Here is a 144,179-nt window from a genome sequence, read left to right as displayed (position 1 = left end):
CCTTGAATTCAGTCAACTGAGTAAAAAGTGACAAAAATTTGAATTAAATTTGATTAAGGTTTTCAGAAAGTTTTAATATATTTCTTATGCCTAGCCGCAAAATCTATAATTAATGCATTGAAGTTAAAGTTATGAAATTGTATGTTTAATCTGTTGAAGTTTACAGTAATTACAAAAGTGGGCACACAAACCCAATTTTAAACGGTCCCACACACACACACACCCACACACACACACACATCTGTAGTGGGTAGAATATAGATAGTGCAAGAGAGATTGCATATACGCACAATAATAATATTATATACGTAGGTCCACAACTTTACAACATCCCAAATTATCGGACGGCTGCGTGGCAGGCCCGGCCTTTCGGAGCCCCGTTACATGGTTGAAGAGCCCGGGGCGTTAGGAAACATTCCTCCGCCAGAGTTGAGAGATTTATTTTTAGGGAATGGAGGGGGGGGGGGAAAGGAGATTTTCTCAGGCCTAACAGATCAACATAAATGTGGTTCTCCATCTAACTAACACTCGACCTTATTTTTCCCTCTTTTCACTTCTCTCTCTCTCCAGCATGTGTCTGTGCACATTCTTTCTCTTGTTGTTTCGTCACCCGTTTCAAATATATGCCTTGCCCCTGTTAGAACTTCTATATATATATATTCTCTTTCTTTTATCTCAGAAGCCTTTTACCCACCAAAATTTTTCTACTCATCTCCTCTCCCTTTTTGTGCTTTATTGGCTCCCCCCTTTCCATTCGTTGTGCCTTTCCACTCCGTGGAAATATTGCCTTAAAGCCCCCAGTTGGACTAAGCCTTTTCCACTGAAAAATAGAAAAAAATTGTGGTTTTTAAAAGCTTTAATTTGTGAAACTATAACCTACGTCACAAGCAATTTTTAAAAAAAAGTTGTGTTTTTGTAAAGGAAAGGTTTTATTCTTTTTACAATTAGATTAATACTTTCGTTTTAGTAAATCATACGTTGATATGTAAATAGTAAGTATTAATTCATTCTTAATTTCGATTTATTCAAATTTTCGCGAATTACGTACCATCAACAAACCAAAACTTAATATTGTTAATTTTATTATCAGCATTTTCAGAGAAATCGAAATTAATTCAAAATATTTTGGCTCAAGTTTTGGTGCAAAATTTAAATGCTATTAAATGCCTTGTTGAAGTCAAGCTGTATAAAATTAAATTTTCTTTTCACTCCATGATATTTTTTGTTTATTTAACTAGAGGTACTTGGGAAAGATGATAAGTTACATTAATTCGTAATAAATGGGTTATAAATCAACGAAGATTAATTGCAACCAACCTTCCTTAGTTTGCACAATATTTTGCGCTGGTGGCTACTCCCCTAGAGGATTTAAGTTTAACCCCCCCCCCCATTTTCTAATTATTTTTCAAAAGAAAATTATTTAAAGTGGCGAATTCTCTTGGGAATGCAGTGTTAGTCCCCCCAAAAATAGTTGTATATCTTCCCAAGACCTACGAGAAGCTATATTATAAATGGAAAACCATATCGCTTCATTGATTAGCGAGATCCTTCAGTAAAAAGAGGCAAACAGACTGCTAAAAGATACCCTGTTTTAGTAAAGATTTAGATTGTAAGAATCATAGAATAAAATAAAGGTCCGAAATTTGATTTAATTCATGGTTTCTCATTCTTTTTATTCTTACTTTTGCTAGTTCAGTTTTGTTATGTTTATAAATATTTCTATAGAATACAAAAAGAAGAAAGTTACATATTTATTTTGCTGAGTCTGGCAGTATGATAAAAATATGGTTGAAGTGTCTGTGCAATGTTTTGCTTTGTCAGCCAAGCATCTACACAATTTACATTGTCTACATCAGTTCCACTGCAAGAAGGAAGGGGACAGTGGGCTGTTTATTGCACTAGTAAAACAAAGTTTTATATTAATTTTCTATTCGATGGCTTGACAACTTTGATTACTATTATGGAATTTGATTGGTTGGTTAATTAAGTTGAGTGTCCAAATGTTTTAACCTCTAATTGTATTCTACTGAAGGGACTATCATTGGGGATGTACATCGATATATATGCCATTGTATTATCCTTTTAGATTCTTGTTAACATTGTTTAGTTCAAGAATATAAGTTCATTTTGAAGCGCATAAAATTTAAATTTTAAAAAAGAAAATTTGAGAGATTTTTCATAAAAAAAAATAAAATTATCATTGTTTTTGTGCGTGTGAATTTATGATGTTATTACAAAGCACCCATGCAAATTCCGTAGGTAGAGTTACATATAGGTCATGATGGTATAATGTTTTACATTAAAATTTTATCATTGTCAGGTTGAAACGCTAGAAGCAAAATGGGTATTTTAGTTTCCTTTAAAATAGCTTTATTTATATAAGAAATTGTAATTGAAATTGGAAAAAATCAACTGTTGTATTTGAGAACCTTAAGAGGTTTTAATTAAGTTACTGTACAATAAACATTTAGAAAACGTAAACTCAGCAGAAATTACAAAAAGAAAACTGCACAGAGCATTTAGTGGAAATATGTCTATGATGACAAAATTTCATGTTATTTTACGAAGTTAGATAATATCAATATATCGGGGAAAGGGATGATTACTATAAACCAGTTTTGTTAGACCTAGGGGCTGATATTATTTTTATAATTTTTTTAAAAAATATTCGTGAAAAAATATCTGTAATACGATGCTATATAATATATATGAATTTTATTGTTTGAGAACCAGTTCTAATCCAGCGGATGATAATCAGTTTTGAAGCTATACCGAAAAAGACATTTTTTTTGCAATGTATAAAACAATAAAATCTCAGAGTGTTTTAGTTATACCTAAGAAATGACATTATTTTTCACATAACGCCTTTTTTTATATATTTCTAATGGGGATATACACAGAGGTAAAAGGTGTTTGGATTTTTAAGCGTAGGAATCGTTATAATTGTGTAATAATTTTTACAAAAGTGTATGGTTGAATATTTTGTTTTGTTTTGGGAAAAATGTTCATTTCTTTAATCTTTGTTTTTTAGATAATAACTGATTACAGGATTGAATGCAATCATAGTCAGCAAAATGGATTAAATATTTCTTTGTCGGACAAAATATTTCATTTTCTTCAAGAAATTTTATAAGAAAAGGAAATTAAAGAAGAGCAAGAAAGGGATAATGATTTTGTATGCTATCCCACGTGGGGGTAGGATGGGTATCCCCCCTACCCTCATATAAACACTTTATTGGTGGATTTTAATTAGCATTCTACGAAAAGAGATATATATTTTAGTTTATTGTCTTTTATCGAAAGTCCCTGGATTTTAAAAATACTTCATTAGTGAGCTGTTTTACAAAAATTATGTAACAGCTAATAGCTTCGCAACCATAGGACGCGTAGGATGGTATAGGATGGGAATAACCCCTTTACCCTCATTTTGAAACTTTATTGGTGATTAAAACTAGCATTGTCTAATCTTTTCAATAATAAAATATTATCTTGCAAGGGTATTGTACATCAAATTATTGTCCATTATCATAATCTTTTTGAATTAAAAATAAAACTTCAATAGTGAGTTGTTTTACAAAAATGATGTGACGGCTAAAGGCTTTACATCCATAGGACGCGTAGGAAGGTATAGGATGGATTTAATCCTATAACCTAATATTAAAACTTAATTGGCTGGTTTGAACTAGCATTGTCTAATATTTTCAACAATTATTTTTTTTCTAAGAAGCGTTACGTTTGTTTCTCGCCATATTATTTTGTCTTATGATTCTAGGATTTTGATACTCATCTAATGTACAAATTGATGTAAAGGCTGAAAGCTACGCAACCATAGGACATGCTGCCCTTGTTTTGTGCTGATGCATGTTTGTTGTAAAGTAATTTACTTCTTTCTCAACTTAACTCACTTTAGAGTGATTGATTGATTGGTTAACTGGTATAAACTATTCCTCTGTGTATGTGTGTGTGTGTGTGTGTGTGTTTAGGTGGGTGGGTGTATGTAAAGTGCACTTGCAATTTATGTTTAGGCCAATTCGTTTTAATACAATTACTCTATATACACCTAGCCTACGTTCTCACAACTTTTAAGTAATTTGCACAAGATGACTTATCAGATAACATTAAAAACATAATTTAAAGAAAAAGTCCATTCTTTGAAAATTTCATCTTTGATATTATATTTTTATGATTTAAATGTATCTTTGCAAAAAATTGAAATATTTATTTATTCGTTTAGCTTTGTTTATATACATAAAATTTTGATTTTTAATTGTCAAATTACTAATTGAAAGATTTTTGTGGATTTTCTTAATCTTTAAAAATATATATATTAATGAAAATATTACAATGTTAAATTTAGTTTTGAATAGTTTTTGTAAAGTTGTGTCAGTAGCAGCGGCACCTGTTGAATTTATTAAACTAAATTATCAACAAATGCATTATTTCCCCATTTTATTGCTTTGGACCAAATTAAATTACCCTTTCCTAAAAAGACAAAGCGTAAAGTGGCACCAGAAACTGACGTCATACGATAAAATAACCAATTAGAGGCCAGCATAAATTTTACCATTGGTCAATTACAGTATATACTGTCCTCTCATTGGTCAATTTTATTGTACGACGTCGTTTTTTTGTGCCACTTTACGCTGTCTCCCATAAAAATAACAGTTTTGAAATCAATACACTGTAGTTTTGACTAGTGATATTATATACAAAAATTCTTTTCAATATTCTCTGGGAAAAGTTTAACAATCTTTATTTTAAAGCCTAAATTGCATATTTTTGTATGATTATGATTTTTGAAAGCAAAGGTTTTTATATAATTAGGGTCTGTACGTCCGTCAGTCCGTATCCTATTTATCTAATTTTTGGAACAATAAAAACTAGGTTAACAAGATATATTTTAAACGAAGCATTCTATAATTAATTCTAAATACCGTTAAAAATAATCCTTTATTTTTACTATTTGGAAACAATTTTAAATTGGTTTTAAAATGGGTGCTTCTTGGTGATAAATGAAAAGTATGTTTCTGAATGCACCGTCACAACAATTAATATGCAAAACTTTAGGAGATTACTGCAGTTATTGAAAACTAAAGCATAACAGTTTTTCTGCCTTACTTAGTCAAATAATGTTATTTTACAATGTAAGTGACAAATTAAGTAAAGTTATAATTAAATGTTCGTAAAATTGCTACAGTCTTTTTCATAATTTTGCAATTTGTTGTATTTTTAAACTTTAAGACTCTTATATTCATAATTGTTTTAGAATGATTTGGTTCACTAATTAGAAAAGAAAATCAGCCCGTACCTCCCCAATAAATCTATAAATATAGATGTAGAACCAGACCACTACTTGGATCCCTCTGTTAGAGACCTTTTTCGTCTGCTCGCAAATTGCTTTCTGTTCTTTTGTAGCGACTTTGCTGTGTTATAATAATAATAATAATTTATTTCCTTTAAGATACATATAATTAGGGCGGGTTACTGATAAAGGTTACAATGTTTTTTTTACTATGATTTCTTCCTGAAAAAAGATTGCATGTTTATAAGTTTAACTAGCGGCTTCGCCCCTAGCCTCTAGGGGCTTTGCACCAAGAGGTTTGATCAACCTAATTTTTCGTATTTAGATTTAAAAAGAAAAAGTAAAAAATTTTTTTTTTTGGTGGGGGGGTATTTTTCATTTTTGGGGGGGTTGGGGGTGTCCCACCCCCCAAGAAAATAGCTTAAAACCATCACAGGACCAGTAGGTATATTCCCTGAAGAGTAGAGCCCAATCGGTTCAGTGGTTACTGAGATCTTAAGCTTCAGACGGACAGACAGACGGACAGACGGACAGACGGACAGACAGACGGACAGACATCGTTCTACTTTGTATTATAGATAATAATGGTTTCTTCCTGAAATAGGTTGCAGGGTTATAATCTTTCATATATATTACAATATCTTTATAAGGTGATAATTTAATAATTGATTTATAATTTTAGACCTTAGCTCAGGGCTGTAGTGAACTACTCCTTCTCTGTTCACCTACATAATATATTTTTTGCTGACATGTTTATTACAATTGTGAACACTGAGCAGCTGAGCGGCGAGTGGTTGGCTTAACCTCTGCTGAGGTTGTTGAACCGCTGGTTTTCGTGGTGCTTACCAAGTCGCAACTTAGCTTTATAATAAAATGTGACAGTTAGTGTGACTGTTACAATACATGATACATAATGAAAAATTACTGGGTATGCTATTTGTGCCATTATGACAGATGTTCCACTTTAGAATAAACGGGCTTCTCCAGGGTACCGGTACGATTAGGTTATCAGAGCCGCGGAATTTGCCGCGTTCCCATTCCCGTCATGAACTGCAGCTTCCACTGTCCTAAAGTTCCCTGGATTAGACAAGTGTTGAATTGAGTTTATTTTTAATCCTGTGAGGTAAAAAATCCCACAATACTATAGGTAACCAAGTTGATCCTCCTCCCAACCGTTTACCTGAGATTCCTTACATCCCTGTATGGTTTAAGAAAATAAATAAATGAGTGATAACTACTTAAGAATACCTATTATTCAAATATTCACTACTTGCTGGGTTCGACATGACATTAGAATTTAGTTTTAATTTAGTTTAATTGTTAAGTTTTAGTTTTGCAATAACAAGGATACCTAGTTACGAGAGGCGTGACTAGGTACCTAAAAAAAAGTAGATAGAAAAACGAAAGAAATGAAAAAAAGACCAAAGATAATATCTAAAGATAAATAAAATGATGCAAACAATACTTTATACTTGTTGAGCTTATGTAATTGTTGGATGAATTGTATAAGAATTTTGTAAGAACAACTAATTTTTGTGTAGAAGTTAATTTTTTTTAAAAGTAAAAATATTGATTTCAGGAATAGAAAGTTATATCGATCAAATTCTTTATTAAGTTAAGATAAGATTGATTGATTGATGATATGATTGGTTTGCACACCATTATTAAATATAATTGATTACATATTAATTTATTATTAAGTTAATATGAATTGAAAGAAAAATTATAAAGGATGTAAATAGAAGATATTAACTTGTTAGTCTTAGGCACATCAGTTTAACGTTATTGTTCTTTGAGAGATTTTCTCTTGTTATTTAAACAAATTTATAGGAACAAATTTGGTGTAGACGTGATTTGGCGGTCGAGGGCACGTTTTCTCGCCGCGGCAGCTAAGACATGGCTTAGCTGTCTGTCCAGACTGAGTTTGTTGCGACGCATGCAGTCTGCTGCTCCTGTCTTCGAGGAGAGGACTGCTGCATGCGTGGAATTTTGCTCCAAGATCCTGTGCGCTCGGCGCGCCAAACCACGCCTACTTATACAGTTAAGTGACAGACAGTAATGATAGCAGGGATTAACAGACATTGATAGACAGTTTTTTGAGTGATATCCTATATTTTCCTAGCCAGCCGATAAGCAATCGAATCTAGTTTCCGATATAATTTTGAGGCTGCTCCACAAGAAGCCATCGGTAAACCACCCCTTTTGATGCATTTTAATTAGAATTATTATTATTATTTGATTCTTTATTTGTCTTTATCATTTACATACAAAAATTACATTTAAAGTTTATCAATATTATTTAAAAGTCATTCACAATATTAAAAAAAATGGATATAAATTATTTATGTACACATATATTAAAGAATATCAAATCAAAATTACATTGGTTTTAAGAAAAGATTTTTACATACTGTGACATTCCCTTTGTTCAGTCATAATTTACGTCTTCATAAAATAATAATGGATCACATTTAAGATGTGATTAGCAGACTGAATAAGTAAGGGAGGGGCATGGACAGTTATATTAACACTGTTAGGTACAAGGGTCGCCAGAAGATGACTGGTCCCTTACCTTGTTATTGCCCCTTTAATTTAAGTCAGATATCCTGTGGTATTCCCTGAGCCCAGTCATCAATAAAGCCTCAAAGAAATAGTGTATCACATATAAGATGTGCTTGGCAGACTGAATTAAGATGAGTGGGGCAAGGACAGGTATTCTGATAGTAGACAGCTCTGACCCTGTTAGGTTTAAGAGTCGCCAGAGGATTAATGAAGGATCATTATCGACTGGTCCCTTACCTAGGTATTTACCCTATAGCTGAATAACAGACAGAGTAGGAATAAAATTTATCCAGGGTCAAATTAAAAATTAGAATTTATGAGAACTTATTTTAATTAGTTAAATTAAGGTTAAGTTTGATAAAGAAGAATTTAAGAAGAAAAATAAATAAAAATAATTAGAGTGAGATGAATGACTGTCTTAGAAAGATTGAAAATTATTTACTTTTGTTACTGATTTATCTAGAATCTAAAAAATTGAAAAAGATAGATATTTTTGTTCCCTTGCTTTCTGTGTAATATTATGTTGTAATATAATATCAATGCTACTCTACAACAATGTGATGTCTGTCCTATAGCAGTAAATAATAAGCAAATATTAAATAATAAGCAAACATTAGGTGTGTAAAGGAGTATTTATACGCCCCCCCCCCCCTATTAATATTAATATTCACGACGCTATTGTTTGATTTTCAAAAACCCAATTAAAATCGGCACAAGGTCCTCGGGTTTGGGACACACAGTTTTCAATCTCTTCCCCATCTCTTGTTTTACTCTAACACCTCCTCTTTCTTGTTTCCAATATTATTTGTTTTTTTATTAGAGTTTTTTTTTATTTTTTATTTGATAGAGTTACCCTATCGATTTAAAACTTTGCATGGTGATTCCTGTATTAGTTAGGTTCAATTTAGAAAGGGTAGCAACTCTATAATCGTTACCAGAATGTCCGTACGTTTATTTTAAACATGTTAATTTAATTATCTGATTGATCTGATTTTTGGTATACTGATTCCTGGGACAACAAAGTACTATATTATAAGCGAAGCAACTCTATAATCAAGTCCTAAAAGTGTAAGTATGTCCATAAACATTATTTTGTATCATATTTACTTACAATTTTGCTTCGACTCTTATACATTTATATTCTGATTATTCATTTCTGACACTATAATAGTGTTAATGTCCGTTTGTCCTATTGTTTCTGTGCTTTGCTTTTATGGAGGTTGTCATCCTTTTTATATCAAGTCTTATGCAAACACAGAAAAGCATAAATAAAAGATTCTTGTTCTATATGTATGCAATATAGTAGTATATCTTTGGTTTGAGTAAATATATCATGATTTATTGGTCTTCTACTTGTCTTTATAACTTTCTGCCCGGTCGTTTAGGGCAACAATGATGTATAAACGTGTATGGATATATACTGAACTAAACATTGCTTGGTAAATAAAAGACAATTTGATCTTTCCACCAATTTTCATAAGGGTCATAGAAACATCGAAATATGTTAGTGAGATTGAGTTTAAGTCCCCAATTGGAAACATTATATTCTTTGTCGCAATTAATTCAATCAACTTCCCCCCCTGAAAACTCAAATATCAATACCAGCCCAAGGTTCTTACGAGGAGCATTATTATTTATTATTGTCACTTAATTTGGGACACCTGCCATACTTAGCAAGGGTGAGGTAATATTTGTAGCTCCCATTAAAAACAAAATATATGGAGCTCGCATGAGACAGATTTTCATTCATAATGCACTGCACACTCCACACTAAATTTCTTCTTTTTGAACTTTTTTTTTGTATATTAAATGTATTTTTTGCTGGTCTATTTTTGTGCTATTAACCTCTTCTTCAATAATGTTTAAAAAGTATTTTTGCATTGCATTGGTTCATTTGTGATTGTTTGATATTACCAAAGCATTTAATATTGTAGGCAAAGATCTACCAAAATAAGGCATTTTTCTACATAAAACAATACTTTTTGCTTTTGCACATTATGTTCTTAATAGTTATCATTCAAAATAAATAAAAAAGAAACATCTTTGTCGAAAAAAAACTTGGGTTTCTTCATATATTCTTTTTACTATTTTTGTCTCACCGCTTGGAAATGCTATACATCAATAATCCATCATTTGTTATGGATACATTTCTTCAATAAACACAGTGACATTAGGTTAAGTGGTTTACCACAGATCAATAGGTATAAATATAAATGTCTAGGTAAACGTTGGTTTTAGGCGCCCATCGGGTTTTGCCAGACCTTATATAAACTAAATAAAAATGACTAAAGTATTTTGAAATAAAAATTAAGAGGAGATTTTTAAAACTATTAAAAACTTATTTTGATTTTTGAAAAAAAATTACTTACTTTATTTGATTTTTGCGCGTATATAAAATTAACAAAAACAACTAGCAATAAATTTTCAATTAAAACTGTGACTTATTCTTAAAATTCACGGTTTCTTTAGATATCAAAGTTTGTTTTAATCTGCTTGTTTTTGTCAAAAACCTTAGGCACAAGCTAAAAAATAAGTATATTTATAAATTATCAATTTTCAAAGAAAGATTTATTCAAGTAAATTAAGAACTGTGCATTTGATAAAGATTAATGTGCACACAGAAACAGAGAGATCCTGTGCACGCCAAGATTATTATTGCAAGGAAAAAGTTGTGGGAATTTGTCTCAGTTATATGATTAATCACTTCTTGTCTCTATTTAACATTCTTCCTTGCAGGGTTCCACAGATATTGTGCCACAGTAACACATTAGTACTATAACAGTTTTTCCCATACCTAAATCTGCTGTAATAGTACAAAATTAAATATGAAAAAACCTACTTTTCTTATTTCTTATTCTCTTGGTATAATATTCTTTCCTTATGACAAATAGTTTTTTATTGTTGGTATGCATTATCAAGTGCGCCCAGCTATATTATCAAGCAAGGAATAAATTGATAGAAAGAATATTATGTACTGGGATGCATAGAACAATTAAGATAGAAGGTACAATAAGGCATTATCAAGTGCGCCCAGCTATATTATCAAGCTAGGAATAGAGTAAATAAAATGTATGAACTATGATTCATAGAACAATTATGTTAGAAGGTACAGTTAGTGTAGGAAATCAAAACCAAGCAAGGAATAATATTTTAGAATTTATATCTCCTATGCTACATATAATATTTGTTTAGAATACTCATGAAATAACAGTTTAAAATATAAATTGTACAACGTTAAATTAAAAAAATATGTAGAATACGTTGCATTTAAAGGTATATGTTTCAATTTATTTCTATTTATTATTCTATGTACTTCGGTTATTCTTTAGAAATATTAAATTTAATTATTAATCTATGCAATGTCTCTTTAGGATAAACGTAGTGGCAACTTATATTCTATGTTATTTTTTTTCTCAGATATTCAAAGCTATGCCTTTTTACCACTTTTTTCTGGCTGGCTGGACTGAGATAGCTTTTATATACAATGTTTTACATCATTTTTCATCTATATACACAGATACACATTCATTGTCGGAAGGAGAAAAGTATTCTAAAATTAATTTGATTACTATTGTTTTTTTTTATGCGAGTTATCAATTTTAAAGATATTCAGTATAGGGTAGAAATGAAAAAAAAAGTAATTTTGTTTTATCTTATTTTCACATGAAACGCGTATATTAATATGCTGATATTCAGTTTTTAACTTAAAGCTATACTAGCGGCTTAAAAAATTGGGTTTTTTTTATCCTAGGTCATATTTTGTTGGGAGGGTGAAGGGAAAATCCCTCCAAGTAGATAAAAACCATCCCGAGATCCATAAAAAGCACACTTTAGGTATAGAAAAACAAATAGACTTTCTGTTCGTTTAGTTTACTTTACAGGATAAAAAAAACACCTTATTTTGTCTTAAAATAATGATTATTGAATATTTCTAAAACATCTATATGCATATCCCTTCTTTCAAAAACGATTTCTTTGATATATTTATATATAACTAAAAATGAAATATTAAAATTCAAGCTTGATTTACAGTTTGATTTAAGCAAAGCTTTTGACTGTGGTATTCACTAAAAACTTGACAAACGTCATAATTTATTCATCCAAATTTTGGTCCATTTATTATTTAAATTAATTTGAATGTGTATAGTGAAAGAGATTTGTATAATACCTTATTTTGACTTTTATAGAACAGAACCCTCCTATCTCAAAAACATTTAAACCACGAGTCCCTTATTTTTTAAACATTTCGTTTTTCCTATAACTGAAACCATCGAATGTAGCTGTGTCTAGTGCCCTAGAGAAATGGGGATAGATGTCACAGCTTTGGGCATACCTATTCTATTGATGTCATAGCAGAGGAAATGAGAAAGGGAAGGGGGAAAGAAACCCCCCTAGAAAAGAGATGGGGTATAGAGTATTTCCTGACGTCAAAAGCAGTGACGTCAATCCCCATTTTACTAGGACACTATAGACAGACATCTACCATCGAATCTTAAGAAATAACCAAAAAAAGATATTCCTGTTATATTAAAATTGATTGAGGGGATTATTCTAGTCTCACTGGGAAAATAAGAGAAATTAGCCGCAAGTTTTGAATGTGGTTTGGTTGGTCAATAAATGAGAGCTAGACTGTATAAAAAGATTTTTAATTTTAATTTTTGTACTGTTAATAGAAATCGTATTTCAAATTTATGAATCGTTTTATAGTGCCTATACAAATGATGTCTTGCTGGCCTAATATTGGATAATTAAAATGAATATTGGCCTGCCATTGGTAATTCAGTCTATGTAATAGGCTTTCATTGGTCATTTGTATTGTATGACATATTTTTTATAGGAGCTATACACAGCTTTCAAATTAATTTAAAGATTTTCCATTTCAAAATATTGATGCTGCGCAAAATGGTACAAAAAAATTGACGTCATATGATAAAATAACCAATGAGAGGCGAGTATATATTTTACCATTGGTCAATTACAATGCATACTGGCCTCTCATTGGATAACTTTATAGTATGACGTCATTTTTTTGTACCATTTTGCGCAGCATCCAAAATATTGGAATGGTAGTTAATATTTAGAATTTAGATCTATATCTACGAAAGTGAAACATTTATTCTTTCAAAACTAAGGAGTTGTTTCGCTTTTATATTATAGAAAGCTATGTTTTCATCCAAACTTTATTCAGGCAATGTCTAGATTCTTTTAGAAATATAATTTCAAAACAAGGATTACAATATCTATAAAAGTGGGGCTTAATCACAAAGTCAAAATACAAACAAACAGAAACAAGTCTATGATTGATGTCAGTTTTCAATGAAAAATGCAGAATTAATAAAATGTTTTGTTTTAAGATTTCGTAAAAATATGTATGTAATACATATTATAGCAGTGTTTACTTTTAAGCAATATATTAAATACTAGCTGCTTCTACCCTAGCCTCTAGGGACTTTTCCCCAAGAGGAAACTTTAAAAAATGATGTGAGTATGGGAATATTTACATCTTCTATTACCTACCCATCCGAAAAAATTGTAAATAGGTCGCCAATTTTCGGGAATAAATGGCGAATTCGCAAAATATATGCGGAAAAAAAATTCTTTAGAAAAAAATTGGTCCCACCCCCCAAGAAAATAGCCTAAAACCACCACAGGACCAGCAGGTATATTCCCTGAAGAGTAAAATCCAATTGGTTAATTGGTTACCGAGATCTTAAGGGACGGACAGACAGACGGACAGTCATCAAGCTACTTTGTATTATAGGTTGATACAGTTAAAAACCATAATTGTATAAAAGTTTAGCTATTGTTATAAATATTGGAATAAAAGAAAGTAGACACCATAATATGCAAAGTTTGGTATCCTGGGAGGAAGGAATATTATTATTATCATTGGTAACTTGTATTGTATTTGTCTAGGTATTTCAAATTATGTTTAGTTTTTTTTTACTTATTTCATGATATTCCTTCAATAGACTTATTTATATTTAAGCTAGATGAGGGAATTTAGCTATCCATTATTATCATAATTCTTCTGAACTTTAGAATAATGATTCCTAGGACAATATTATAAGTGAGAAATCTCTTTAATCAAATCCTAGAAATGAAAGTATGTCCTTTTACTTTTTGTTTGGACTGAAAAATAATAGTTATGTTTGGTCTTCCTTCTGATTATAGAGCTTCGCTTTTATTAAGTGAATTTTAGATCGAGTGAATTTAAAACACAAATTTCTGACAGTTTTTATTAACAGAAACATAATAGCAATGTAGGTTATAAAGATGATGTTCTTAGGTTCACAAGCATATTCTTAAATCTAAATAAGTCGAAACCTATAGTACATTTGCTACATTAACCTTTATCTTACATATATTTATATTGTATGTACATTACATACACAATATTTACCATTTCTAATCCTCATTAACAAAGATAAAAGATTATGACAGGCATTAAGAGATAATAAAAAAGGTTAATGCTATGAGGAAGATATATTCAAATTTTTCAAAAGCCCAGATACTAATTTTACATCTCTAACACATAATTTAATTAAGACCCAATGAAAAGCAAGTTTTTGAATAATTATTCATTTAATTATATATACAAATTTTTGTAATTGGTATCCCTGTATCCCTGTTAGAAAAACATCAATTAACCAAATTCTTGCTGTACATATACACAAAGAAAATAAAGACACAAGAAATGTGTTTTTGCTTTTTACTTGGAGAATTACATGTCTTATTAAACAGGGAGGGAGGGGACATTGGTTTTTTTTATTACATTAGTCCCCAAAGTTTTACAAAAACCTTGTCTTATTAGATGGGGAGCTTTATTGAATGTGATTGGTTTTTTCATTAAAGTGAGAGTTCAAACGTTTCAACCACTAGTTTTAATATACAGAAGTGGGTGTTTTCGAGTATCATGATTTGGGATTTACATCAATTTATCAGCCATTGTCTTATCTCTTTAGATCTCTGGTTATAGAGCAATATAGAGCCAGGATTGATATTTGACAATTAACAAAGACTCACAAAGAAAGAAAACAACATTTTATAATTTCTTTTTTTATGGTGATTTCACACAAAGTTCCTGTTGTGCACTGATAAACTCCCCTCTTCTTACTTATGAAATACATTGAAAATACGGAGAGGGGGTTATTATTTTCTAAACTCCTTCGGTACCCCAAATATAAGCTAAACTAACCTTTTTAAAAATAAGGTGAGGGGGGTTATTTGTACCACAGGTACTTTTTGGAAAATTGCCTTTTTTCCTTTTTTGTCCAGTATAATATTTTCAAAATAAATTGAAGATGAAAAAGCTTGTTGGCTAATTTGCAAATAGTTTTGATTTTGAATTTAGACTAATAAAGACGTGTGCAATGTCAGATATGCGACTCTGTTATAACCTTCAGATAAAGGTCATGTTATCAAAGGTGTATTGATAATAATACTATTGAGAAATTAAGCCTACTGCTGATTCTTGATGAAATCTTGAAAGCTTCAATACTGGCCGATGACCTTGTTTTCTTTTCGTTTAAAGAAAGTTTGTTATTTGTGTTACTTTTGTTATTAAGTTTAGGAAAAAACTTTATTAATTTGTAATTCTATTAGATGATTTCAAGATAAAATAGGATCAAGACATAATTCTTTAACCCTTACAGATCGGGGGGGGGGGTCATATTGCCCCCCCCTCTATTTTTTCAATGTCATTTTTTTGTAGGTAAGATAGAGAGTTGTGACTTCATGACTTTTTAAGTTTAGTAATTATACGTCGGCAAGAGTTGATTTTATTAGGATATCTGGTCTGTGTCGGTCGTGGTGTAATTTTTGTGTTATGAATTATGAATATTGTAATTTTTTTGTTATAAAAAAATAAAAGTTCGTCCTAAAATTTGGTCATCCTAACTGCAAAATTGGCCGCTCTACAGCTGTTTTAAAATTTAGCGGCTGGCCGCTAAAAAGCGGCTAAGGAGCGGCCTGACCACTATAACTATAAAAAGTAATTTTCTCTAAAAATACACATGAACCACCAGAAAAAAATTTTACGTCTTTATCTGTAACAGAAGCCGAGATAGAGGGGGGGGGTCAATATGACCCCCCCCCCCCCAATCTATTAAGGTGGGAATAGGGGCCCGATCTGTAAGGGTTAATATAAATAGGGGAGGGAGAGGATAATTGTTCATAAATTACACTGATTATTAATCCGGTAAGCTTAATGAACATTTTGAAGTGTTTTCAGACCTTCTCTATCTTTCCATAGAGGCTAGGGTGCAACTAGTTATATTACAAAAGTACTTATATAACTTCTCGCCCTCTCATATAAAAAAATAGAAATGTTTGATCTGTTTGACTGCTCTGCAATCATATAATCATATATGTAAATATTGTCTTTCCTAACACATAAGTGGTGGAGAAAGAATAATAATAGATAGAGAAAAGATCATTTCTTAAACTTTTTGCTTGATTTTTCTTACATAATAAAACCTTTAAATATTTAAACTTGCATTTGTCTGTCTGTGTGTATCTTAGGGACTTCTAAACACTAACCTGATTTTTCTTTTAAAGAAGTTTCATTTTGGTTATTTTTGTGGAAAAGCAATGCCACCTACTCCCCGATTTTTCTTTTAACCTTTTCCACAATAACAAATATTAATGAAAAATTAGGCAATTTAAATGAGAATAGCTCTAGTTTTAGTTCACTGTTCTTCAATTGTAATAACATAAAAAAGGTGAAATTATCTAAATTATTTTATTATAATATTTATAAATGATAAATAATAATAATAATACACTAAAAAAACTATTACTTATTGACCCTAATATGAGCTTATCCCCTTCCAATCCTTCGGCAAATAAAACATACAAATCTGCATAGAGAAGCAATATACCACAAAGATGGATGTGCAATCCTTTCTGCAAATAAATTGCTTGTAAGAATGATAATTTATTCCAGTCTTTATTTTTCAATAATCAAATTAACAAAAACGTGTCTCAATCACTTGCTAATTTGTAACTTGCAACGAACTAGTCCTTTTTTAGTAATTATCAAAACTTAACACCAATACTTAACCTAACCTAAAATAAATATTAAAATCTACGCGAAGCTTTTCTTTAATTAGGGTCGGTCCGTCCGTCCCTACGTCTGAGATGGATAGAATTTTTCATTAATTTAGGCATGTTTGAATTGTCCTATCGATTTCAACTTCGACTTTGCATAATGATTCCTGTAGTAGTTAGGTACGATATAGAAAGCGTAGCAACTCAATAATCATTACCAGAATTTCCGTACGTTCATTTTAAACATGTTGAGTTTTACATTTTCAACAACTATTTTTATGTGATCTAATTATCCAATGGTTTTGATTTTTGATATACTGATTCCTAGGACAATAAAGTAGAATATTATAAGCAAAGCAACTCTAAAATCAAGTCCTAAAATGTAAGTATGTCCATAAACATTATCCTGTATCAAGAAGTTTTTCAACAAATGTACTCACAATTTTGCTTTGACTCTTATTTATTATCTGATTTTTCAGTTTTGACACTATACACGTGTTAATGTACGTTTGTCCTACCGTTTCAGAGCTTCGCTTTTATGGATGTTGTCGTCCTTATCAGATATAGATTGGGTGGAAATGAATAAAAAACTCTAATATATTATAATGCACTGATACCAATTTATTTTGATTTATTTTTACAAATGACCCTTACACATCTTCAGGTATGAAAAAAAATATTCTTTTCACTAAATCTTTTTTAGTAGGGAAAGTTTTTGCTTTTGTTATTTGAAGTAAATAATAATTTAAGAAAAAAATATTCTTTAACCAACTTATCCCACATTAATAATCATAAATCAACCATTGACATATCCCTCTAATCATGGGATGCAATGCTCGAGCTGAATATACATTTATAGGTCACGTTATTATTCACGCTTTCAGTAAATAGCTTTTATTGGTTTTCATACCAAGTAACCAAAAAAGTATTTATAAAATATGTGTATTAATGTGATTATTTTTCTATAGAGTTCAACTTATTTAAAATATTTATGTATCTTAGGGGCTTACAAATATTATATACAATGCCAAAACTTTAGGAATTCTGTCAATCGGTTATGAAAAGTGACTATTGTTGACCTAAAGAAAGTCTAATGACATTATAACTGCATACATCAATAACGGCGCATTTCATTAATTGGACACATTTTCTCTTTATAATTGTGCTATTCAATTATTGGTTGTATTGTACAATACAAAATGAGGGTTTATCCCTTTTTTATTTTATCCACATAAACCTTGATGATTATAAGAAACATATAATCATGCATATACAACTGATATAGCTCGTATTCTCGTATTCAAATGCAGAAACCAGAACTAAAAAATGGGAAAGATGATGATAATGAATAATCCTCCTAAAACCAATGATATTTTTAGAAAAATCTAACTTAAAATAAAAAAAATGAATTCTTTTTATGTTTTAATACAGTCATAGATAACAAAAAAGGGTTTCTTTGAGAACACTTCTACAAACTCCCATTTTTTAAAATTCAAGGAGCTGAAGTTTTTGATTTTATATTATATTATTTCTAACAATTTTTGCCAGTTCTTGTATTTTACAAGCTTATGACCAAATTATTAGAAGCACAGATAATCTTTAGTTAGGATCCGGATCGAAAAAAAGGGCTTCTCAATTGCATTTTAAGATTTTTTTCTTTTGATTCTGGAAAAAAAATGTAAATTATTTAAGCACCTATAAAATTGACAGATTGACAAAACTTTTTAGCTGCTGATCAAAAGGGCCCTGACCAAGAACATAAAAAATGGGAGGGGTTATGAATGTGCTTGTTACAAAATAAATGATTTACCAAATGGCTTAAAGCTATATATTTTTTCTCTCATTATTCTACCATTACTTACATTTGCCCAGTCTCCGTATATATTACACAAATATACAGATATAGAACTTTCAAAAAGATGATTCTATTTACTTAGAAATTTTTAAAATTACTTCTAAACTAAAAATTAAAAAATATATTAATTTATATTTTTAACATTACCTTTGCAACTAATGAGTTCAACAAAGCTTGAAAATCAGCAAAAAAGGTAAATAACATAATTTGTTTGTTAGTTAACCTGTAAAGGAAAAAAAAGAATTAAATTTTAATAAAATATGGCTTTTATATTTTTCAATACATATATTTTGTTCTGCTATCTATAAGGAAGATATTAGAATACCAATCAATTCCTTAATTTAATCATGTAAGTACATCTCGTCTGACAATTATTTCTAGAAATAGAAAATAAACACATGCTGTTTTATTTTGTTCTTGGTGCTTTTACTCAAATATATTTATTGACCAATGAACCCTCCCCCCATGAGTAAAGATTTGAGAAAAAAACTCACTATTCCTACAGGGTGCTATTCCTGCGTGTCTCTTCCAACATTTCCTAAACCTTACCTAATATAAGCATAAAAAATATTAGGATCTACTGCAGTTCACGGAAAAATATTGCTAGTAACGCAATTTTCCAAAAATCTATGAATTTTAAAGGTTGCAAACTGCCAAACGGCTGAACGTATAGATCATACCCGCACACCATTTTAGGCGGCATAAGAAGGCCTACAAATAATCTGGAATAGCCAAGATCCAATGATGCACAGGGAAGGCTTCACTGAAGAAAAACGCGTAAAATAGGTCTTTTTCGCGGATTTCTCTGCACTGCGAGATAATTATGCATTATTGATTTATGGCTATTCCAGATTATTTGTAGGCCTTCTTATGCCGCTTAAAACAGTGTGCGGGCATGATTTGTATGTTAAGCCGTTTGGCAGCCCGCAGCCTTTAAAATTCATAGATTTTTGGAAAATTGCGTTACCATTAATATTTTACCGTGAACTGCAGTAAATCCAGATATTATATTAAAAATTACTTGTGGTCCAGATTTAATATGAGGAAAATTGCCTGTTTTGTTTATTAAAAGGGGACACCTTTCATAATCAGGACAGGTTATGTATGTTTTATTATTAATTAAGATAATACTTTGTTTGTAGCAGAGGTGGATTCTTAAAAAAATTTGCCCCACTAATCGCTTAGTGGGGCAATTTTTTTAAAGAATACACCTCAGTATTCTTCAATAATCTTAACATTTACATTTAGCTAAGCTTTGATTAGTGATTTTGAACGTTATCTTTTAGTATTCTCATGTTTTTTTCTTCACTTATATGCATTTTTGTCTTTATATATTATGAATTACATAAATAAGGAAAAATACACAAAGATGTTTTATATGCCCATTATTTCTATTATTTATTAGCCAATGTACATTCTGTTATCTTATAACTATGCAAGGATGAGCAACTGTATATTTTACAGCTAAAAAACTATCTTTATGTTGGCTTTTTCCATTATCAATATCTCAATAATTACTGAACTGATTAGGTTCTCATTCATAATGAATCTTCCAATATGTCCTTGGATGGTTTTAGGCCATTTTATTTTTAGATTTGAGCCTTTTCATTGTATTAGGCCTTTTTTGCTCCTCCAAAACCTCTTAAAATCATTTCCCCTAGATGCTAGGGATGCATTCACTAGTTATGATGAATAACAATATTTTTTACTGCATTAAAATCAACATACAATTATATGGCAGCTGTCCTATCATGATTATCAGTTGACACAGGATCCTTTTTTTACTTTTATTACTTCTAGTAATGATCATAAAGAAACAGTTTCATATCTACATTTTTGTCTGTAAAGTATCTCGTCGAATAAGGTACAAGTTTCAGATTTAAGCAGCATCTTATTATAATGTTTATAAAAAAAGTAACCTTTGTCTTTCCCTCCTCTATGGTAGATTAACAACAACTAATAATAAATCCTATTATATAAAGTAGTAAGCGTTTTTTTGTCTGTCTCGAAGGATCTCGCTAACCGCTGAACCGATATTGTTTTCCTTTACAGTGAAACTTCTTATAGGTCCTGGGAAGGTTTTGAACTATTTTTCAAGAGGGTGTCTTCACTTCACTCTCCTACAAAAAAACTCTTTGAAACTCAAATTTAATAGGATGAGGTCGACTTTTCCTTCTCCTACCAGTGCAGTGCCCCTAGAGGCTTCTAGGGGGGCGTAGCCGCTAGTATTATTATATTGTACCTATATTGTATTGATTCTCCAATATTTGTATATTTCTTTATTCATAGTCCTCCTTAGTCAGTCATTTATTCAAAAGGAATTAGTATCCATACCTTTTAACAAAAGAATATTTTTAGAAGCGAAGCTTTTCTATGATTAGGGTAGCTCCGTCCGTCCGTCCGTAACTGATAACTTTATCAGTTTTTGCTTCACTACTTATGAATGTTGTATTTCTATACACCTTGACTTCAACAATGTGTTTCATGGCTATATGTTTCCTAAAATCAGTTCAAACATTGATTAAAATTGTAATAAAAAGAATATTTGAATCATTGAAAGGAAACAAAGTAAAACCCTGCGGGGTAATCATTAACATTTACCTAATCAAACCTAATCTAAAATAAACTTTCAAAGCTACTGTGAAAATATGACGAAACCCGCTACTTCGTTTTCTTTAGTGGCGATAAATTCCATAAAATACACCCTATTTATAAACACTTTGAAAAATATTTTAAGAATCTGTTGTATTATGGTAACTCTTGTTGAATGGCTAATCATGATGACAGGTTCTCTCCATTCATATTCATAATACTATCACAATCTCAATCAAACTGACAGAATTATCCAAAATAGCCAATTAGGATAAGATACGTTTTTATGTATGGATTTAAGCAAGTGAAAAATGTAAGCAAACCTAAAAATCTGATAAAAATGTGTAATTCAAAATATTGGTTGTGTTGCATTTGTCGCAGGACTTATCATATGCTAACACAACAAGTTGCTTAAAGGCAAGCTTGGTTGAAAATATAACATGGCTTTAAAAGTTAACTGATTCAAAATCTTTTTAATCTTTTTATGTATGATTTTTACTATTATTGAAAGCACACTTTTTATTATTATTGAATGTAAATATTCGCGTTAAATTATGGATTATTATAATCTTATATATTTATCGGAGAGAGAGAGATTTAGTCATTAAAATTTAAAAATAAAAATCAGACTGTGTAACCTATTGATGTGATTAAAAAAATATTTTTTAGTGTAAAATCAGTTGAAATAAATAAAAAAAGGTCAAAGAATATATATACAGCAAACTTCTATCTATAAAGTCGTACCATATAAGAAAATAATAGCCTAAACCACCAATAGTGAAGTCGCCATAAGTTTGTCGTTTAATCGTCTGATTTGTTGCTTGTTGTCATCTTTGTTTAAGAGAATTTTATGTTGGGGAATAATCCCTTTCGTGGTAACGCCCCTTAAGGGGGGATGCATTGTATTTTGAAAATGGCTTTTGATAGGTTATTTTAGGTTAGGTTAGGTTGTATTTGGTTAGGCAAATACGAAGAATCGTCCCTTAAAGGACGTTGCCACGAAAGGGACTATACCCGTTTATGGAAGTCCTTATTATGTTTATCTAGAATTGATTTACTGAAGCATTCATAAAGAATATATAAATGCAGTACATATTATAAGAACCATAGCTACTGTATATGGAAAGTTCGTCTGTTGTAAGAACGGACTTCTCATGTATTTTTTATGACTTTTAATTCAACATTTTTAAAGTTTAAGTATTGATTTTAAAGTTTTCTAATTTGGAACCCCTTCTTTGTTTTATTTTTGAACATATACATATAGATAAACATTCTTTTGATGAGTATCATCCTTGTTATTTTTTATACTGAATGTATATTGTACAGATGTCACACTTGATTAGCCATGATTACCTTTATAATAATCTTTATTGACATATCAATATTTATCATAAAATAATAATATTCATGTTTTTATTTTAGATATTCATCTATAATACAAAGTGTGATGTCTGTCCATCTGTCCATCTGTCCGTCTGTCCGTCCGTATATTCGTCTATCTGTCTGTCTGTCCCTCCGTCCCTTAAGTTCTCGGTAACCACTGAACCGATATGATTCTACTCTTCAGGAAATATACCTGTATATATACTGGTCCTGTGGTGGTTTTAGGCTATTTTCTTGGGAGGTGAGACATACCCAACCCCCCTAAAAAACCAAAATAATCCCCCCCAATTTAAAAAAAATCACGAATTTTGCGAATTCGCCATTTATTCGCAAAAATTTGCGACCCCTTCGTAAATTTTTTGGCTGGGTAAAGGTTGTAGAAGATGTAATGAATCCCATACTCACATCATTTTTTGAGGCACCTACTTAATAGAAGACGCTAGTAATGTATGAATTAAATATTCTGTTGCTTTGGAATGGTTTTAAGGATAACTAAAACAAGTGTCTTCAAAATAGGGTTAGATTCTTAAAACACTTTTTGTGAAAAATCATCCAAGTCGCATAAAAAAATTTACAGAAATGAAATAAAATTATAAAAGGGTTATTAACATAAGATTTTGTTTAATTTTTGTAGATTTTTAATGCGATTTTGGAAGATTTTTAACAAATGTTTATCGAGCCTCACTATTTTTAGTGAGGCAATGAGCCAAAAAGTTTTTTTAATTAATCCACCTCAGTTTATTTTTGTTAATCTGTCATACATTTATTGGATGTTAAATAATTTGGCTTAAAGCAATAGTTGTTGTCATTCTATAGAATTTTGTCCTTATATGAAGTTGTGTGATGATTTCTGCTACACAACTGGTATTTATATCAGGTTTTTTTATTTTATTATACGTAGAAAATTGTCAATAATACGAAAGATTTTTCGTATGGCTTAGAACTAGTTGTAATTCAGCGGATAATCGGTTTCGAGCCATACTGGAAAATAAATCATCTTGAGGTGCCATATCCATGATGTTAATGTATTTGTATAAAATAAATATTCATCTTTACTTCCTACCTATACATCACTGTCATAAAAAATATCAAGCACCACATTTTTATTTTTAGCATCAAGTTTTTTTCAGCTAAACACAAAAAAAGGATGGTAACATTCTAAACGCGTATTTGCGTTTTAGTTTTTGAGAATAGTTATTTCTTTAATCGAATTATAAACAGCTTTCCGCGGATATAGAATGTACAATTATAAGATTTAAACCAGTTTTTTTAGCCTAGACTGTGCCGAAGGCACGGTCTAAAATACTGGTTTTAATCTGATGATTGTACTTTTTATATTCGTAGAAAGCTGGATATAATACGATGCTAGACATACTTTTTTCGTAAGGATGGGAACCGGTTCCTATCCACCAGATTCGAATGAATACGAGAAAAAAATTGTAAGTGTCTCAAAAGCTTATAATAATAGCCCTTTACTAATTTTTATTTAAAAGTGTCTGTAAGTCTACCATCATATTTCACCAACTCACATATCAATTTTGGAAAGTAAATACTTTCTTGAAGCCAATCTTAACGAGGAAGGTATTTTTGGAAAGGGGAAAATGTGCAGAAAACACCTATGTAAATTAGAAAATCCGCAGAAATCATTTTCAAAAGTTATTTGCAAACATTTGCAATGTTAATTTGCAAAATTAATTTCATGCCTTAAATGACATATTTTGAAATAAATGTTCTTATGAAAGTTTTTATTTATGAGTTTAGGACATGTTCAAGACATACATTTTATTTTCAGTGTTAGTTTTTTCGCCCTACGTGTGAAAAAAGGCATTTCTCACATTTTATTATAGAAAATTGCATATAAACAAAATAATTATTTTTTTCTACAGTCAACACAATAATTGGCATAAAATCTTTCATTTTAAATGTGAAAGTCAGATAAAGAATCCTTTTTAGAGCAAATATAGTGCAAAAAGTAACCAAGACGTTTTAGCAAAGTATGAATATCTAATGAAATAGATACTTTTAAATTTTGATATACATATCAGATAAAAATATATAAAAAAAGAGATCAAAAACTATAAAACAAGGTATATATTTTTTCACTCTGTCACTGAATAAGGAGCACTTTTAGGTTTGATTTTAACCAATGCAGCACTTAAACACTCATTTTTCAAGGTAAATAAACAAAATGAATGCAATTATACAATTAGGTCAGATTAATAATACAGTAAGCCTTTTTGTAGCAATTTTTTTTTGTTAAAATTATTCTTTATTTCTATAATAAACTGTATCAAAATCTAATGATTTGAAAATTCGTAATTAAGAACTTCATTTTTACACTGTTTAGACATATAAATTACAAAGAAAAAGATTAAATCCTTTAAGTTTGAATAATACTTTATATTTTTACATAATAAAAACATTAAAATTGTTAAAGATTAAAAAAAAAGAAATAAATAAGTAATTTTTAAAATCATTTTGTGTCGTCTTCATAAACTATTTCCCCTTTTATATTTTAGTCTGGTAGAATTCATGATTATAAATAACCTTTGTTGAGCATATATATGTTTTATTGAAATTAATTATAAGAATGTAAAACATTTTTTGATTGATTTAATATTAACAATTCACCTAACATTTTGTTATTTTACTATTTTTTGAAACTTTTTTATTCTTATTAATAATTCTATTTAACACAAAAAGCTCATAGGGAGTTGATAACCTTTATTTCTTGCTTTGTATTCTAATTAGGTATTTTATTTGACTACATTTTTTAAAACTATACAGCATGCATGTTTGTGTCAATAATGAAGACATTACGGGTTTTTATGTACAAAAAGTTGTTTTAAAGCAAGAAAAAAAAATATAATCTTTCTAGTAACTAATATACAATTTCGTAGTTTTAAAAATGTCTGTATTTTGGTTTCTAAAAAAAGTACAATACCAACAAACATGCATGCCTGAAAATTAGTTTCAATATTCGTATTAAACAGGAAAAAGAAACTAAGTCGTCGTTATAATTATTGTTTGTTATTTTTGGTGTAAGGTTTTTTTTAATGAAACTTTTTTGGAACTTGTTAATTCGATTTCTGCGGATTTTCTGGTTGCCAGAAATGAAATCTACGCATCTTTTTTAGCTAGATGGCATTTGTCTGGTTAAGATTGGTTTAAAAAATCATTGGTTGGTTAAATTCTATAAGTGTGAACTGTAAACCCGTTCTGGCCTTTACAGCTTATCCGCTTATAAGAAATATAGGCCTAGGCCTTCATTTTACTTACTAACAGAAAGGGAAGGAGGGGACATTGGGCTGCTTAATACACTAGTACTCAAAGTTTTTTGATAACATTTTCTAATTTGTATTAACAACTTTGGAAACTTGAATTTGAATGGTTGGTTCAATAAGTTGAGTGTCAAAACGTTTTATCAACTAATTCTAATCTAAATAGGGGTTAATTTTGTTTATTGTCATTAGGGATGTTCATCAATTTTTCAGCCATCGTCTTATCCATTTAGATCCCTGACTTCCAGATTTACTTTTTACTAAAACTATTCTTATCTGCTCATAATAAAATAAATACATGTCTTGTAGAGAATATTTGCTTTTATTTATAATATAAATTCCAACTCGTAGAGCCGGCTTAAGTTATTTTATTTTCATCTTTTAAGCTGAAAATAAACTAGAAAACGTCTTCGGAATGATACTGACTTTAACTATACTTATACATACATACACTCTAAAAAGATATAAAAATACTTATTTTTGAAATATTTGTAAATCAATAAAATTATTTATGCAATACTTTTTTAATGCAGATATAGTGCTCTTGTAGTAATTCATTATGTTAAGTTTAAAATAAAAATAACCATACTAAAACAGTAATTTACTTTAATATGAAACCTGATTGACGGACCTTGTGAAAACTTTATGATTGCTTTGCTTCATTGATAGAAAAGAAAAGTAAATTGCATTACAGAAATATTAAGATATATATATGTATCTGCAAATTTTAGCATTTATAAATAAAATACAGGTTGAACTACTAACAAACCTCTACTTTTACTGAATTTTTACGAGTGTATGTTACTAATCTAAGTTGTAAGCAGTGTGCTACGTGATTAGAAATATAATAACATTTCACTCATGGAGACAACAATTTATAGACTTGGATACTACATAAACTTCATCAATATAGCCTCATTTGATTACTATTCAACATGCATAATCTAATATGTAATACTAGCTCCTAGGGGAGGGTGGGGGTATGAAATGTAAAATATCCTAAAATAATACCAAGCTTCACTGAATAGTACATTTAATTCGGACCAGTCAGTATCTTCCGAGATCTTTAGCTTCAGACAAAAAAAACTTAATACATTATATTATAGGATCAGGTTTAATATGAATTGTTTTAATTTCTCAGATGTTAGATTCCTTAGCTTAAAGTGTCTCCAAAAAGAGTTGACAAATGCTGCAACGTTTGGTCGAAATGTCCAAATTGACGTCATATTTGTAGGGATTATGACGTCATATCTGAAGGGAATATTCCCATAATTCGAAAAAACATTAGAACATTTAGCCTCTATTTTGGATACACTATACGCTGCTTCAAAACAATTAAATGCAGTTTGACCTTAGAAAAGCAGTTGACTTCCAGTTAGATTTATTTTGTAGTTTGACAAAATGTTTCAAAAATCAGCCATGTGACGTCATAAAAATGAGGGAGATGAGAGGAGAAGTGGGAAAGAAAACCCCTAAAAAGAAATGGGTAATCCCTCATTTTTATAACGTCACATGGCTGATTTTTGAGACACTTTGTCCCACTACTTTATTTAGAGATTTTATACAAAAATACTTAAAATTATTAACTTTCAAAACATATTATCAGACATTCAATATGAATAGTATGTATAATCAGTAAACGTGATTTTCCTTTATTTGTAAGCAACAATTTGTATCTTTGTATTTGTATTGTCAAATAAAGAAAAGAAAAAATAATTGAAGATGTTAGTTTCAAGGTCGAGTAAATGTATTCTGATAGACTATTCATAGTTTGAGGATTATGAGATTTTTTCCACACAAAACCTAGAGAAGGATTAAACAAATTGTCGGGTAGGTGCTATGCTCGAATCTTTGCCCAAACCGTGGTATAAATAAAGACATTAAAATAGTTCCTACTGAGTAATGATGCTATGTTAAGTGCATGACATTAATAGTTAAAGAAGGAGTAATACTAAACAATAAAGAGCTTTTCTGAAAATTTCCAACTTCAATGTTTTGTAGAATATAAATTCTTGTCTTAGGTCCCTGGGAGGTCGTATAATCTAATTAAGGATAATAGTATGTAAATATTCAGTGTTTATTGTACATGCGCAGTCAGGCAGATGAATATATTTATATTTACCTAAATATATTAGTGTGTAAATATTCAGTGTTTATTGTACATGCACAGTCAGGCAGATGAATATATTTATATTTACCTAAATATAATAGTATGTAAATATTCAGTGTTTATTGTACATGCACAGTCAGGCAGATGAATATATTTATATTTACCTAAATATAATAGTATGTAAATATTCAGTGTTTATTGTGCATGCACAGTCAGGCAGATGAATATATTTATATTTACCTAAATATAATAGTATGTAAATATTCAGTGTTTATTGTGCATGCACAGTCAGGCAGATGAATATATTTATATTTACCTAAATATAATAGTATGTAAATATTCAGTGTTTATTGTACATGCACAGTCAGGCAGATGAATATATTTATATTTACCTAAATATAATAGTATGTAAATATTCAGTGTTTATTGTGCATGCACAGTCAGGCAGATGAATATATTTATATTTACCTAAATATAATAGTATGTAAATATTCAAAGTTTATTGTACATGCACAGTCAGGCAGATGAATATATTTATATTTACCTAAATATAATAGTATGTAAATATTCAGTGTTTATTGTGCATGCACAGTCAGGCAGATGAATATATTTATATTTACCTAAATATAATAGTATGTAAATATTCAGTGTTTATTGTGCATGCACAGTCAGGCAAATGAATATATTTATATTTACCTAAATATAATAGTATGTAAATATTCAGTGTTTATTGTACATGCACAGTCAGGCAGATGAATATATTTATATTTACCTAAATATAATAGTATGTAAATATTCAGTGTTTGTTGTGCATGCACAGTCAGGCAGATGAATATATTTATATTTACCTAAATATAATAGTATGTAAATATTCAGTGTTTATTGTGCATGCACAGTCAGGCAGATGAATATATTTATATTTACCTAAATATAATAGTATGTAAATATTCAGTGTTTATTGTACATGCACAGTCAGGTAGATGAATGTATCATTCTTTGCTTAAATAGTTTTGCTTTAATGGGCCTCTCTACAACTAAGTTAGCCCTATGTTTTGTAAAAGTAAAACTTAAATTGTATTTTTTGGGCCTATTAAAAGTTTCAAGTGTTATGACTAAAGTAAAGACAAAATTAACTATCTTTCCTTTTTTCTATCAGGTCTATCAAACAATTACAAATACAAAACATAACATAACACGTGCAGTAAAGAAATACTTACATCAAATAATTATTTTTAGTAGCGAAGCTACTCTATAATTCACTTTGTCCGTCCGTCCGTCAGTCAGTCCGTCAGTCAGTCCGTCAGTCAGTCCGTCAGTCCGTAACGCTATGGGGGAAATGGGATTTACTCAGCTCCTATAAAAGATAGAATTCTGAAATTTTTTGACAACATTCCCATCATTAAGGAGCACAATTAACTATAAAACATCACTGGCGGTCGGACGGCTTTTTAGCAGGTTTTAGGCTATTTTTAGATTTTCCACATTTTCCCCCATATCTTTGGTGTTTATGGTCCGATTTTCAAAATTCTTTTAGTTAAAGATATCAAAATTAAATTTTCCGTCGTTTGGAGAAAACAACAATAACGGTCAGACTGCCTTTTTGCAGGTTTTTAGCTATTTTTACATTTTCCACCATATCTTTGGTGTTTATGAACCGATTTTCAAAATTTTTTCAGTTATAGATATCAAAATCAAATTTCCCGTCGTTTGAAGAAAACAACTATGAAGGTCAGACTGCCTTTTTTGCAGGTTTATGGCTATTTTATATTTTTTTTACATTTTCCCCCATATCTTTGGTGTTTTTAGTCCAATTTTCAAAAAGATGTTAAAATTAAATTTCCCGTCGTTTGAAGAAAACAACAATAATGGTCAGACTGTTTTTTTGCAGGGTTTTGGCTATTTTCAATTTTTTTACATTTTTCCCCATATCTTTGGTGTTTATGATCCGATTTTCAAAATTTTCTGTTTTAGATATCAAAATTAAATTTCCCGTTGTTTGAAGAAAACAACCATGACGGTCATTCCCATCCACGAAATTTTGTGCTTCGCTACTTATGGATGTTGTCATCCTTGTTTTTATATGAAGGGTCAATTGCATAGAAAAGATATTATTATGTAATTTGGAATTGATTTTAGCTAGACTATTGTTAGCTTATTTTTGCTGCCTTGCTTCATAGTTATACTCACTTCTTTTATTTTTCTATGATACAATGGAATAAATAGAGTATAGTGTGTTATTGATTTGATGATATAATTTGGTAACAAAGGGCTGGTTCATTAATTGATATTACAGCATTATCTGTAATCAACCTACCCTTTTATTGTACTGTTATCATGATTTGAGTAATAGTTTATAGACCCTATATCTAGCCTAATGGTTTGGCTATATTAATACTATAACACATAGATTTCTAATTATATAATTACATTTATATAGGTACAATGCACTAAATGTAGCTCTCTGCAATTTCCAATACACCAATAATAAAGGATTTAGAAGCTTTTTTCCTTCTTCAATTTTTTTGCTCAATTTAAAAATAAAGATATGTCTGTCTGTTCTTCAAGATCTTGTTGTCAATGCAGCTGATATGGTCCTCTTTTTGAAGGAATCTTCAAAAAGTTTATGGGTAGAGGTTTTATCTAATTTAGGTGAGGGTAGCTATAAGAAAGTCCAAGCTTTTTATTTGTGGGGTATTAAAGTTTTACGGGGGTATTTTCAAAAACATTTCAAAACTTTCTTCTTTTGAGGTAGTATAAACACCCCTGCAACCCCCCCCCCCCCCCCCCACCCTGGTTCTAGTAAAAATACAACGCCCTTCCTTTATCTAAACAAAGAAGGGAGCTGGGGGTGCTTCAAAGCCCTATCCCATTCTGTTAAATATTATAGGTTTCTAGGCGAATCAAACTTACAAACAGAATAACACACAATATTTATACCGGCATAGCAACAACAAAAATGTTTAAGATTGTTTCTTATGACGTTATTGGTTTGTCTAGAGAGTTTATTTGTATTTGTCCTTACAGCTTACAGCGCAGTTAATAATGAGCAAACAAAGACACTTTTTGTGTACAGTATGTAGCATATTAGTCTACTAAACCAGTACAAAGTAGTTATTCTTCAAAATAGAAGAAAATATCTTAAGAAATATTGTTTGCGATTTTTTATTTGATTTATTCACTTTTCATTGTTTATCAATTTATGGGGCTTCGATAGCAAAGTAACCTAACCCCCTAACACTCGATTCATTGACTTACTATTTTCAGCATTATAGCCTTAAACCTGGAATGGCTCATTAATAAATTCGATAAATTCAACAAGTTTCAGTAGCACACACAAACATGCATTGGACTAATTTAACACACAAAAAGAAAATTTTAGAGAACAAAGCTACCAAATGCTGAGTTTGAGAAAAGCAGATACAGAAAACTTTACCATTTTTCAGGTTTGAACTGATCATTTTGGATTGATATTTTTTGTATGAACAACCAGCTTATACAGCTGTGTACAGAGCTAGCTTTGCCCTCTTGTCAACATTAATTATCTTACAACATTAGACAATAATTAGAGTATGTTTCCAATATCCAGTAGTGAGTACACAACTTTTATGTAATCGCTAAAGTATATATCGATATACAATATAAAGTTTATTAATTCTTTATATGTTCAATTAGGAATTTGGCCATAACTGTGTCAAAATGCATACAAACTTAAGATACAGACATAGTTTCTTTACTAATATTATGTTTTGTAATAATCAAATTTATCATTCCCTAAACAAAATAGCTAATTGAATAGATTCAAACTTTAAAATGAGAGGAAAAAAATATTTAAAATTTTCATTGATTTACTTTGTGTATAAAAGTTAACCTTAATTTGCATATTTTTTAATATTATAAATAAATTAATTTAAAAGAAAGATATTTTAAAACTGATTACTTGGACTCGAAAAGCAACTTTGTTAGTATCTTAGGTTGAAAAAAGCCTTGATTGTGAGCATTTTTTTATAGAGTTATTGCTAAATACATGATCAAACACATAAAAAATGGAATTGACTTTAGTTTTACAAAATAAGGTTTAATACAAAACTTCCTTTAAAATTTGCCAATCTATTATTTTTCCAAAAAGTCTAATTTGTCATTATTGTAAGACTGTAAAAATCAAACTTGTTATTAAAACTAAAAAACTACATTCAAAGTTTTGTATATCTAATGTATTTAATATAATTATAGACATGTAGCCTCACATAAATGTCCTATATCTTATTATTGGTAATCAATGAAGAGAAACAAACATTAATTTTTATTTTTTTTATCCTTTTTCATTGATAAATTAGAAAATAGATGTTAATTAACGATTTTTTTTCATTTCTGTAATCTTTTAAAAGATCTACAGATGTTGCATCTTTATGAAAAGTTTATTTTGACAAGCTAATTGTTTCCTGCTCTCCTAATTGATCCTGAAATAACCTAATATTGTTTTCTTTTCCATTAGGCTTTTACCTTTTTCTAATATAAATGCAGTTAAATTGATGGTATGTTTTGTTTTTGGGAATGCATTTAAGTAAAACCTTTGGAAAGATTTAACTTGGCTTTGAAAAACTTTTCTTTTATTTTCCTTTCTATTGAAAAATTGTATTGTAAGTGAACAAGGCTAACTAAATTCTTTGACATGAAGCTAAAAAAAAAATTCTTCTGTCAGCTAAGTAATGAGACTCTCTAGTAGCTGAGAATAAAGAAATGCTGCCAATTGTTGATTAAAAGGTGGTTGAGATTTATTTTTGTATAATATAATCAATTAGTTTTAGAACGGGCTAAGTATTCTATTTAATTGTGAGTGAAGACGTCATAAAAATGAGGGATTTTCCAATTATCTTTTTTATGGGTTTTCTTTCCCACTCCCTCATTTTAATGGTATCAGAATTTTTTTGTGCGACATTCTTCACTCATTGTTTAATTTGATGGCTTTTAGCATTTTTTGTTTTTAATTCTAAAGTCAAAATAGTCAATGATAAGATGGAAAGAGCTGGAAAGTGTCATGAGTGACATCATAAAAATACGTCTGTTATTCATCTCTTTTCAGGGGTTTCCTTTACCACTTCTAATCCCTCCTTTTTAGCCGTATTATATGACGTCACACATGACACTTTCCAGCACTTCTAAGATGAACATATGGGCATACCACAATTATAGAAAATCTAGTGAAGAGACCTTCCATTTTTCTGGCATTATGAAAAGAGAATCTTTTTGGTTGTGGTAGATAAAAAGGGGATGCATTTCATACAAGTTTTGCATTAAGATGATAAATTATAGGTTTTGTAGCCTGGGTGGGTGGTGGGTATGGCTTCCAGGCATTCAATGCCACTTTTATGCAGTAGAGTTAGATTAACAATTCTTTTAAGAATTTTATATTTTTGTAATCAAGCATTTTTAAAATGTAAGTGTCTTTTTCCAATTCCCCCAACTTTATCCCAATGTTATTTTCTTTTTCATTACTTATCCAAATTATAAAAAAAGAAATAGAGTAACTTTTCAATTTCGTCATAAAATAATTTCATCTTCATGAAGTTTGTTTAGTCTATAACTCATTGGTCTAATTGTATTGTCAGCTTATGGTCTTTTATGGAATATTTGAAAATAATGAGACCATTTTATTCATAAAAAGATGACTAAGTACATTTTTGTTAGAATTTGTTAAACAGTTTGTTCTGGAGATGTATTCTATATTATTTTAAATGATTTTTTATACTTTGCTGAAATAAAAGGTGAGTTTGCACAAAGTGCCATTAAAGCACTGATTCCAACTCCCCCTCCTCCTTTATGTTATTCTTTCATGTTTTATAATTTCAGAATTGAAAATGATCAAATGTGTGTTTCTAAACAAGAGCAAGAACATAATGTGGCACAGTGAGTCTCAGGAATATTGTGGATCCAGAAAATATAATAATCTTTCAAACAAAAGAGATAGGTTCTTAAAATGAACAAGTTTAGCTGAATCAGCTAGGGCTTTTCTTTTTAAGATCTTCCAAAATCAAACTGAAAATCTATAAAATATTAAATAATTTCTTATTTACAACTAATCTATGGTTCTGGAACACTTTTTTATTTATGAGTTTATTAAAGAAACTGTAATTTTTAATGGTTTACTTTGCCCTCAAAAACAAAAATTGAATTTCTAGAATTTTTATCAACAAGTTATAATTTTGATTCACATAAAACAATTAACTACAGTATTGCGCTTTTTTACAGACATTTTTTATTGAATATGTCCACAAATATTCATCATTCCAAGGTTAAACTTTGAAAACTCCAAAGTTAAAAATTCCACCCAAATAAAAAGTGACATTTTAGTGAAAATTAACATAACAACAATCCGACCATTTTAATCACATTCTGCCACTGTGGTTAAATTAAATTATTTGTCATAAACCAAAGTGATCATTGTTAATTTAGTGTTTTAAAATTAAAATATTAATTGTTATAAAATTGATTTGTAACTTGTGATGCTTGTATATAGAAGATGGTGGCCCAGTGCTCTCTTTTGTTAGAGCACGGGCACACAGTGCTAGCTCTGCTACACCTAAACAGGTTTATTCTTGTTATACTATCAAACATTGTGTTAAGTTCAAACTGTCTAGAATTAAACAATATATTCATTGCTGACTATCTATCTGTCTATCTATCTATCTCTATCTATCTATTTCTATTTATATATCTGTCTATCTATCTATTTCTATTTATCTATCTGTCTAGATATCTATTTCTATCTACATATTTATCTGTCTAGATTTTTATCTTTATCTATCTATCTATCTGTCTTGATATCTATTTGTATGTATCTATCTAGGTGATGGGAGCACCTCCAATTCACTCTTTCCATTCCTGCCTGTCTATCTATCTAGATTTATAATTCTATCTAACTATCTGTCTAGATATCTATTTGTATGTATCTATCTAGGTGATGGGAGCACCTCCAATTCACTCTTTCCATTCCTGCCTATCTATCTATCTAGATATATAATTCTGTCTATCTATCTGTCTAGATATCTATTTGTATGTATCTATCTAGGTGATGGGAGCACCTCCAATTCACTCTTTCCATTCCTGCCTATCTATCTATCTAGATATATAATTCTGTCTATCTATCTGTCTAGATATCTATTTGTATGTATCTATCTAGGTGATGGGAGAACCTCCAATTCACTCTTTCCATTCCTGCCTGTCTATCTATCTAGATTTATAATTCTATCTAACTATCTGTCTAGATATCTATTTGTATGTATCTATCTAGGTGATGGGAGCACCTCCAATTCACTCTTTCCATTCCTGCCTATCTATCTATCTAGATATATAATTCTGTCTATCTATCTGTCTAGATATCTATTTGTATGTATCTATCTAGGTGATGGGAGCACCTCCAATTCACTCTTTCCATTCCTGCCGGAGGAAAAGTGGTGGAATGCTCAGGAATGTTCTTCAAATTAAATTTCTAGACATAGAAAAATAGCAATCAAGTTAGTTAGATAGTTTGATAGAAGAATAGCAAAAACTGCTGGATAGATAGTGGGATAGAACGATGCATACTTATAGATATAATGAGTTTGATAGAGATATATTTAAAAAGTAGATAAATGTTAGCTAAAGATAGAATGATAAATAATTAGTGGAAGCACATAGCTAAGTAAGAAGGTAGTCAATATAACAGTCTTAAATTATATTTTTTTTCAAAATACAATTCATAAAATTTTCAAAAACAGTTTTATATTTATAAGAATATAATTTTTCAAAAGGGGAAATTTAGGAAACAGATTTTTTTTCGTAACATTTGTCCTTTCCAAAAGTTGTTTTGAGATATTTGAGTACATTGTTTCGCTTATAAAGACAACTTTTTAGATCTGTTTTTAGACTTGATAGAGGCTTTTGATAGTTACACTCCGTAAATCATTTATAATCAAGGGGTCAAATGCTTCAAGTCCATTGTTGGAGAGTCCACTTTTAATATTAAGTTTGACAACTAAGGAGATTGCATATTCATAATTTCCTTTCCAAGAAAATAAAACTACTTTGTGAGCTTTTATTTTCCAGGATTTTCTCTTTTAAGTTAAATTAAACTCAGGTAGCTGCTTTGTAGCAAATTTAAAGTTAACCTTGTTGAATTATAATAAACAAGGACATGACTGTGCAAAAGTTTCATGACAAACTTTGTAAGTAAGAAAAATAATCAATATTTAATTTATTAAAAGATAGATGTTTTATCTAAAACCAAAGGGATAATATGTGTAAAGGAAAAATACACTATACCAAAACATAAAATTAATGAAACAAAATTAATTACTTTCCGTTTAGTTTTGTAGTTTAAATCTTTAAAATTGAATCAAAACAAATCGAATTTTAAATGAAATACGTCATTATAGAGGAGCCATAACATAAATTTGTTTTATTCGAATAACATGTTAATGTTGTCATTGTTGCCTAGAAATAAAATGCCATTAGCCTAAAAGGTTACTATTCATAACAAAGACATGTAGGAATTATATTTTCTTTTAATCTATAATACAAAGTAGAATGATGTCTGTCTGTCCGTCCGTCCGTCTGTGTGTCTGTCTGTCTGTCCGTCTGAAGCTTAAGATCTCGGTAACCACTTAACTGATTGGATTCTACTCTTCAGGGTATATACCTATTGGTCCTGTGGTGGTTTTAAGCTATTTTCTTGGGGGGTGGGACACCCCCAACCCCCCCAAAAAAAAATTTCAATTTTTTTTCTTATTTTAATGTTTTTTATGTTTTTATATATTTTTATATCTTTTTATATCTTTCTATATATTTTTATATTTTGTTATACTTTTTTATATTTTCTTTATAATTTTAATTATTTTTCTTCTTTTAAACTTTGTTTTATCAAATTCAAAAAGATTGTGAAAACTTCCTTCTCCTGTAGGGGCGAAGCTCCAAAAAGGCTAATGGCAAAGAAATTTTAAAAACAATAAAAAAAGAAAAACTCAAAGGTTTTAAATAATATAAATCTATATAAATAAATATAAAAAGTTATAAAATGTTATAAAGAGTTATAAAATGATATAAAGAGTTATAAAATGTTATAAAATACAGAAAATATCTAAAAAAATGTAAACAAAATTTTTAAAATTCTCCCCTAAACCTTTAAATAAAAGCCCCTAGAGGCTAGGGGCGAAGCCGCTAGTATAAAATAAATTACAATGCAAGTCATAATATTTTTTCATAGTACAAAAGATTTGATTGATTAAAAGGTAACTTCAACATATGAATATGGAAAATCTTTTTTAAAACTCTTTTTTTTTTTTTTTTTTTTAAATTCATAATATGACACTCAAAAACTGTTTTTCATTGTTTGTTGCTTTCTCTCAAATTTTTTAGACTATCAATTTCTATTTAAAAAAATAATTCTAGCCCAAGATAAAAACAAATATATGTTTTGTAATTTCTGGCTCACATTTAATTTAACGGTTATATTGCTTTTTTTGCATTTAACTAATCGAATCAAAGAATGAAAAAGTAAACTTTTTTCTCTATGCAGAAGTTTCAAATGTGTTGTACATTTTAATTCATATGAAATAAGCATGGTTATATTGGCTAGTTTTTTCTTTCTTTTTGTAGAATGCAAATAACAATTACGCTGACGGTAGAAGCCATTATGTTGAAATATGGTTTTTCCTGATAACTAACAAACATATTTTAGTTGCCCCAATGGATAAAGAAAACGTGGATATTGTTAGAGATTTTTGCCTACTATGATAAAATGTTCTTCCAGCTGACTAATATAACGATACCCCCATCCTATCCTTTTTTTCTTATCCCCTCCCCCAATACTGGAGGAACGTACTGATCAATAAGTTAGGACTATAGTAGCAACCCAAATTGACAACAAAAGTTCGCCTGTCATAATTTCTATGTATTCTTCATCCATTGTTGCCCACAAGTACATATGTCCCAAAAACTTGTTGTGCACTTTTAGAGTAGCTTTGCTTCTTGACAGATAACTATAATAGCTTCCTGTGGGAGGTAAGTGCGTCCTTATACTCATATGAATGTTAAATGAAGCGTAAATAAAGCAAGGGCAAGGTTAATGGTGTAGAGACAGAGAGAGAGACAGGGGGCAATGGGCTGTTTATTACACTAGTCCCCAAAGTTTCATATTAACGTTTTCTTATTCGTTGGCTTAACAACTTTGGGGACTTTAGTGAATTTAGATTGGCTGGATCATTAAGTTGAGTGTTCGAACGTTTCAACCACCAATTTCAATCTAGAGAAGGGGTAATTTTGTGTATCATCATTGGGGATGTACATCAATTGATCGGACGTTGTCTTATCCCTTTAGATCCCTGGTGTAGAGTAGTTAATTTAGGGTCAGGTTTTGTACATACACTTCATATTTTTAACAATCAGGTTTTCTCGAGTTTTACACACATATTTTATCAAGGATGACAACATCCATAAAAGCGAAGCACTGAAACGGTAGGACATACGGACATTAACACTTGTATAGAGTCAGAACTGAATAATTAGAATATAAATGTATAAGAGTCTAAGCAAAATTGTAGGTAAATTTATTGAAAAACTGCTTGAATACAATTCTAACATGCCAAAATTAACGAAAAAAGCTATCCGTTACGGACGTTCTGACGTACGGACGGACCGACCCTAATTATAAAAAAACTTCGGTTTTAAAAAGCGTTTGTATTAAAGATTGCAAAAAAGAAGTATAATGGAACAAGAAGGTGGTTAATCAAAGAGGTTTAAAGTATAATAATCACTTCAAACCTTTTCATTTTATTTCAGTGATATAAATAAAATGACTTTTTAAAAGCGAAGCTTTTCTATAATTAGGGTCGGTCCGTCCGTCCGTACGTCCGTACGTCCGTCCGTCCGTCACGGATAGCTTTTTTCGTTAATTTAGACATGTTAGAAATGTCCTATCGATTTCAAATTTTGCATGGTGATTCCTTTAGTAGTTAGGTACGATTTAGAAAGCGTAGCAACTCTATAATCATTACCAAAATGTCCGTACGTCCATTTTAAACATGTTGATTTTTTTACTTTTTTAAATAGCTTTTTTCGTTAATTTAAGCATGTTAGAATTGTCCTATTGATTTCAAATTTTGCATGGTGATTCCTGTAATAGTTAGGTACGAGTTAGAAAGCGTAGCAACTCTATAATCATTACCAGAATGTCCGTACGTCCATTTAAAACATGTTGATTTTTTTTACATTTTTAACAACAAATTTGTATGTGACCTAATTATCCGATTGGTCTGATTTTTGGTATACTGATTCCTGGGACAACAAAGTACAATATTATAAGCGAAGCAACTCTATAATCAAGTCCTAAAATGTAAGTATGTCCATAATCATTATCCTGTATCAAGCAGTTTTTCAACAAATTTATTTACAATTTTGCTTTGACTCTTATACATTCGCATTCTGATTATTCAGTTCTGACATTATACAAGTGTTAATGTCCGTTTGTCCTACCGTTTCAGAGCTTCGCTTTTATGGATGTTGTCATCCTTGTTTATAAGAAATCTTAGAAAAAGGAATTAATCAATTCCTGAACCAAGATAAAAATATTCCCTGCCATTAAAATTACAGTGTATGAAATTTTTTACATTATTTTAATTTTTTAAAAGAAACAATGACTAAAATTATGTGTCCCCTTCTGTTATGTAAAATGTTTGTATAACTGTAAATCTTTGCAGGGTTAAAGGGGATAGGTAATTGCAGTTTTCCTTTCAATTTATCCTTTCAAAACTTTTGATATTACAGTAATATTTCAAGGGATAATGTCGTCTATATGAGATTGAAAATAATTGGATGAAATAATATTATAAGTAATTATGTCAGACCTAAGATCGACTTATTGACGATATGTTATCCCTTTAACTGAGTTATTTAAGCAAACAAAATTTAGCATAAATGGATATTTAAATCCCAAGGTTTTAAATGATCGAGCGATAGGCAACCATATGTTTAGCTATGTTGTACCAACTGAACCCGTATGGCTAATAGCAGTAACTTTTTCTTGTTTTCTTGATTGGTCACATTATATGATTGTAATAATTAGTTATAAATAAATATCTCATGTGCATAGTTATTTATCGCATCGTATTATTAACAGCTTTCCGTGGATATAAAAATGTACAATTTTAAGATTAAAACCAGTTTTTTACTGTACATTTTTATAATCGTAGAAAACTGAATATAATACGATGCTGTACATAAATTTTCAGTATGGCGAAGAACCGGTTCTTATCCAACGTATATTAATCGGTTTCAAAGATATAGTGGAAATGTAGATTATTTTCTCATCTCATACTTTTTTCCCACGCATCAGAAATATGAAATTATGTGTGTCATTTATGAAAATTAAATGGTTCTCACGTTAAAAAGAAATTCACACGGGTCCAAAAAATGAATTTAAATAAAAATCTTATGTACCATTTAAATCAAAATAAATGGTTCACACGTTTGAAAAATTTTTCCACGCATGAAATTCTTGAAAAAACCTAATTAAATGGATATTTAAACAAACCCAATATCGCGTTTTTTGCAATGAAATGCTTATTTATGTGGATGATACATCTTTTTGACTTTATTTAATTAAATAAAAGTTTTTTTTCATTGACCTATCCTTTTATTTATAAAGACTTGGAGTCCAATATCCGATATGAAACTTTTTATAACCACCCTCCTCCTGTTATGCAAGGATAGGAATAAAAAAAAGTTTAATTTGAAACAAAAATAGCTAGACAGACATCAATCAAAGTTCATTAATGTTTTTTATAAAAGATACAATTAAACAAAGTAAAAAATAATATTTGAAATAAATGCAGAAATCAACAAAACATTTACCCAAAACAGTTATAAACCTTTCCTGGACCTTTAAGAAGCATCACTATAAAGGAGAACCATATCGGTTTGGATGTTATCGAGATACTTTGCTACACACATAGACAAACATCCTGTTATTTTAAGTATAACTTAGCTTTAATTACCTTATGTTTATAACAAATAAGAAATCTTTATTAAAAAATCAGCTTTACAAATATTTTATCTTCTTAAAGTAGGTTTATCCTATTATATAAAGTAGTAAGGTTTTTCTGTTTGTAGCGAAGGATCTTAATAACCGCTGAACAAATATTTTATCTTCTTAAAGAACGTTTATCTTTTATTAGATTAGTAATCAAAGTTTCAAGAGTTATCATTCTGTTTGTAGAATATCTGTACCTTTCCATGTCTGCAACATTCATTATCAGTCCCGACTTACAAAAGCCAGGGATACAAAACTTTCATAACACTAGCATTAATTATAAACATTATGTAAAATAAACTTTAATGGGATAATGTATGTTTGCTATTTGAATTTAAAAATAAGTGGTAAACGGCTATCAATTCAAAAACACCTTTAAACAAATTTTCAAATGAGATGATTTTAATAGAATAGTGTGAGAGGATAAAAGTAAACTTATAGAGTTTTTTTACAACAAGATAACTTATTTTAACTGTCATGCTAGATATAATTAATATTTAAAGAGTGAAACTATTTTGAATTGTTTTAAAATATCATTATACTGTTATGATGGCTAAATTTTTGCTTTGACATTTTCTTGCCGTCTAAAGAAATATTAAAGGATTTTCCAAGAGTGTTTTTATAATAAAGTTAAATGTTCGAAGCAAACTGTACAATACTTCTTAATACCAATGGCGGATAAATCTATGTACATTCCCAATTATAATACACAAATTTAGCCCTTCTGTAGCTTATTAGTTGTTTAAACGATTGGACACTCATCTAATGAACCAACCAATCAAAATTCAATAAAAGACCCAAAAGTTGTTAAGCCAACGAATAAGAAACGTTATTATAAAACTTTGGGGACTAGTGGAATGAACAGCCCATTGTTCCCTTCCCCCCTGATAATACAGGTATGAAGTGTTCGATAACGGGTCTAAACCCTGGCATCCAAGATGTCTTTAATTATCGCTCCTTATAATGAATATTTAAGACTTTAGTTACTTCAGCAGTATTTGATTTCCAGACTGTTTGGCTAAAATTATTTCAAAATATAATTGCTGGAATCTTTGAAACCAGTTTTCCACAAAGTTTACTTGAAATTTTGACTGACATCTTGACGGATAAAATTACCATGGAGTAACACTATAAAGAGGGTAAATAGAAATATAGTTTTTAGTAGCTAAGTTGAAAAAAGTGTTTGCCCTCAAGACCGACCGACCATTGCCCACGTCAAAGTAAAATGCATATAACTTGGTTTTATTTTCGATTTCAAATTTCAAAGCATAACTAGAATCTAGTAACTACAAAAGGTCTTCGTGTTCAGTAAAGTAATTAGCTATTCCATCTTGAACTGTCTTAATTTTGTTTTCATTTGTTTCAATAAGTTTTCCCTTACTTAGGATTTTGATTAATTTTCTTCACGTTGAAAAAGAATTCCTTCAACTAAAGTCTTGACAATTAAAAAGGGTGGGTTGTTGTTACTCTTAATATTTATAATTAACAGGCCGCCTGTCCTTCCAATACAGGAATTTCATAGCATCTGTGATATCAAAGTATTTTAAATGACAAACCTCCTATTGAAACAATTTCTCCATGTAAATTCCAACTTCCCTTTATATATCCTATTATATAAAGTAGTGAGCGTTTTTTTGTCTGTCCCGAAGGATCTCGCTAACCGCTGAACAGATATTGTTCTCCTTTACAGTGAAGCTCCTTATAGGTCCTGGGAAGGTTTTAAACTATTTTTGAGGAGGGTGTCTTCACCCCCCTCCCCCCCAACAAAAAAAATATTTTTTGTACTCTTTTGAAACTCAAATCTAAAATGGGACGAGGTCGACATTTCACCCTCCTACCTTAAGTGCCCCTAGAGGCTTCTAGGGGCGTAGCCGCTAGTAGTTTATAAAGTACATAATGGTAGAAGCTAGGGAATAAGGGGACATTGAACTGATTAAGTCCCCAAAGTTTTATATTAACGTTTTCTTATTAGTTGTCCTAACAACTTAGGGGACTATTATTGTATTTTGATACGTTAAGTGTTCAAATATTTCAACTAATAATTATAATCTACAGAAGGGGTTATGAATCATCATTGGGGATGTACATCAATTTAACTGTCATTGTCTTATCCCTTTAGATTCCTGAGTAGAAGCACAATATTGTGTAAAAGGTTTACTTTACTTAGGGATAAACGAAAAAGTTAAAATCACAAAAAAACAAGGACAATTATGGCCATAAGTAGAGAAGCAGCATGCAACAAAAAAAATAATTAAGCTTGTTAATAGGTGTTATTAGCTTTTTGTAGATTTTTTCTTCTTCAAACGTCCGTTAGTCCTTCTGAGAATATTATCTTGCTGGTTTGTCATTGATTTGATTTATAATATATTTCTTAATTTTATACAAATATATGTTTTTTTCTGGCGTTTTTTTATTTCCTTGTTTGCTATTGTTGCGTTAATTATGGATATGAATTATCTTGCTTCAAAGTTTGACATATTTCAATTCCTAAAGCCCTGGAAAAATTGAGACTTATTTTACTTTTTTTTCTTCATCAATACTTTTATTGAGACTTTAGAGACAAAAACATTTTGGAAATGAGGCAAAGTTTTCACTAAACTTTTTATTTTAGTTTGTCTTTACACTGTTAAAAAATATTTCCAGTATGGCTTTCAAACCAATTAATATCCGCTTGATTAGAAACGGTTCTCAGCCATACTGGAACATCATGTTCAGCATCGTATTATAAAATATTTTCAACGAATATTAAAATGAAAGTCATAACATTTATACAAGTTATATGTCCCTCGGGGCTATTTAAGTGGTATAATCTTAAAATTTTTCATTTTAATATCCGAGGAAAGCTGTTTATAATACGATCAGATATCTAATACAATTTTGCCATTAGTAACACAGCAACCAATATTTTAGATAAAAAGATGAGTAAAAAACATTAAGTTAAAAAAATCTTGTGATTTATTATATAAAATAAATGTTAAACATGTACCTTATTATTTTTACAAAGGTTATGTCCTATTGTATGTATGTTGCTTTGAATTATTTTTGATTAACAATAAGTCGATGAAAAAATAGTAATCTTTATAGTGTACTTTTTTGTGTGAGTACATTATGATAATGGCACGATATTGTTGAAAAATGTTGATACTTATCTTTTTAATAGTTTATAGTCATTTTTGTAAATAAGATTCATTTATTTAAATTGTCTGGCTTGAATTAATAAGTAGAATCTGTTGGTCCTGAAATAGGGACAACTCATTTTAAAGGGGCTAGGATTCAGCAAATTAATTCAATTTGAAATTGCTTAAGATTAGGATATTTAGTGGTACGCCACTTGGTGTGAAACTTGTTTTGTGCTATAACTAAAAGGAAGTGGGTTGTTGGGAAATTTTCATTTATAATTGTTTGTCAGAATCACTGTTCCTTGTTCCTGCTCTTATGTATCTTTGGCTATTGGACATAATGTTTAGTTTTCATTATCAGTAACTTTGTCATAAAATTAAATCGTTATCTGATTATATTACTTCTAAAAAATTAAGAATAAAGAATGAGAAAGGAGAAAATTATAAGCATAATATAAAATGTAAATATTCTTTTTCCAGACAAAAACAGTTTGGGAATGAGAAATGGTAATTTTATAGATAGATTAATTAAATAGAACTAAATAGATAGACGGGTATAACCAAAAAAATATCAAACCTAGAAACATTTACAGTAAAAACGATGAATATTTGATTTTTTTTGAAAGATTTCGAACATTTCTTAATTAGTAGGGATAGATAGACATTACTCAAAAACAGGTAGGTAGATGGACAATTAGACTGAAAGATAGATATGAAAAATAGAGTGATAGATAGATATTCGAAGAACATGTTATTTTAGTAATTTTTCCAACAGTGTTGACCTAAACGGGATAAATAACAAAGGAATGCTCAACAACTATGAACGACATCTCAAGGTAAGATATTTTTAAATTTGTTTTTATGCTAAAATTGTAGTTTTATACATTTAGAGTCTATATGGCATATCGTTAAGACACCACGCTGTGCATCAATAGTTATTTATAGTATCAGCTTTCCGCGGATATTAAAAAGAAAAATTATAAGATAAAAAACCAGTTTTGCTTTACCAGAGGGGCCGAAGTCACGAGATATTTTAGTTTTCGTTGAAAGTATCTGTAATATGGTGCTATATATGATTTTTTAGTATGGCGAAGAACCGGTTCTAATCTTGCGAATATTTATCGGTTTCGAAGCAATACTGAAAATATACTTATTCACTATAAAAATTATATGGTTTGCCTATCTGTTAAGATAGATTTACCCATGTAAAAGGAAGTTGCATTTATATGTGGGATAGGTTTATCAATAAATTTTAATACTATTCCAAAAAATAAAACACTTTATTATAATAATTTAAATTTACCTTGCCTATTTCATATTGATTTTAAGCAGTTACCATTATTTTGTATAATAAAAACCAATTGAATGGATTTACTTTAACCTAACAGTTTTTAAGGAAAAAGAGTGGAAAATATATACAAATTATAAGTGGATAAAGCATTAAGATTTAAATAAAAATAAGAATTATCTCAGATAGATTTTTTAAATTGAATTAAGTAAGGTATAGATCCTTTTTTGTTTGAATTACTATAAAATAAGTACTTGAAAAACTGACTGAAAAATCTGATAAAATAAAATCATACCTTTGCAGGGCCTATACCTGCAGTGCCCAAACCCTGCAAAACTACTTATTACCTACCTATACCTGCAGTGCCCAAACCCTGCAAAACTACTTATTACCTACCTATACCTGCAGTGCCCAAACCTTGCAAAACTACTTATTACCTACCTATACCTGCAGTGCCCAAACCCTGCAAAACTACTTATTACCTACCTATACCTGCAGTGCCCAAACCCTGCAAAACTACTTATTACCTACCTATACCTGCAGTGCCCAAACCTTGCAAAACTACTTATTACCTACCTATACCTGCAGTGCCCAAACCCTGCAAAACTACTTATTACCTACCTATACCTGCAGTGCCCAAACCCTGCAAAACTACTTATTACCTACCTAAACCTGCAGTGCCCAAACCCTGCAAAACTACTTATTACCTACCTATACCTGCAGTGCCCAAACCCTGCAAAACTACTTATTACCTACCTATACATGCAGTGCCCAAACCCTGCAAAACTACTTATTACCTACCTATACCTGAAGTGCCCAAACCCTGCAAAACTATTTATTTCCTACCTATACCTGCAGTGCCCAAACCCTGCAAAACTACTTATTACCTACCTATACCTGCAGTGCCCAAACCCTGCAAAACTACTTATTACCTACCTATACCTGCAGTGCCCAAACCCTGCAAAACTACTTATTACCTACCTAAACCTGCAGTGCCCAAACCCTGCAAAACTACTTATTATCTACCTATACCTGCAGTGCCCAAACCCTGCAAAACTACTTATTACCTACCTATACCTGCAGTGCCCAAACCCTGCAAAACTACTTATTACCTACCTATACCTGCAGTGCCCAAACCTTGCAAAACTACTTATTACCTACCTATACCTGCAGTGCCCAAACCCTGCAAAACTACTTATAACCTACCTATACCTGCAGTGCCCAAACCTTGCAAAACTACTTATTACCTACCTATACCTGCAGTGCCCAAACCTTGCAAAACTACTTATTACCTACCTATACCTGCAGTGCCCAAACCCTGCAAAACTACTTATTACCTACCTATACCTGCAGTGCCCAAACCCTGCAAAACTACTTATTACCTAAAAATGCTCGAAATGAAGTAAAAAAACAAAAACGAAAATTATTCACCTTTTTTTCAATTTTCGTGGTTATTCATTTAATAGTAACATAAAAAAGGATGTTTGTTTGTGTTTTCAACATGATATCCATAGATTAATAGATCCATTGGGTAAAAGGCTAAAACAAAGTTTGTGTTGAAATTGAATGAAGTCAATTTGTATAGATAATCTGGGTAGATTACCTGAAACTTCAGCCTTCCATTATCTTTAGAGTGCCACCAACACAGGAACAACGGGAAAAGGAGATTTATTTTAAGATTTCAGTTTGAGGCAATTTGACTCAAATTTTTTTTGTTGGTGCGTGTTTTAATTTTTCAATAGACTATAGCTTAGTATTAGTCAAATTGACATTCTTAGAACAGCGTTACTTGGCCTTTAGAGGATTCTTTTTAATATCATTAGCAACTGCGCCCCAAGCATCTAATAGCTTAGTATTTGAAGGGTAGTAAAGGTCAGACAAATAGCATAAAACCATCTAAAAACTTAAATAAAGCAGCCTAAATCCAATCCTGAACATATGTGAAGGTTCCCTAAATAGAGAACTCAATCGAACCGGAAATTATTGTAATCTTAAGCTAGACATAATGTTGTTTTTTATGTTGATGTGAATAACTACTGGCAAATAAGTTTTATAGCAACATTAAGATAATATGTAAGAAATGATAACATCTGTTTTATGTTATAACTTTGGCTTAACTCCGACAAATTATTATAATATTGAGTTTGATAAGACAGGATGCCTTGGCATCGACTCAGGAGAACAGATTTAAACGACAAATAAAAGATACCAAAATTTTTAACTTCTTGCATATGATGAAACGTCTTAGACAGGCGCGTGCACGTGATTTTGCCAATGGGATGCGAACCTTGAGAGTGTGATAAAGAGAGGAAGGTAGACCAAATGGGTTTTGAGACCCTACTACGCCAGCTAGCAGATTAAGCATTTAAGCAAAATAATTTCTTAAAACACGAAGTCAATTTAAATTCCATGTACTTATCCCTCTAAAGCTTGAATTAAATGGTATATGCCCTGCAGTAGTATGACTATCAAGGTTACTTGCACCAGATTAAATCCAATTTAAACAAAATTAAATTGGCTTCAAATATTACCTTTAATCTTAAGCTTGGTCAGACTTATAGAAAGGTTAGAAGCTTTTAGTAGCGAAGTTACTCTGCAAGTGTGTGGTTTAATGTATAATTTATCTATAATACAAAGTAAAATGATGTCTGTCTGTCCGTCCGTCCGTCCGTCTGAAGCTTAAGATCTCGGTAACCACTGAACCGATTGGATTCTACTCTTTAGGGTATATACATATTTGTCCTGTGGTGGTTTTAAATTTTTAAAAGAATTAAAAAAGAGAAAAAATTCAAAGGTTTTAAAAAATATTGATCAATATAAATTAATATAAATAAATATAAAAAGTTATAAAGAGTTATAAAAAGTCATATACTGTCTTTGTTGAAATAAATGGATGTTTTTTCGATATTATTTTCTTGTATTAAGCAACAAATTTACTTATTATCTAATTTGGTTTAAGGTTTTATAATTAAGGACACTCATTTTCCCACATTTCTCTCCCTCTCTCTCTTTCCCTCTCTCTATTTCTCTCACTCTCTCTTTCTCTCTCAAGCAAGAGCATGAGAGGTTTTAAAAAACAAAAACAAACACAAATTGATTTAAATTTTTATATTTCTCTATTTTAAATGTTTAGCCTACATTGTCTAGGCTTATTATTCATATGATGTTGTCCTTGAAGAAAAACTGTACAGGATAAAGGATGCAAAGAATAGAAATTTACAAAATATTTTTCAAAAAATCTTTCAATTTTTTTGTAAAAAATCCTTTAAATTTTATATTGTTTAAAGAGAGCACACATAATCGAAATTGTCTATATGAAAATGTATGCATCATATTTTGTATGTGAGTTAACCTGTATTAAAAGGTATATATCCAATCTAAAATATACATCAATAGGATTCAGAATGAAATATCTTTTCCCCTCCCCAAAATGCTTACAAATGGGTACCTTAGTATAAAGAATATTTGTATATTGTCTCTTCCCTGCAGGATATCTGATATAATATTCTGTAAGAAGAACACAAGCAAAATTTTATTAGATCATATTTTTCATACCTCGCCCAAATATACTTTACAAAACAGACAAACTTTAGTTATCAGTATTAGAATAAAAATAATTTTTTTTCAGTTTTTAAATTTTAAATTGTTATACCTTTTTGAAAAAAGGCTTTCGTCTTGCACCAATTCAAATAGAATGTTGTGCTTTCTCGTCATTTGGATGTGCATTGGGACATCTAAAACGATGGTCTCCAAAAGTTTCTAGGTCTGTCCGTAACCATATTACTCCTTAAAACCTTGTTTTATATTTATTTTTCCCCATTAATTTTTAAGTTTCTCAGCAAAACTTACAATAATATTTCAAAAATTGTACGTCTTTTTGATGCTATATCGTTTTAGATATTGGTTGTGTATTTTGGACACCTTTTTTTACATGTATATAGTATCTTCACACTCTCTGCTGCTGCAGCTGGTACATTCTGCTGGTACATTCATTTTCATTCATTTCAAACTCTGATTTATAAACATGTACCTTTCATGAATTCCTAAAGGTCATACTCTAGGTTTTTGGTGGTTTGTACCTACACAAAAGCCAAAGCTGCCAGACAAATTATATCACTCCTAAATAACAATCTTTGATTGTAAGATCTTTGACTTTATAGAATTAACTAATCATCTTATACATCACTTTTGATTCAAAATTCTCAAGCAATAAAGTTTTAGACAAAACAAATATATCATTTGAAAAAAAAACAATGAGGTATAATGAAAAAAAAAATAAGTAATAAGATAAGTTTAGAATCTTTTATTCTTAATTATTTTGAAAAGATATATCCATGTGTGTAAAATCTATGTAAAAAAATCTTATTTTAGACAAAACACTCCATTTTATCTACTTTTAGCATATTCATATTTTTTCCTGCAAATGCTTGTAATTCCCATATTGCTATATTTTGATGCGACACAAAAGTTAATGCATAAAAGTAGAATTAGTTAGATTAGCTACATTAAAAAAACAAAAGCTTGTAGAAAATAAGTTGGATTTTTGCAAATTTTAGTGAAAAAAAAAAATTTCATTAATTCATACAACAGCTATAAAATTGTATTAGTAATTTATTTTTTTGTGCTAAAAATTTCTCTTTATACATTTAAACACTCTGCTTAATTCAAAGAAAAATCTTCAAAAAATAATAGTACAGTTACCTCTCTGGTACATTTAAAATAGTTTTGTAGGACAACCAATGAAAATAATCAAGACAAATATTTTTCTTTCATATTTGCAATAAAGGTTTTCTTTTCAAGGTTTAAGTGACCCTCATTCAAATAGAAATAATACCAATAAATTCAATCATTTTTTCAACAATTTTCGCGGATTTTTATTCTAAAATGTTTCATAAAAAAAGTAGTTAAGATTCACCTAGTATCAAATGATCTCTGGATCGGTTGACCTTTTGGGCAGTATTACGATAATTCATGGTTAGTTTTTTTGTTGGTAGAAAAATAGCCTAAAACCATACCAAGACAATAATTTAAAACTTCAATAGAATTAAACCATCCTAGAAGCTATTTAAAGCTTTCCTTCCTGAAATTGTTAACTCAAACTACTTATGGCTTAGCGAGATCTTTATTTAGACACAAAAAAAATATATTTTTTTCATATAATAGAATTTGTTTTTCCTGTTATAAATGGTGGACCAAAGCCAGGAACGGGGAAGGGGGGGGGGGCTCACTGTAAATTATACTGTTACTCAATGTTTTTTCAAATAGCTTTAAACTTTGGGAACTTTCACAAGATCTGGAAGGTTTGTTTCCCACTTGCAGTGTTCAAACTTTTAAACAAATAGTTTGGTAACTTTTTTCATTCCATTGTAATTAGTAGGGCATGTTAAAATGGAATTGACTTTGTAATTTTATATGTTTTTTTTATACTCTTTGCTTTTATGTATGTTGTTATACTTGTTAAAGTACATAAAGTTGAAGATGTCAACACTGTACTATAAAATTGATTATCAAAAAAGTAAAGAAAATTAATCTAAAAAAGACATCTGATTTTTTTCCATCATATTTCCTTATGTTTTGCACAAAATAAAAAAGTGAAAGGTGATTGGAGAAAAAGCAGGAAGGGAGGGGACATTGGACTGTAAATTGTATTGGTACCCAGAGTTTTATAACCTCGTTGGCTCAAAAACTCTTGGTACTTTGATTGAATTTTGATTAGTTGCATTCCAACTAATAGTTTACAAACTTTTAACCATTAATGTAAATCTATAGAAGGAGTAGTTTTGTTCAACACCATTGGGGAGGTACATAAATTTATCATCCAACGTCTTATCCCTGGGAAAAATAGAGGAAGTGCAAGGACAATAAATTCCGAAAAATAAAGCGTTAAAAACCTTGTCATTGATGTGTTTCTTATAGATTAGTTACTCTTATTTTATTATGGTTTTTATCATACATTTTAAAAATTCTTTACATCAAGGCTTGTCTTTTTATCCCTAAAGAACTTGTCCTATCATTTGTGATTTTGTTTTAACCCATTCGTGACGAGCTCCCTAAGTTTAAAGTTTTGATTAACCGTGGTTCAACAGAATATTTTTTTCAATAATTACCCAACAGAATTCAAAAAGTAATGTGTCAAATTAAAGCTCTTATTATTTTGTTCATAATGGAAATTTTCTTCTTTTTTTGTTGCGTTTTAAAACCTTAAAACCAAATTTTATTAAGTTCAAAAAGAAGAGGTCTACAAAAAAAAACGATTGCATATCTAAATTTTATGAATCATTTTACATCTACTACTTACTAAAAGCACCGCCTAACTATTTTTTTTAAATCACTAGTTAAGTTAGGACACGTTCTTGAGGGATAAAAAGACAAGCCTTGATATATAGAGCAGCTTCACTTTTCAGGATTGATGTAAGTTAAATGAAGTTGGACATAAATCCGTAAATCAAAATGAAATTGCATTACCAGAAGATAATTAATTTTAGCAGGGTTTAAGAAAAGTGCAATAGAATCAGGGAATAGGCATAGTAGGCAAAACTTGCTACAAATGGGCTAAGAAACACACTTAGATTTTTAGATCCAACAAATATTTTAGATTTTAATACAATGTGTTTGTTTAAACCTAAGCATTATTTAAACTTTCTGATGAAAGAGATAGAAATATTAATCTTACTTCAAGGATCTCGACCTGCAAGGCCTTACCTACCCCAACAAGGTGAAATCCCTCATGAATTTATTTTACATATTTTTCACCAATTTACCTGTTTTTTGTAATTATTTGAAACTATGTCCACCATGTCTGTTCAGTTTGCTGGTTTGACATGATATAACACATGTTATGTTACTCTAGGCCTCTAATGCACTTGACTAAATTAGGGGGGGGGGATATCAAACAAAGTTGGTTTGTGCTTTCCCTGTATTCTGAGATAAGCTTCACTGTAAAGGAGAAACATTAAAGTTATCATAAATATATATATTTTACTAATTAATTATGTATGTAACAAAATTTGTTTTATATCCTTTATTCCTGGATTATGTCCAGAATAGATATTGCACATTTTTTTTCTGTTTGACATGCTGAAGGCAGGAAATGAGGTGTTCACATAATCCAAACTAAAATTTTAAGAATTTTGTTGTTATAGTTTGATAACAATGATTATTATATTATAATTGAATGTCAGTCCATATTCTAAAGTGTGTATTCTTTAAAGATTGTTAATGAACAGGCTTGACTTTATATTGAGCTACAAATTCTAAAAAAAATATTTTTTTTTACAGTCATGTTTTATTTTGAATCTACATTTTGTAGGATAAAAATTATATATGTTAGCTAATTTATAAATCCAAGTTGCATTGTTAGAAAACAAGGAAATTACATGAATGTTTCTGATTTTATATAAACTATGCATCCATGCAGATGGTTATGTTAAAAGATAATAAGATATATTAAAGCTTAGCTAGTTATTTAATCTGTTGAGTTATTACAGAATTTACATCAAAGTCTTCATTTTTCTATAGGACCATTGCAACCATATTGAATTTTACCGTATTGATTATTAGGGATTCATGGTTCCTTATCTATTGTATTAGAAATACTATTTACTACACGAAGACGAAGAAAGTCGCTCAAAAAATTATGACGTCATAAAAATGAGGGATGAGGAGAGAAGGAGTGAAAAAGAAAACCCCTGAAATATATATTTTAAATATAAGATAATACACTTTTTGTTAATTCAATGCAAAAAGTGTAAATACCATGTGTCTTTTAAAATCTAATGTAGAAAATGTGTAAGAGCTACAATAACAAGTTTGTTTAATGTAAGTTAATTACTGCCAGCTCAAGCTTTTAATTACACATTTAATTAACACAGTAAACACATTCTTTTTATATGTTCAACAAACAAGATTTTTTTAAACACTGGAATATAATATCAAACATTTATTTTAAAAGTAAAATATTAGGTGAAAGGAGACTTTCAAAGAAACTTAGAGGCCTGGAGGATCATAACCTGCAGGATCATTTATACCTATGACTAAAAATACCTTGGACACTTTTATATCTATTTTTTAGTTTTATTGGATATTTTATCAACCATTATTTCTTTTTTTAAAACTTATTTCCCATTTTTCTTCTTTAATAAAATGAAATAATGGTATTTGATCCATGAGAAAATTGTCAAACTCAATCAAAAAGATTTCCACTATATCAGATAGATTTAGTTGCAGGGAATTGTTTTCTAAAATATTAAATCTACTTAACAGTTTACAAATGGATATGGAATAGTTAGATTGTTAAATAGTAGAAAATTGATTTCGTTGAAGCAAATGTAACCATCCTTGTCATGATTTTAATTCTTTATCCTAGGATAAATGAAAAGAGTGGGAGTGTATGTTTACTTGCATATTAGGGATTATATTTATAGCCATTGGTCTTAAGTAATACATGGATATTGTGAGAGATTCTTGGATACCCTGATAAAATGTTTTTCACAGCTGGCTGATATAACGATACCCCCTTTCCTTTTTTGACTACATATAGAGGAACATAATGACCAATATCTGAGGACTATATTAGGAACCGAAATTGACTACAAAAATTCCCATGTCACAAGATTCAATATCCATTTTAGTAAAACACTTTTTGGTTTCTTTTAGTTTTTGTGTTATTTTTGTGAGAATACATATTCTTGGATGGGATGGAGTGATGAGATATGATTTTCTTCTCTGTGTTCTGTTCTCTGGTATTAAATGATATCTAATAAATATCATTTTCCACCATTCTCTCCCATTCTTTTTCTCTATACACGTTTTTACATTGGTGTTTCTATATTGATGACAATAGAAATTTAGGAAGCTTTTTTCTCGTATTCATTCGAATCCGGTGGATAGTAACCGGTTCTCATACATACGAAAAAACTATGTCTAGTATTGTATTATATCCAGCTTTCTACGAATATAAAAATGTACAATCATAAGATTAAAACCAGTTTTTTAGCCCGTGCTTTTGGCACCTCGGGGCTAAAAAAACTTGTGTTAATCTCATAATTGTACATTCTATATCCGCGGAAAGCTGTTTATAATACGATGCAAGAAATAACTATTATACACTATTCTTAAAGAGCCCTTGAAAAATTTAGAGGGTTGTATTGTTTACATCTATCTTGAGTCAAACCCACCTGAAATAATCTACACCCCCTTAAAATTTTCAATACACAACTATTATACATTAACCCTTAACGGTCGGGGGGGGGGGGGGGGCGTTGAACGCCCCCCCATCCGGTTTTTTCTATCTCATTTTCTGTGTGTGAAAGATGAAGAGCCCAAACTGCTTGACTTTTTAAGTAGGGTATGACACATAACTGAGAGTTGGAATTTTTTGAATATCTTCATCCTGGCGGGCACAGGATGCCAGCAAACCTGGCAGGGTCATCCAGGTAAAGAGCAAAAATATTTTTTTGACTAAAACAAAGCATTTTATCATACCAAAATACTAAAAAATCCTCTAGTAGTACATCATTATATGAAATACAGGTGTTCAAGTCACTTTCAGGTTCCACGTATGATCCTGCAGGTCCTGATCCTCCAGGTCTCCAGAAATCTTTTTTTGACTTAGAGACTTCAAATTTTAAACTTAAGCTTTTCTTACATGTCTACATAACGTATTAAAATTTCATGAAGATCCGCCGCCGTTTTCCCGCCGACCGCCGACTGCGGCGGCTAACAGCTGCCAAGTACAGCTGCGGCCGCTGAAATTTATATTTTGATATTTCTAATGTAAAATTTACATAAAGATAAACATTTTCTGCAAAAAAATTTTTCTTCTAGCTTCAAAAATAAGAAAATTACAGCCGTTTGAAATTTTTAAGTAAAAAAGGACCTAAAAACAAAGGTTGTTAAATAAAAGGGTGAAGGAAGCGAAAATTGACTTAGACTTATAAAAGGTCGGAAATTCATTATCAAACAGGGGACTTGCACAAAAAAATTTAGCCCTCTAGCTCTAATAGGAACTGAGATAATAAGGGGGGGCGTTGAAAGCCCCCCCCAACTGATTAAGGTGCGGCAAGGGGCCCGACTGTAAAGGGTTAAGGATGGTATTTAATCCTAAGTATAATTTTAAATATTTTTTTGGTATTATTGTAGGGCAAACTTACAGATTTTTATCCTTTTTTTCTGTTAAACTTTTGTATTATTATTTTATCAACAAAACTATATAAGTATAATGGCATGAGTATGATAGTGCGTAGTGGTTCTGTCGATATAGGTTTTTAGTAGTAATGCTTCATGTTGTAAAAAATGCCAATGCATAATCATATGTCAGACTAAGTTTCTGCATCGTCATATTAATGGAACTTCAGCCCTTAACCACTTTCTTTGAGTATATTTCGTCGGCATAGGGCATTGAAAGTGTATGTCAACAAATCACTTCTAGGTTAGCAGGATTAGAAATAGGCAGATATCAAATAAAAAGTGCACAGTGTCACCTCGATATTAGAAAGGCAAATAAAAAATGGTTAGGATGAGTTAGAAAAGGAAAGTGTATGTTAAAATATTTTATTTTAGCTTGTCTTAAAAGAAACAAGTATGACAATATCCATAAGAAGCGAAGCTACTAATATGAAACAGCTTGCTAAAACAACAACACTTTTAACAGACAAAGTAAATAAGTAGGTGTTTATCGGTCAGCAGAATCTTCACTCCGATTGAAGCAATTTAGTTCATATGTATGCACAATATGAGGATATAATTGTCATAAAGTTAAAAACAACTAAATAACAGGTTTGGCTATTAAGTAGAAAATATAGGTTTCGCTTGTAGCTGCACATTTTGGAAGTTATGTTCCAGAGTGTAAAACTTAAACTATCTTTTTCCTAAAGCTTTTAAAAAAAAGCAAAAAACAATACAAATGGATGATATTTTAAAATTATTATCCTTAAAGCAAAATGTACTTTTTTCTTTATTTGGTGTAGCTTTTGGAATTTCTTTAATGACATCACTGAAATAAACTAATATATCTTAACTTTATTATCAAACATTTCTTCTGTTTTTACTCTAATGAAATTTAAGCCTCATGTTTGTGTAAACGTTTGTAAAATTTTGAAGATAGTTTGTCAACTTTTCACACTTAGCCTGAGGCTTTTACAGGGTTTCTTTTCTTAACCTAGTAAACTTAATGAAAAGACAAAAAAATTAAACTAGAACATAGATAAATTAAATGTTCAGAAAATTTCAATCTGGCGCTCTTTCATTTATGAAATTTAAAAAAAATTATTTATTCTCTTTTACTTTTTAAATTTTACTGATGATTAAGTTAAATATTTTTTTTTTTAAATACAGAAATTAAGGTAGAAAGCCAAGTAAGTGCCCATGAATAATGACTATGTCTGGCCAATACATTGGGAAATTTCTTTTGATAATAAAATCTAGTGTACTTGGCTCAGGCTGTGTGTATTTTACAAAGATTGATGAAAGTCAGTAAGTGTGAAATTAAATTCCATGATTAATTTTAAGAATGTTAATCTTCAACTATTCATTCATATGCCTATATAGACCCAGAACCATATCCAACCTTGATTGATATGTTTTCACCTGCATGAGGTGTAGTCAAATTTTTTGGGTTAACGTACTCATTTAATTCTCACTGACAAAGTTTATATTATCAAATCTTAGTTATAGTTTTATTTAAATGCTTGCTTTTTTATGAATTTTTTTGTGTAATATGATTTTTAGACCGAAAAGGGTGCTATGTTCACTAAAGTATATTTCAAAATAAATACTATGACAAAATTTACTCTAATGCTTTTTACAGCAATTGATATAAATTCTAAATTCTAATACAGGAAAAAAGTTTAAACGATAAGAAAAGTAGGTATGTAAACAGCAAGATCCTGGATAAATAAAAACATTTAAATTCAAAGTGTAACAAAAATAAAACTTTTATTCTGTGTATTTTGTTGTTTATCTAAGCAAATAATAGAATTTATTTTAGAGTAACCATTAGGGAAGTTTTAATCCAAATTTAAACTTTTTTTCCAGTTAAATCAATTAATATTTCACAATAGGTCACTAAAAATGTTTAACTTTATACTACTTGAAAATGTGGAAATAAAAATGCCCTTAGATTGGACAATCTTTGTCTGAAAGTTCATTTTATATTTGAACTACTTGAAGATTATTCAGTCTATTAAACAAACTAAGGACAATTCCAAAGTTTTTAGAAAACATGTTCACAATTTTAGAGACAAAAACAGTGTAAAACGTAACAGATAAGCTTTTACATTTTATTTCTATCAAATACTTTGATACATATTTAAAAAACACCTATTTTTAGTGCTTATTAAGTGTGTTTTTTTACGAATACAGCGCGGCTCAGTTACAATGTATATTGCTTAGAAACATTAAAATGGGTTGCAATGGCAGATTGTAGGCTTGCTATGCCTGCGGCTGCAATTGTAGCTAGCACTGAGGTTCTAGTTATTTAGACTGCCGAGCATTGTTTTTTTAACTAGCAAATCTACTTTTTTTGTAAAGTTTTCTAAATCTGTAAGGATAAGTTACATAATCATTCAGACGGTGTATCAGTCATGCTAAACAGTTAAAAAACACATGTGAAGCGATTCGTGATTTTTTTCGTTTCATATGGAAGTTTTCAACATTGTTCAAATTAGGGTTGGGCCGGATATCCGGTGTGGCCGGATATCCGGCCATTTTCAATATCCGGCCGGATACCGGATATTGAAACTATCCGGCCGGATATCCGGCTATAACTTTTTTTATATTTTACACCAAAAATCTCTGCTTTTTAAAATCTTAAATGGCTATAATTTTCTTATTATTGAAGCTAGAAGAACATTTTATGAATATGTTTATCTTTATGTAAATTTTATTTATGAAATCTCAAAAGTTTATTAATAAATTTTTTTTGCTACTTTAATATCTGGTAATTTAGCCGGTTATCCGGCCGGATATCCGGCAATTTGGCCGGATAACCGGATATTTGCCGGATATCCGGCGTTGTCCGGATATCCGGCCGGATACCGGATATCCGGCATTTGAAATCAGCCGTATATTCGGTATCCGGTATCCGGCCAAAAAAGTATCCGGCCCAACCCTAGTTCAAATATTAAAAAAATATATAAAACTATTTTGCAATTTCAAATTTCCAATAGTTTGTGACGTTTTTAGCTGTCAAATGCTTTGGTAAAATCCAACTGACAATGAATATAGAATTTGTCTCTCCGACCTTTACTTTTCATTTCCTCAATATTTTCTCCAGTACGGCTTTAAAACCGATTAATATCCTAGGGATTAGAACCGGTTTAATTTTCTATTCCACAGAAGAGGACAATAATATAGCCTAAAACCAAATTGATAAAAAAATTTGTAAAAAAAATTATGTGGAAATTTAGTTGTAAATTTTAACAAACTAACCAATAACATTATTTCATGGAAAAAATGTAAGCATAACAGATACAGATTAAATTAAACAACCTATGATTCCACTTCCCAATCTAAAAGTCATAAATGTGCAGGGTAAGGCCTGTTTATGAGACTAATATTCCCCCTGTACTTAACATTAATGTCTTGCATCTTAGAAATTTATATTCTTTTGTTTTTGTATTCTATAGGAACAGTATGTAGTTTATGTAGATTACACAATTAAAATTCCAAAATAAAAGTAACAGAGATAATGGTATAAGGTAAAGAACAAGATATTCCAATCACAAATAAAAATTCTTTGAGCAGAAAGTAATGGTTTAAGCAGAGCCAATCTGTGTATTGTGTAATAATAATTATGGTCCAAATTGTTTGAATCATCAAGGAAGCTTAACAAATATGGTATAGGCTTTTTTTTCCTTACTCTGCCTCCCCTAGAAACTATGGGGAAAGCAACTAATTATACTTAAGCATAATGCAGGGATAAAATTCCACGCATTAGCTAAAAATAAGTAATACATATTATCCATTTTTATTGCTCAACATATCTCTTTATCTTTGAAATAAAATGAAACGTGCTGGACAGGGGCGTCCAAGCTTTTTATTTTGGGGGGGGTAAAAATTTTTTAGGTAATTCGTTTTTGGGGGGGGGGGGTAAAATGGCGCGCGAAGCAAGCCGCAAATTTTTTTTACCCCCCCCAAAATTTTTACCCCGGGGGTAAAATTTGCTTGGGGGGGGGGTAATTACCCCCACTGAAATCTGTTGGCAGGGGTAAATTTAGTTTACCCCCACCAAAATTTACCCCGGGGTAAAATTTTTGGGGGGGGTAATTTGAATTTTATTAAAAATATAGTATTAAAAATGCGCAAAAATTTTTTTTATTAGAGATTTTTTATTTTGGGGGGGGTATTTACCCCCCCAAAATTATTTGGGGGGAGTAAATACCCCCTCCTAAATGGTTGGGGGTGCCTACGGCACCCCCAGGGTAGGGGTAATTTTTAAATGGGGGGGGGGGGGGTTAAATGAAAAAAATTTTGGGCCCCAAAAACGTTTGGGGGGGTAATCGCCCCATTACCCCCCCCCCCTTGGACGCCTATGGTGCTGGAATATTTTGACTAGATTCTCTTTTTTTATGCACTAGGTAAATAGTTGTTGGATGCACTTTTTAAGTATTTGCATAACAAAAAAGAATATGTTTCTTAAGTACTTACTTTTTAAATAGATATATTTGTCAAATTTTTGCTTTGCCCGCAGCCTCTAGGAGAGGGCGGTAGAGGGAAGAAAATAGCTTAAAACCACCCTTACACATTTATAGTTAAATCTCCCTTGAACAGGTCAACCAAATCCTGATATTTAAACCATCAGACAAAGAAACCTTACTACTTTCTATTGTGAGAAGTCTTAAAATATGGTTTGATGGTCGGTAATAAATAATCGTGTTCCTCATTAATGAAAAGGGCAATGGTAATCAAATATGAATTGTCTAAAAACGTCTTTGATTTGAATTGATGAAGAGTTTACCTAATTGTCTATTCAATTCTAAAACAATATAATGATAATCATTACAAAATCACTTTAGAACCGAAAAAAGTTTCTAAACGTTCTACAGAAAATAATGCTTGACAATAACACTTTCCTACCCTTCCTTTAGTTGCTAGTTAATGTAGTAACTTTGGAGTGAAAATATTACTTTCAAAGTTATTTCCGCGAACAGTGACAATTTTTACGTGAATAACTTTGGCAATCTATTAATTTTAAGCATGAATAACAAGAAAATTGGAGACCAATGATATTAAAATCCTATATGTTTTCAATTTAAATTTTTTCTAGGTGTTAATCTATTTTGACATTTTAAAAGATAAGGGATATGACAATGGCCGATAAATAAATGTGCAACTCTAATGATACACAAAATTACAAAATTATGTAGGTTAAAATTGGTGGTTGAAAGCATCGACACTCAACTTAATAAACCAACTAATCAATAAAATTACCCAAAATTGTTAAGCCAGCGGATAGGAAAATGTTATTAAAAAACAGATCATTGTCCCCTTCCTTCCTGTTTTAAATTCCATTAATATTAATCTTGTTATGGAGAAATTAATAGACAAACAAAGAGACATAATTTTGTTGTACAAGTTGTACTATTTATTTAACTAGCGGACTCGCCCCTAGCCTCTAGGGGCTTTGCACCAAGAAGTGATTTTTAAAAAAAATTAAGGCGAAATTCGTAAAAGGAACGGAGAAATCTTAAGCAAATTCTTTTAAAAATAAAAATGGGGGGATTTTTTTGGGAAGGGGGTTGGCCCACCCCTAAAGAAAATAGCTAAAAGCCAACACAGGACCAATAGGTATATACCATGAAGAGTAGAATCCGATCGGTTCAGTGGTTACCGAGATCTTAAGGGACAGACGGACAGACAGACGGACAGATGGACAGACAGACGGACGGACAGACAGACATCGTTCTACTTTGTATTATAGATAGAATATGTTTCCCTGTCTTTTTACGTCATAGTTGCAAAATTTGGGAGGTCAAGTAGATAAACTTTACAACAAATCTGGGATAGGTTACTCAAATTAAAAGATATGCCATCCTTTTTTTAGAAAAAAAAACAGTTTTTATGTTGATAATCTCAGGAATCTTATGGGATAATTATTTCGAAATTAATTAATGTAAATACCTATAGATGATAAATTTGATAACCACTTCTGTAAGTTAAGAATTATTTGTTGAAAAGTGTGGCACTCTCTATTTTTTTATCAAACCTATCAAGATTTGATATAAGTGGATTTTTGGTAAAATATATTTTAGTAATAGAATAATTTACAGTTCAATGTCCCCTTCTTCCCGGAGTTAACCCTAACTATGGGATAAGTTTTAACATTTTAGGGTATTATCAAACCTCTTTGTTGTTTTTCAGTTGCTAAAATATTTCAAACTGTGAGTTACTAAGCATCTGTCCTCCAATGACAAAGTTTAATTTTCAATAATCGTTTATTAAACTAAATTTATAATTCTATATCATTGAAGATTTGAATTTATCTGTGACGGGTAAATAAGCCTTATTTATGGTTGACCAGAGTTGAAAGAAAAATATCTTTATGTACACACACAGAAAATTGATGGAAAAATAATGCAAATTTTCTCTAAAGTTTGGTGTTCATATTTTTTTTGCAAATTTTAAATTGAAATCTTAAGGAAATAGTTAATTTAGAAGTATACACAAACAAATTATATATGTATACTTTTTTAAATTGAAAATCTTACTCATAAGTAACTAGTGATATAAAAAGTGAAACAAATAAAATTGTGGGTTTTATGCTATTAATTTTAATTTAAATTTTTGCTGTTTTATAGGAACTGTGTAAAGTTTTAGCTGTCTATGTAAAAATAAGATGGATTTATATTGATGGCCAATATAAAAACATGCATACTATAAATTAGGCTCACATTTTTTCTAGCTGTTTCAATCCATGAATTTTATATAGACTTTGGCTTGGCTAGACATCCCTACTTAAAAATAACAGGATTCTGTGTGTCTGTCTGTCTGTGTGTACTAAAGGATCTCGCTATCCACTAAACCGATATGGTTCTCCTTTACAATGTAGCTTCTCAAATGACCTTGGAAGGTTTAAAACTTTTATGGGGAAAGGTACAACTAACCTCCCAAGAGAAATAACCAATATTTTAAAGTGCCGCCAGTCGGCGCCTCTATATGACTTACTGGACTTCCCTTTGTACAAGAGTGACGAAACTTTTTCACTATAATTGAAAGAAGGCAGTCGACTTCACAAAAAATAAAGGGTCAGCCCAAATATCATCTAATGAATTAAGCTTAACCCCTGTTTAATGCTCTCCATTGTTTGTTTTGTGTAGATAAACTAAATTTAACTTTGTTATAGTGTTTGCATTCACTTTTTAATAGGTTTTGCATCAATACACCAAAAAAGAGAAAATAAACATTTTTTGGCAGACATTCAGCGAGGCTACTTTTCAATTCATGATAACTCACTGTAAGTCTTTCTGTCATTATGCCTGTATGTATGTATGTTTCTCTGTCTGACTGTCACTCTTTCAGTATGTTACTCTGTCTGTCTGTCCGTCACTCTGTCACTTTATGTCATTCTGTCTGTCATTCTGTCTGTCATTTTGTCTGTCATTCTGTCTGTCATTCTGTCTGTCAGTCTGCCTGTCATTCTGTCTGTTATTCTGTCTGTCATTCTGTATGTCTTTCTGTCTGTTATTTTCTCTGTCATTCTGTCTGTCATTCTGTCTGTCATTCTGTCTGTCATTCTTTCTGTCATTCTTTCTGTCATTCTGTATGTCTTTCTGTCTGTCATTTTCTCTGTCAGTCATTCTATCTGTCATTCTGTCTGTCATTCTGTCTGTCATTCTGTCTGTCATTCTGTCTGTCATTCTGTCTGTCATTCTGTATGTCTTTCTGTCTGTTATTTTCTCTGTCATTCTGTCTGTCATTCTGTCTGTCATTCTGTCTGTCATTCTGTCTGTCATTCTGTCTGTCATTCTGTCTGTCATTCTGTCTGTCATTCTGTATGTCATTCTGTCTGTCATTCTGTATGTCTTTCTGTCTGTAATTATATCTGTCATTATATCTTTGATTCTGTCTTTGATTCTGTCTGTCATTCTGTTGTAATTCTGTCTGTCATTCCGTCTGTCATTCCGTCTGCCATTCTGTCAGTCATTCTGTCATTCATTCTATCTGTCATTCTGTCTGTCATTATGTCTGTCATTTTCTCTGTCATTCTGTCAGTTATTCTATCAGTCATTCTGTCATCCTGTATGTCATTCTTTCAGTCATTCTGTCTGTCATTCTGTCTGTCATTCTGTCTGTCATTCTGTCTGTCATTCTGCCTGTCTTTTTGTCTGTCATTCCGTCTGTCTTACTGTCAGTCATTCTATCTGTCATTATATCTGTCATACTGTCTGTCATTCTGTCAGTCATTTTGTCTGTCATTCTGTCTGTCATTCTGTCTGTCAGTATGTCTGTCATTCTGTCTGTCATTCTGTCTGTCATTCTGTCTGTCATTCTGTCTGTCATTCTGCCTGTCTTTCTGTCTGTCATACTGTCTGTCTTACTGTCAGTCATTCTATCTGTCATTATGTCTGTCATACTGTCTGTCATTCTGTCAGTCATTTTGTCTGTCATTCTGTCTGTCATTTTGTCTGTCAGTATGTCTGTCATTCTGTCTGTCATTCTCATAAGGAAAAAGGATAAGAGGATGAATACTCACCCCTTTTTCATGGTAAAATACTACTTCCCCATCCCTAAATTTAGAAGCAGACGAAAATCAAAAGCCGCCCAGGGCTTTTTGTAAGGTAATCATAAATAATAATGTGAATAAAAAGAAAAGCGATATTTAGCAAACAGCCGTGGGCGGTCAGAATCAGCTGAATGTTCATTATGAAAAAAATTTCCCCCTTTTTAGAAATAGAAGGATTCATCTTTCATGAAGAATTTTTTTAAATAAAAATAAAATTCTATGTAATTTTTAATTAAAACATTAAAACGAAAATATCTAATCTAATATTCTTGCCCTAAATATGGAAATAGTAAAAAGTAAAAAAATATTTTTTTTAATAATTTTTAATCCTCCCATTTGAAAAGTAGTGGAATAGCATTAAATTTTAGCGCGGCAACAGCGCTGAGTAGGCCTCTAGGCCCACTGCCTATTTTCGTCTTCTAGTTGCTTCGATTCCTCTCTTTTATTTTTTTCTCTATGGTCATTCTGTCTGTCATTTTGTCAGTCATTCTGTATGTTTTTCTGTATGTCATTTTCTCTGTCATTATGTCTGTCATTATGTCTGTCATTATGTCTGTCAGTATGTCTGTCATTATGTCTGTCATTTTGTCTGTCATTATGTCTGTCATTATGTCTGTCATTCTGTCTGTCATTCTGTCTATCATTCTGTCTGTCATTCTGTCTGTCATTCTGTCTGTCATTCTGTCTGTTATTCTGTCAGTCATTCTGTCTGTCATTCTATCTGTCATTCTATCTGACATTCTGTCTGCCATTCTGTATGTCATTCTGTCTGTCATTCTGTCTGTCATTCTGCCTGTCTTTCTGTATGTCATTCTGTCTGTAAATATTTCTGCAATTCTGTCTTTCGGTGTGTCACTATATCTGTTATTCTGTAATGGCTGGTATTACTTAAATCTCGTATTTGTAATTCCATACAGGTGTACTTAACGGATAAATTGATATGCAAACCAAACAAATAAGTTAGACTCTCTTGGTAGATAAATATACCTCAATTTTACATACATAATTCGCACTAACATCCTTTTTTTCTTCGTAGGTTGCGATAGACGACGAGCCGAATGGTTCGATGTGTAAGAATAATGTTGAAACTATATCTCCCAGTTTCTTTGGCAGACCTTTTAGTGCCTCTGCGCTTCAACAAAAGTAAGTTTTTTTATTCCCGCATTTTTAAAGTTATTTTTCAAGGAATAGGTAAATCTTAGAATTTTAGTCTGTCATCAATTGTTTTGCAACCTACACAAAATAAACCAAGTACATTTTTTAAAAGGGAGATTAAATTTTCTTGAGTTAACCTATTCCTGATAATCAAAAAGCACTTTTTCAAATTAAACATATTTATCAATAATTCTTATAACAAATGAATACAAAACCTGTAACTTTTTTATCAATCAATTTTTTTCTGTATCTTTAGATGTCTTTTGTTCAATAAATTTGTATTAGAAATATAAATTGAAAGAGTGTCGTGAAATAATAAATGATTTAACCTAGGTTAAGGTCTTTCTTACTTTTAGTTTTGTTGTGTTAAATTAAAACACTATAAGTGATTATCTATTAATATCATTTCTTTTTTTGATTAATTCGTTTTTGCTGAATTAAGTTGCTTTATTATTTTAAAATTTGATTTTGATATTTTTTCTTTTCTTTTAATTTTTTTTATTGAATTTATTATAATTTAGTTGGTTTAACTATGTTTCTTTTGCTTCGCTTCTATGAACAATTTTGTTATTTATGCAACAACTCTTTTTCTAATTATATTAGGAAAGCAACATATTTGTATTGTCTATACAAAACCATACTTGCATGATACAGATAATACTAAATACATCCATAAATGACTTTCCAAGAGAATACAATAAAAATACTTGGAGACGTTTTCTCAAGAGATTTATATCTAGAATACAAAATAGATTGATGTCTGTCCGTCCGTCTGTCCGTCTATCTGTCCGTCCGTCTGTACGTCCGTCCCTTAAGATCTCGGTAACCACTGAACCGATCGGATTCTACTCTTCAGGGTATAAACCTATTGGTCCCCAACCCCCCAAAAAATGAAAACTCCACCACCCCCTTACAAAAAAATTGTTTTTAGGCGGTTACTTCACAATAAATGGCAGCACCAGAAATACTTTATCTTTTTTAATTACCTCTTGGTACAATGCCCCTATGGCCGCTAGTAGACATATCCTTATACTAAAGTAACAGGATGTTTGTCTGTCTGTGTGTCTGTCTGTCTGTGTGTACCGAAGGATCTCGCTAACCGCTAAACCGATCGGGTTCTCCTTAACAGGGTAGATTCTCATATGTCCTAGGAAGGTTTTTAACTATTTTGGGGGAGAGTACTACCACCCTCCCAAAAGAAATGACAAAAAAATTGAAAATTTTCTTAAAATCTGGGAGACTTCAGCGTCAAATAAGGTGGTATCGTACATAAAAAATTAACTTTAACAAACAAAAACATTTAAAGTGCCACTAGAGGCCTCTAGGGGCGTAGCCGCTAGTAAAAGAGAAAGAGATATAGATAAAAGGAGATACAGAAAGCAAAGGGGCAGAAAAAGAAAGAGAAACAGAGAGAAAAAGATAGCAAAGAAAGAGAACCAGAGAGAGAAAGATAGAAAAGAAAGAGAATCAGAGAGAGAAAGATAGAAAAGAAAGAGAACCAGAGAGAGAAAGATAGAAAAGAAAGAGAACCAGAGAGAGAAAGATAGAAAAGAAAGAGAACCAGAGAGAGAAAGATAGAAAAGAAAGAGAACCAGAGAGAGAAAGATAGAAAAGAAAGAGAACCAGAGAGAGAAAGATAGAAAAGAAAGAGAACCAGAGAGAGAAAGATAGAAAAGACAGAGAACCAGAGAGAGAAAGATAGAAAAGAAAGAGAACCAGAGAGAGAAAGATAGAAAAGAAAGAGAACCAGAGAGAGAAAGATAGAAAAGAAAGAGAACCAGAGAGAGAAAGATAGAAAAGAAAGAGAACCAGAGAGAGAAAGATAGAAAAGAAAGAGAACCAGAGAGAGAAAGATAGAAAAGACAGAGAACCAGAGAGAGAAAGATAGACAGATACAATTAGCGAGAGAGATAGAAAGATATAGAAAGAGACAGACAGTGATAAAGAGGGAAAAGAGAGAGAAAAAGAGGCATATATAAAAATGAATATAGAGTAGAAAAACGAAACTCAATGTGTCTCTATAAAGAAACAATACATGCAACATCTATTTTATATTATCAGGACCGTTGATCAAATTTAAATATTTAGATCAGACTATAAAAGAAAGAAAAAACGTTTAAACATTAAACAATACAAATGTAAATTTATTTTTCAGTATAACGCTGTCCCAATAATGACATCATTATTGGCATATGTTGAAAGACTAAAGAAGGTTTTAAGCTATTTTATTTATCTAAAAAGTTTAATATTGAACTTAGTTGAGAGGTATATTTGACTTTTTTGGATTAAAGTATATCTAAAATGAATATTGTCTGAATACATGATATATTTTTTATTTGTTGTATTTGGTTAATGTAATCAGGGAAGCAATTGTCTTCTCACCACACAAACACACTCAAAATATCTATACACATAATATTATTTTTCTTCTCATGGAATATTTATAAACTGTATGTAAACTTGTAACTATATAAAAATCTTACGATAGAGGTTATAATTGTTCTATTTTTGATTAAATGCCTTTCGGCTATAAAGAGCCTAGATAAAAATAAAAAAATACAATTCCATAATTGTTAAATTATTGGCTTAAAACATTACATTCAAGATTGGCCAAGCAACAATATTTACTCGCTTTACTTGTTTACCAAAAATAATTTTTAGCAGATTTTAAAAAAAATAAGGCTAAGGTTGTATTGTTTTAAAAAATCATTCTTGAAATTATTTTATAATGAATAGTGTAACGAGAAGTCAAAAAAATCAAGTTGTAATTAAAAATCAAACGTTTTATTCTATAATCATTGTTGCTAGGTTAGTTTTATTCATTTATGGTTTATTTTGTTGGTTTATCCAATTTGTTTATCAGTAAAATTATTTGATCCAAAGTAACTCATGGATGTTTCAAGGGATATAGCTTTTAAAATTCTAAAAAAAAACTTCTGAGCATTTAATAAAATTTAATAGAAATGTAAGCTATCAATTTTAAATTTTAAAAAGTTGAGGCAGAATAATTTTCTTCCTATGCAATATTCCTGTTCCTGGCTAGGTCTGACTACTTGCGTCATTACAACCATCAAATATTCATTCCATCCTGTGGACACAGATTAATATTCTCAACAACAAATCGCAGAACAGGGTAAACAAAGATTATTTAAGGGAGGTATAATATCAATATACATAAGACTATATTCAAAATGTTGTACTGTATACTAAAGTAACAGGGTGGCTGTGTGTACGTATGTCCAAAAAGATCTAGTAAACAGCTGGAATTATCCTTCTACCATTTTCTGTAAAGTCTCACATTTTGTCATGGAAATATATGGGTTGGGAAGGGGTACCTAGAGGCTAGTGTAACACATAAACATAATTTCGACTTAGATTTAAGTTAGATTTAATTGACTGACATGAAGTTAAAAATGAACCAATTTTTTTTGTCCTATTGATTCATTACAATAATTGAAACGTTAGTAAACTTTTTTTTAAGTATGAATCTATTCTAATAACATTGTCGTCCTTTTATTGCATTTGTTTTATTTTCAGTACACAAGTCCCTCTGTTCAATTCTTTGTTACTGATCAAAATTTAATTATTTTTTATCCATTTTTCTCTTGATGGTCAATATTGATCATAGATTTTAACAGTCAAATAAAGATATTTTTCAATTTCAATATAAAATAAATTTAAATGCAACCAATCTATACTTTTAATCACTTAAATTGTAATTTTCAATAAGATATTTTAAATAGGAACAATGTGGTCATATTTGGCGAAGCAATAACAAATTAACAAAAAGTTACAATAATATGTAAAAGCATGAAATGCTAAACAGGTCCAATTCAATTATTTGTCTACATTTTACATAGATATTGTTCACAGACAGACAAACATTCCTAATCAAACAGTTGCTGTGTTCCTAATTACTTCTTGGAATTTAAAACACGATTAAATAATTATTGTGTAATTTGTATTGTCTGAATTAATAAAATTATAAATTTAATTTTAGAAACTCAAGGTAATTGTATGCAACCCTTTCAATTGGAGGTATATTTCATCTGAAGATAAACTTATGTCCTCAAACATTTCCACTATTAAAAAAACACAAAATTTTACTTTTCTCGGGTGGAGACGAATAGTTTTTCTTCAGGTAAAATATTCCTCCCTACCCTTTCCGGCTAAAAGTTTTTCAGAAGGTATAAATCAAAATAAAAAATATTTTATATCAACGAGGCTTTCTAGTTTAAAGTCTGACCGATAAATTTGCATTACAGTTCAATTTTGTACTTCTTATTTACATTTCTCTAAAAACTATGCTTTAAGACAGGCAAATGGAAAATGGAAAGAAAAACATCATAAGTGTTCTTTTAGAAAATACATAAAATTTATTTTAGGTATTTCATTATATCTCTTAAATGTGCCGTTATTTTTTAAGACATATTTATCAACTCCTGAATAAATTTGATGTATTTTTAAACATAAAAGTGGGAATCATGAACATTTGTTTCCATATTCCTATTAGTTGTGTCTAAAAACGGGGAAAAACGCAGTTTATTTTTACTCACCCTGTATTTTTTCCCTTGGATATTTACTCTTTTTAAAGTTATGCATGTTTGACTCAAATATTCGATTTGTAGAGTAACTTCGCTGAGAAAAAAAGCATATGTACTTTAATGTATACGTAATGTTTATCAAATCTTTTTTCTTCCAATCTTCAAAACGTTAAGCTCTATTCCATCTGAAAAACTTTGCATTTTATTTAAAATTATTTTGGTATATAACCTTTGACTTGTAATTTACCATTCTTCTTTTAAATAGAATTAGCTATTTTTTACACAGTTTTAAAACTAACAATTTTGTGAAAAAAATTCAATAAGATTTTTAATAGAGACAGCATAAAGTGACGCCAAAAAATGACGTCATACAATAAAATGACCAATGAGAGGCCAGTATAGTTTTTACCATTGGTCAATAACAATGTATACTGACCTATCATTGGTCATTTTATTGTATGACGTCATTTTTTGGAGGCACTTTATGCTGTTTCATTTTGCTTAAGATTTAAATTTTTAAAGACATTGTCTTGTTTTAAAACTGTATTTTACAATACTTTGTACCCCTTTAGCATACAAATACTTTAAACTGCATGATTTTGAAGTTTTTAAATTTATATTTTAGCAGAAATAATTTTTCTCTCTTGATTGGTATTTAGGTAGATTTTGGATTAAATTTTTTGTCTAGGCTTAAACTTAAGTTATTAATTGTAGATTTGATCTGAATACTGCTTTTAGAATAAGAATTTATAATTTTTCAATTGAATAGCAACTTCTTGTAGTACCATTAGATTTGATTATATTCCTATCTTTCTTCAGTATCAAATTCGAAAAGGTCTCTTTTTTTGTTAAAAAATATGACATATCGTTCAATGATAAGAACAAAAAAAACATAATATAATTTTTTAACTTAATTAAAGGTTTCTAAACATTTGAACTCTAACATATTAGGATTTGATTTGTGAGAAAAATAGCAGAACCTATTCTGTTACCTAAGTTGTAAAGTTGTATTGACATGCTACAGTAGAAATACAAAATACAAATAGCAAAACTTTTACTTTAACTTTGCCTATAAACTTGTAAACTGTCCGACAATACTGTGCCAGCTAAATGCTAGTGTTAGATTGGCATTTGTTTGCCTTTTATATATCTAATTTTAATATAAGTTATAAAGTTTAGTTTAGATTTTGATTTAGCAATATATTTATAAAGCTATATGGACACAATGATACGTTAAACTTAAAAAGGTGTTCCATACAGATGTTTATATTTAGTGACATATGATTTATTCCAATGTTACCAAATTGTACTTCCTATTTGCCAAATTTTCTGAGTTTTAATCTAGATTATCTATATTTATCGATATAGCACTGCTGATGACTTTTTTTGGCAGAGGAAACCTTACCCTTTTTTGTGGGAGGAGGCTTTTTTGGGGCCCTGTTTTGTTCAAATAACAGCTTATAAACAGATTAGTTTCTTGTTAAATGTAATAAAGAAGAATATCTATTAAAATATAACTTTCAGAAGAATAAAATACAAAAACATATTTCAGAAGTAAGCTTCTCTTAATTCAACTTTAGATTAAGTTAGTTAAATTGTTGATCAGTTGATCAGACCTAATGGTTGATTTTACTTTTGTCATTAGCCCATCATAACTTATTGGGTTCTGAAATCAAAGAAAATAACGTTTACATACAATCGTCCTTGCCTACCATTTAAAAAGAAAACAGTTTTGAATGCCTCCCCTTTACAACAAAGTTAATGCAGCATTTACAGAGATTATACCAAATATTTATATCAATAAAATTGTAATATGAACGAGTAGACAGAGATAAGCTGTATTTAATTTAATTTATATATTCATTGATTGTAATATTCATAGTTCATAGAAAATACATATTATATGAGAACCTTTATTTTAATTCCGGCGATTTTCGCATATGGACCACAGAAAAAAACATTTATACTTAATTTATGTTAGGTAAATTTGGGAGAACCCTGTAGGGGAAGGACCAAATGAATACAAGTTTTTTCTATAAAAATAATTTGTAAAAATACCCAAATACCTTCATTTTGATAGCATTTTCTTTTAAGATTATTACAACCCAATTGGCATATTACTAAAAACAGGTTATAGAGAGTCTTTGCTACAAAAAGTATTATCTAATTATAACTCTATCTAACAACCAACCAAAACAAATAGTTTGGAAACTCCTAGAATCCCGATAGTGGAAATTTATGCATTTAAGTGTTTGTTAGACTTTAGGCTAGCGTTCGATACCATAAAATACAACTTTTTCTCCAATATTTAGACAACGTTTATTCAACTGTACAACCTTAATTTTTATAGCGCAGCTACTTTAAAATGTTTTCTTAATAATTAATTATATTTAAATTTGCATAAAATCACTTTTTCCTAATGCTTTCTAACTAATTAAACTAATTAAAAAGTTGCATGTTAACATTTACCAACTTTACTTAAATTGTTTATTTATAATTTACGCATTACAAGAATATTTCTGAAATTTTAAAAAGGTCTTATGTGTTAATATGAAAGTCAATAGTCACAAAAAAAATTTCAAAGTTACAGAAGTTTACTGTTATTTATTGACCTAAAATTTATTTGCTATCTTAGTAATATAATTGTTCTTGTTAACTTAAATACCTGAAAGATTTTCATGATAAAGAATTTTAGAAAATTTAAACTTTGCATGTTGAAACATTTAGCCCCAGATTTTTTTTTCTTTTAGACAGGAATTAAATGGAGAAGTGATTTTGCCATTTTATGTTGAGTGAAATTTCACAATCTAAAAATTTTTGAGTTTATCTTTTTGATTACTCAAATTAAAATCAGATTTTAAACATATTATTTGTCATTACAAAAAAGTTTAAGAAATTGGTGAGGTTAAGTTTCAAAAAGGAAAAGGTCTATGTTAAAAATTAAAAAGCATAAAAACTAACTCCCTGCTAAATACTATTTTTTTACCATAGATTCACAAATTAAATGTGAAACTTCCAAAAATCTTTTTCCTGATTTTATTTGAGATAGGAAAACTGAAAAGTGAGTTGAACAATTACTGGCTGAGAGTAATTTAATAGGCATGTGTCTGCCAAATTTCTTTCTCTAATCCAGATTCCATTTAATAACCTTAAATTGGTTCTTACAGATGCAGTGATAATCTGAATTCATTTTCTATAGTTTAAATTCTATTCTTAAAACATGAAATTATCAAAAATATTCTTAATTCAGGTATGCAACATAAAACATTAATAGTTAGAGTAGGGTGGATTTCTTGGTCCAAAACAGGACTAAAAGACAAAGGTCATGCAATTAAAGGGCTGGTTTTCTGAAAGGCGTTTTACAATAATAAGTAGAGATACACCAAAATAAGATCCTATTGTGTATCCAGTCATCTATAAGCTATCCGAGGTTAATGATCTATAATAAAATGAATTTTAGATCCCAAATCCTTTTTTTCCTGTTCCATTGTTGGTTTATGTCAAGCTTTCTGTCCTGTACTAAGTAATGACAAGCCTTGCTACCTAAAATTATTTTTAAAGATATGTACCACTTCTAAAAGATCAAACATTTAATTAAGAGTTAATTATACAATAAAGTAAACTTTTTTTTAAATATCATGCTAACTACTATCTTTTCAAAGCTTCGTTAACTTTTATTCGTTTGAGCTTTTGTGAAATAATTTTAAAAAGAAAATCTAATGTATATTACTAAACTTTGAACTAGAATTTTGGCGACCTTAGCCTGTAAATTAAATGATGAAGTTTAATTATTGAAATAAGTTTTTGGCGATCTCAGCCTGTCCATTCCAAGTTTATACTTCCTTGTATACTTTCAATAGCTTAGCTCAAGTAATAAGTAATTTAATTTAGATTTACATTTTACATATCTTGGAATAATTTCTTTCAATGGTTTAGAGTTCAGACTTTTGAACCAAATTAGGAATTAATAATGGTGCCTGTCGAGCAATTAACCCCAACCACCTTATTTAAAAAAAATGGAAATAATATGGGTTAGCTTTTTTCCTATGCTGTGGACTTATGCTGGCTACCCAGTACCCAGTATAACTTCACCTGAAGTAATCATCGAACAAATAGACCCCACCCTCTCCATTGTTTAACTTAAAAGGAATACGAAGAATTGGTAATTTAACTAGAGTGTTTAATGTACCAAGAAATTAGGCATGTTGCATTTAATTAATATCCAGCTTGACTCTGTATTTAAAAATGGTCATAAAGAAAAGGACCTGACCATGCTCCTAGGTGATTTCAATGCTCAAGTAGGGAGTAATAATGAGAATTTAGAAGAAGTCATGGGCAGATATGGCCTAGGCTTAAGTAATGGCAAGGAAAATGACAATGGTGATAGACTTGTAAGTTTTTGTACTGAAAACAAACTTGTCATTGGTGGAACCATCTTTAAACACAAGAAGATTCATACTGCCACCTGGAGATCACCAGATCAAAGAACCTTTAATCAGATAGATCACATCTGTATATCTAGACGTTTTAAAGGTTCTCTCCTTGATGTCAGGGTTGAAAGAGGACCTGATGTTAATTCAGACCATTTTCTTCTATCTTCTAAAGTTCGGCTTAGATTTAAAAAGCAGGACACAAAGCCTAACCCCAGGAAAAAGTATAATTTAACAACCCTTCAAAACTCTGAAAAGCTACAAGAGTTTAAGCTCACTCTAAAGAACAGATTTGAGTTGTTGACTCTTCAAGAGGATGATGGAGTTGAAGATATTTGGCAAGGTATCAAAAAAGTTTATAATGATACTAGCCAAGAAAAATTAGGTTTTAAAAAGGCTAACCAAAAGCCGTGGATCACTCAAAGATCCATTGATCTCATGGATCAAAGAAGAGAGGTAAGACAAAAGACACTCTCCAGAAACTCTCCAGAAGATAAAGACCTGTATAAGATGCTCAGCAGGGAAATCCAAAGAAGTGTCAGATTTGACAAAAAAGAACACTTGGAAAACCTTGCTATGCAAGCAGAAAATGCTGCTAATCAAAATAGAATGAAAGATGTCTATGAGATTACTAAGAGCATTGCAGGTAAAGTACACAAATCAGGATCACACATCAGGGACAAGGATGGTTCACTCCTTAAAACTGATGAAGATATTCTAAATAGATGGGCAGAGCACTTCACTGAACTGCTAAATCTTCCAGTTCCAGAGGAAGAAACTGAGATTCCACCCTCAGATGCACTTGACATTGACTGTCGAGCGCCAAATCTATTGGAAATCAAGGAGGCCATTAAAAGTTTGAAAAATAACAAGGCCGCTGGACCTGATAACATCCCAGCTGAGGTCATAAAAGCAGACCTAGATACATCTGCTGAGGCATTCCTTCCTCTGATCACAAAGATATGGAATGATGAGTTATGCCCAGAGGACTGGAAGAATGGACATATCTCAATACTAGCCAAAAAAGGAGACTTGACCCAATGTGGAAACTACAGAGGGATAATGCTCCTTTCAGTACCTGGCCGTATCCTTAGTAAGATTCTTCTTAATAGAATAAAGAAGAAGGTTAATGAAAAGCTAAGACCTAATCAGGCTGGATTTAGACCAAACCGTTCCACTATTGATCAGATAACCTCTCTAAGAATCATCATAGAGCAATCCAAGGAATGGAACTCTGAGCTTTTTGTAAACTTCATTGACTACAAAAAAGCATTTGATTCTTTAGACAGAAGATCTCTCTGGAAAATCTGCCGACACTATGGCATTCCAGAAAAGATAATCAATATCATTAAAGCTATCTATCATAAAGGAGGTGGAAATGTAATGTATAAAGGTAAACTATCAACCTTTTTTGAGATTGTAACAGGCGTCAGACAAGGATGCCTTCTTTCTCCCTTCCTTTTCCTCCTTGCCATTGACTGGATCATGAAGAACTGTGAAAGTAATGATGGCATTCGTTGGGAGCTATTTGGCAATCCCAAATATTTAGGCGATCTGGACTTTGCTGATGATATCGCTTTGTTAACAAGCAATAGAAGTCAAATGCAAAGAAGGACTAACAGGATAGCTGAAACTTCCAAGAAAGTTGGACTAGAAATAAATGTTCCTAAAACCAAAATACTCAGATTAAATGCAAATTCCCAAGAACCAATTACTATTGGAGACCAAATTCTTGAGGATGTAGATTGTTTTGAGTATCTTGGAAGTAAAATTGATGAAGCTGGAGGCACTTTAACAGATGTTAAAGCTAGAATTAACAAATCTAGGACAGCCTTTGCCAGCCTGAACAAAATTTGGAATTCCAACAACATCTCCATAAAGACCAAGTTAAGACTGTTCAAGTCAAATGTTCTCTCTGTTTTGCTGTATGGGGCTGAAACTTGGTTCCTAAACACAGCAGTGGTCTCCAAGCTACAGACATATGTCAATAAATGTCTAAGGAGAATCCACAAGATCTTTTGGCCAAATAAGATCACAAATGCTGAGCTTCTAGAGCGCAGTGATATGTCAGACATTAAACTGACAATAAAACAGAGAAAATGGAGATGGCTGGGGCACACTCTAAGGAAAGGGCATGATGATTTAACCAATCAAGCCTTGACTTGGAACCCCCACGTAGGAAAGAGGAAACCAGGTAGACCAAAAACAACCTGGAGGAGGGAACTCTTAAGTGAACTGAAAGAAAAGAAAATTCCATCTTTCAGCAATGCCTCAAAACGTGCCCAAAAAAAGGAAGATTGGAGAACCATTGTGCATGGCCTACGTTCTGCAGAGAACTAAAAGGCAATGATGATGATGATGATTTAATTAATATTTCCCTTTAACTATACAAGTAACCAAGAAATAAAACTTCCCTATAATCAACATATTTCCCAACACCTTTTATTTCTCTAAAAAATCCTTTGAAGTTTAAGGTAACTTACTTGTTCCTTGTCTCTAGCAACTTCCGGGGTGCGCAAAATAATCCATTAAACTTCTTTTCACCTTTTTACACTCATTATGTTTCATGTAACTTCAACTTTTTAAAACAACTTTAGCTTTTTCTGTTAGCTTAACTTTTAAATAACAGTTAAAAATTTTAAGTATATTTATAATGTTTTCTTTAATACCTTTTTTAATTGGATCACAAAATAAATGTCATATACTTCCCTAAATTTAATTCCTTAGTGCATTTTGTTATTAATTTAGGTATTGCCATAATAAATTGGCAATGTTTATAGTCATGACAGGGATAAGTATTCTAAAATTATAATCAACTTATAATTATAACCTACCAAACTTTAATTCTACTAACTCTAATTCTAACTAACTAACCAAACTTTAATTCAGTTAACAACTCTAAAAACATTTACTATATCTTTGGTTTGATTAAATCCATCGATATCACTGTATTTCCGACTAACTATAATCTTTTTTTATTTTAATATTGTTTAACTGACCCCCTGTGTAATGTAGATAAAAGTAAACAAAGCAATTTAGTTAAATTACTTGGCTACATTACCCTACAATCCCACATTTTCTTGATGGACAACAAATCTACTCCCTTATTTTTTTCTAAATACCATGGAGATTGAAAATGGAACTGAAAATTATCTGGGATCTGAAGGGATAAGACAATGGATAATGAATTGATATACATCTCTATTGATGATAAACAAAATTAACTTATCTGTAGATTAAAAATATTGGTTAACAAGTTTGGAAATAACTTTTTGGGAAACAATAAATCAAAATTTAATAAGTACCCAAAGTTTTTAAGCCAACAAATAAGTTACCAGTGTTATAAAACGTTGGTTACCGTTTTACAATAGGAACTTTTATTTAATCTTGATTGGGTTGTATAAACGCACAGCAGTGTTTAAACTTTTATACTATTGATTTTAATCTACAGATGGGATATTTAAATATTAAATTATATTATTATTACTAAATAGTTTCAATCCATTGTTATACCTAAAAAAAATAGATAAAAAGCGCTATTTCATTTTTAGTATTTCTCTCTTTATGCTTATATTTACTTAACCTTGTGGTACTTCAACCTAATAACCCTACGGAATTCCAGCCTAACCCTAAGCGCTACTAACAAAAAGGTTGTATCTACTTCATTTTCTTCTTAAAGGATTTTGCATTGCATTAGAGTTCATAATTCATCTGCTTGATTCTGAAATTATAGTTCAGTTTATTTATTATTTAAATTAAAAACCTATAGATGCTATTGTTCAACCCTTTTTAAGTGAGGCATCTCTATAAATCTTGTGTATATGTTGGTCTGTATTTGATAAATAATTTTCTCCATTCGTATCAGTTACATAGAATTACAAAAAGGAAAACTTAGTTTTGCCAGCATGACTTCGAAACCAATTTATGTCCGCTGGATTAGAACAAGTTCTCATCCATACTGAAAATTCATGTATAGCATAGTAAAGCAGAGAATTTTCCATTACTATCAGTTTTTTTTATTTCCGCGGAAAACAACTATAATACGATGCGATAAATTACTATGCTTCTATTGGACGTTTTCGTTCTTGTTTAATTCATTTTTTTATATTAGATGCTTAGTTTGATATATTAATGCTTTTTTTATCTTATTCAATAACTAACTAAAATTTACATAAGGTAGAATCTTAATAAATAGAAAGGAATACCTTGGTGTTCTATGTGATTCCCTTTCTTAAAATTTTTAAAAATTCAAATTTTTGACAATCTTTGTTTATTTTAGATGGAATCCATTTAAGAAGAAATCTGGAATTCTTGGAGTTATTCATGCACAGTCGAAACGAAACAGGTAATTCGTCCTGTGAAAGTAAAAACAGTTTAATTGATGTGTCATCCATTTATTAATAGTTTACCATTTTCAATACATTAGTTTTACACATTTAGGCTGTTAAGTTATTTAATTTGATGAAACTTTAAAAAGTGTTTAATATATAAATGTTTTAAAAAGTGCATTTTTTCCTTTGATATAAAGTTTTTTTATACAATATCTTATGCAATATCAAAAAGTAAAATTTTAAAATAAGTTTAAAAGTGTTTTCTCATTTCTATGATCTTTAACTCAAAACAGTTTGTCTATGTGTCTGTCACATTTGATTTATCTCAGCCGATTAAACTCTGTATCACCTGATTGATTATTACACATGAGGGATAATCTGTGCAAGTAACTTAAAACAACTGGCAAACAATGTGAAGAATTAACCTTATGTTTATTCATTCACGTTTTTGTGGACAACTGTCTTTAAACCAAATGAACAAATATTCTTTTGTGGGAAAAATATCTGTTTTGTATAAACATTTGATGCTGTAGAATAGATAGACTATAAACAATTTTACTATTTAAAATGCTAGTTTTCAATGCACTGCTCTATTATACACCTTGGGATATATAATAAAGTACAATAGATTTAATATCCTAGATAGTCAATTGGCAACTTTTCTACGTCCAACTAAAAAAGGATTTTAAAGAATGATTAATGTCCCTCCACAGATTATGACGTCATAACCAATGAGAGGCCAGCATAAATTTTACCATTGGTCAATTACAGTGTATACTGGCCTCTTATTGCGTATTCTATCATATGACGTCATAATCTGAGTAGGGGCTTTATTCATCTTCAATTTTATAGCATACGAAATTTTGGTTTATTTTAATTTTCATCAATTAATAAGAGCGATGAAGTATATTGATGATTTTGATATTTTCCTTAGCATAGCCTTACCTAACGATACTGAATCTTTTTATTTTGCCTATAAAAATGACGTCATACTGGCCTATTATTGGTTAATTAAAATGTTTGCTGGCCTGCATTTGGTAATCATGGTAATTTAGCCTGTGTAGAGGACTATCATTGGTCATTTGCATTGTATGACATCATTTTTTTTTTATAAACAATAAACAGCTTCTAAGATATTCAACTGTTTATATTTAGCTGAATTAAGGTATGAATAATATAAACATAATAACGCTCTTTCATACCAAAATGTGTACTTTTTCTAACCAATAATATGGCCGAAAATTTCTACATAGTGTTTCTATTGGTCTATTTGGAATTAATCATCTAGACTTTCTATATTCATTGCAAAACTACACACATGCTACTTACAGAATAAAGAAATAGCAATTTAATTTTTCAGTTCTTTCCATTCAAATTTTTAGGTTTAGCAGGGAAAGAAAACTTATGCCCTTTCCCTCGTAATTTTACACGTTATTCTTGCACTCACACATACACACATACTCACACACATACACTGACACACACACACACACATATATATACACACACACACATACACACACACATATATACACACACACACACATACACATACACACACACACACACACACACACACACACACACACACACACACACACACACACACACACACACACATACTCCGAATCCCTTGATACATTTTATGAAATGTTGATTCAACATGAAACATTTTCACAGAAATTGTAATAGAAACTATTCTACATATTTAATAGCATTAAAACAATAGTTTTATACAATATGTGGATTTATCAAACCATATATTTAAATATTTTATTTTTAATGTAACAACTGAAACATATCTAAAAATCTGTATGTGCCTTTCATTTTTTAGTTTCATGGGTTTTAATTTATATGAAGCATTTACAATGATTAGTATGATTAATTTGTCATGTAAAGCTCAACAAGGATTTACCTTTAATCACGAAATAATTAAAGTTTCGTGTCCTAGGAATTTGTATTCTTGAGTACCAACGGATTTTTTTCATGTTAGATTTTAGAAACCAGACATTTATAACATGAAGTAAGATGATAAGATCAAGAACGTTCAAGTGGTGGGGTGAAGGGATGTTTTATTTGGAAAACAAAAAGATTAAACGTCCTTGGATAAGAGTAAGAGGCAAATCTTTGACATTTTACGGGCAATCTTGTTACAGAGTACTATTATCTAGTTGAAAACATTTATAAATGAATGGTAACATGTACCCGTTAATCCAAGCATATACAGGTTTGAAGTACAAGAACCAATAATCATTATAAGACTTCTTCTAATGTTGCATTAAGTTGTATTGAATTCTTCTAAAATTTTGAGACAATCCAATATTTATATATTTGCACTGTACAAAATCGGGCTCTTAATTTGCTTGTCATTAAATGAATCGTTAGCTACTATTACCAAAGAAAAGTATTCTAAAAGTTTTTCTTATTTGATTAGCAACAAAAAGTTATATAGCATTACTTAATTTCTTCTTTTGGCGGATTTTCTTTTTAGAGCAAATATGATTCAGTGTTCTCCCTCTTTAGAAGCTTTAGAAGTCTTGAATTGTTTTCTAAAGCGAATGAGATCAATCCACCAAAAGATTATCAATGTTAAACAAAAGATTTAAATTTCGTTAGCAACTAATTCAACTAATAAAAAGTACCCCTCATGTGACGTCACAAATTAGAAAATATTTTTTTGTATTATATAACTATTTAGTATGTGTTATCTGTATGGAGTAATAAACCAATAAAAAGGCCTATACAACATGATGACGTAGGACCTAGTATTCGTACAATAAAGTATAAAAAAAAATAGTTATCTTACCAGTTTATAAATAATCTCGCATAAATATGAGTTTCAATTTTATAAATCTTTTAATTATAGTTAGTTAAATGGAAATGAAATAAGATTTTTATACTTACAATATTTCTATATAAAAGTATTTTTTCAAGATAGAAGACTATATATATATCCCATATATTGAAACAAAACTAATTGAATATTAGCATGTCTACAAGTAAGAAATATCCTTCTTTATACTTTAATCTGATATATTATAATGGCTACACCCTTAGCAATAAGTGCTTTTTCTGTAAGAAATGAAAGTGAATAAAACCGGAACGGAACCTATATAAACAATAAAAACTCAACTTTTCTTGAGATCCACCCAGTTTGTATCCAAAATGAAAACCACTTGCATAACTGAGGAAAACTATGTATTAAAGCATACAAGATTTAGGTATTACTTTCTGGTAGGTCTCATTACCCTGTCTGTCTATTATACATATATATATATATATATGTTAAACCGTACTAAGCTGAGAAGTAAGATTGATTATCTAGTAAGAGGTTAAATCTTTCTTTCTACGCCTCTAGAGGAATTTAGGGGGACGGGGTGGAAGGGGTGCGCGAAGGTGGGGGGGGGTGATTGTCGACTATCCATTTTACATTTTACTTTAAAACATAAGGAAACTTAAAGGTTGAAGATGCAATGAAAAGAAATAGAGTGCTCTGCCGTTCTGGCGTAATAACGTTAAGACCTTACTTATGGATAAGCTTTGTCTTAATCATTTAATAAGATCAGCTAGATTGGAATATAATCCTTGAATGGAACCTTTGTAATCATCATTAAATTTTTTATAAGAAATAGGTCAAACAATAAAAAATTGATGAACCAGCTGCAAAGAGTTATTATCTTAGAATAAGAATTTATACAAAGGAATCTTTTCTATAATTATGGTCTTTCGACCGCTGTGTCTATTCATCAGTACTTTATGGGAATCATATGAATATTAAGTCATTATTATGCAATTATATACTTAAAAAGTTATCACGTCCTAAATGGTTTGAAAAAAGTAGTTGCTCTATAATTCATTAATGTTTTATCCTTGCTTTGATGGAGTTGTCATCCTTGTTTATAATAATAATAATGATAATATATTGCATTGTATTATTATTAATTTCTACCACATACACATAATTTCTCATAGTAATTAATACACTGCCATATTCATAAATAAATATAGTGGATATAGTGTTATTATACAGCTGTATCCTTTTTTGGTAATTTTTCATATTCCTCGTCTTAAAGTTGTATTGCCGTGTTCCCTAAAAGGGCCTAGTTAATCACTGAACCCTCCACTTACTTCTAAAATAAATTTTAAAATGTAGCACTGGGTAACCCCACGTTGATAGGGCACCTCAGTCAAAGGACAAAAACTACCCTTAAACCCTCCCCCCCCCCCCACCCCAACAATTTTTGAATTTTTATCAAAATCTGGATTTGGGTTCAGTGCTCCAGAGGCAAACTAAAGAGAAAGGACTGTTATATTTTTTTCCGGTACCAGAAATATGGAGAAAAAATTAATTTTCATAAGTTAGGGCTAATAAATCTTACTTAAATTTCTGAAGATTATTCAATGTTATTTTCTATTATGCTTCTGTCATAAGATTTTTTATAGTTTTATCCACAAATGTTAGAATTACTGTCTACATATTATATACATTAGATCCCATTATAAATCATTTATATACAATATTAAGTATACTCTTACAGAATTCATAATACAAATGTCAGAAAAAAGCCATATAAACCACAGAATGCATCGCCTCTTTCAGGACAATTTTTTTATAGTCATTCTTATAGTCTGGTTTATAAAGAGTTATTATATGAAACATAAGTTGGAATTGGTCAGATTAAGAGTTATTGATTTCTTAAATATAGTAAAAAGCTTATATACTAAAATTTGTATACCTTGATGAAGGCGGAAAATTACTACATCTAATTTCACAATAAATCTTGTAGAATTTAATATATTTTGTCTATTGTCTATTTTGCTAAAATATTACATTAAATTTAACCAAATTTAAACAGAATATTTAAAATTCTAAGCATAAATTAGGAAAGGAAATAAATAAAGACAATTCCAGATTTATGTAAGGTAATATTCAGGGAAAAGAACTATAGCTGAATATATACTGAGTACAAAGGGTTTAAACTTACAATTTTGGTGTTCAAACATTATTACACTCAATATCAATAATGTGTTACATGTGTAGAATTACCACACACAAATGCAGTCTGCAGAATTACTAATGACTTTATGGTTATAGTAAAAAATACTGGATCACTGAAATTCTGAAAAAAGTACAGTTCCAACTACTAATTAACAAAACAGCCTTATTTATATTTTTTACAGGATAAATCTATATTGAATCAAACATACGAAATTGAATATCAAATATTGTTTGACCAATAAAAAGTAAGTTTTAGGGTTTCCAGCCCATATTTCTTAATGTATCATCAAAAGAAGCATAAACTTGTGTATCTTTGTATATTATTCTTCAGTTGGCAGAAGGACATTATATATATTCATTAACAAATTATGAACAACTAAAAAAAGCTCTTTTTTTAAGTGCTATTAAAAACTTTGGCCATTGATTCATTTTTAATCTGATTCTGGTGTAAAATTGAAATGACATATGCTACATTTGATGATTCATTAAGAGATTAAGGCTGTAAACCCTAGAAAATACTTAATTATGAATCAAGCTGGAAAAAATTGGTTACTTTGTAGAGACACCTAAGTTTTCCTTTTGTTGAAAAATTTAAAATTTTGCCAAGCCTAGCCAGAACTGTTTAGCATTGACAGTAATTCTTGTGTTGTGTGCCAAACTTTTAGTTGTAACAATTTACTTCTGAAAAGACACAAAATTCTTGAATACAATAAGGAATCGATTAAAAGTTTTTAATTTTGATAATATATTAATATCTTAATAATAGGAAATAAAGGTTTATATGTTTTTTTAAATCGTTGTTATAAAGTAGATGTTTAGAAATATTTAAGTAAACATAAATAAACATTTTTCATGCTCAAATTTGTTACTAGAATTGGTCAAATAGAAATTTTGCTAAATAGATATCTTGCATAATTTTTAAAGCAACAGTTAAATTCAGTCATCCTCAACAATAACTTAACACTATCAGGAACATATTTGTATCTACTCTACACCAAATAATAACTTTTATCACTATATAACGGCTATGTCCAGAAAGTATTCAACATCAATTTTTAGGAAGCACAAACTAACAACTGTTGCATACAGCAAGTGTATCTAAATATATAACTATTCAACTACATATTAGTTGTTTTAGGTATAAACCAAAAAATTACAAATTTTTCCTTATTTTAGAGTTGTTTCGAAGCATGGCAAACTAAATACTTTTCGCAGAGCTGAAGAAAACCAAGAACAACACAGGTTAGTCTGTTCACAGCTTTGTTAGATGTCATATATGTAGATAGACAGAGACATAATTGTATTGTTAAATGGATCAGATAGATAGCCAACAGGAATGGCCAGCTGCAACCTTAATTAGTCGCTGTTCCAAAAGGCAATTAGTCAGCTGGCTTTATAATTCCATTCAGTCAGCAAAAGTTTGATTTAATTGTCAAGTAAAACTAATTTAGCCATACATTTTTCAATGGTTAAAAAAATTTAGAAATTAACAATTCTTTTTCTGAATTAAAATATATAATAATAGAAATTTTAGCAGCTTATAGATGCTTTAAATGCCTTTATTATAGGCTAATTAATCTAGTAGGCCATAGTCCAGCTGCTAATACTTTAATCAGCCGCTTAAATTATTAGCCGCTGGTTTTTAATTTCAGCGACGGTAGCTGCAGTCCCGCAGCCCCCAAAAAGAGTGGCTGGCCAGCCCTGGGAAATCTATTTTCAACACATTTTTACAAAAAGTACGTGGATAATGACCCTTCAAACCTGTCCTTTGTAGATTATATTTCATATTTTGATGATTGCTTTTATCCATTTTTTTTATCTACATAACCCTTACATAATAAGGTGAGATAGCATGACCCTTCAACACATTTTTAACTCTTACGCATCATTTATAAATTTTGTAATTTGAAAAGAAGACAAGAAACTTGGAGGCTCGATATTTAATTAGGACTTTGTATTATATTACTTTTTTAGATTTGCTGTATCATTGGAAAACAAAGAATTAGTTTGATAAATTTTAAAAATTAAAATTGTTTGTATTTATTACCCTTATATTATGATAACATGATTGAAAACTATCATAGAAGCAGAGATGTAGATGTGGTAAATTATTCTCTCCCCACCAAAAGAATACTGAATATTAAAAATTTTGAAAACTAGAAAATAAAATGAGCGTTATACAAATACAATATATTATACTCTAATATATTTGACTTTAACTTAAATCGCTGTTTAAAATTATCTGTTGGAAGGAGTGAGTTAGTAAGTAAGTCGAAACTTATAAAGATGCTAAGCATACAAAAACTTTTCTCTTCACTTAAATTCTGAAGTATCACTTTATTGCTTTAATGTTTCCCTATATAAGATTGTGATTTTTATTAGACATTATCTTGCATGTTAGATTTAGATTTCAGAAATGAACATTGATTACATATATCCTAAATTATAATGCTTTATTTGTCCTGGAATATTAATTCAGATTTTTAGATTAATTTGAAAACCCTAAATAAGAATAATTTATAGAATTTAATTTTTTTTGTTATTGCCACTTATGAGCCATTCATGATAACTGTCTCTAAAAACATTAGTTGTATTTAAAAAAGTGATTGAAACAGTTTTTTTTTTAAAATGATTAATTAGATATGTATGCAAGAAAAAAGTGGATGAATATAAATTGCTTTATTTGTCAAACCATTTATCCAGAAAAAAAGAAAATAAGGAGGATTTCTTTTTGTTTAGGTACCTGAAAGATTTTTTTACCTCAATGATAGATCTGTCTTGGTCGTGGACACTTGTTAGCTTCACCATGTCATTCTTCACGTCATGGCTCTTCTTCGCTGTTGTCTGGTATCTCATGGTTCTCATTCATGGTGAGCAAAACTTTGTAGCGCAGTTTCTCTACAACTATGTTAATAACAAAATATATACCTTTCATATTCATCCATCTGTGGTCTCTTATATTTCCAATTGAAAATCTCATTCAAGCACACTTAAATTTTAAAATAATTTATTATTTCTCTATAATCAATTTGTATTAAATTCCTATTTCTTTACATAGATCCTTGTTAAAAAAAATTTTAAGCTGCCTTGTATCTCATAGCTAGAACTGTTTATCAATCAACATGTTTTTAAGGTCATCTATATTTGCTGTTTGATTGATAGGGTTTAAAAATTTTTACCTTTCATTTATAAATGCTAAATCATGATTTTAGGGGCTGTTGGCAAGTATAATAATATTTTTCTATCCTTTTGTCATTTATGTTTTTTTTTTAATTTCCAATTTTATTTTAGGTGATTTAAGTCCAGAAGATGAAAGAGACCCAGATCACAAGGAATGAAAACCATTGAAATTTAGATAGATAGTGAAAAAGATAGATAATTATGTAGTGATAGTTAGTGAGTTAGATAGTTTAATAGGTAGTTAGATAAAAATATTATCGAATAGAGATTTTAAATATTAAACAAATTATTTAAGTTAAAACCATTTAATGGTGTCTGAACAAAAAGTTATTTAAAATGATATTGACAAAAACAATTATAGAAAAGATTACAGACAATATGGAGAATTGATATAAAATGAAGCATAGTAAGATGCAATGCAATTAAAATAAAATAAATGTCCTGATTATTAAAAATGAATATGTTATATATAACTACCACCAATATATTTATATGGTAAACAAACTATTCAAATAATAGAAAAGAGAAGAAGGTTAAGAGTTCCATGTCATAATGAATTCAATGCACAAAACATAAAATATGTTTTTGTAAAATAACAAATAAATCATAATAAAACTGGTAAGTCTCTATATTTTGGTAAGTTCAATTCAAAATGAATAGCTGTAAAGGTCTGATACAATAACACATTAGTTGTGCAAATATTTTACTTTGAATAATCTGATTAAAGGATTTACAGAAAATAAGTATTAGATTGACATATAATTCACTTAGTTTCCTATTTGAAATCTAAGTTTAGTAAATGAATGAATATGAATCAGAAAAAAAGCCACAAGGAACATTATGATATTTTCTAAACATTCAAATATTAACTTGTTTAGAAGAACACTAGAAACCAAATGCATTGGTAAAGATTCCAGATGTAGTATTACCCATGCATATAACACTGGTATAACTGTATGATGTGAGTGTGTGTGTATGTGTGTTTAACAGTATAACAGTAAAGTGTGTGCATAAAGCACCTCTTTAGGTCAAATGGTTCTTATAATTGTGCATTTTATAAAACAGCGGGTGTAGTCCCTTTCGTGACAGCGCCTCTTAAAGGGCGTTTCATAGTATTATCACAGTAGCCTTTGATATGTTATTTTAGGTTAGGTGATTGCCCCACAATAGAAACGCTATTGTAAAAATTAAGAGGCGTTGTCACGAAAAATATAGTAATATATGAGATATTTCTATAAATTGTGAAGAAAAAAATTATATTTTTGTTATAAATTATAATTTCACAGTATTGTTTTAAACAAAAAGACAATTTCATCAAAACAAAAATGACAACTCCTGAGTGAACTGAAAGATAAAAAAAAATCAAAATCTCATCTTTTATTGATGCCTCAAAACGTGCCAATCCAAGGAAGATTAGAGAACCATTGCGCATGGCCTATGTTCTAATGAGAACTAAGAGGCTATGGATGACGAAAGATGAAAATGTTAAAATTTATTTTAGCTCTTGAGAAAAAATTTCTTTGTTTGGTAAAAACACCATGCACTACTTATTTACCTAACCTACCCATGCTACCTGTGCATAAACAATACATATTGCACTTTAACACCAATAAATTATGCAATAATTTTCACATAACATGTGGTTATAAAATGCAACAGAAAATATTATAATAAAAACAGTAAATATTCATTTTCAGATATATAAAACAAAAATATTTAATATAAGAATAAGAAAAAATATAAATGAAAACCAAAGAAAAGACCATTCTGAAATATGTTAAATGTGGATTATTTGATAAATTTGTAATGTACCACATAACAAAAATAAAACAAACACTTCCTACAAAAGTATGTTGGGACTGAATACTAAAAATGAAGATTCAGTTCCAAATGTTAATTTTAAGTTTGCTTTAATTTGAACATTTCCATAACAACTTGTAGAGTTGAAGTATGTTGCGCTTTGCAAAATAAATAGCCATATTTCATAAACTAGGTTCATTAATTGCATATTGTTATCAAATACTTTCTAATTTTATGATATATAACAAGGATAAGATTTTTTAAAACTGAAACTGAAAAATAACTTAAAGCAGGGATCGGAAGCCTCATGTAAGCCGCGTGTAAGCCTCAGTGAAATCGTGATTTTATCACTATAAAATTCAGCTGTATGTATAAAAACGGCTCTTTAGCAGACAATCCTTCTTTCTGAAATTTTTTTTTTCTGCTTACAAGCAGGTTTAAAACTGAGGCTTATGCGCGGCTTACGTGAGGCTTCCGATCCCTGACTTAAAGACTTTAGTTTCAATGTCAGTTATACAAGCAATAATAAAGCATATGTAAGCATTATTCATGACAATAGTTATCTTGAAAAATTTTACATGCTAAAGGATAAAAATTTTAATTTAAACAAAATAAAACATTAAAATAAAACAAATAAAGAACACATTAGGAAAGATAAATTGTTGCAGGCTTTTACGAACATTTAACAAGGACAATAATCTGCTTATTTTTTTATTGAAGAAAATAAAAATTAGGAAACTTTTAAAGTTTTAATGACATTAAAATAGAATGTATTTTTTTGTTGAGTTAGCTTAAATTGTAAACTGTGTCATGAGTTTGAGTCAAAGTCACAATCTAAAATGATAGAAATATTCCACTGTTGCTTAATAAGCTGTTAGAGTAATTTCTTAGCCCCTTTTTATTGATTACTTGGCTCTGTCAAATATTACCTATGTCCTCTTGAGGTTATTTTATAAAGTAGCTATGCATAAAGAAGAGTAACATAAATTAAACTGAAACTTTTATTACTTTAAACAACACAAAAGAATTTAAACTTTTCAACTTGATTGCACTTTAAAAGCAATTAGAGGTTCAATAAAAACAATTAAATATTCTATCTTTGTATTACACTGAAAGATAATGAAAATATCAAATGTAATAGAAAAAAAGCAAATGTATACATTACATTTTGTTTGAATTACCCTATTTCCTTTGAACATTTATATTTTATCTGTAGATAGAATTTTCCAACTCATAATATTAAATGGCTTTGGGTTTTCCTGTACTGTGTGTGTGGGGGAGATATTTTGATTTCAGATTAAGATTTGCATCAATTAACATGTGAAATAAATTTTAAAATTCTCCTTAAGTTTTCCCTGTTGTATCTATGTTTTGTTAAAGCTAACTAAGAAAGCTATAAAGTTGCAAAATAAAACAAAAATAGAAATTGAATTTAGCTCAGGTTACTTGAAAATTCAGTTTACTAAATTCAATCAGATGTCTGTACACATTTGATAGTTCACATTTATTGTATTGTGTAAAAGTTAGAAAAAGTAAAAACAGTACAGACCTTTCCTGATAAATTTAGAGTGCTTTTATAAAATAAAGGTTTCGTATATTAACAACAATTATTAAGAAAAATATTTTTAAATATAAATTAAATATGTAATTTAGCACTTATATTCATGTTTTTGAAACTGAATTATTCTTGTTTTTTTTTACTTTTATTTTTTATTTTAGTTTTACAATGTTAGTAAAAAAGTTTGAACTAAACTTAATCCAAAGTTCAATATCTATTTCTTCTGTAATTCAAAACTTGGATGATTTTTCCTAAAGAAAAAGAAAATATAATAATAAAAAATGCCAATCTTATTAAACAATAACAATTTTTATTGATGATTAACTTTTAAAAATAAAAAAATCATTAAAATACTAAGTACTAATATTATGGAGTTTAATTCCACTAGATTGGTATGAATGATTTGCTAATGATGTAAGGTACTTTTTGCTTTTTAAAAAAATCTAGGGCAAACTCAGATTATATTTAGACATACAACATAACCCAGATAAAAAATTTATAGGGCCTAACTTTTTATAGACCCTCTTTTCAACAAGTTTGTTCATAGCAGTCAATATTTTTTATAAATTAGTCAAAAAGGAAATAATGAGACCAAGGACGTTCAAGGGGGGGTGATTACCCCCCCCCCCAATGAATTTGGGGGTGCCGTAGTCTATGATATAAAGATTACCCCCTCCAAAATTTACTTGGGGGTGCACCTATTACCCCAAAATTTTAATATTCAATAATTTGGCCCCCTCCCCAAAATAATTAAGCTTGGAAGTCCTTGAATGAGACTAAAAAACAGATAAACTGCTTAAAAGGTTGAATTTTAATATGAAATATGTAGCACAAAGAAAAGGTAATTTAAAATTCTATTCATTCTAAGAAAAATAAATTGACCAAAAGATCATTAAATAATTTTTGATTTTATGTAAAAAAAAAACTTATTTGAAATGGAATTGTATGTTAGACGGGTTTGTATGAGCACTCTTTTTTAACTTTATTCTATCTTTGGTTCAGCAATAAAGTTAAATTGGATGCACATCTCAAAAATTGTGTTGTACTTTTTTGGCGTCATAAAAAAGTTTTTATAACTAGCTTATCTTATAAATCATAAAGTTAGAGATAATTATTTGTCTCTTTTTTTTAGGTATAATGTTTTGTTTTATTTTTGAAAGATCTAACTTATTAATTCAGTAACGTATTTCAATTTCGCTATTTTTGAAAACTATGTTTAGTTATTTGTGTTTGATGGTTAGTCTAGGTTTGCATTGAGAATATTTACATTTTATAATGTAGAATAGATAGATAGAGAATCAAAATATAAAAGAAAAGATAGATAGATAATAAATGAGATAGAATATGATTCAAAATGGTTATTTTATTGTTAGGTTTGTGTGGAGAATATTCATGATTTCACTTCTTGTTTTCTCTTCAGTTTAGAAACACAACATACCATTGGGTAAGATTATTAATTATAGAGAAGCTACTCTATTTCATTATTTCTTAGTGTCCGTATTAACAAACCTACATTTATTACAATATCAGCTTATACAAATAACAAAATTAATCAATACCTGTTACAATATGTTTTATTTTTTATTATAAACGAAGATTTTTGACAAATATTGTCTTTTTTCAAATCATGGAAAAGATGCCCTTTAATTTACTAACTTAATATAAAGTATAGATTGATTGACGGACGCTCGCATGATAAAATCTTTTTCTTTTAAAAGATGCGGTACTAAAATTACATTTCCCCCAAAATATTTTAAAACTTTAAACGGTCAAACGGCTGAAAGTACTTATTATGCCCGCACAATAATAAATGATATGGAGAAGCCAAGATTATCTTAAACATCGACATTTATGATGATGTTCGAAAATGATATGTACATTTAGCTGTTTGACCACTACCAGCTTTATAGTATATTATCGATTCTAGCTAAATTTTACAGTGAACTGCAATAGATTTGACAATTTCAAGCAGTTTGAACTCAGCAAAGCATTTAATAATGTTTTATATTTAGATATGGTGTTCGATCTACAACTGAGCAATGTTTTGGTGCTATACTAGTGATGTCAATTCAGTGTATTGTAGGCGTAGTTATACAGGTACATTGATTAGCAGCGATGAAATTTTGATTGTACCAATGAGCATCTAAATTGTAAATTACTTAGTCCGTCTATCTGTCATGCTTCAAAAGACAAAGATACTCAATTTTATCAGATTTCGTGATTTTTATATGAATTATAAAGTTTATCTCCTAACATCTCAAGTTGTCTGTTTTTCCCAGGTATAAGGTATAACCAACAAGCAAAATGAATCTAAAATAATATTTTGGGGGCAGATGTAGAGGTCGTCAATTTTACTATGTGATGAACCTCAACGACATCTGAAATTACTTATAGGTTTCGTGATTTTCTTACTTAATTTCGTTGTTGGTATTAGCTGTGTTTGTCCATCAATGATTTATAATTTAGGTAGATAGGTAGGGTGCAAGAAATAAGATGTAGATACTATGTAGATTCAGAATAAATGCGGTAGCAATAAATCTATTTTACACAAACTAAAAAAAATTGTAATTTACCTATTTCTTTTTCTTTCTTTATAGTGAATTTGAAAGAAAATTTGTTGTAATGTGAATGTGATGAATAGATTTCTGATCTGATTGTCTAATCTTTCTTTCTTATTTTATTTGTGTTGATCAAGCAAGGCTGAACATTTGTAGAGGGGGAAGTTTTTCACTATTTTATTTTAAATATTTCTCAAAATTAAAGCTTTCAAAAATATTTTCATCATCATCAGGCGCGTCTCTCTTTTGTAGTCCAGAGAATACGGCCACCCTGTTCCTCCATGATGTCCTGTCCTTGGCATGATTTTCAGCTTCTCCCCATATTAATTCTAAGTTAAAGAGATCTTTTTCAGTGCTCTGCCTCCAGGTCATTTTTGGTCGTCCCTGTTTACGTTTACCAGTGGTAGGGTTCCATTTTAAGCACTTTTTTGGAATCCTGCTATGTTCCATTCTGAGTACATGTCCTAGCCATCTTAGTCTTTTATATTTCACTTCTGCTTCAATACTATTGCACTTGGTCTTGGCATACAGTTCAATGTTTGATATTTTGTTTGGCCAAAATATTTTGCAAATTCTTCTTAGGCAGCTATTATGAAATGCATTAAGTTGTTTTGTTTCGGTTTTCACAGTTCTCCAGCATTCAGCCCCATAAAGAAGAACTGATTTCACATTACTATTGTAAAGTCTGATTTTTGTTTTCAGAACAAGTTTCTTTGAATTCCAAACCTTGTGTAGGCTGTTGAAAGCAACCCTAGCCTTATCAATTTTTTTTTTAATATCAGCGTTTGAGCCATCTTCACTGCTGATAACACTCCCCAGATAGGTGAATTTGTTACTTTGTTTCAATTGTTCACCATTTATTGTTATACTTTGATCAGGGTTTGTAGGTATATTCATAATTTCGGTCTTCTTGACATTAACAAAGAGCCCGACTTGTCCTGCATATTTGACTAGTCTATCTGTCTTAGCTTGTAGATGTTTGATTGTTTCTGAAATCAGTGCCAGGTCATCAGCAAAGTCCAGATCTTCTATGTGTCCTAGTATGCCCAGCTGGAGACCACGTTTTTTGTCCTCGGTGGTTTTCTTCATCACCCAGTCAATGACCAATATAAATAGAATAGGTGATAAAATGCATCCCTGTCTAACTCCAGTGCTTATTTTGAAAAAATCAGATGTCTTATTGTTTCCAACTGAAACACAGGCTTGGAAGTTGTCATAAAATTTAGTTATTATGATTATCATCTTTTCAGGTATACCATAACTTCTTAGTATTTTCCAGAGTGTTAGTCTGTGTATGGAGTCAAAGGCCTTGGAGAAATCAACAAAATTTACATGAAGTGGCTTGTAAAATTCAACACATTGTTCAATAATCGTCCTAAGTGTAAAAATTTGGTCAACACAGCCCCTTCCAGCACGGAATCCAGCTTGTTCTTCTCTTAGTTTATTGTCAATTTTCTCATCAATTCTGTTTAAAATAACTTTACATAGGACCTTGCTTGGGATAGAAAGCAGCATAATTCCTCTCCAATTATCACAGTTGTTCAAATCTCCCTTCTTAGGTAGTTTTATGATTATTCCTTTAGACCAGTCCATTGGTATCTTTTCTTGCCTCCAAATTTTATCAAAGAGATCAGTTAGAGTCCTAGCAGAAAGATCTATGTCTGCCTTGAGCATTTCGGCAGTTATCAAGTCAGGTCCTGGTGCTTTGTCATTCTTTAGACTATGTATAGCAGCTTTAACTTCTTGAATAGTTGGTGGTCTTATATCTATGTCTATTTCATGTCCTGGTTCTGGTTCAGCAGTAATTTCTGGTTCAGGTCTGTTCAACACTTCTTCAAAATGCGATTTCCAACTTTCAGCAACTTCTTTTTCTGTAGTGAGTAATTTACCATCTTTAGCCTTGATAGTTTCACCACTCTTTTTGTTATATTTGCCACTTAATTGCTTAGTTATGTTGTATACTGTTTTCATGTTACCAAAGTCAGCTGCTCTCTGGGCCTTTTCAGCCAGATTGTCAATGTAATCTCTCTTGTCTTTCCTTGTGCACTTTTTGACTTCTTTGTCTTTAGCAGTATATTCAGCTCTTAAATTGCTCATGTCAGCCAAATGTTGAGCATTATGAATTTTGTTTTTAAGCTTCTTTCTCTCTTCTATTTTGTTCCATGTTTCTTCAGAGATCCAGTCCTTTTTCTCTGGTTTCTTGTGTCCTAGGATTTCCTTAGCAGTAGATTGAAAGTTTTCTTTAATTGAAGTCCATGTGATCTCAGTCTCGTCATTTAGGTCCTCTAAGACTTGAAATCTATTTCTGAGTTTTAAGACAAATTCATTCTTTATCACAGGGTCCTTTAATCTTGAAGAATCATATTGTCTACCAATCTCACTCTTTTTATCATGGCCAGTACGCTTCAGCTTTAATTTAATCTTACTGACAACTAGTTCATGGTCACTGAATATGTCAGCTCCTCTGTAGCTCCTACAGTCTTGCATTGACTTGACCCATTTTCTATTGATCATAATGTGGTCAATCATGTTTCTTGTTTGTCCATCAGGTGTTGTCCAGGTATATTTGTGAATGTTTTTGTGTTGGAATAATGTACCTCCTACAACCATATCATTATTTAAACAGAATTCAAGTAAAAGTTCTCCATTTCCATTTCTTGTACCTATGCCAAAGTGTCCCATTGCATTCTCCACTCCAGTACCTACTTTAGCATTCATATCTCCAAGAACTAGACACATGTCATGTTTGGGTACTGAGTTTCTGATTGATTGCAGTTGATCATAAAACTCTTGTTTTACTTCTTCATCTTTGTCATTTGTTGGGGCATAGCATTGGATAATGGTCAACTTGCAGTGCCTTGATTGGAATCTAGCCTTAATTATTCTGTCTGATATATGTTTCCAGTCTATTAGTGAATTGACATGTCGTTTTTGAACAATTATAGCAACACCATACATGTGTTGGCTTTCATGACCAGAATAAAGTATTAGGTGGCCATCTTTGGTTGTGGTTTGTCCTTGTCCTGTCCATCTACATTCTGCAATTCCAAGTATTCCAATATTGTAACTTGTCATTTCTTTAACTACTTGAGCTGTTTTGGTTGACTCATACATTGTTCTAACATTCCAGGTTCCTATCTTACAGCTTTCCTTAGAACTTATTGGTCCTGTCATCAAGTTGATAGCTTCCTTTCGGGTTTCACCATCATCTTTCATATTTATTTATTCAAAAACTAGGTAATCATCTGTTATCTTGTAAAATTTATTGAATAGCATCAGCTTAAAAAAAAAAAAAATACGTTTATTTGATTACAAAAACACTTACCGTTACAATTAAAACTATTAAAAAATCCCGGCCACAGATAGGCAAACATACTCTGCAGTAATAAACGCAAAAATTTCAACAATAAAAATACAAAAGAAATATAAATCTGTATTTCATTACTTGAATTGCACAAATTAGTTTTAAAATATGCCAATTAAATAATTGCTTTTAACATTTTTTAAAAATTCTATCTATATAAATTGTGAATTTCTTGTCTAAAATCTAGGAAAAAAAGTTGTACTTTTTTCATATTTTATTCAAAGTAAAACAAGGAAAATTTTTATTTGTATGTGTTGTTATCTTAACCCAGAACACGGTGCCAGAAATAATAAAAGTTTTAGCCTGACTTTCTCAAACTTTATTTTACTTTTGTTCAAAACTACTTTTTTGGACACAAAATATTATTGTATTACAAAGATGTTTTAGCAAAAAGCATTAAACTGGTATTGTCTCATTTAAAACCGGGTAATGTAATAACAATTAGGTAGTATTTAAAAAAGGTCCTAAATTAAACTTATTTATTTATTTACTTAATTTATCTTGTTTTAATTATTGTTTTTTAAAATTACCTCAAGGTTAGTTCAATATAAGATTACAGATTACTTTTACCTTGAATATCATACTGCTTGATTTCTTTAGATTCCATTAGACAACATAATTTCTATCATTTTTAAAGTAACTTACATAAATTTGAATTTTTGATATACACAATTAATCTTTATTCTTTTAATAAAGTAACAGAATGTCTGTTTGTGTGTAGCAGGATCTCGCTATCCGCTGAACCAATCAGGTTCTCCTTTAAAGTGTAGCTTCTCATAGGTCCTGGGAAGGTTTATAACTATTTTGGGGGAGGGTACCACCACCCTTCCAAGATAAATCACCCCTAAATAAAAATCCCCCCTCCCCCCCAAAAAAATTTACTTTTTTTATAAATCTAAAATAAAAATTTGGCAATCAAATTCAACTACCCCCTCCTCAAGTGCCCGTAGAGGCCTCAGGGGCGCAGCCGCTAGTATACTATATAATGTCCATTTTATGCTTCTTATTAGTACAGTATTGTAAAAACACAATTTACTTAAACAATTGCACTTAGTTGAGTCAAACTGCAAACAAAACATAACAAAGAGATTCTTCTACAATTATTTTTCTAAAGTTGTCTAAAGTATTTTTCTAACAAGTTTAAAATTAATGGTGCTAGTAAAATAATAATTTTACGGGAGATTTAAATGTAACGCATGAAAGTGGATAATTGTCCTTATCTCAGCTCAAACCACGTCAAAACTAAAGACATTACCAATTTTATAAACTTTGTCATATAAATAAATATATCAACAGATGATAATGTCTTACCATTAAACAGGCGTAACTCACTAGAATGCACCTTCAAGACTTCTAGAAATAGGCCTTGCAATGAAGTGGTTGGTCTAAACCTTAGTCGATAGTATACAAGTATAGTGTGTTTGTTTGCTGGCTTGAATGTTTCTGTTTCGAGTCTAGGCCACACTACGCTATACTATACGTTAATAAGGGGTGCTGCCACTTTTACCACTAGCAAAAATACAACCACTGTGTTTTTTACTAAAGTGGGTGTGTTTTTGTCAATTTCGTTTTTAGCTGTGTTTTTGGCAATATTTTTTATCCACTGTCAAAATTACACCTTTACTATTGTCATAAACACAGTTTTACTGTCATTTTCACACCCATAAAATTCAATGAGCTGTCAAATTCACAGTTTTGATGACAAAAATACACCTAAATATTTTTAAATTATTATAAGTATTTTAACCAAGTTGTAATAACTTATAATTATTAATGCTTATAGTTAAATTAATCTACACAACAATAATTTTGTAATGTACTATTCCACTCTTTAAGAGAGGCGAAATTTATAAATATGCCTACTGTTTTTATGTCAGGCAAGTGACATACAATGAAAGAGAAGTTGGATATTTGGCCAATAAAAAGTTCCAACTCATTAACATGGACAACTTATTGTCAATTGGGTGGCAATTAACCTAATTCACCCATACAGATCAATGAAAACTTTATATAGATTTCTTTACATGTGAAAACATTTTAGTAGTGACTCCTTGAATTAACATCATGTCACACAACGTGTGCTTTTCTACACATTAAAAATTAATCTTAAGACTATTATTGCACTTACAAGGTAAATTTGAGATTTATTTTGTTTTGGGATTGTCAGTGTGTTCTTTAAGATTGTTATTTATTGAATTTTATATTTAAAGAGGGCAGAAGCGTAGCAACTCTAAAATTAACTTGTCTGTTAGTCAGCCAGTCCGTAACTTGGGGGGTGAAACGTGATTTTCTCGGCAGCCATTAAAGATAAACAGGTGAAATTTTTAGTAAAGACTCCTATGTGAATCTAGACCATACATTATTTTGTCCGTTTGTCTATCGGTAAGGCTTCTAAAGACATAAACCATGAAGACTCTTAAAAGTTTCGAGTTTTTCTTTGATAAAGAGAGGGGTAGGTTTCTGGTAAAATCCGTAAAGGTTATGTGTTATATGTTAAAAACAGTAGTAGAACGATAAAAATTTATGTTAACTTTTTTTTTTAATTGATTTTTTCAATAAGAAATACACATATTTAGTGAATATTATCGTTCTACTACTGTTTTTAAGCCTTAAACACACCTTTCCGGATTCTACCAGAACCCTACCCCTCTCTTTATTTATTGAAAATGACTAGTGAAACGTCTTATATAAATGTTCCTTTTTGCTCATACTTTTTTCCAGCCCTTTGGGGCTTCTCTAGTAATACAGAGCTGGATCTTTAAATCGTTTAGAGGTGCGCTGAACCGGGGCGATTCATTTCAGCGCACCATCAGATTATTAATGCCAATCTTTAAATCGAATTGGCATGGGCGATTTAGCGCGGCCAGTGGCGCGGTACCAGCGCGACAATGGTACTCAACTAGTGGCATTGTCGCGCTAAATCGGGGTGAATCATATTCAATAAATAAATACTTTTTAAAAATTTGTCTAATATTTTATTGCAAATCTATCGTGAAAGCATTTTTATAGTTATTTTTAAAATAAATTATATATTGTTTTATATAAAACACTGTACTGACCCGGCTTCAGTTATAAAATTGTACCGGCACGTATGGATATGTTATTGAGTGTCGCCAGCGATCTAGCAACACCGCGCCGAAAATCTTTTTAAAGATCCATGTAAAATAGCAGTAGCTGTGGCACACCATCAGAGCACCTCCGGTTCACCTCTGAATCGCCCCGATTCAGCGCACTATCAAAACGATTTAAAGATCCAGCTCAGGGTAAACATTACTTAACCTAAAATTATCTAAAACAAGTATGTACAAGTGTTTCATTAAAATTCTGATGAGAGCAATAAGTTTGAAAAAAAATAGTGAAAAGAACAGAAAGTATTAATTGAGAGGTAAATGGACTTCAAACACAGAGTTCATTGTATATAAACTGTACTTGACTAGTTAATATATCAAAAGGCAGACAAACAAATAAATTTTTGAAGTCCTTTAATTCCAGAGGAATAACAGTACACTTTTAGACAAGTAGGAACAATATTTTTTTAAATAAAAAAGAATAGTAGAATATTGTACTGTAAAAACAAAGTAAATATGGCAGATAGTCGTAAAGTGCCTACTCAAGCAAGAAAAAAAATACATACCCCTTAATTTTTATTCAAAAATAATGGAGAGTGATTTACACCTAAAATGTTCAGTTTTTTAATGTATGCCAATAAATCACTGATAATGACATTTTGTCAGTTTATTTATCTTGGATTAAGATGTTTAAATCTTTAAATCCTGAATCTTAATTTAAACTTGTTTATTAACATTGAAATGTTAGCTCCGTTACTGAATGTATACTGTTAAATGGTGTTTTAAAATTGTTTTAGAAACCCATTTTAATTATCCTGCAAACGAGTTTCATTTATTCTATTCTCTTTGATTTAATTAAATTTTGGCATATTTTGAAAATTTAATTTGAATTGTGTGTTACAAAATTATTACAATTAAGTACAAACACTCAAGGACTGAGATATAGCACCTGTGAGAGAAAAAATTATTCACCAAAAAATATTTTGGATTTGTCAAAACTAAGTTACATTTTACACCTCTTGTAGTAGTAGAAGTAGTATGGTATAGTAATCAGAAACTAAAGGAATAAAACAATAAATGATAAATTGACGTACAAAGATGATAAACAAAATTACTTCTTCTTAGAGGCTGTTATTCAGCCAATTAATTCCAATTGAAATTGCCTAAAACTAAATATTTTGTTGGAGTAAAGTTGCAAGATTAAAACTTGTTTTTTAGTGTAACTGCAAGGGAAGTGGGTAAAAAGGGGAGAAAAAAGCGAAGGGGGTTGGGGGGAAATTTTCAATTAGAATTGTTTGTCAGAATCACGTTCCCTTTCCTGCTTTTAATGACAATGATTAAGATGTTAATAAAACCTTGGGTACCAGTATCCAATGTCCCCTTCTCCATTCCATTCCTCTGATAAAAATGGGTCGAATTTCTTTTTTTGGTGAAGGACAATAATAGCAATTTTTCAACACTCAAGTAGTTGGTAATGCAAATACTTCGCTTGACTTTATAATCACTTATGTAAAATTGTTATTTTCTACAATACTTGCAAAGGACATGTTGTATATGACTATAGTTAAAAGTTTGGATATAGACACGATTGTCTTTAATTGTACTGTATTAAATTATTTGGATCAACTGCAGTTCACGGTAAAATATTCCTGGTAACGAATATTTCCAAAAATCTATTAATTTTAAAGGCTGCTGAACTTACAGATCATACCCGCACACCGTTTTAAGCGGCATAAGAAGGCCTATAAATAATCTGGAATAGCCATAAATCAATAATGCACAATTATCTCGCAGTGCAGAGAAATGCTCGAAAAAGACATTATACGCGTCTTTTCTTCAGTGAAGCTTTCCCTGTGTATCATTAGATCTTGGCTATTCCAGATTATTTGTAGAGCTTCTTATGCCGCTTACAACGTTGCGCGGGCATGATCTGTACGTTCAGCCGTTTGGCTGCTAGCAGCCTAAAAAAATCATAGATTTTTTGAAATATTCGTTACCAGGAATATTTTACCGTCAACTGCAGTTGATTCAATTATTTTGTACAGGGAGAAAGTCGCTCAAAAATCAGCCACGTAACGTCATAAAAATGAGGTATCTCTTTTTTAGTGGTTTTCTTTCCCACTTCTCTTCTCATCTCTCCCATTTTTATGACGTCACGTGTCTGATTTTTATGCAACTTTTTTTGGCACTAAAATTCTGATTTAAACTCTGTGCAGAACTAAATTTTGTGCTATTTATCTATTTATATGTATGCCTATCTGATAAAATATTCATATCCTATTTACACATCATGATTGAGAGTTATATATTTATACTATGCTACATAGAATACTAATATAATAGAATTGTTGTATGTTTTTGATTTGAAGCAAAGATCTTTTCATACTTTGGGTTGATCCGTCTATAACGGATAGCTCTAAGAGTAAAATTAGAGTTAGAATTGTCCTATCGATTTCATACTTTGAACGATGGTTCCTGTAACCATTATGCACAGTTTTAATAGCGTAGCAACTCTGTTATAGCTACCAGAATATCTGTATGTCATTTGTCAACATTAAATAATGACTTGTTTGTCTGTCTTATTTGTCGATTTTCACTTTTATGGATGTAGTCATCCTTTACTGAATATTCATACACCTATTATTAGCATTTTCAATTATAACGATTTGATTTCAAAGGGCAATTCTTTTGATTGATATCTAATTGCTATTCTATTTGATATTTTCTGTGTAATATCTGTATAATATAATATTTATACCCTCGTTATAAGCAGTTAAGGAAAGAGTTAAATAAACCAAATATAAACTTCTATACTCTAATGTTTTCGCAATACAACAGAGCCACTCAATATATAAGTAATGTTGGTCTGTAACTTTATTTTGGTATAGTCCTTTCCACGACATCCCTCCATAAGGGGCGATTCTTCGTATTTTTTACAGTAAGTTTTCTCCTATTTCTAGCCCCTGTGGGGGGCTCTAACCCTGCAAGGCCAATTACCTAACCCTGTGGGGCAATCAACTAACCCAATATAACCTAACTTAACCTAAAATAACCTATAAAAAGCCATTTTCAAAATACGACAAATCGCCCCTTATGGAGGGATGTCGTGGAAAGGACTATACCCCTTTATTTTACACTAGCTGCTGCCCCCCCCCCCTAGAGGCCTCTAGGGGCACTTGAGGATTAGGGGAGTTGAATTACATAGCCCAATTTTTTTATAGGGGCGATTTCTCTTCGAAGGGTGTTGGTACCCTCCCCCAAAATAGGACCTATGAGAATCTACTCTATAAAGGAGATCCCGATCGGTTCAGCAGTTAGCGAGATCCTTCGGTACAGACAGAAAAAAAGACAATCAGGCAAACAGAATAAATTTTTCTTTATTTTTATTCATCATTCTTCAAAATAACAAAAAACCCAATTATTGCCTTATCTTTGATATTCAATCTTCTAGAAACATTATAAAATACTATTCCATAGAAATTCCCATCCGTTTAAAAAATTTTGGTTCATTCATATGAAAATATACAAATAATAAAAAGGGAAACCAAAGACACAACATCAATTGTTATTGCAAAGTCAAACTGCCTTTAATCGGTTTATTAAAAAATTCTGAATGAATTATACCGTCAGATGAAAATTAAACCCATCATATGTAAGAAATAAGAATTTTAGTTCAGCCATTCATATCTCGCCCACTATTACTCCCATTTAAAACTTTTCTAAAGTTAGATTGGTTTTAGTCTATTTTATGCCTCCTCCTTCTATGTTCGAAAACAGATACTCTAGATGCTTTGTGCATAGCCACTAGTAATATAATTATATACATATATAAATATCTTATTAACTAATAACATTCCATGAATTTTAATATTTCTTAATACATCTAATATTTAATTCCACAACCTATCTATTTTTCAACTAATATATTTACCCCTATTTCAGGCATGTATGGCAGGAATAGTGTTTGCCAAGTTCACAAAGCCGACCATGCGAGCAGAGACTATTCTATTCAGCAAAAATGCTCTTATTACCATGAGGTGAGCACAAATATAGCTGGGCAACTCTATAGTTAATTTTTGTGTCAGTAATATAAATCGACCATGCGAGCAGGGACGATTCTATTCAGCAAAATGCTCTTATTACCATGAGGTGAGCAAATATAGCGGGGCAACTCTATAGTTAATTTTTATGTCAGTAATATAAATCGACCATGCGAGCAGGGACGATTCTATTCAGCAAAAATGCTCTTATTACCATGAGGTGAGCAAATATAGCGGGGCAACTCTATTGTTAATTATTATGTCAGTAATATAAATCGACCATGCTAGCAGAGACTATTCTATTTAGCAAAAATGCTCTTATTACCATGAGGTGAGCAAATATAGCGAAGCAACTCTACAATGAATATATGTATGTCTTATATATATATTTTATCTTATATTACGAAGACGAAGAAAGTCCATCAATAACGTCATAAAAATGAGGGATGAGGAGAGGAGGAGTGGGAAAAATACCCTAACAAAGAGATGGACAATCCCTCATTTTTATGACGTAACATGCTGACTTTTTGAGATACTTTCTTCGTCTTACTATTATACGAACAGAGACTATTGCATTCAGGATGCTCTTATTACTATAAATATAGTAAATATAGCATAGCAACTCTGTAACAAAATTTTAATATGCTATGTAATTAAAATTGTTTATTATCCATTAAGACATTGTAAAGTAGTTCTGATATCCAATATCTTTATATCTTTTTAAAACCAGATGATGGATTGGCTCTAGCATATTTAATATATTATATTAAATAAACATTTTTTGGTCAGCATATGAAAGCATTCAATACAAGAAAGCTCTCGTATGTATGGATTATAGCAATGGTACTCTACAAATAAATCGCCAAAAAAAACGTATTAAAATTATAAAGAACAAAATGAAATCTACTTAGCTTTACAAAGTGTCTCCAAAATCGTGTGAAAATACGTTTAAATCCATCTTTTTTTAAAGATTTCCTTTCCCACTTCTCCTCTCATCCCTCATTTTTATGACGTCACACGGGTGATCTTTTAAGACACTTTGTTAAGCTTCAAATCCACCATTTTTTCAATTAAGCACTTTTGTTCTTTTCAGTGAATGTACTCTGCCCATCCTAATGAAAGGAAATCTACCTATATGTTTAATGAATCTGTTTTCCTTATTAGAGTGGTCATTTTCCTCCAGTGGATCAGGAATCAAAGAAAAGGAATAAAATACAAACAAATTAATTTTAATATATTCTATCGACAATATTATATATTAATTGTCTTTTTCTCCTTTTCTATTTTTTATTTTGCCTTTCTGAAAAAAGGCATAAAGTATCCACTTCTTCCACCAATTCAAAGATATTTTTAATGGTTTTTCATTAGTTGTGTGGTCCTTGGGACCTCTAAAAGTGGTCTCTCTATTTTATCTGTTTTTTTTCTTACAGGCGAAAACAAGAACTATTACATATGAAAAAGGCGATATATTTCCTTTATGAGACCTTATACCTTTAAATCTGTAAAGGGTGGGTCGGCTGTATTCATGCATTTGTCCATTCTTGTCTGCTGTTGATATAAACCTGCAACAAAAAATTACCAGACAATCTTTCAAAGATAATGATGAAAATCTGTGTATCACCTTTCTTTTATAAATAAGTAAGGTTTTTTGTCTGAAGCGATGGATCTCGTTAACCGCCCAACTAATATTGATCTCCTTTACAGGGAAGCTTCTTATAGGTTCCAGGATTGTTTTAGGCTATTTTATTTTATTTATAAATATATCTGTGTATGATTTTAGGCTATTTTTATGCACCTTCATTTCCTTTAAAATATATAGCTCCTAGATACTAGGGGCACAGCCGCTTGTTGATAATTTTAAAAATGTTAGGTTAACTAATTATCTTAAAGACCTAAAACCAATTCAAGATAAGCTTAAAGATAACCACCATTAAGCTTATATAAATACTAAAAGCCACTCGAATATTTCTGAGATATTTTATTGCAAACCAACTTACTATTCTATTTTATTTGATTGTCAGTATGAACATTCTATTATAGCTGACCACTTGATAAACATTTTGGCTTGTGTCACCGGAAATACATATTTAGGCAATGTACACAATTTTTAGCTCTAAAATACACAATCATACCTAAAAGCTGTTGGATGTTTGTTTGCCTGTGTAATAATATGCTGATAAGATCTCTGAAACGGCTAGATAAATTATTTTTCATTAAAATTCACTTTAATTTCGTCCTTTATATTTATCCCAATAAGTAAAGAACATGCCAGGTATAAAAACTATTTCATGCTCTTTTCAAATTTTCTAATACATTAATTTCTAAAACATTATTTAAACATATTTCTTTCTTTTATTTCTTCTTAAATAACAATATCAAATGCCTTTCTAATGTCAAGGTTACAAAAATTCAACATTTTTCTATAGCAACCCAAGTCTAATGTCTGTAATAGTTGGCAATTAACATTACTAAACCTTTTGTATACTTTTTCTTTATTCTTTATCTTTCTATTTTTCTATCTTTTGGCATGCTGCCATAAAATCATTCTTTATCTAATTGATCTAATCTATCTCTTTTTTCTAATTATTACTCAACGTATTTGTTTTTCTAGAATATTTTTAGTTAATCAATCAATTGATCAAACTTTCTATTCATCAAATTGTTAAATGTCCTCTCCATACAAATATCATAAATATCTCTTTATGCATCTATCTATATGTTTATCTTTTCATTTATACTACTAGCATTATCCCTCTATCTATTGATTTATCTATCTGCCCCTAAAAGCCTCTAGCTGCACTTGAGGTGGTGGGGGGTAAAATTAGATTTATTATCAAAAAGAAAAAGTAAAATTTCCCCTGTGAATTTTTAAAACTTTCCAAGGACCTAAGAGAATGTAGATATCCATCGGTACAGACAGACAGAGATCCTGTTACTTTTCTATAAGGATTTACTATATATTTACGTATCTATCTATTTAGGAATGGTTCTCTTTACTTGGTGTGTAGAATAGGGGATCTCAGGTGAGGCTTAGATTCTTTACAAATCTTTTGCCTATAAAAAATGGACAAAGCCCAAATTGTGTTAAAATTGTGTCAAAAATGATCTATGTGACGTAATAAAATGAGAGAGATGTGAGGAGAAGTGGGTAAGAAAACCCACAAAAAGAGATGGATAATTCCTCATTTTTATTACGTCACATGAATCATTTTTGACACAATTTTAACACAATTTGGGCTTTGTCTAAAACATGACGTCATACAGGCCTACCATTGGTAAATTAAAATGTATACGGGCCTATCATTGGTAATTTAGTCTGTGTATGGACTCATCATTGGTCAATTGTATTGTATGACGTAATTTTTTATAGGCACCTTAAACAGCTTTAAATCTTTTAACTAAACTTTTTATTTAAGTTAATGGGTAATGCTTTAGTCATGGGTTATAATTGGTGCACTGATGAAGTTAAGTATTCTAATTAAGGAATCTTTCAATTTTTATTCGATTAATCAGTTGTTAGATACTGCAACTACTCTATAACTAGTTTATGTATGATTTTATAAGGGATTCTGTAATTTTTTTTATTTTTTTTTTAAATCAAATGTTAATACATGTCAAAAGTAACTTTCGAACATATAATGATGCAACTTTCAAAATAATTGTTTAGAATTAGGTTCAATTATAAATCCATTTACTCTGATATTACATAGAGTAGAATAATGATTCTGATTAACTTGTATTTTTATAAAAATATATGTAGACAGGATGTTTAATGAATAAGGTCCAGGACAACATTTGTCATTTTCTTTACAAGTTGGAAATGACTGTTGGGTTCTTAGATTATTGGCACAATAATGTTACACTAGTATTTTGTCTAGGTCTAGATTATTATATCCAAAGAGAGCAGCAACAACAAAAAAGAAAATTTGTAAAGAAAGCTTAATGAGAAGATGTTCCTTATCATAAAAATGAATATAAACCTTTTAATTAGATTATTATGTATTTTTAAAAGCGAAGCTTTTCTATAATTATTAAAAGCGAAGCTTTTCTATTATTAGGGTCCGTCCGTACGTCCGTCGGATAGCTTTTAGGCATGTTAGACTTGTCCTTTTGATTTCAAACTTTGCAAGGTGATTCCTGTAGTAGTTAGGTACGATTTAGAAAGCGTAGCAACTCTATAATCATTACCAGAATGTCCGTACGTCCATTTTAAACATGTCGATTTTTATACTTTTTAACAACAAATTTTTATGTGATCTAATAATCCGATTAATCTGATTTTTGGTATACTGATTCCTGGGACAACAAAGTACAATATTATAAGCGAAGCAACTCTATAATCAAGTCCTAAAAATGTAAATATGTCCATAATCATTATTCTGTATCTAACAGTTTTTCAACAATTTTACTTACAATTTTGCTTCGACATTTATACATTTATATTTTGATCATTCAGTTCTGACACGTGTTACAAGTGTTAGTGTCCGTTTGTCCTACCGTTTCAGTGCTTCGCTTTTATGGATGTTGTCATCCTTGTTTTTTAATGAAATATGTGATGGTCTTTTGTAGCATGACCGATTTACTGACGGACCAATTAAATTGTATGCTAGATGCTTATGCTTAATCAATTTAGAGATTTTTCATAAAAAAAACATTAAGCAGTGTATTTTAAATAGCAGCAGAGAAAATCAACCTACAATTTCTAAAAAAAAAAAATAGACGGACTGACAGATATTTCGAACAACAGTCCGTTACTGTTACGTAATTACTTACGGTTAGACATTACACACTAAATATAAAGTAGCTGTGCTACTAAGAAATATAACAAACTGACTTTAGAACTGGGCTGCTAGTAATATGGGATGTACTGAATTTTAGTTTCCGAAAGTGTACCTGGCTTCCGCGTCCTATCTCAATATTTACTAGCAAAAAAGCTTTAAACTTCAAAAAAAAATCAAAATTTGAAAAATTTAAATTTTGAATGTATAATGTATAAATCGTTTATACATTAAATTGCTTTTCTCTTTGACCGGAGTAGCTGAAAATAGCGTTTGCAATAATCTGCTGTACAACTTTGGAAATTAGTGAAGAAATAGGCAATCCATTTTCAGTACATCTAATATGGTATAGAAATAGTTTGGCTCACAAATTACGGTCATGAACATTTCCGTGTAACAAGAAAAGAGTCGAGTATCTGCTTTGATTATGTGTTTATACATATCATCAAATAAAAAGATGCTTGCAGCTAAAAAAAAAGTACTTTAAATATCGTTTTTTAGGCACGGGGAGAAAGTCATTAAAAATGAGCATGTGACGTCATAAAAATGACGGATTATTCATCTCTTTTTTGGGGGGGGGGGTTTCTTTCCCACTTCTCCTCTCATCTTCTTCATTTCTATGACGTCACATGCTGATTTTGTTGAGTGGCTTTCTCCCCGTACGTTTTTTTTAGGAATAAGCACGTCCATTTGTTAGATTATTGGTTAAAATATTTAATTTTTATGTTTTTACACATTCAATTTTAATAGTTGATAATAAATACTTTTTTTCTTTAAAATTTATGTAAGAACTTTAGGGTTGGGAGTTAGTATGTCGTCAGTTTAATAGTTTAGTTTTTAAGTAGCGAAGCTAATCTAGAATTGAAATGTTTGTCCATCCATCCTTTAGTCCGTCCTATGAAGAAAATTTGCATTTCTTGGCTTCTATTTAAGATATTCTATTGATTTTAAAAAGATATACAACATGTTTTGTCGGACTTGCAATCATTCTTGTTAGATTATATAAACTATCCATCAGTAAGTTATCAAATGTATTTAGTCAACTTCTTTTTCTTGCGCTATAAGTGAACATACTATTTCCTTGCATGATTGTGAGGACATCTTTTTCTTGTTCGTTTTGTTTAATGATGCGACTTTCTTTATTTACTATTAACTAACTTTTGGACATCTGAGCAGATATAAACAATTCTCTTTACTTAACATCAAATTCATTTTATGTTTATCATATACAAAATTTTAGGTTTCACTATCAGACTTACTTTATTAGTTTTTATCTAAATATCAGATTAAGGCTTACTTTGATAGTCTTATTTATCAACTAGCTTAAGATTTTTAATTTCTGTTTTTGATAGGTTGATGGTTTAAAATAATTTATCACTTTGTTGGATCTTTGTAAATCTTGTCAAATTTTTGTTTATCTTTCTCAGAATCCATATATAAATTTGTCAAGGAATTCAATCGGCTGACAATCGTTTATAAACCACATGTAACTCTCAATTTGAGTATGATAATTAAAGGCCGCACACGGTAAAAACTACAAAACGCTAACTTTTTTTTAGAAATCTAAAAATTGTACCCCAAAACATAATTTAGCAAACTCGCTTTACATGCAGAATGAGTGACAAAACTTTACTTTAAGCATAAATTATTTGTGTTAAATGTAAAAAAAAATGACGTCATTGTAGACATACAGGCCTTATCAATTGCCTGGTTCCCTGTTTGCTGTTAAGGGGTCAAATTATCAAAAAACGAGCCCATAACTATTTTTATTTCCACAGATTGAAACTTACATAGGAAAGCAAGTTTAAAAGCAAATCGTTTATATAATTAGGATCTGTCAGTATGTCCATCCGTCCGTAGCGGTTAGCTCTTAGGCATGTTAGAATTGTCCTATAATCCTTGTTTATTTATAGGCCAACCCATCTTCTTGAATCGCATGTGTCTGGACAAATGGTTAAGAAAGAGGTTACAGAAGAAGGAGAGGTAATTATTATTAACTAATAATGCGTCCGCTAGTTGTTAAAGAGGTATCAGGTTCAAGTAGAATTTACTATGTGTCATTTTAAAGAAAAATATTCATACTGCTTTGATCTAAGGTCTGTTAATATATATATATCAATCTTAAAAGTGATAATAATACCATTGACAGTCGTGATTTCATATTTGAACATGCATTTTTTTTCTTAAATTAAATTTTAGTAACAATGTTGTATACTTAATTCAGAAGTAATAATTTACGTGGCGGACGAAAATTAAGTGGCAAATGTGCGAATTACGTTAAAAGTTCGACTTGTCTTCTTTTTTGTGTTTTAAAATAAATTTTGTCCGCCACAGCATATCACCACATTAAATATACTTTGTCCCTTTTTAGTGAGTAATTCAACAATAAAAAATAGATTTCTTATTAACATAATAACAGTTCGGGAACAATAAAGTAAGAAACTTTACTTAAAAAACTGTATAATATGAGTTATTTAAAATAGATTCAAATGTACAAAGATAAATTCAAATTTTAGCATGAAAAATTTTTATTAGACTAGGAACCCTTCCCCCCAAAAATATAAAATACAATTTTTAAATTGGTTGATGTAAATCTTTAATCTTATATAGACTTAATAATAGGAAAATAATGAGAAAAATAACCCAGCCAAATATTAAAATTCCCTAATACCAATATTGGTGTAATGTTTACAAAGATTTTTTTATATTATAGTGGATTATATGTTAGAGATAAAAAAAAAACAGCAGAGAGGAAAAGACTTCTTCTTATCCATAATGAAAAAAAAATTTCGTTTTTTATGCATTAGGATATTTTTGTTATTTAGGGTCGTCAAACGTAAACAGTCAACAGACACAGCCTAAAGTGTCATGTGTGACGTCATAAAAATACTACGAAAGGAAAGGATGAGAGGAGAAGTGGGAAAGGAAACCCCTAAAAAAGAGATGGATAATAGACATATTATTATGACGTCACACATGACACTTTATGCTGTGTCCAGTTAACACTCCCTAAAGCAATATTAAAAACTTACACATTTGACAACTTAATAGAATTGTATAATAAACATACCGACGGACTAAAATTGATCATTTAACAACAAAACTCTCTAGTAAATATAAATTTTTATTTATCTTTAGGTGATACCTTACCACCTGGAGCGGATGGAGTTTGGAGCGGAGCTGGACGGCACTCAAGACTTTTTCCAAATGTTCTGGCCTATCACAGTCTCACATAAGGAGGGTGACAATTCATAATAATAAGGATTTATTCAATAGAAGATGCTTTTTTAGTATATTATTGGTTTAGCATGCTGCGTCTATTTGAGATTACCTTAGATACTTTAAAAATTATTTAGGTCTTTGATTTCTATATCCTTTTTCGAGAGAGGATGTCTTACCTATTCAATTTTTGGAAAGCTAGAATCTTTTAACCAACCATTTTAAACAATAGGATGATCATTAAAATTAAAGGTCTGAAATCACTGGAACAATTCAAACAAACATTTAAAGTTACCTGCTTTTAATTAAAACAATTTTTATACTTTTCTCTCTTTCTTATAAGTTACATAATCTTGTCATTCATAGCTATCAATTACAGAGTCTATATGGGGAAAACAATCTTATTTCTATCAGAAAAATAAATTAAAAATACATTTCTATTATTGATAAGTGTACTGTAACATGTACTTTATTAGTAGCGAAGCTTTTCCATAATTCACTTTGGCTGTCCGTAACGCTATCAGATTTGCTCAGATGCTATTAAAGCCAGACTCCTGATTTTTCTTGTCAACATCTCATTATAAGGAGAGATATTTGTATAAAACAGCCATAGCAGTCCACTGCTTTGAAGCATCTTTTTAGCCGGTTTATTTTATTTTACTGATTTCTACATATCGTTGCTGTTTTTGGTACAATTTTTTTGTGGGTTACAGTATCAAAATTTAATTTTCCTTTGTTATTTATTTTCGATTTTTATACGAAGATGATTAAAGTCCCTCAACAGATTATGACATCATACGATAGAAAAGCCAATGAGAGGCCAGTATACACAATAATTGACCAATGGTAAAATTTATGCTGGCCTTTCATTGGTTTTTATAGTATGACGTCATAATCTGTTGAGGGACTTTAATCATCTTCTTTTATACATATTTTTATTTTCTCTCTTGCCATTGAAGATTTTAAATTGCTGATTTTTTTGTGAAGGTTCCATTTTCTAAAAAGTATCCGGTATACAATTTTTTTTTGTCTGTCTGTCCATTGGTCATGCAACAAAAGAGTAAATACTATTAATCAAGAAAACAGAGCAAAAAGTAGGTATTTTTTGGCAAATCAGTGAGTAAGCCAATAAAAAAAAATCTGGTAGCGTGACAAAGTGCCTCAAAAATCAGCCTTGTAACGTCCATCTCTTTTTTAGGGGTTTTTCTTTCCCACTTCTTATTTCATCTCCCTCATTTTTATGACGTCACATGGCTGATTTTTGAGACACTTTGTCCCGCTACAAAATCCGTCAATATATAAAGAAGCCATAGCCAATTCAAAAAAACTTAACCTAAGGAAATAACGGACGTACGGTCGTTACCAAATTTTAATGTACATGCAATATTCACATGTTTTATTTAAATTTTGTTTGCTTTCTTACACCGCGACACAGGAAAATCTAAATTTAAAACTAAATTGCCATTTTAATAAAAATGAGAAAACCTATTTTATAAATGTTGAGAATTTTTCTTTACACAATTTACATTTTTCTTCCTCAAATTGTAAATTTTGTGTTTTTATTTATATAATACAAAATTAAACAAAAAGTTTGTTGTTACATAATGTCTCATACCTATATTTTTAGACAAAATGATTGCTAAAATGGAAATATATCTTCATGTCTTAGTAAACAGTGTATTTTTAAAAGCGAAGCTTTTCTATAATTAGGGTCGGTCCGTCCGTACGTCCGTCCGTAACGGATAGCTTTTTTCGTTAATTTAGGCATGTTAGAATTGTCCTATCGATTTCAAATTTTGCATGGTGATTCCTTTAGTAGTTAGGTACGATTTAGAAAGCGTAGCAACTCTATAATCATTACCAGAATGACCGTACGTTCATTTTAAACATGTTGATTTTTCTACTTTTTAACAACACATTTTTATGTGATCTATTCATCCGATTGATCTGATTTTTGTTATATTGATTCCTGGGACAACAAAGTAAAATGTTATAAGCTAAGGAACTCTATAATCAAGTTCTAAATATGTAAGTAGGTCAATAAACATTATCCTGTATAAAGCAGTTTTTCAAAAATTTACTTACAATTTTGCTTCGACTCTTATACATTTATATTCTGATTATTCAGTTCTGACACTATACAAGTGTTAATGTCCGTTTCAGTGTTTCGCTTTTATGGATGTTGTCATCCTTGTTTTATTAAAAATAGATTGAAAAACATTCAGAAATGAAGTTTTAAATTAAGTAGAAAATTAATTGCAAATATTCAATATGTAATGACCTTATTTTCCACATTTTTATTCCAGTATGGCTTCGAAACCGATTCATATCTGCTGGATTAGAACTGGTTCTCAATTTTCTTAGAAAATTAAAATTCTCAAATTAATGCCTTCGGCCTCTCAGTGCTAACAAAACGTTTTTAATCTTATATTTTTTCATTTAAATATCCGCGTAAAGCTGTTTAAAATATGAGAAAATGCGGAAAACGACTATTATTGCAATATTATAATTTTATATTAATGTCCTAAAACAACAGAACTACATATTATAAAATTGCACCCTTTGAAACAGATTGATGAAGAATCTCCACTATATGAAATGTCAGCAAGGAATGTTCAAACTAATTGTGAAACTAAATTGTGATTAATTGAAAATGATTGTTTACAGAAAGAGTAATATATAATTATCACGAGAGACTATTACTAAAAAAACTTAAATTGTTATTATAATTTTTATTGGTTTATTAATCTAGATTAACTATGCGCTAAAAAAAATTACATTTATATTCTTATTTTAGGATAGGTTAGGTTAAATCAGTGTTCTGTAACTTAGGGTGAAGTAACAGATCTATAGCATAGATGTATATACAGAAAAATACCTCCCTTCCTTTTTCAATGACCTTATTCGTCTGCTACCAAATTATTTCCTGCTACTTGGCTGTGTTAATACACACCACAAAAATTTGTTGATTTTTAATGACCCAATTGAAAGACGGTACAAGGACAGTGCGATGGGTAGATACAGCAATTTAACCCTTTCCCTCTCTAGTGTTTTACTCTAATGGTGAAGGAATGGCTCTGGGAAGTAGCTTTAGATTGGAAAGATTGACCAAGAGAGTATCCAGTAGAGCCTTTCATTACCAATGACCCGCAGGATTAGGGCTCCCTATAGGGCCTGGATTGCAATTTTTTTAAAATGGGGAGAGGGTTTTAAGGTACCTTCTTTTCTACCATATGATTACAAAACGAGTATATAACTTTTAGAAAGATGTTAAATTTTTTTTAATTTCTTACTTACATAATTTTTTGTAAATTTTTTAAGAATATCTAATTTATGTCATCATCAATCAAAAACTTTAAACTCTCTTTTACTTTACAGAGTATGGAAGTTAAAGGGACACAGGGGATAAGACAAGGGCTATAAAATATTACTCCCTCTTATATAATTAATTAAAGCTTGGCTAGAGGTTAGGCAAAAAGTAAGGGGAAAAGTTGTAAATTATTAAACCATCATTATCCTTCCTCCCTTAGAGGTTAAGCTAAACTGTATATCTCTATTTTATCCCAGGGAGGAAGGGAGGGGACAATGGATCTAAAATTCATATTTCTGACAGTTTTGGATTTTGGGTACCAGACGGACAGACAGATGGACATTTTCGAATTATAGAGTAACTACAATAAGATAAAACACAATTTTTGAACATACATTTTTGAACAGAGATATCTCCCAAAAATCTTTTGAAATTATACTCACCATGGAGGGCATTACACCCGAGACTGGTAATACAATACAGGTGGGGTAATCTGTTAATTTTAAAAGCGTAGCTTCTCTATAATCTGTCCGTAACGGTTAGCTCTTTTCTTTGATTTAAACAGGTTTGAATTGTCCTATCAATATCAAACTTTGCATGATGATTCCTATAGCAGTTAGGTATGTCTTAGAAAGCGCAGGAACTTACCAGAATCGTTACCAGAAAGTCTGTACGTACATATCAAACATGCTGATTTTTAACTATTTTGTAAAAAAAAATTGTATGTTGAAATTATCCGATTCATATTTTGGTATACTGATTCCTATTACAACAAGGTACAATGTAACAAGCGAAGCATATACATAAGTATGTCTTTAAATTTACTTACAATTTTGTTAAGATTATGCATTAATGTTCTGCTTATTCAATCTTACACTCTACAAGTGTTTATGGTCGTTTGTCCTTCTATTTCGGATGGACATCCTTACTATATCTATTATATATTTTTCTTTCTATGTCTATTGTCTGTCTATCTAATTTGAGGACATCCTTACTATATCTATTATATATTTTTCTTTCTATGTCTATTGTCTGTCTATCTAATTTGAGGACATTACACCTGTGACTTTTAGTACTATATAGGTGTGATGATCTATGAATTTTATATCTATTATCTATCTAGTTTCCTATGTCTATTGTATTTCTAATTTGAGGACATTACGCCTGTGACTAATAATACATTAGAGGTGTGGTTCTCTATTATTTTATATCTATTATCTTTCTTTCTATGTCTATTGTCTGTCTATCTAATTTGGAGGACATTACACCTATGACTAATAATACAATACAGGTGTGGTTCTCTAATATTTTTATATCTATTATCTATCAATCTTTCTATGTCTATTGTCTGTCTCATTAATTTGAGGAAATTACACCTGCGACTAATAATACAATACAGATGGTGTTCTTTATTATTTTGATATCTATTATCTATCTATCTTTCTATGTCTATTGTCTGTCTAATTTGAGAACATTACACACCGAGAATGGTAATACAAAACAGGTGGGGAAATTTATTATTTTTATATCTATCATCTATCTTACTTTCTATGTCTATTGTCTGCCTCTTTTATTTGAGGACATTACACCTGTACTGGTAATACAATACAGGTTGGTAATCTATGAATTTTATATCTACTATCTATCTTTATTTCTATATCTAATGTCTGTCTCTCTAATTTGAAAACATTACACCTGTGACTAATAATACAATACATGATCTTTTTATTCTATTGTCTGTCTAATTTGAGGACATTACACCTGTCACTTATCTAATAATAAAGGTGTGGTAGTCTAGTATTTTTATATCTACTATCTATCTAGTTTTCTATGTCTATTGTCTGTCTAATTTGAGAACATTACACCTGTCACTTACACCTGTGACTAATAATACAATACAGGTGTGGCAGTCTATTATTTTTATATCTACTATCTATCTAATTTTCTATGTCTATTGTCTGTTTCTCTAATTTGAGGACATTACACCTGTGACTGGTAATACAATACAGATGTGGTAGTCTAATATTTTTAACTCTACTATCTTTCTAGTTTTCTATGTCTATTGTCTGTCTATCTAATTTTGAGGACATTACACCTGTGACTAATAATACAATACAGGTGTGGTAATCTAATATTTTATATCTACTATCTATCTGTCTTTCTATGTCTATTGTCTGTCTAATTTGAGGACATTACACCTGTCACTTATCAAACAATAAAGGTGTGGTAGTCTAGTATTTTTATATCTATTATTTATCTAGTTTTTTTTGTCTATTGTCTGTCTAATTTGAGAACATAACACATGATACTTGTAATATTTACAATAGAGGTGTAGATATCTATTACTTTTATATCTACTATCTAATTGGAGTACATTACGCCTGGGACTGGTATTACAATAGAGGTGTGGTAATCTATTATTTTTATATCTACTATCTTTCTAGTTTTCTATGTCTATTGTCTGTCTATCTAATTTTGAGGACATTACACCTGTGACTAATAATACAATACAGGTGGTGTTCTCTAGTATTTTTATATCTATTATCTATCTATCTATCTATGTCTATTGTCTGTCTATCTAATTTTGAGGACATTACACCTGTGACTAATAATACAATACAGGTGTGGTAATCTAATATTTTATATCTACTATCTATCTGTCTTTCTATGTCTATTGTCTGTCTAATTTGAGGACATTACACATGTCACTTATCTAACAATAAAGGTGTGGTAGTCTAGTATTTTTATATCTATTATTTATCTAGTTTTTTTTGTCTATTGTCTGTCTAATTTGAGAACATAACACATGATACTTGTAATATTTACAATAGAGGTGTAGATATCTATTACTTTTATATCTACTATCTAATTTGAGTACATTACGCCTGGGACTGGTATTACAATAGAGGTGTGGTAATCTATTATTTTTATATCTACTATCTTTCTAGTTTTCTATGTCTATTGTCTGTCTCTCTAATTTGAGGTCAAAACACCTGTGACTTATAGTACTATACAGGTGTGATGATCTATTATTTTTATATCTACTATCTATCTAGTTTTCTATGTCTATTGTCTGTCTATCTAATTAGAGGGCATTACACCCGAGACTGGTAATACAATACAGGTGTGGTAATCTATTATTTTTATATCTACTATCTATCTAGTTTTCTATGTCTATTGTCTGTCTATCTAATTTGAGGAAATTACACCTGTCACTTATTTAATAATAAAGGTGTAATAGTCTATTATTTTTATATCTATTATCTATCTTTCTTTATATGTCTATTGTCTGTCTCTCTAATTTGAAAACATTACACCTGTGTCTGGTAATACAACACATCTTTCTATGTCTATTATCTATTGTCTGTCTAATTTGAGATCATTACACCTGTGACTGATAATACGATACAGGTGTAGTAATCTATTATTTTTATATCTATTATGTATCTAGTTTTCTATGTCTATTGTCTGTCTATTTAATTTGAGGATATTACACCCGAGACTGGTAATACTATACAGGTGTAATCTAGTTAGCTCTTTCCTTTAATTTAAACAGGTTTGAATTGTCCTATCGATATCAAACTTTGCATGATAATTCCTATATCAGTTAGGTATACAGCGCAGGAACTCTATAATCATACCAGAAAGTCTGTACGTCCATTTTAATCATGCTGATTTTTTACTTTTTTGACAAAAAAATTTTGTATGTTAAAATTATCCGATTCATATTTTGGCATACTGATTCCTATTACAACAAGGTACAATGTTAAAAGCAAAGCATATACATAAGTATGTCTTTAAATTTGCTTACAATTTTGTTAAGATTATGCATTAATGTTCTGCTTATTCAATCTTACACTCTACAAGTGTTAATGTTCGTTTGTTATTTCGGAGCCTCGCTTTTATGGATATTAAACTCCTTACTATATCTACTATCTATTTTTTTTCCTTTGTCAAATTGTCTTTTGCCTGTCTATCTATTTTTTAGGACATTACACCTGTGACTAATCGTACAATGCAGGTGTGGTTTTCTATTATTTTTATATCTACTATCTTTCTAGTTTTCTATGTCTATTGTCTGTCTCTCTAATTTGAGGACATAACGCCTGAGACCGGTAAAACAATACAGGCGTTGTAGTCTATTATCTTTATATCTATCATCTATCTTTCTTTCTATGTCTATTGTCTGTCTATCTAATTTGAGGACATTACACCTGTGACTTATAATACTATACAGGTGTGGTTCTCTATGAATTTTATATCTACTATATATATAGGTATTTCTATGCCTATTGTCTGTCTAATTTGATGACATTACGCCTGAGACTGGTAATAAAATACAGGTGTAGTAGTCTATTATTGTTATGTCTACTATCCATCTAGTTTTTATGTCTATTGTCTGTCTCTTTAATTTGAAAACACTACACCTGTGACTAGGAATACAATTCAGGTGTGATAATCTATTATTTTTATATCTTATATCTGTCTATTTAATTTGAGAACATTACACCCGAGACCGGTAATACAATACAGGTGTGGTTCTCTATTATTTTTATATCTATTTATCTTTCTTTATTTGTCGATTGTTTTTCTCTCTAATTTGAGGATATTACACCTGTGTCTGGTAATAGATTACAACTGTGGTAGTCTATTATTTTTATATCTACTATCTATCTTTCTTTCTATGCCTATTGTCTGTCTATCTAATTTGAGGACATTACACCTGTGCTGGTAATACAATACAGGTGTGGTTGTCTAAATATGTAGTAGCTTCTCTATAATTTACTTAGTCTGTCTATCCGTAGGAGGAAATGTGATTTTCTCGGCTGCTGTTCAAGGTAGACGACTGATTTTTTATGAAGATTCCTTGTAACATTGAACGACTAATATATGATTTTTTTGTCCTTTGGTCTGTTAGCCATGCTACAAATAGGAAAAAAATATAAAAATACATGAGAAAGGTTTTGTGATTTTTTCCCCAATAAATGCATTCTTGATTTTAACATATGCTCTTTATTTAATACTTATATTTACGGGAACTTTTGTTTAATGAAATCTTCCAATTTTTAACATTTACAAAACAGCCTGCTTTATTGCATCAAGATCCATGACAGATCATTATAGGAAATAAATTTTTATTATGAGCTCAAGTTTTCCAAGCTATTAATGTTTAAAACTCATAGTGCTCCAATAATTCTTAATAAACTCTCATTGACCAGAACGATAAGACCCATTATTTTACTGTATGAAGAATAAATTCTTTTTTTTATTTCATGTTGCTATTTGAATTATATTGAAGAATTAAATTTCTATCTATAAGACCGAAAATTTATATTTATATTATAGTAAATAAAAGAAAACTTAGTTTTGAAAATAATTTGATACTAGCGATACGTGCGTAATGTGGTCAGATATTGAACTAAAATTTAACAGTTAACTAAACATTTTAACCCATTCAGGACGATAATTTGAAATAAAGAATAGAATAGGGTTAATAGTTAGAATTCAGATAACCAAAAGAAAGTAAATAAAAAATTTAATAAACCTAGCCAATAGCGAGATAATTATATCGAGCCCAACTCTAGTATCTATATATCTTATATATATTTAAAACTTTTTTTATGTGTCAAATCTTGCATTGACATAAATATAGAAATAAAATGTGATCTCATTTTAAAATTTTCTTTAGTCAGCAGATATAGCTATAAATTCTACTATAACTGTAATTTTTAGAATATTGAAAGTAGAATAGCTTATTCTATATACTAATAAAATCTTTTTCAATATTTAAAGTTAGATTAAAAAGAACAAGGAATATGCAAGTTTTGCCACTAATTTTTCAGCTAGTTAATGATTTGATTTCAACCCATCAAATAAGATACATATATATTTTGTCTGATGAAATATATTTTTTGATCTTGTGGTAAAATATAGGATCTAAGGACTATGAAAAAAAAATTCTAATCTTATACTTATTTTTAGCAAAAATTTCGATTTTATCTGAAATATTTTTCCTCTAACTTTTGTGCCAGTCAATGCTCTTATAGGATAACAATATATTCTAGAAAAAACGTTCTCAGATAATATAGAAATCTTAAGGACAATGAACGATAAATTCATCCCCTATTGTGATAAACAAAATTACCCCTGGTAAAAAATTAAATTTTTTGGTTTAAAACTTTGAACACTTCTTGTATGAATCTAATAAATCAAATTTCATAAAAGTTTTTAGGCTAACAAATAAGAACACGCGTTGCAATTTTAATTTACAGTGTAATGTTCCCTCTCTCCCTGAATAATATATGTATTACTCTGCATAAAAGGATACTATGTTGCAGGTTCGAACCTCCTACCTTCCTAATGAAATTCTGTGGGGATACAGGTCAGTACCTCCGTAGCAAAGCTACTCTACTCTACACGTAATTTTCAGTCAGTTTGTTGGTCTAACACTAATTTATGTAGACTTATCCTATTATATAAAGTAGTAAAGTTTTTTGTCTGTAGTTAAGGATCTCGCTAACTGCTGAACCAATAGTGTTCTCCTTTACAGTAAAGCTTTTTATAAGTTCAGAGAAGGTTTTTAACTATTTTGGGGATGGTTGACCATAATTCTCACTTTAACGTTGTACCGCTGCAATGACTGAAATAAAACTTCCATATTGAACTGCCTTACCTTTAAACTGACAAATTATTGAAGAAATGCAGGACTATTACAAAAAAGAGATACTGTTTGATTGGCTTTTTAGGACCTTGTCAATTACCTAACAATAGTAAAAAAAGCTTTACCTTTTATGCCCCTAACAGCTTTAAAAAATAACATAATTTAAAATGAAAAAATTTGTATGTTATTATGAAAGACCATATAAAAAAATGCAAAATTAGTTCAAACAGGCTAAATTTTGCAGTCATTACTATAAAAAAACTAACATTTTCATAAACTTTGAACATTTTTGTCCTAGTCATAGATTAACTGCACTTCTTATAGTGATATAAATCTTTAACTTGGTTTAATTCAGCCTTCTAGAAATCTTTTCTGTGTAAAAGTTTTATAGGATTCCAACATAAAATATTCATAAATGAGGTTAGAAGAACCCGGGTTCAAGTATAGAATATAGATATTAGGGGGGAGTTTTTAAAATCATACGATATATGATGAACAGCTAAGCTAAGCAAAAATAGATTTATTATTACTTAGATGTTGCACCAGATTTTCATGTACTCATATAAAGTGAAACACGAAGTGGACTTAAAAAATAATTCCTCCCTTCCATCTCCTTTACCATATCCCCTCCCCTCCTACGAACTGACCAATAATTGAGTTCCATGTTAACAATCTAATTTAATTAATATATTCTATATCGGGACCATGTCTGCAAGTCATTTAAGTTAGTCAGCCAAACAAAACTTCGATGGACCTATCTAAGGAGAACCATATCTACTAAGATTTGCTAATTTTAGATATAAAAAAATAAACTTTATTAGAACACATATAGTTTACACAAATCAAAAGTTTGCCTCAGATAGTTCAAACATTCTAAAAGATTTGAAATTTGGTAAAAGTTTTCAGGGTAATTGGAAAAGTAGTTCATTTTATTTGTTTTTTCCTAACCTACTTATTTGTACAATCTTTTAAACAAGGGTGGACTTAGCTCAAATGTTGGGCAGTTGAATAGATGAATCCTTATATAAAAGTAACATGATCTGTGTTTGTGTCAGTCTGTCTGTACCAAAGGATCTCACTAACTGCTGAACCGATATAGTTTCCTTTACAATGTAGCCTCTAATTGGTCCTTGGAAGGTTAATATCTATTTTGAGGGTACCATCAAGAACCATTCATAGAATCACAAAAAAATATTGACTTACTGGACTTCCCTTCCCACAAGAATGCCGAAACTTTTTCTTTTGAAAAAACAGAGCCTATACAAAAAGACACGACTTGAAGATAAGAAGATCTATAAAGTATATTAAATTTTTAGATTGAGAATGTTTTTTTACAGTGTAAGAAAAGCCATTAAGAATGAGATATTTGAGACAAATATATCCATTAACTTAAAGATTTGCACTTTAAAGTTTTGATAAAATTATAAATTAATACACTGTAAAATTTGAAAAAAATCAAATTTCATAATTTAAATTTTGGTTGTTTATAAAGTATAAGCTTTGAAGATAATATTAGACTAAAAATTTGAAATAAGGAAAATATCTTTTTACAGTTTAAAGAAATTTTATACACCATTAAACATAGATACATTGAGATCAGTATACTGTTAAAAATAATTTTTTTTTTAGCATCAGATAATACTATATATTCTTCACATTAATGTATAGTATCAATCCGTACATTATAGGAAAAAAACCTTATTACGATACAAGGAAGATTCCAATACTGTATTGAGTAATACTTAGTGTTCTATGGAGTAACATGTAGTACTAAATAATGTATTTGTCTGTATAGTATTATCCAATACGCTCTTTGGAATAATATTCAATACGGTAGAAGTAAGTTTTTAATACTCTCCTTTGCAATTTTTGATACCCTCTATCATAATTTTTGATACTCTGTAGAGTATGAAACTGTTTTACTTTGGATGAAAGATCAGTTTATAATATATGATTATTATATGTACATATACATTTTGTTATATCAACAAACATACCAAGCAGAGCAATAAAACATTAATTTAAATGTAAATTTAGTAAAAAAAATGACTTTAAAGATGTTTAGGACTAAACATGATCCTTAAAAATAAAAACTATGGTCAGTCATAATTACAAAAATCAAAACTATAAATCTGAGCATAAATAGTAACATTTCATCTTTGTCTAAAACGACCAAGCAGAAACACTTCCATGAGAGGTGTGCACGAATGGTGTCTGTTTCAATTATTCTTTACAGTACAGATTCGTACCCTAGAACGTATGAATAGTTACTACTTTAATAAACCATTCTCTTGCGTATTGTCTGATACTCTACAGCGTATGTAATAGTACTAAATTATAAAACATTTCTACAGCGTATTTTCCAGTACACTAGAGTGTATCAAATAGTACTATTTTAATAAACATTTCTGTAGCGTATTTTCCAGAGCTTGATCTTCAAATCGTTTATAGGTGATTTAAACCGGGGCGATTCATTCAGCGCACCATCAAATTATTAAATACCAATCTTTAAATCGAATTTGCATGGGCGATTTGGATCAGGCAGTGGCGCCGTACCGGCGCGTCAATGCCACTCACCGAGTGGCATTGACAGTTCAAATAGGGGTGAATCATATGTAATAAATGGATATTTTTTTTAAATACTTTAATATTTTATTACAAAACTATCGAGAAAACATTTTTATAGTTATTTTTAAAATAAATTATATATTAATGTTTTATATAAAATACCATACTGACACGGCATTTTATATAAAATACCTTACTGACACGCCTTAAGTAATAAAGTTGTACTGGCGCAGATCGATATTTTAGTGAGTGCGCAAGCGATCTAAAAATACCGCGCTGAAAATCTTTTAAAAATCAATGTTTTATAGGTGCGCTGTGGCTCACCACCAGCGCACTTACGGTTCACCTCTGAATCGCCCCGATTCAGCGCACCATAAAAAAGATTTAAAGATCCAGCTCAGTATTGTAGAGCGTATCAATCGATACTAAAAAAATGTATGGGTTCTGTATAGTAATAATTATTGTGTTATATAGTATTACATAGTGTTATATATTAATTATATAGTTGTAGCGTACTTACGGTTCCAATACTCTCCAGAGTATCAATTGATACTAAATAAAAAAATTATTTTTAACAGTGTATATATATATACAAGATAACTGTAAGGGATTTGAAATTCATCGAAATAAAGCAAAAAAACTTTATACAAGTAAAAATGGTCATCATTGAGACTTAAGATACAATTTTCATGTCTTTTCTTACAATATAATGTTTTTTTACACATTAAATGCATTACAGCCGCATATAAAAACCAGGGCTCGGCAACCGCGCGTCAGCCGCGTGTAGGCCTCAGTAAAATCGTTATAATATAATTTTAATCCAGCTTGATGTCGTAAACCTGATCCTAAACAGACAATCCATCTTTATGGAATATTATTTTCGCCAAACTAGTGGGTTTAAATTTGAGGCTTATGCCTGGCTGATGCGCGGCTGTTGAGCCCTGATTAAAGCAGTTTATCCAATGTATTAGGATTTGTTCACGAATGACGTTAAGGTTCACAATAATTATTTTTTATTTTAGATTTGACCATTCTTGTGTCTCGTATGACAAGGCTATGGCCAAGTACGCAGTGTCTCTCACCTCTCTTAATAAGTTCAACCAAGATAAAACACCCAGGTAAGTTTAATCTCCTATGGATGACTTCATTCTTGTTATTTTAAGAGTGAAGCTTTTCTATAATTAGGGTCTTAAGTCCGTATGTAACAGTTAGCTCTTATCATTAATTTTAACATGTTAGCTTTGTCCAATTTCAAGCTAGGCATGTTGATTCTTGTAATAGTTAGGTAAGATTTAGAGAGCTTAGTAACTTTAAAATATAAATAAGTATATCCTTATCAGTATTCTGTATTTAAGCAATATTGCAACAAATTTACATTGAATTTTATTTATACTTATAAATCTATATTCTGCTTCTTAAGTTATGACACTCTACAATATATATCTGCTATATCTGCTGCAAGTAACTTCACACCTAGCATCTAAGGGCTTTGTATTTTAAAAGGTAGAAAAGACAGAAACATAGCCTATACCCCACTTAAGACATAAATCTAGAAATGAAATTGCCTGTTACCATCCCATGATCTTTGTAAAGATTTTATTTAATGTATAACTCAAAAAATCTTACTACTTTGTATAAAAGGATAATTGACTTATTTATTATTACTTGCTACGCCCCTAGTTTCCTCTTCAAGTACTTAAGGTTAGGGAGACTAAGTCGATTTTCAATTTTAGTATTTAAAAAGAAAAGCAAAAAAATAGATTTAGTAAGACTGTAGAAGTGCAATGATTTTTAACTTTTGACTCGAATGCAAAGGAAAAATCCACCAAGATAAATGTATTTCTGTTGAATGATGAATGGTTCCCCCAAACACCACTGAAAATTATGTATGCATCTTTCGCAGATTTACTTACAAATGGTAAAATTCATGAAAAAGGATCATTGTTTTCTTGATTTCTTTTTAAAATTTTAATTTTGTTTATTTTTGGGTTTTAGTAAATTTTAAACAACAACTATTTATTTTTGTTTGGAGGTCCTAACTGAAACACTTTTAATAGATATTTATCACATCGTATTAAAGACAGCTCTCCGCGAATATTAAAATGAAAGATTATGAGATTAAAACCAATTTTGACAGCCCAGATGGGCCAAAGACCCGGGCTAAAAAAAACTGCTATGAATTGTATGATTTTTATTTTAATATTTGTTTTAAATTTACTGTAATACAATTCTATACATGATCTTTCAGTATGGCTGAGAACCGATTCTAATCCATTGGATATTAATCGGTTTCCAAGCCATACTGGAATAGTTCTTTGGTCATTACAATATTATTATAGTTCTAAATCTTCATCTTTCCTGCTTCAGGAATCAAATTCACCATAGTATCAAATTGACGTTATATTAAAGGTTATTAAAGTTTTCATTTCATTCTAGATTTTCTTTCATCTTTACCTCTTTATAACCTAATTTTTAAATTTTATACTTCAAATATTTCAAAATAAGCTTTAAAATTTATATATGCATTTTCAAAATAGAAATTATGAAAAGAGAAAAGAGAAAACAACATCCATAAGAGCGAAGCTCTGAAATGGTAGAACAAATAAACATCTTTTAGAGCGTAAGAACTGTAAAAGTAGAATATAAATGTAAAAGTTTAAACAAAATTGTATGTAAATAATTTGCAAGACTGTTTAAATACAGGTTACTTTTTTAGGACATAATTACATTTTTAGGACTTGATTATAGAGATACTTATAGATATTCAAAAACATATGAATAGATTGATTATATCACAGAAACAATTGTTGTTAAAAAGCAACATGTTTTAAACATTTACTCCTAAAAGTCTATACACATAAGTTGGTTTCTAGTACCCTACAAAAGACAATCATCGTTATAAAGAAAGTGAGAGAATTCAGAATAGCATCAACAAATTGTCAAATAAGTAAAAACTGGCAAAGTTTATCATATATTCATTGTATGTTTTGTATAATATCATCAGAGTTTTTTTCCAAACTGCCGCCAATATTACAACCGGCAAGTGTCCTAATGTGCTGTTTTAGACACCAAGCACACAGCAGGCTTAATTGTTAATTGTTTGTTTTTGTAATTGGTTAAAAATTTGTTAGATCTGAAGAATCAACCTACCATAACCTATGTAGGAAATAAATTTCAGTATAATTTATATTTTTAATACTGTTAATATAAACTGACCATAAAAAATTTGCTTGATTCACTTCACTGAGAGATGCGATTGGTAATGAGTATTATTATTTACTTGAAATATATTTCGAAATGATAAAGTAGACTTTCTCCTTTTAGATTGGCTTGAGAAAGATTTCTAACTGAATAATGTTAATATTACCCTATACTATACAAGAAAAAGAATTATTGCCTAACTATATAAATCATGAAAAAAGATTCAAAAACTCTAAGAAGAAAAAAGAATTCATATAATTCTTCTTCTTTTCAAGCAAGTACAATTGTTTTCATCACTGCAGCGACAGAAAGATTAAGCTTTATTTTATTATTCTAATCTTATACGTCCAAGGGTGAGGTAAACGGGTGTTTACCCCCCTCAAACATTGAAAACCGTCATCCCCCCCCCCTTCTCATTAATAAAAAAATACATAAGTGTACCCCCTCCCCTCAAACCTTTAAAATACATCATTTACAACCCTCAAAATAAAAAGCTTGGACGTCCATATATCCAATAATATCCAATAACAGCTCTGCTGCAAGCATCTTTGTTGTGCATGCAGTCGAGACAACGTAAAGAGGCACCAAAAATGACGTCATACAATAAAGTTGACCAAAGAGAGGCCAGTATACTCTGTAATTAATTGACCAATTGTAAAATTTATACTTGCCTCTCATTGGTTATTTTATCTTATGACGTCATATTTTTGGTGCCACTTTACGCTGTCTCCAAGCAGTCGTTTAGTGGTGGACAAACTGCTGGACAAAATTACGCACCCAAGTTGTAGAGTAGCTGAGCATATGACAAAGAACTTATTTTGTGGGATTTAGTGAGGTGCAAAGCCGATTCCAATGCGAAAATAAATTGAAGGGATGAAAAATTGATCTTTCTTTCTTTTTGTGGAAATTAGAATTGTTTTTAACAAACTTTTATTGCAGAATGTATATAAGTTTTTTTTATCACAGAAATACTTTTACCTTCAGATGAGTAAAAGTAAATTTTTGGGGCGATTTCTCATGAGAGGGCGGAGATACTCTCCCAAAAAATAGTTATAAACATTCCCTGTACCTATAAGAGGCTTTAGACTTGGTCAATAATGGCTAGTCAACCGAGGCTACAGATATGTTATATTGAACAACAAAACTATTGCTTCAAAAAATAAATCATTTTAAAGACTTTAAATTCTACTTCAATTAATTCAGATGCAGTGCCAAGGAGTGGGAGGAGATGAAGGCCAAGCGGGCCCTGGAGGTTGCCAAGGAGATTGAGCTGATCGAGTCCAGCATAGTGAACAACACCCAAGAGACTGATAATGAAGAGGAACATTTAGGAGAACAGGACAGGTAGATATTTTGTCAATACAAAGCTGGATCTTTAAATCATTTCAATGGTGCGCCAAATCGGGGTGAGCCAACTTTCCACCAATGAGAGCACAGCATTTTACGAAATGACGCACTGTGATTGGCTGAAATTAGGCTCACCCCGATTTGGCGCACCATTGAAATGATTTAAAGATCCAGCTCAGATAAACAGACACAGATCCTGTTACTTTTATATACGGATATTTAAGAGTGCTTTTTATTCTACATTAAAAAGGGTTTTTACGTAAGCATGCCATTTATTACTTAACCCTTAACGGTCGGGGGGGGGGGGGCGTTGAACGCCCCCCCATCCGGTTTTTTCTATCTCATTTTCTGTGTGTGAAAGATAAAGAGCCCAAACTGCTTGACTTTTTAAGTATGGGTATGACACATAACTGAGAGTTGGAATTTTTTGAATATCTCCATCCTGGCGGGCACAGGATGCCAGCAAACCTGGCAGGGTCATCCAGGTAAAGAACTAAACTATTTTTTCGACTTAAACAAAGCATTTTATCTTACCAAAATACTAAAATATCCTCTAGTAGTACATCCTCATATTAAATACAGGTGTTCAAGTCAATTTCAGGTTCCAGGTATGATCCTCCAGGTCTCCAGAAATCTTTAAAAGGCTCCTGTGGCCGCAATTTTTGACTTAGAGACTTCAAATTTTAAACTTAAGCTTTTCTTACATGTATACATAATGTATTTAAATTTTATAAAGATCCGCCGCGGTTTTCCCGCCGACCGCCGACTGCGGCAGCTGGCAGCTGCCAAGTACAACTGCGGCCGCTGAAATTTATGTTTTGATATTTCAAATATAAAATTTACATAAAAATAAACATTTTCTGCAAAAAAAATTTCTTCTAGCTTCAAAAATAAAAAAATTACAGCCGTTTGAAATTTTTAAGTAAAAAAGAACCTAAAAACAAAGGTTGTTAAATAAAAGGGTGAAGGAAGCGAAAATTGACCTTGACTTACTTAAGGTCGGAAATTCATCAGTAGGAACTGAGATAATAAGGGGGGCGTTGAACGCCCCCCCCCCCCCCCGACTGATTAAGGTGCGGCAAGGGGCCCGACTGTTAGGGGTTAATATTTTTTTTAAATCTCCAATTTTAATATTCGAACGTTTTTGTTAATAATAATTGAGCTAATATAGATATTAGTCAGAATAGATATTATGTCTTGTTTTGCTCTTTAGACGAAGGACATAAATACAAAGAAATGGGGGAGGGGGGTAATTCATAGGAACATTTACAGGCATAACTTATTAACATGCACAAAAAGATATATAAGTTTTCCGGAATTTTAATGTTAGGGGGAGATTTGAAATCTGCATCAAATTTTAAGGATTTTTTTTATAAAATTCGTTTTTTGTATAATTCTTTATCTAAAAGCGGAAATGCATTTTAAGTTAATTAATTTTGACCAATAGGATAGGTGGATTTTAAACTACCTGCGCACTAATTGGTTGAATGATGTACGCCATCCAATCAGAGCGCAGATTTTTTAAATCCACCAATCACAGATGCCAAAATGAATTAACTTAAATTGCATTTCCGCTTTTAGATAAAGAATTATAGAAAAAATGAATTTTATAAAAAATTCTCAAAATTTGATGCAGATTTCAAATCTCCCCCTAACTTTAAAATTCCGGAAAACTTATATATCTTAATGCACAATCAGAATATAATAGAATATATAACTTATTAACAAATGCAATACATTTAATTATCAAATATACATAATAAATCATATTAAAAATTGCATAGCTAGGAGTAATTAAGCCTTGAAGTAGGTCGTAAATTTTACTCTTTAATGGATTTTATTTTATATTTTATTTATAGTTAGAATTTTAAAAAAATCATATACTATATAAAGATATTTACCCAAATTTAATAAATAAATAGATCAATAATTAAGTGAGTTGACTAAATAACTATTTTCAGTTACTTAAATTAATACAGATTAGGACTTTCGGACAAAGGTTTGATAATAAAGCTTCAATGTCTCAGAGTTAAGTCCTTCTGCTAATCAAAATCAGTTATCTTCTGCTTGGAAATATTGATAATTGATTATAAGACATTTTTCATTAACCCTTTTTTTAAAAAACATTAACAATTTTTTACATGCACTATAAGGGTTTATCAAAACCCATGAAGATTGGTTATTTAATATTTTTCTTAAATGTTAAATAAAAGGAAAGATCTTTGAATTTTATTAATGTTTTTTTAACATTTAAAAAAAAACAATGAGAAAAAAAACCTTCGAACACAATAACAATGAGCGAAAAAAATCTTCCAAAGAAAAAATCAAATAATGTCAATGCTAAACTTTCTAGTGCTCCGTGTAAAAATTTCTATTAAGAGGCGTCGTAGCTCAGTGGTAACGCACTGAGTTACGGTGGTGAGAGTTCGAGTTCAAGTCCCCATGTGGCAACTCGAATTTCTCAGTCGCAATTCATTCACGCATTTTCCCCTTGGTTATGTAAGAAGGGTGATAATTGGGTAGTTTGGATACTCAATATTCAAGTACATAATATCAGTGCAACCCTTCCCCAAGCTCCTTTGTGGAGAGTGTCATTCATTACGGTGACTTAATTTGGGACACCTGCCATACTCGGCGAGGGCGAGGTAATAAAGAGTAGGTCCCTTGAGATGGCCCTGGTGCTAGCATACAAAAGTGTCTCGTCCTACTCCATGACTACTTAGGTCCAAACACTAAGAAACTATAGCTACACACACACAAAATTTCTATTTTAAGGTTGATTGGTGACATAGAGGATGAGGCGAAGTCTGTCCACAGCCATGAGAAACCAAACAACTTAGCCAAAGATATCCTTAGTGTTCAGGAACTGGAATTAAAACAGGAAAGCATGTTAATGGTCTTAATACTTTCAAAATATATAAATATGTATCAGTAAACAAACCAGTAAGGTAAGATTTCCCTGCTTTTGCTTTTCAGGTTTTTATCCTATTTTCTTACGAATCAACGTTTGTTAAAGGCATAATTTCATGCTCGAGTCGAAACGTTCACGTCAATTTTTATTTAACCAAGGATGACAACATTCATAAAAGTGAAGCTCTAAAAAACGAACAAAATCCTTGTAGAGTTACAAGACTTATCAAAAAACATTAATTTGTAAGTCTTAAGAAAATTGTATATATTTTGTGCAAAACTTAAAGGACATATTTGATTTTTATGATTGGATTATAGAGATGCTTCGCTTCAAATATTGTACCTAGTGATCTTAGGAATCATTGATTCGAAAATCAGTTAACTTGATTAGAATAATTGTTAATCATAAAAAATTTGTGTCAAAAAAGTTTTAAATTCCTCATGTCCTAATTGAACGTACGGGACTTTCTGGTGTCGATCATTGAGTTATGACGCTTTCAAAATATTACCTAATTGTTATAGGAATCATCATAGCTAAATTAAAAATCTAAAATATTTTACAAGATTATGCCATTAAACATGCGTCTACTGTGGTAGGGCCAAGGTGCTGTATTAAATAGAATTGAAGAAGGTATAATAATATCTCCAACCAACACTAGTGCTACCTTCGACCTACAGGATAATATTGCTAAATTTTGCGATGATGAGGTGAATATCTATCCATCTATCTATCATAGCGCAGCTACTCTGTAATTTACGTTGGTAGGTCTATGTATTCAAGTACACTCTATTTAGATACAATATAAATTTTGGGTATAGTCCCTTTAGTGGCAACACCTCTTAAGGGGGGGGGGGGAGTTTAAAAATTGAAAAAAAATATTTCTAAGAGGATAATAACCACATATGTTACCTTGATTAAAACATGGCATTTGACAATGTTGTGTATTCTGATTCTTTTCAAAACGGTAATATACAGGGAGGGAGGGGACAATAGACTGTAAAGTACATAAAGTTTAATAAACACGATTTGTAATTAGTTGGCTTAAAACGTTGGATACTTTAATCGTAAATGGGTTTTACAAACCTTTAGAGTCCAATCTTTTCCACCACAGATTTTTTTTAATTTTATATATCATCACTGGGTAAGCACATTCATTTAATCTCCCTTAAGATTTTTTGCTTGTAATTAAATATTGATTATTTCTAACTTTTTTAGGCGGAACCTTTATACAGCACGGATACTTAGCAGTCCCCTGCCTCCCCAACTCTAGACTGGTCAGAAAGTGAACTCTTAATTTGACCAACAACTTACAAGCTGACCGATATCAACATTTATACAGCTGCGTTACGCGGATAAATACAAGCATTAAAAATCAATCTTAAGTTAAAAAATCTTTCCTATAAAGTCTGCCATTTTTACTTTTACCATAAAAAGCCGCCAATAGATAAAAAAAAAGACAAAATAAATGTAAAAAAAAGTGACTACAGTGAACAAATTCTATTAAGTTTAAAATTCTGCAATTTAAGTAGAAAATGTACTGATAAATTTCATTTTCAAACATCAAACGAAAAAGATTTGTTACTTAATTGAAAAAGAAAAAAAAGAAAATGTAAAATGCTTGAAAAAAGGTCAGCTAGTAGGTGTACAGAAGTTGAGGGAGCCTATTTCAAATATCAATTTTTAAAAATTATTCATGATATATAAACTGTGTATATAATTATATGAAATTTTATGAAAATATTCAAAAATTATTAATTAGTATCCTTTTTATTCTATGTTGTTATAAATTAAAGTAAAAAAGTAATTATTAATATATCAAAAAATGAAATGTAAAAAGGTTTTGTGCTGATTACTGATAAATGAATGTGTTCTTGCAAATTTTAAAAAGTTAAAATTTTTCAAAAAATTTATTTTAAAAAAAATAAAGTTTTGCATTTATAAATTTCTCTTTATGCTTTTCTACATATGTATATATACTAATTATTATAAATGAAAAAGCAATCTTTTTGCTTTAAATATGAATAAAAGTATAAGATTTTTAATTTCTCCTAGAAGTATAAAAATTTATATAAATTAAAATGAAATGATCTTTACCAATAGTATTAATATGAAATAATAATGTAACAAGGAGAATTATGTCCATAAGTGGCGCAGCTATGTCAATATTTTTGTAAGGTTATGTATTAGTTGTAAAATCACAAAATATGATCTGTTTACTTGGATTATATAGTAGGATATATAAGTTGGAAGGAATTTTAATGTTAGGGGGAGATTTAAAATCTGCATCAAATTTATGAATTTTTATAAAATTCGTTTTTGTATAATTCTTTATCTATAAGCGGAAATACAATTTAAGTTAATTAATTTTAACCAATAGGATAGGTGGATTAGAAACTACCTGCGCTCTAATTGGGTGAATGATGTACGACACTTAAGCTTCTCCAATCAGAGCGCAGATAGTTTTCAATCCACCAATCACAGATGTCAAAATTAATTAAATTAAATTGTATTTCCGCTTTTAGATAAAGAATTATATTAAAAAAATATAATTTTATAAAAAATCCTTAAAATTTGATGCAGATTTCAAATCTCCCCCTAACATTAAAATTCCTTCCAACTTATATATCCTATTATATAGTATGTTCTGAATTTTTATATCCGTCAAAATAAAATGTGCACCTGTGTTCCTGTACGTCTGACGTGAAGACTTACGTTCAGAGTTAAGGACTAATTGTATAGTAACTGTGCTACTAAAATTAAATGAGAAATAGATGAGCTAAATTTGAATTTCCGAATGTGTACACAGTTTCCTCGGTATTTCCTCATCCTATCTCAATATTTACTACTAGCTAAAAAAAATTCAAACTTCAAATAAAAGAAATTGAATGTATAAAAGATTTATACATAATAAATTTAAAATTTTAATTTTTTTTAAAGTTTGAAGCTTTTTTAGCTAGTAGTAAATATTGAGATAGGATGAGGAAACACCGAGAAAAATTGTGTACACATTCGGAAATTCAAATTCAGCTCATCGAGAAATATGCTTTTAGATGATGTCAACGGCCGGGAGACGTATTCTGAAAAAAATACTTCACCCAAATGACAATATTTTTTCAGAATTCATTTCTCTGTCTACTATTAATGCGCAATGTTTTAAGTACTAATGAAAATTATTAATATTTGTATCAAAATTTTAATTTTGTTTTCAAGTTTAGATGTATTTTGTTATCATAAGCATTTAAATATTTTTTTTTCTATTTTGTAATCTCTTGTAAAAAATTTTAAAAACAGTATTATTAAAATATATTCCAATATGGCTTCGAAACCGATTGATATCCGCTGGATTAGAACCGGAATATCCGCGGAAAGGTGTCTATAATACGAGGGGATAAACATCTATTTATATTTAATAAACTTACTTAATTTATCTCTTTACAATTATTTGCAATGAACCTATATGGGGATGTGGTGAACTCATAATCTTTGAATTATTTTAAAATTAAGAGAGAAAAAATAATGGAAGAGGGAATTTTTTTTCCATATCCATATCTTTAATTGAGTTTAGCCGACTACCTACCGCCAAATAGCCTAAAACCACTCTTAGTTTAATATCTATATTTCGAGCTATTAATCTATATAGACACACATACGCACATCCAGCTACTTTATCATATAGAACCCATGATAAACAACCCTGGAAAATGCTTGAATTAATTAATTTAGTAAATTACCGAAATTATATGAGCAGAGAATTTTAGTCAGCAATGCATTTTCTCTGAAACAACAATTTACCAAGAATAGTTATTTCTCGCATCGTATTATAAACGGCTTTCCGCGGATATAGAATGTACAATTATTAAATTATTAAAACCATTTTTTTGCCCCGAGGTGCCGAAGGCACCGGCTAAAAAACTGATTTTAATCTTATAATTGTACATTTTTATATTCGTAGAAAGCTGGATATAATTCGATGCTAGACATAGTTTTTTCGTATGGATGAGAACCGGTTCCTATCCACCGGATTCGAATGAATACGAGAAAAATAGTTTCCATGGATTGCGAAGCATTTGTAAACTGGAAATATATATGTATAAAACAAGAACATTATATACACATTAAATTGTCATTAAATCACTGAATATGAAAATTTATCGTAAACTTTTTTACGTGTTTTGCGCAAGCATGAATCATTTAGCAACTGCGCAATTATAAAAAGAATGAAAAAATCTAAAAATGATTATTGGTTTTTTTTCTTTTCGTTATGCTTTTTAAATTGTAAATAGTTATAAATTTGTAAATATGATAAAAACAAGGATGACAACATCCATAAAAGCGAAGCACAGAAACGGTAAGACAAACGGACATTAATACTTGTATAGTGTCAGAACTGAATAATCAGAATATAAATGTATAAGAGTCAACGCAAAATTGTAAGTAAATTTGTTGAAAAACAGCTTGATTCAGGATAATGTTTATGGACATACTTACATTTTTATGACTTGATTATAGAGTTGCTTCGCTTATTACATTATACTTTGTTGTCCCAGGAATCAATACACAAAAAATTAGATCAATCGGATGATTAGATCACATAAAAATATGTTGTTAAAAAGTAAATAAATCAACATGTTTAAAATGGATGTACGGACATTTTGGTGATGATTATAGAGTTGCTACGCTTTTTAAATCGTACCTAACTATTAAAGGAATCACAATGCAAAATTTGAAATCGATAGGACAATTCTAACATGCCTAAATTAACGAAAAAAGCTATCCGTTACGGACGTACGGACAGACCGACCCTAATTATAGAAAAGCTTCGCTTTTAAAAAACAACAAATATTAATAATTTTCATAGTTGCTTCTGTTATGATTATGATTAATAATTGTTATTAACTTATTTATAAGAATCTTCTTCTATTCAAAATAAGATCTATTTTTCAATGAAATAAACATGAAAGTGAGAATTTTTATGTATTTGGTAGCAAAGCTATTTTGCAATTAATCTTTGTCAGTCTAATCTGTCTATAACGTATGTATTGGCCGCTTTTATCTAAACTTTTGTCTTTTCTGAAAATGAAATCAATACACAAATTTAGATATATTTCTGTTTCTTAAGATCTCGATAACCGAAGAACTAATTAGATTTTGCTTACCACAGAATACATATTCCTACTGGTCTCATAATGGTTTTAATTAAAAACAATGATGACAAAATCCATAAAAGCGAAGCTCTGAAATGGAAGGACAACGATCATTAACACTTGTAGATTGTCAGAACTGAATTAGCAGAATATTAATGCATCAGTACAAACAATATTTCTATATTAAATTTGTTGCAAAACTGCACAAATAGATGATACTGTTTAAGGACATACTTATATTTTTGGGACTTGTTTATAGAGATGCTTCGCTTATAACATTGAACCTTGTTGTAATAGGAATTACTTTTCAAAAAATCTGAAGAATCGGATAATTTTAATATACAAAATTTTTTTGTCAAAATAGTTAAAAATCATTATTATTATTACGTATTTTATTGGTTTTTAATCAGTTTATAAACATAAAATCACAAAAATATTACTAAAAATATGAAATTGAAATTATTTACAATTACTATATAAAAATAAATTTGGTTTCTTTCATGTGTTCCGTCTTCTTTGAAGATGTGTTGAGTGCTGGTAATTTCTCGTCTAGTCAAAGTGAGGGCAATGGCATCTTTTTCATTAACACAAGGATTTTTGGTTATCCTGATTATCTGTTTACCCTGAGCCGTCAGCTTAAGAAACTGAAAAAAAAAGAATGAAAGTTTAAGTTAGAAAAAATTCATAGTTGAAAGAAATATTGACAGATATTAAGAAAGAGATACAAAAACTAACAAACAGATTTTCTTAATGGCCCTGTAATAACACTAACCCTTTTATCCTCTTATCCACTTATTATACGCATTCTGATATTTAGGAAAACGCATAAATATTGCTCTAAAATTCTTTAAAAACTCTTTTAACATTGACAATACAGGTTTAATTTTCTTATTTCTACATTCAAAAAGAAACCAAGCTGAAATAATAATTTCTGTATTGATTATTATAGCTTTATAGAATGGTATATTAGACGGTGCTCCCAAGAGAACATAATTGGCAACCCATGTTCTATTAGATTGGTAAAGAAAAGTGTTAAAATATTCTAAAAGTAATTCTGTATTTGATGAACAATAAAGATAAAAATGACAAGAAGTTTCTCTAGGGGTGGGAAGATTTAAAGCTATTGTACATTGTGTACATGCTGGACTAGTGTCACTAAATTTTGATAAATTTGCATTAAAATGAAGAAGATTGTTAGATAATTTAAAAGCAAAGTCTCTTATGTTCATGGGAAGATAGGATAATCGCCACATGCACATAAACCTTGATTCTCTATTTATATCTATTTCATTACTGAGCCACGTATTTCTAGTTTTAACGGGTTGACAATTAGTTAACATAGATTTGGATATATCTAAGAAGTATCTAAAATCTTTTGCTCTCAAATTGGGCTTTGAAATAAAGACCAATATTGAAACAGATTTTTGAGAAAATTTTGTTTTACACCTATTTAAAAATACTCTTAGATTATGTTTCATTCTTATAAATTCATTTGGGGTTACATAACAGGAAGATTTCCTGCAAAATTCATCATAATTTAAAACATTGCCAAAGTTTGAGATAAAATTACTTAAGGTAAGATTTTTTAGTTCATAACCATACCTTAACCATGAGTTTATTGTGAAGAAGTTGTTATTGATCATATTTCCTTGATTATCCGTGAATAAATGATTATTAACAACTTAGGCAGCGAGAATGTTTCCACTAAATTTCCAATAATAATCACAAAAACGTAAAAAAGCTTTAACTAGATTGTACAAAATTGGGTTAGATTCTGGAATAATTTTATCAATTTGTACAGATAAAGGGTTTTCGGGATCTGCAAGATATTGTCTCAATTCTTTACCCCATGAATCATTTGCCTTAAGACCTTTTAAAAAAATGCTAACTTTAAGACTAGTGAGAAATTCTTTTGGGTTAGGCAGGCCAAGCCCACCCTTGCTACAGTCAAGAAAAATTCTATCCTTTGCAATCCTTCCCCCTTGTTTTAGAAAGCCTACAACACACTTTTCAAAGTCTGCTAAAAATTGGTCTGTTGGTTCGAAAATTGAACCTAGATATGATAATTGTGAATAAAAATATGTTTTTATAATAGAAACCCTTCCAGGAATACTAAGATTGAATAAATTCCAAAAATTGCGCAATTTTACAACTTTTGCCAATATTTTGTCCCAAATTAAATTAGTGTCATTTAAAGATTTGTGCAAGCTTAGACCTAAATTTGTGAAATTATCTGAAATTTCAAAATTCAGTTCCTCAACTTTTCTTATAAAATCTAAAGAAGGTAACCCACCAGTTATAATAATTTGAGTCTTAGAGTTGTTAACTTTAAGGTTTGATAATTTTCCAAAGCTGGTCAAAATATCATAACATTTTTGGAGAGATTCTGACTTTACTTCCATGAAGTTTTGCATATCGTCTGCAAAACCACTTGCTACATTTACTTTATTTTCATCTCTGTTAAAATTGTAAGGAATTGAATTTGGAATTTTAAGAGTGTTTGTTAGACATAATTTTATAACGAGTGGGTTTATTGCAATTTTAAATAAATTTGGAGATGGAAGGTCTCCTTGAATAATACCTATTTTATTTTCAAAATTTTGTGTTAAACCGCAATCAGTCAAGATACAAGATTTTCGGTTTTTAAAAGTAGAAGATACCATTAAAATAAATTTTGGACCAAAATTAGAGAAATGCAATACAGATTGTAAGTAGGTATTTCCTATTGTATCAAATGCCCTCGAAAAATCAATTATTAGACTTGCTAAAGGAGAATTTGTGGAGTTTGATTTTGAAAGCAGTTCATATACATTTATTAAACATTCTTGTATAAAATACTGATCGGAATAAGCTTTCTGAGCATTGTGTATTATGGAATCTACAACAGTTTTTAATCTTAAATTTATAACTCCACTATAGTTTATAAGGAGATGTAAGTATACCAATGCTACGCCAATTTTTAATATTAGAAAGATCTTTATCTCCACCCTTTGGAATTAAATTGCTTCTACTTATATTCATCATACCTCTTAACTCCCCTTTATTAGCCTTATAGTTAAAACCATGTAACATTGTATCTTTAGTTAAATCCCAAAAATGTTTAATTGACGCCATAGGTATGCCATCTAAACCAACAGCAGCATTTAAATTAGCATTTTCAAGCACGGTTTCCAGTTCAGACATTTGAATAGGTGACTCAAGATTTAATTTATCTTCTTGCGATAATTTAAAAGGGTCGAAAATTGGATCATTTTCATTTCTTTCAAAAAATTCTTCAAAAGAAATTTCTGGCTCAACAGACGTGCTAAAAAGTTGTTTAAAGTGATTAACAATAAAATTTTGTCTCTCATCATCATTTTGAATAATATTCCCTGAGTAGTCTTTAATCAAAGATACAGATTCATGAGAGTTCTTATTTTTCAAAAGTTCAGAAAAGCTTCTAGTGCTTTTCTCATGGTTTAATAAGTTAAAATAATTTGTGTTTTCCAAAAGTCTTAGATTTTCCCTGTGTTCAATTTCCAAAAGTTTTGCCTCAGTTTCTTTAAAATTAACAGAATTAAAATCACCAATACTTCTTAAATATGATAATTGATCAGACAAATTATTAAAAATCGACATGTTTAAAATGGACGTACGGACATTCTGGTATTGATTATAGAGTTGCTACGCTTTCTAAATTGTACTTAACTACTACAGGAATCATCATGCAAAGTTTGAAATCGATAGGACAATTTTAACCTGTTTAAATTAACGAAGAGAGCTAACTGTGACGTACGGACGGACGGACCGACCCTAATTATAGAAAAGCTTCGCTTTTAAAAAGGAAAATTACAAATTAGTGCTTCAAATTGATTGAAATAAATTTGTTTTTAAAGCAAATATTAATTCTCGGAGATTACCCCATGTATTCTCGGGTTATAAGTCCCTAGAGGCCAGGTATCAAGCCACTAAAAAAAAAGCCTAAATGACGTTTAAAAATTTATCTTGATAAAAAACATTTGCCAATGCGAAATATTAAGTATTATTAATATTCAATAATGAACGAAAACAAAACTTTTTAGACTAACAAAAACGATTGTTTTCATAGAGCAATATTTGATTTTTCGTTTATGAAAATTTAATCTAAAATTTTCTGTGGGGTTAATATTTTTCCTCAGGTGGGTGGTTGAACTCTTACCCCCAAATAGTTAAAAACTGTCCTGTATCTATAGGAATTTTCACTGTAAAGGAGATCCATATCGGTTATCAAGATCCTTTGCGACATTTAGACACACAGATAAAAAATATCCTGTTACTTTTCAATGTAGATAACCATTCTGTATTTTATTATATGTTATATTAATTTCATCTGAAAGACAAGCATAAAATTTGGATTGTAGTAAACCTTTACTTCAAAAACTAACACCTAATATTTGGCAAGTCTCAGTATCAAAATAATTTCTTAATCTTTAATGTAGAACTTTGACGGCTGGTAAAGAAAATCAATTCGTCTATAGCCTATACACTTCCAGGGAAGAAGGGAGGGAATATTTGACCATAAATTGTAATGGTACTCAAAGTCTTATAGACACTTTCTCTCATTTGTTGGCTCTGAAAGTTTTATAAGTTACAATGTAGCAGTGTCTAAACTTTTCCACCAATTTTATCTACAGAAGATATGATTTTGTGTATCATAATTGAGGGTATAGTATACATCAATTTATAGTCCATAATACATTAGTTAGCTTTAAAACTTTTATTTATCTTGATTTGTTGTTAATGTAGCAGTGTCCAAGCGTTTCAAACAATTTTAATCTACAAAAGATGTAATTTTGTTTATCATAATTGGGTTTGTAGATACATCAGTTTAAAGTCAATTGTCCTATCCCCCCAGATCCCTGATACACTTCACACCATATATTTATCCAATAATTATCAGGGATTAGAAGGTAGGTATATTACATCGTATAAAAAACAAATGATTATATACAATTCTATTATAAAATCAATAAGGTTTTCTGTTTGTATGTCTCGCAGGTCCAATTTGGTCTCCACTTTAGACGTGCAGGGGTGAAGCCGTATGTAAATCCTTTTACTTAAATTAGAACGATGTCTGTCAGTCCGTCTGTCTGAACCTTAAGATAAGCTCTTGAAGTAATAAACTTACTGGTCCTGTTAGGGGTTTAAGATATTTTCCTCGGGGGGGGGGGGGGGTGGTGAACCCCCCCTCCCATTTTTTTGAGGGAGGGTAGTCGACTAACCCCCCTTCCATTTTTAAAACTTTTTCTTTTAAAATCTTTTCACCCCCCCCCCCCCCTCCCCTCAAGTACACCTAGAGGCCTTTAGGGACGAAGCCGCTATATCAGATAGAGATACTAAATTTATCGGATTTAATTTCAATAGTGCCATTTTTTGGGCCAAGACATTCCATTAATCCTTGTTGTGACTGAAATAGCAGCAGTAAGTACGAACATAATATTTGCGAAGATAATCTACATAAGTAGCGAAACAGAAATAAACTTACTTTATAGAAATTTTTTTTTTTTGCATATCTCTTTAACTCTGATTAATTTATTTATAACTATACTTGGATTTGTAGAACTTCTCTGACAGCCAATATAGAATTTCCTATGATGAAAATTAAAGCTATTAAAGCCTCATAATTATTAGTAGAAAGATTAACTCAACAAAAAAGGTTTGAAGTAGATAAAAAATAAGATGAAAATGAAATGATTTGGCTAACATTAACCCATATATCATTGCTATCATTTGTGCAGCCGCTCGGTCACTTAACGCCTTCTAAGTAAATACGAAGTTTAGGAAACTAGTATAATAAGATTAACATAAAATGAAATGTATAATTTACATTTTCATATTCACATTAAATAGATACACAGTATAGAAGACTCAGCGAAGTTTCTCTGTACTAAGTGTAAATGATTTTTTTCTGTAGTAAACTAACTGATACAAAAGTCTGCGCTGCTATTATACTTATAGTCCTTGTCCTTGTTATTACAATGCATTGGAGTACATTACCTAGAATCTAGTAAAAGATCACAAAAAAATAGTATATTTTTAATTTTATTATAATATGTTTCTACCCACTACGTGCAGGTTGCCATTTCTATGCGGTGCACATATCCCTGCGGGGACCTTTCCTAGTGGTGCACTAGCACTATGGGGCTTTATTAAATTTTACCCAACCCAAAAAAAAACATAAGACATAAAGTTGTAAAAAAGAATACATGGTTCACTTCAAGTTGAAGAGATTTTTCCAGTTATATAAAATAGGTTTCAAAACAGAGCTAAAGGATTTATCTTTCCATTAGATTTTTATACTTTTCATTCATTCCTATACATTAACTTTGCAAAGGAATTTATTTTTATTCATTTTTAGGTGAGCAGCTAATCTATAACAAGGTTATGTCCGTATGTCTAGCATAAGGTCAAGTTCTCCAAATAATTTAAGGAAATGGACTACATCTCTATGTTTACTGGTGATTTTAAAATGGGAAATCAAATTTATTTGATCACATAACACTATACTTTGGTAATATTGTGTGTATGTATATTTCTCCAACTATCAAATGTTCTTTAAAATTTAATAACTTTTTAGCTTGTTATCAAAGTCATCAATTAAACTTTTTTTGTGTAGATTCCTCAAATTACCAGGCTTGTTTGACAATATAGTGTTTAACATGATATATGAATTTATATGTCAACCATGATTTATACATTTGTGTGAGCATTAGAGTGTCTGTGTTGCTTTCCTTCTGTCTCAATATACCGAAATATTATGCTAACCACTGAACCAATATGCCTTTTCCTTTACAGAGAAGCATCTCAGAGTCTCGAGAAGATTTCTTTCGTGGGATGGTTCCCCGAAGACGAAGAAAGTCTCTCAAAAAATCAGCATGTGACGTCATAAAATGAGGGATTATCCATCTTTTTTTAGTGGTTTTCTTTCCCACTCCGCCTATCCTAATCCCTCATTTTTATTACGTCAAAATATCTTTTTGAGGGACTTTCTTTGTCTTCGGTACCTCTTAACCTTTACTAAAAAGAATGATTATACATAGAAAACGCTTATTGGGTCGAAAGGAAATTTTTTTATTAGCCATTTGCTACTACTTTGTACGTATAAGGAAGGTAAAAGAAATAAACTTTCAATAATCATATAAGTGAATGACTCGATTTTACTTACATATCCTAGGCATAGAGTAGCTTTGCTATTAAAAGGAAAATTAGAAACAAACTATATTTGTTTCATTAATATTTATTATGAAATTGCATGTATAATGTATTTTCTGTTTTCAGTGCCTTACATTACCTAAAATTAGATATACACATATATATTTATTTCATTTATTCGTTTTATTTACAAATATGTGTATTTGTGGTATCCGCCGAGGATAAATGGCAGACACCGGAGTTCAATTAGATTACGGCAGTGTGACAGACGTGGACACCTTAATATAGAGAAGCTACGCTTCTCTAGCATTCACCAAATAATAATCAACATCTATTTCAGTTGTCACTTTATTGCAGGTCTAAAGGGTACTAAAGTTATATACAACAAACAATAGCTACACAGATAGGAATAAATAATCATAACATAAAAGCATTATAATACATATACAATAGTCAGTTTGGGCAATAATGATCCCCCATCCCTGGAAAGGGTGGGGGGAATTAACAATACAGTTAACC

At 30.3% G+C, this 144,179-nt stretch overlaps 1 protein-coding gene across 2 annotated transcripts; it reads left to right on the top strand.

Annotated features, from left to right (window-relative positions):
- The first annotated feature begins 33,981 nt into the window (after positions 1 to 33,981).
- LOC145314561 (ATP-sensitive inward rectifier potassium channel 12-like) lies at positions 33,982 to 134,199 on the top strand. 2 transcript variants are annotated; one of them, XM_080154529.1, is made up of 24 exons: positions 33,982 to 34,040; positions 34,426 to 34,721; positions 35,536 to 35,600; positions 45,076 to 45,151; positions 65,361 to 65,467; positions 78,733 to 78,798; positions 84,960 to 85,025; positions 85,436 to 85,519; positions 86,523 to 86,653; positions 87,075 to 87,116; positions 91,696 to 91,765; positions 92,334 to 92,418; positions 103,254 to 103,348; positions 106,333 to 106,374; positions 110,043 to 110,112; positions 111,268 to 111,366; positions 113,920 to 113,957; positions 115,066 to 115,141; positions 120,997 to 121,040; positions 124,910 to 125,005; positions 128,292 to 128,432; positions 131,211 to 131,317; positions 131,944 to 132,053; positions 132,562 to 134,199. In XM_080154529.1, the coding sequence occupies exons 3-24, from the start codon at positions 35,539 to 35,541 to the stop codon at positions 132,589 to 132,591; spliced, it is 1,737 nt and encodes a 578-aa protein (XP_080010655.1). In that variant the 5' UTR covers positions 33,982 to 34,040; positions 34,426 to 34,721; positions 35,536 to 35,538; the 3' UTR covers positions 132,592 to 134,199. The 2 variants fall into 2 exon arrangements, with proteins under 2 accessions (XP_080010655.1, XP_080010656.1); XM_080154530.1 differs by lacking the exon at positions 85,436 to 85,519.
- Positions 134,200 to 144,179: the final 9,980 nt, after the last annotated feature.

Source organism: Acartia tonsa, chromosome 3 (assembly GCF_053477335.1).
Source record: "Acartia tonsa isolate MP-2025a chromosome 3, ASM5347733v1, whole genome shotgun sequence".
NCBI classification, from domain to species: Eukaryota; Metazoa; Arthropoda; class Copepoda; order Calanoida; family Acartiidae; genus Acartia; species Acartia tonsa.
This window is presented reverse-complemented; position numbering and strand designations above follow the sequence as displayed.

What these genes read in the sequence shown, in the direction of transcription:
- LOC145314561 (XM_080154529.1), top strand. Translation starts at nt 35,539, where the DNA reads ATGGGAGCACCTCCAATTCACTCTTTCCATTCCTGCCGGAGGAAAAGT. An exon ending in AACCAAGATAAAACACCCAG is followed by an intron (nt 125,006 to 128,291) that starts GTAAGTTTAATC and finishes CAATTAATTCAG; the next exon opens with ATGCAGTGCCAAGGAGTGGG. An exon ending in CATTTAGGAGAACAGGACAG is followed by an intron (nt 128,433 to 131,210) that starts GTAGATATTTTG and finishes TTCTATTTTAAG; the next exon opens with GTTGATTGGTGACATAGAGG.